General features: G+C 42.1%; 4 protein-coding genes across 7 annotated transcripts; all 4 read left to right on the forward strand.

The window, feature by feature from the left end:
* The first annotated feature begins 5,623 nt into the window (after positions 1 to 5,623).
* Positions 5,624 to 10,656, forward strand: LOC139418989 (uncharacterized). The gene is made up of 4 exons (XM_071168787.1): positions 5,624 to 6,128; positions 6,669 to 6,799; positions 8,525 to 8,677; positions 8,760 to 10,656. The coding sequence occupies exons 1-4, from the start codon at positions 5,846 to 5,848 to the stop codon at positions 8,895 to 8,897; spliced, it is 705 nt and encodes a 234-aa protein (XP_071024888.1). The 5' UTR covers positions 5,624 to 5,845; the 3' UTR covers positions 8,898 to 10,656.
* Positions 8,939 to 52,650, forward strand: LOC139419312 (zinc finger protein 236-like). Its single transcript, XM_071169257.1, has 19 exons — positions 8,939 to 9,696; positions 20,594 to 20,942; positions 21,358 to 21,469; positions 21,699 to 22,617; positions 22,903 to 22,918; positions 25,511 to 25,781; positions 26,174 to 26,304; positions 29,482 to 30,649; positions 35,898 to 35,995; positions 37,766 to 37,927; positions 38,305 to 38,416; positions 38,558 to 38,727; positions 42,912 to 43,176; positions 43,549 to 43,679; positions 46,005 to 47,091; positions 47,732 to 47,820; positions 48,412 to 48,576; positions 48,696 to 48,807; positions 51,464 to 52,650. The coding sequence occupies exons 1-19, from the start codon at positions 8,939 to 8,941 to the stop codon at positions 52,402 to 52,404; spliced, it is 7,056 nt and encodes a 2,351-aa protein (XP_071025358.1). The 3' UTR covers positions 52,405 to 52,650.
* Positions 52,651 to 63,705: 11,055 nt separating this feature from the next.
* LOC139418978 (uncharacterized) lies at positions 63,706 to 87,702 on the forward strand. The gene is made up of 6 exons (XM_071168777.1): positions 63,706 to 64,170; positions 65,797 to 65,927; positions 66,125 to 66,265; positions 83,644 to 83,805; positions 86,028 to 86,139; positions 86,340 to 87,702. Exons 1-6 carry the CDS (start codon positions 63,915 to 63,917, stop codon positions 87,287 to 87,289), a joined length of 1,752 nt encoding a protein of 583 aa, XP_071024878.1. The 5' UTR covers positions 63,706 to 63,914; the 3' UTR covers positions 87,290 to 87,702.
* A 1,745-nt stretch (positions 87,703 to 89,447) lies between these two features.
* On the forward strand, positions 89,448 to 112,389 carry LOC139418970 (uncharacterized). 4 transcript variants are annotated; one of them, XM_071168764.1, is made up of 7 exons: positions 89,448 to 89,943; positions 90,329 to 90,459; positions 90,666 to 90,839; positions 95,203 to 95,367; positions 95,738 to 95,849; positions 96,022 to 96,149; positions 102,030 to 103,216. In XM_071168764.1, the coding sequence occupies exons 1-7, from the start codon at positions 89,661 to 89,663 to the stop codon at positions 102,963 to 102,965; spliced, it is 1,929 nt and encodes a 642-aa protein (XP_071024865.1). In that variant the 5' UTR covers positions 89,448 to 89,660; the 3' UTR covers positions 102,966 to 103,216. The 4 variants fall into 4 exon arrangements, with proteins under 4 accessions (XP_071024865.1, XP_071024869.1, XP_071024867.1 ...); XM_071168768.1 differs by lacking the exon at positions 102,030 to 103,216 and adding an exon at positions 111,718 to 112,128 and having other exon boundaries at positions 89,450 to 89,943; positions 96,022 to 96,776; XM_071168766.1 differs by lacking the exons at positions 89,448 to 89,943; positions 90,329 to 90,459; positions 90,666 to 90,839; ... (2 more) ...; positions 96,022 to 96,149; positions 102,030 to 103,216 and adding exons at positions 103,361 to 103,830; positions 110,582 to 110,712; positions 110,791 to 112,389.
* Positions 112,390 to 115,410: the final 3,021 nt, after the last annotated feature.

Here is a 115,410-nt window from a genome sequence, read left to right on the forward strand (position 1 = left end):
AAGTCCATGGAGAACAAGAGCACCTCCTCCCAGCTGCCCACTGCGCTGAGGCTAGGTAACACGGTCACCACCGATAAATCCATGATTATCGAAAACTTCAACAAGCATTTCTCAACGGCTGGCCATGCCTACCTCCTGGCTACTCCAACCTCGGCCAACAGCTCCGCCCCCCCCCCCCAAGCCTCTCCAGGTTCTCCTTTACCCAAATCCAGATAGCAGATGTTCTGAAAGAGCTGCAAAACCTGGACCCGTACAAATCAGCTGGGCTTGACAATCTGGACCCTCTATTTCTGAAACTATCCGCCGCCATTGTCGCAACCCATTATTACCAGCCTGTTCAACCTCTTTCATATCGTCTGAGATCCCCAAGGATTGGAAAGCTGCCGCAGTCATCCCCCTCTTCAAAGGGGGAGACACCCTGGACCCAAACTGTTACAGACCTATATCCATCCTGCCCTGCCTATCTAAGGTCTTCGAAAGCCAAGTCAACAAACAGGTCACTGACCATCTCGAATCCCACCGTACCTTCTCCGCTGTGCAATCTGGTTTCCGAGCCGGTCACGGGTGCACCTCAGCCACGCTCAAGGTACTAAACGATATCATAACCGCTATCGATAAAAGACAGTACTGTGCAGCCGTCTTCATCGACCTTGCCAAGGCTTTCGACTCTGTCAATCACCATATTCTTATCGGCAGACTCAGTAGCCTCGGTTTTTCTGATGACTGCCTTGCCTGGTTCACCAACTACTTTGCAGACAGAGTTCAGTGTGTCAAATCGGAGGGCATGCTGTCCAGTCCTCTGGCAGTCTCTATGGGGGTGCCACAGGGTTCAATTCTCGGGCCGACTCTTTTCTCTGTATATATCAATGATGTTGCTCTTCCTGCGGGCGATTCCCTGATCCACCTCTACGCAGACGACACCATTCTGTATACTTCCGGCCTGTCCTTGGACACTGTGCTATCTAACCTCCAAACGAGCTTCAATGCCATACAACACTCCTTCCGTGGCCTCCAACTGCTCTTAAACGCTAGTAAAACCAAATGCATGATTTACAACCGTTCGCTGCCTGCACCCGCACGCCCGACTAGCATCACCACCCTGGATGGTTCCGACCTAGAATATGTGGACATCTATAAGTACCTAGGTGTCTGGCTAGACTGTAAACTCTCCTTCCAGACTCATATCAAACATCTCCAATCTAAAGTCGGCTTTCTATTCCGCAACAAAGCCTCCTTTACTCACGCCGCCAAACTTACCCTAGTAAAACTGACTATCCTACTATCCTAATATTGACGTATATGCTGATTCGGTGAGTGAGTTTATAAGGAAGTGTATATGAGATGTTGTACCCACTGTGACTATTAAAACCTACCCTAACCAGAAACCGTGGATAGATGGCAACATTCGCGCAAAACTGAAAGAGCATGCCACCATATTTAACCATGTCAAGGCAACTGGGAATATGGCAGAATACAAACAAAGTAGTCATTCCCTCCTTAAGGCAATCAAACAAGCAAAATGTCAGTATAGAGACAAAGTAGAGTTGCAATTCAACGGCTCAGGCATGAGACATATGTGGCAGGGTCTACAGACAATCACGGACTACAAAAGGAAAACCAGCCAAGTCGCGGACACCAACGTCTTGCTTCCAGACAAACTAAACACCTTCTTTGCCCACCTTGAGGATAATACGGTACCACTGATGTGGCCCACTACCAAGGACTGTGAGCGCTCCTACTCCGTGGCCGAAGTGAGTAAGACATTTAAATGTGTTAACCCTCGCAAGGCTGCCGGCCCAGATGGCATCCCTAGCTGCATCATCAGAGCATGCGCAGACCAGTTGCTGGTGTGTTTACAGACATATTCAATCTCTCCCTATCCCAGTCTGCTGTCCCCACATGCTTCAAGATGGCCACCATTGTTCCTGTACCCAAGAAGGCAAAGGTAGCTGAACTAAATGACTTTCGCTCCGTAGCACTCACTTCTGTCATCATGAAGTGCTTTGAGAGACTAGTCAAGGATCATATCACCTCTACCTTACCTGACATCCTAGACCCACTTCAATTTGCTTACCGCCCCAATAGGTCCAGAGACAATGCAATCGCCATCACACTACCCTATCCCATCTGGACAAGAGGAATACCTATGTAAGAATGCTGTTCATTGACTATAGCTCAGCATTCAACACCATAGTACCCTCCAAGCTCATCATTAAACTTGAGGCCCTGGGTCTCAACTAGAGGTGGACCGGTTATTCGGAATGACCGATTTAATTAGGGCCGATTTCATATTTTCATAACAATCGGTAATCAGCATTTTTGGACACCGATCATGGCCGATTACATTGCACTCCACAAGGAGACTGCGTGGAAGGCTGACTACCGGTTATGCGAGTGCAGCAAGGAGCCAAGGTAAGGTGCTAGCTAGCATTAAACCTATCTTATAAAAAACAATCAATCTTAACATAATCAGTAGTTAAATACACATGGTTGATGATATTACTAGTTTATCTAGCTTGTCCTGCGTTGCATATAATCGATGTGGTGCCTGTTAATTTATCATTGAATCACAGCCTACTTCGCCAAACGGGTGATTGAACAAGCGTATTCGCTAAAAAAGCACTGTCGTTGCACCAATGTGTACCTAACCATAAACATCAACGCCTTTCTTAAAATCAATACACAAGTATATATTTCTAAACCTGCATATTTAGTTAATATTGCCTGCTAACATGAATTTCTTTTAACTAGGGAAATTGTGTCACTTCTCATGCGTTCTGTGCAACAGAGTCAGGGTATATGCAGCATTTTGGGCAACCTGGCTCGTTGCGAACTGTGTGAAGACCATTTCTTCCTAACAAAGACAGCCAACTTCGCCAAATGGGGAATGATTTAACAAAAGCGTATTTGCAAAAAAAGCACAAGTGTTGCACGAATGTACCTAATCATAAACATCAATGCCTTTCTTAAAATCAATACACAGAAGTATATATTTTTTAAACCTGCATATTTAGTTAAAAGAAATTCATGTTATCAGGCAAAATTGTCACTTCTCTCGCGTTCATTGCACACAGAGTCAGTGCAACAGTTTGGGCCGCCTGGCTCGTTGCGAACAAATTTTCCAGAATTTACGTAATTATGACATAACATTGAAGGTTGTGCAATGTAACAGCAATATTTAGGGATGCCCCCAGTTAGATAAAATACGTAACGGTTCCATATTTTACTGAAAGAATAAACGTTTTGTTTTCTAAATTATAGTTTCCGGATTTTACCATATTAATGACCTAAGGCTCGTATTTCTGTGTGTTATTATAATTAAGACTATGATTTGATAGAGCAGTCTGACTGAGCGGTGGTAGGCAGCAGCAGGCTCGTAAGCATTCATTCAGACAGCACTTTCCTGCGTTTGCCAGCAGCTCTTTGCAATGCTTCAAGAATTGCACTGTTTATGACTTCAAGCCTATCAACTCCAAAGATTAGGCTGGCAATACTAAAGTACCTATTAGAATATCTAATAGTCAAAGGTATATGAAATACAAATGGTATAACTACAACCTAAAACTATAATAACTACAACCTAAAACTTCTTACCTGGGAATATTGAAGACTCATGTTAAAAGGAACCACCAGCTTTCATATGTTCTCATGTTCTGAGCAAGAAACTTAAACATTAGCTTTTTTACATAGCACATATTGCACTTTTAATTTCTTCAACACTTTGTTTTTGCATTATTTAAACCAAATTGAACATGTTTCATTATTTATTTGTTTGAGACAAAATGGATTTTATTGATGTATTAAGTTAAAAGTGTTCATTGTTCATTCAGTATTGTTGTAATTGTCATTATTACATATATATATATATATATATATATAAATCGTCTGATTAATCGGTATGGGCTTTTTTTTGGTCCTCCAATAATCGGTATCGGCGTTGAAAAATCATAATCGGTCGACCTCTAGTCTCAACCCCGCCCGGTGCATTTGGGTCCTGGATTTCCTGACGGGCCGCCTCCAGGTGGTGAAGGTAGGAAACAACATCTCCACTTCGCTAATCCTCAACACTGGGGACCCACAAGGTTCCATGCTCAGCCACCCTCCTGTACTCCCTGTTCTGCGTGGCCATGCACGCCTCCAACTCAATCATCAGGTTTGAAGACGACACAACAGTAGTAGGCTTGATTACCAACAACGACGAGACAGCCTTCAGGGAGGAGGCGAAGGCTCTCGGAGTGTGGTGTCAGGAAAATAACCTCTCACTCAACGTCAACAAAACAAAGGATATGATCGTGGACTTCAGGAAACAGTAGAGGGAGCATCCCTCTATCCACATAGATGGGTCAGCAGTGGAGAAGGTGGAAAGTTCCTCGGCGTACACATCACAGACAAACTGAAAGGGTCCACCCACACATACAGTGTGGTGAAGGAGGCGCAATAAATGAAGAAATATGGCTTGTCACCTAAAACCCTCACAAACTTTTAAAGATGCACAATTGAGAGCATCCTGTCAGGCTATATCACCGCCTGATACGGCAACTGCACCGCCCACAACCGCAGGGCTCTCCAGTGGGTGGCGCAGTCTGCACAACGCATCACCGGGGGCAAACTACCTGCCCTCCAGGACACCAACAGCACCCGATGTCACAGGAAGGCCAAAAAGATCATCGAAGACAACAACCACCCGGGCCACTGCCTGTTCACCCCACTACCATCCAGAAGGTGAGGTCAGTACAGGTGCATCAAAGCTGGAACCGAGAGACTGAAAAACAGCCATCGCTAGCAGAGAGGCTGCTGCCTACATACAGACTTTAAATCATTGGCCACTTTAATAAATGGAACACTAGTCACTTTAATAATGCCACTTTAATAATGTTTACATATCTTGCATTACTCATCTCATATGTATATACTGTATTCTATACTATCTATTGCATCCTAGCAGCCTACACCGCTGACATTGCTCATCTATACATTTATATATACTTATTCCAGTGGTTAGAGCGTTGGTCTAGTAACCGAAAGGTTGCAAGATCGAATCACCGAGCTGACAAGGTAAAAATCTGTAGTTCTGCCCCTGAACAAGGCAGTTAACCCATTGTCCCTAGGCCATCATTGAAAAAAAGAATTTGTTCTTAACTGACTTGCTTAGTTAAATAAAGATAAAATAAATAAAATATATTTATTTTACTTCGATTTGTGTATATTAGGTATTTGTTGTGGAATTGTTAGATATTGCTGCACTGTCGGAACTGGAAGCACCAGTATTTCGCGACTCCCGCAATAACATCTGCTAACCATGTGTATGTGACCAATAAAATGTGATTTGATATAAAGCGGTTTTTCCTCAGAGTTGTCGGGACATCTTATATCAGTACACTCGTAGCAACTGAAGCATTACGAAACTATTATTCGATCAAATAAACCCACATAGCCATAAAACAATTTGTTTACCAAATTCGACACTCATTGACCTAACAAAAACTCATTGCTTGGTTGGCGAAACGACGAAAAAAACGCCACCTGCTGGGAGGAGACAGATTTTCTGCAGAGTTGGGTATGTTTCTTCCTTTCTCTCTGGTATTAGAAAAAGTGACGAAAGTGGTTTCTCTGACGGAAAATCACACGAAGAAGAAGAAAACGGAAGTGAACAGTGACCAAGAACAATTTCCACAAAAGCGTTTTTATTGTTGTTATGTAGACGTTTATGAACACCTCGGTACTCAAAATATGACTCATTTAACTACCCAGCATCACATACTTACCCAAGGTAGTGTTTAATTCGCATTGCAGACAGGATTTGGTTGATAGATTGTATCTAGGTAACGCTAGCTAGCTGCTAACAATGGCTAACTGTATGGTTTTTCACTCTCAAATAGCCTCCATTATGGAGGTGCTAGCGAATACAGCCGTGGCAGATATCTGTAAACTCGTAGACGACGACTATGCAGTGTTTCGTTTGGAAATAACTCAAAGCCAGAAAGAAAACAGGACATTACGCAGGAAACTACAGCTATTGGAACAGAAGGTGACACGGGAGCGCACAGAGAGGACAATGCGAGACCGCGTCCTCGCCAGTCGTCCCAGTAGTGTCAAGATCCTCGACCGATACAGAGGAATGGCCAGAGGTACATTTTGCACAAGGCTGGGGCTGTCGCCCTGGTACCGTCTGCACATGTGTTCAGATGTATATTACCCAGAATTGTGTCTTGGTCAGTTTTTGGATAGAATGCAATAATTCCCCTGATTGCTTACTTAGATAGCTTGCACAAAGACACTATTTCCCGGAAGGCCGAGGCTGTGCAGCCTGTCACCGTTCATATATAGCTAGTGCCTTTCGCCCCTTTCTGCACATGTGTTACCCAGAATTCGGTCATGGCCAGTTTTTGAATAGTATGCAATAATTCCTCTGATTACTTATCTTGTGCAAAGACAACATATTCAAACCAGATTCTTGATTTACTGCATTTCCTATTATTTCCTCAATGAAAACAATATGGTGCATGAAACAATCAAATTATCTATAAATAGTCTATCAGTAAGTTATAAGGTGTTACCTTACATCCTTGCCAATTCTAGACATTGTCAATTGGGTACAATATACAATTGAGCATTGACAGTAGCTTATCTAACCACCTTTTTTCCGCCCAATTAAATCTCTGTTGAAGGAAATCTCACTGGAGGCTACAGGAGCTTTGTGAAGCCAGCGGGAGACAATACATGGAGAGATGACCAACCAATCACTGTTGATGAGGGGAGTGGAACCTCAACCCAGCACGTTATCGTGATAGAGGTTAGTGTAATATTTTTACATCAAAATTACAGTACATCAAATGTGGCCAATTTATTTCAGAAAGGCTCCCCTAAGCTATTTACTTGTTTACATGTACAGTACCAGTCAAAAGTTTGGACACACCTACTCATTCAAGGGTTTTTCTTAATTTTACTATTTTATACATTGTAGAATAATAGTGAACACATCAAACTATGAAATTACACATACGTAATCATGTGGTAACCAAAAAAGTGTTAAACAAATCAAAATATATTTATATTTGAGATTCTTCAAAGTAGCCACCCTTTGCCTTGATGGCAGCTTTGCACACGCTTTGCATTCTCTCAACCAGCTTCACCTGGAATGCTTTTCTTGAAGGAGTTCCCACATATGCTGAGCACTTGTTGGATGCGTTTCCTTCACTCTGTGGTCCAACTCATCCTAATCCATCTCAATTGGGTTGAGGTTGTGGAGGCCAGGTCATCTGATGCAGCACTCCATCACTCTCCTTCTTGTTCAAATAGCCATTCAACAGCCTGGAGGTGTGTTGGGTCATTGTCCTGTTGAAAAACAAATGATAGTCCCACTAAGCGAAAACCAGGTGGGATGGCGTATCGCTGCAGAATGCTGTGGTAGCCATGCTGGTGAAGTGTGCCTTGAATTCTAAATAAATCACAGACAGTGTCACCAGCAAAGTACCCCCAAACCGTCACACCTCCTCCATGTTTCACGGGAACCACACATGCGGAGATCATCCGTTCAACTACTCTTTGTCTCACATAGATACGGCGGTTGGAACCAAAAATCTCACATTTGAACTCAGACCAAAGGACAGATTTCCACCGGTCTAATGTCCATTGCTCATGTTTCTTGGCCCAATCAAGTTTCTTCTTCTTATTGGTGTCCTTTAGTAGTGGTTTCTTTGCAGCAATTTGACCATGAAGGCCTGATACACGCAGTCTCCTCTGAACAGTTGATGTTGAGATGTGTCTGTTACTTGAACTCTGTGAAGCATTTATTTGGGCTGCAATTTCTGAGGCTGGTAACTCTAATGAACTCATCCTCTGCAGCAGAAATACGCGTTCTTCCTATCCTGTGGCGGTCCTCATGAGAGCCAGTTTCATCATAGCACTTGATGGTTTTTGCGACTGCACTTGAAGAAACTTTGTTATTGAAATGTTCCGTATTGACTGACCTTCATGTCTTAAAGTAATGATGGACTGTCGTTTCTCTTTGCTTATTTGAGCTGTTCTTGCCATAATATGGACTTAGACCTTTTTGGTAAATGACCATCTTCTGTATACTACCTTACCAACACACAACTGATTGGCTCAAACACATTGAGAAGGAAAGAAATTCCACAAACTTTTAACAAGGCACATCTGTTAATTTAAATGCATTTCAGGTGACTACCTCATGAAGCTGGTTGAGAGAATGCCAAGAGTGTGCGAAGCCGTCAAGGCAAAGGGTGGCTACTGAAGAATCTCAAATATTAAATATATTTTGATTTGTTTAACACTTTTTTGGTTACATGATTCCATGTGTTATTTCAAAGTTTGGATGTCTTCACTATTATTCTACAATGTAAAAATAAAGAAAAACCTTTGAATGAGTAGGTGTGTCCAAAATTTTGACTGGTACTGTACATCATTATTTCTCTGCCATAGGGGAGCTTGTGAGACTTTCCTACGACATTGTTATCCAATTCAACTCATGTACCTGCAATAACCTCCTCTCTTCTTCTGTCAGTCTGCAGGTCCTGGGGTCAAGCAGGAGAGAACTGAAGGAGAGGACACAAGACACAGCAGAGACATCCAGATTGGATTGACTGGAGCGCCCCCTGTGTCCAGGGAGGACCCCGCCGCCTCGCCTCAGCCCAGGACCCAACACAGCATCACGGAGGTCAGTGGAACGCCGAACACCGTCCTCAAGTCAGAGACAGACACCGAGACTTTAACTGTAACACACAGGCTCTTACCCACAGGATCTGACCACAGATCAGACTCAGAGAGACTGGAGCTGCGGCCACTGGGCTGTCCTCCTGCTTCCAGCTCAGAGTACTTACCGGTATTTCACCAGAGCCAGAGGACGGATCATTCCTGTGGAGATGGTGACGCATTAGACACTGGTGTTGATGATCTGCCTTGTTCTTACGCTACAAAGATGGACCCTGGCAACATATCCTTGGGTTTAGAGACACAGACTCATCTGTTTAGAGAGGACTGGAACCAGTACAGTAGTAGTGTATACTCTGAAGGGTGCCTAGATAAGAAACAAGAGGTTATAGTGGTAGACGAGGTGAAAGTGGAGGGCGACGCTCCTCCCACATGGAATGCAGATGGTCACCTAGGAGACAGACACTCACAGGGTAGAGATTTCTTAGATTACAGAGAAAGCTTGGACACAAATATAAATGTTGTCACCCACTCCCCTTTACACGCATTCAGGGATCGTGTCCCAGTGTCCACGTCGATGGCACCTTCCGATTCACACGGCTGTGTCGTTTTCGATCAAGTGTTGAACTCAAATGACCAAAGAGCCATGGCTCGTGGAGGGGGAGCAACATCCGGCATTAGTAAAGAGAAACGGTTCCTCTGCATGTTCTGTAACAAAGGCTTCAGCTGCCCCCAGAAGGTGGAGATCCACCAGAGGGTCCACACAGGGGAGAAACCCTACAGCTGTACCCAGTGTCATATGTGCTTTTCCCAGGCTTGTCACCTAAAGAGGCACCAGAGGGTCCACACAGGGGAGAAACCCTACAGCTGCCCACATTGTGAGAAGAGGTTCTCCCGCCAGGACCAGCTGAAGATGCACCTGAAGGTCCACACGGGAGAGAGGCCATTTGCATGTACGCACTGTAGGAAGAGGTTCTCAGAGAGGAGCAACCTCAGGATACACCAGCAGAAAAACCATTCCACTATGTAACATAGGAAGTACCCATTCCACTCTATAGCGTCTGATGTTTAGATCAAACCCAGCATTAAAGACACGGATTAATTTTCAGTGTTATCAGCAGAAAGGATCCACAGATGCATTTAGAATAACGAGAGTAACAGATTTCAATGTTGAAAATTTGTGGGTAGAATATTGCATCCAGATATGATATTGTGTGATATATAAGGGAGAGCCTAAAAATTGAAAATAAGTGCTTGAGGTGGACCTCTGTAGGAGATGAAAAATTTAAAAGAAACCGGGAGTACATATGTTTTGAATTGAAATGCAAACAGATTCTAGGTTGGTTGATGTCATAAATATTAAGAACTAAAAGGCGATGGGAAAAGTGGAGAGGAACTGGCACGACTGTCTGAATGAGTTGCCAGCATCACAAAACGTTTTTGGAGAATGAATGTTACTTTTGTAAGTATTGGCCTAGACCAGGGCTATTCAACTCTTACCCAACGAGGTCCAGAACCTGCTGGTTTTCTGTTCTACCTGATAATTAATTGTACCAGGTCTAAAATCAGTCCATGAGTAGAGGGGAACAATGGAGAAAAAAATGCAGCAGAACTGGCTTCGACTTCCAGAGTTGAGTTTGAGGGGCCTAGACTATATTGCAACATAAGGATGCATTAAGGTGTATTACAGATTTAATATTATTTTACTTGGGCTGAGAGGTTGAATTCGTCTGATGACACCAATACTTCTCGCAATTTTATTTCAGACAAATGAAATGGGATTTTCCCAGTTAATTATTTTTGTCAATGAGAACACCTTGGAATTTGGTCATTTTAACACAGGGTAGTAAAGGAAATGTATTATTTTTTCGGGCAGTAAAATGCATGTGATAGCTTAACATTTTTTTTAGGTACAACTTATTTGATTTAAACCAGTTGTCAACATCATTTAATTACAAATAAAGTTTTGCGATACTAATCATTGAACGAAAATGCCATGGAAAATGTTATTGGGCTTTTGAGCAGCAGTTTCATTTACAACATCCGACCAGTAGATATCAAAACGTTTTTCTGTAAATATAGCAATGTGTTTGTGATAAAAATTACTGAAACAAATTCTATTGGCCTGATTGCTTTGAGAGCTGGTACAAACGAGTTAAAATAACGGGAAATTAAGAGACCAGAGACCAAATACAAGAGACCAGATACCCCCGATTTAAAATAAATGAGTAAATATGTTGTCAGATTGCTACTTGTAGCAGTGATTCTTAAGTATAATAATGGCAAGATATAAGATCAAGAAAGTTATTGATCTTAACTTGATCACTCTTCTGTCGCAGAGAATTTTCCTGCTGCATCGGGAAATTCAAATGAGCCTTGTGAATCCCCGAAAATGATCAGTTCTCTTTCTCTCCATGCAGGGGCAGTCAAGCCATTGGGATCAGCGCTTGCTATTAAAAAAAATATATATTCTCGCTCAATCAAACGCTAGGCCCTATTACTGCAAAATTCAAATGTACAAAAATGTATCTGAAATGCAGCAGCCATATACATCAACAATTGTCATTTTACATAGATTAATAACACAAGATGTATATTGGTCTTCACTAGGCCACTACATACAAGTGTATCTTAAGGTTATGAATGAACTGTCAAAATATAATTCAATCGTGGCCTGGGGTGGTCTTGCAGTTAGGGCTGCTGCCTTCAATACTGTTTTGGCGGGGGTTCGATTCCGGCCAACGCATTTCTGGCACAAATAACTCAATCCACTCAATTGACTTGATTAAGTTACACATTTCAAATATGGACGGGATATTTTACCCCTGATCTTGATAAGAAATTACCATACCAGACACTTTTGGATAACATAAAAAGGAAACAAAATAATAACAATAGCCTACGCTACACCAACATTAGTTTCCATTCATACAAAGTGTCGGGTAAATTGCCACAGTAGATTTGCCGTGGTAAACAAGGAAATCTTTTTTTCTGTTGTACGGAATGCTTATCAATCGCCCATAGTCTGTTCAAAAAGAGCTAGGTCTTTCCGATGACAACACCAACCAGAGGGCGAACATATCTAGAAAGTTGCAAGTGTAACCTGATCTCTCAAGGGAGCAACCAACGTCTTAGACCGTTTAGACTCTTTGACCGAGGGCAGGCACGGGTTACAATATGCCATTTGGTTATATTCCAATAAGCTACATTCTGTAGGCTACCCGTAAAAGGCGCTGCATGGTCAATCCGACATCTGCATTGGCCGTCTAGCATTTACGGTGATACTGCTTCGGCAGGAGTCAGGGAATTCATACATCTTGTGCTTCGCAGAGCTGTTGTGAAGGAACTTGTCAGGGAAGTGAGTTTGTGTTTATACAGGACCTCCTGCCCCCCCACCTACCATCAGCCAATCATGTCAATGCGGAGCTATACGGAGTCCTCTGCATTGTTACAAAATTTGAGAGGCGAGAGGCGATGTGGTACGGAGCTCAATTTGGCCTCTGCATGCTTCCGTAGGCGCCGCAATTGCTTTACACCTTCCATACGGAGCCTCCGACCACATTTTTGCATCAAGCATAAATGGGCTTTTAGCCTATCCATTGTCACATTATGAAAGGTGTGAAAACAGATTATAGGCTATTGTTTGTGTCCCTGGCTGAGTTGATGAGCTGATTTGGGCCATCAGTTGATTGACAGATGTAGGCCTACTGTAGAACGATACAGTTTCCTCCAGTGTTGATGCTCGCCTAGTTTTATAATTAGGCTGTGTATAATTTGTCAATTTAGTTATTGTCTTTGGTGTGGATTGAAAGCCTGTATTGTGTAGCCTTAATATTTCATTTTGTAAAGCTGTCAAGATGTTTGAGCCTATCCCAGATGATTTTGTTGAGCTGAGACACTTTTCTCAGAATCGTAAATTATCAGACAATTTGTTTTACTTCTGTTTTTCTTCTGGAAAACATTGAAATAAATGCAATTCACTTGTGGCCCTAATCTAGGCTCAGGCTTGCCACTAGATCACCCTGCACTGGGCGCAAATTCATGAGGCTCGGGGCCGGAGCACGCTGCTTAGACCTCTGCGCTACTGCAGGTTACAATGCTCGAGCAATTACTTAAATCACTTGTGCTACCCACACTATAGAATAATAATTGGAACTTCTCAAAAACATGTCATTTCAATTATTCATGCCTCTGTTCCAAATTTCCCCACTGTGTCCCTTACAGCCTGTTTTTGTCCTCAGTGAGTACGGGCGGCTAGCTGTTGTTCCACAGGAAGCTTATCTCTAACCCAAACACCAGATGGCTGCCTCGAATTTAATATCAGTCCTAATGCTCAATCCCTCTGTTCGTAATGTGACCTTGTATTGAAACATTTACTTCTTCAAATTACTAAGATATTGCATTATTAGAGTGCTATCTGAAAGCCACTTACCATTCACTTTGTTCCTTCACACTTATTAAATGTCTATTTTAAGATTCATATGTCATTCTTTGGAGGGATCAATATGTATTAATTGGGCTGGCACTCTATATCGGTCCCCTGTATATCGCATGCTCTGTCCATAATAAGTCTCTACCTAGCATTTTAAACGGTTGTTTAGGTGAATACAGAACATCTTTGGTTCTATTTAATAAGGTATGGGGTTTATTTCTAAATGTATTACCAGGGTGGAAGAAAGTGGTTATACTTTTATTGGTTAGGGGTAAGTCAAATCCTATACAATGCTTTAACCCTATCTTTCTCAAATGATCCATCAAGGGACCACTCTGAACATTTCTCAGAATACTTTTTACACCACTTACGTACGTCTAATTGTGGATTAGCAGGTTCTATATATATTTGTTCTATTGTTTACTTCATCAGATCTCTAGTAACCCATTATACATTTGTTACATCACAAATGCATCCTATACACCAGTGTTCTATTCATACAGGGGTTTAAATAGTCACTCTAGTCTTCTATTTAACAGCATATTCAGGAATAATACTATTTTCTTTCATATCTACATACAGAATCCCTATATAATGTTATAGACCTGAAAACTCAGCTCACACAGAACTGGTTGGGGTATTCATTATTTTCCTTATATAACTATACTTAGGTATTCACATCCACAACACTCCATGTGCATCTTCAACAATTCTAAATGCCTACAATAACACCTTGTGCTATTATCTGTGGTTCTCAGACCACGTTGACTTTTCTATCATTACATCCTATGTATCTTCAACGGTTCTCTTGCCGCTATTTCCTATACACTAGTAGTCCCAGACTACGATGGGCGGTGGTGGATGGAATCTCTAGATTGAGTCCCTTACATTATTACCCCATGTGCATCTTAAATGATTCTCTAGTCGTTACTTCCTAGGCACAATATGTATCTCCTACTCTGCCTTCTGAAAGTATTCAGACCCCTTGACTTTTTCCACATTTTGTTAGGTTACAGCCTTATTCTAAAATTGATTAAACACTTTTCCCCTCAATCTACACACAATAGCCCATAATGACCAAGCAAAAACAGGTTTTTAGAAATACAAAACTGAAATATCACATTTACATAACTATTCAGACCCTTGTCCTGAAGCCACTCCTGCATTGTATTGACTTTGAGCTTAGGGTCGTTGTCCTATTGGAAGGTGAACCTTTGCCCCAGAGGTCCTGAGTGCTCTGGAGCAGGTTTTCATCAAGGATCTCTCTGTACTGCTCTGTTCATCTTTGCCCTGATCCTGAAGTCTCTCAGTCCCTGACACTGAAAACATCCCCACCGCATGATGCTGCCACCACCATGCGTCACTGTAGGGATGGTGCCAGGTTTCCTCCAGACAGAACGCTTGGCATTCAAGAGTTCAATCTTGGTTTCATCAGACCAGAGAATCTTGTTTCTCGTGGTCAGAGTCCTTAGGTGCCTTTCGGCAAACTCAGAGCGGGATGTCATGTGCCTTTTACTGAAGAGTGGCTTCCGTCTGGCCACTCTACCATAAAGGCCTGATTGGTGGAGTGCTGCAGAGATGGTTGTCCTTCTGGAAGGTTCTCCCATCTCCACAGAGGAATTCTAGAGCTCTGTCAGAGTGACCATCGGGTTCTTGGTCACCCCCCTGACCAAGGTCCTTCTCCCGTTATTGATCAGTTTGGTCGGGCGGCCAGCTCTAGGAAGTGTCTTGGTGGTTCCAAACTTCTTCCATTTAAGAATCTTGGGGACCTTCAATGCTGCAGAAATTGTTTGGTACCCTTCCCCAGATCTGTGCCGACACAATCCTGTCTCGGAGCTCAACGGAAAATTCCTTCAACCTCATGGCTTGTTCTTTTGCTCTGACATGCACTGTCAATTGTGGGACCTTTATATAGACAGGTGTGTGCCTTTCCAAATCATGTCCAATCAATTTAACTTACCACAGGTGGACTCCAATCAAGTTGTAGAAACATCTCAAGGATGATCAATGGAAACAAGATGCACCTGTGCTCAATTTCGAGTCTCATAGCAAAGGGTCTGAATACTTATGTAAATTAGGTATGTTGTTGTATTACAAATAATTTGCAAAAACAAATCTTAAAGCCTGTTTACATTTTGTCAATATGGGGTCTTGTGTGTAGATTGCTGAGGATTTTTTAAATTTAATCCATTTTAGAAAGGCTGTAACGTAACAAAATGTGGAAAAAGTCAAGGGATTTGAATACTTTCCGAAGGCACTGTATATTTAATAACACCACGTGTCATTGTTAGTGGCTGCAGACCACGTATACACTTCAATAAATGTCTAGAGACAGCTGTCAGCGGGGCTTCCATGGTACTGTTACGCCCTCGCTCTAGTCTTCTATAAGACTATGGGTACCTTTTTATGCATTATTCACCTTAATTGTATTGGTTTTATAATAAATAAATAATAATTTAAAATTGACTTACTGAAATAATTTGCCGTCCTTCAATTGTTCGCAGATGATGTGTCTGGGCAGATAACAATAAGGGGCTCCGCAGGTAGAATCAATCATCCAGTTCGTGATGCCAAATTGTCGTGGAAATTCTTACACGGGGAGTCTCAAAGTCAATCTTAAATTAATCATTGTTTATTATCAGCGTGCTGGAGAGGTTCCAACCAACTCAATGCATCAAGTACACATGTCAATCTACTGGGGCAGTCCCGTTAGTTCTTATATACAGACAAGTTATATTTGCATGATTTAGCTTATTCATCATTCATATTTAATTAATCAGTAACGTTTGCATGTGACAGACCAATACCTCAAAAGGCTTCTCTCTAAGCTGTGTCCTTGAAATGGAGATATCCCTTTCTCTAAACAAGGTTCTGGGCTGCCAAATTGCAGATCGTGATCATGAGGGATTCGTTCAATCAGTCACTTGCATGAATACAGAAATAGGTTTTTACAAAAACACAAACGTAAACATTTCCATCACACACATTCAATACCGCCTTGCACACATCTAGCTGACCTAAGGTGTAATCATTAGTCCAACAGTTCCAAATGAGAGTTTCTATTGGACAAAGCCAGGTATGTTAATCCCCATTTCGTTCCGTTTGCTTCTGTTTAAGAAACGTTTTTCAACAGAATTGACGGAATGAATGCACCCCTGATCACACACAAACAATTCACTTTCATAGCTACATACAAACAGTTTGTTGTATTCCTTCTAGCATGTATGCGCTCTTCCTCTCACCTTTTCCCTTTGCTTGTGGACACAGCACATTGTCTGTTACCAGGCGAAAAAGCATTTCCAAGCAAAACATTCATATCATAACGGCTACACATAGCCTACATCGTTGTCACCATATTAGCTAAAGTAACATCATAGTCAACATAGCTAATAGAACTAATGCATTAGTAAATCCACTACAATCATGCAGTACAGTCACTGGGGCCCCCCGGTGGCAATAAATTAATAAAATCAAAAGCTTACCTTGACTTGGAAGAGTTCCAGTGTTGATAGTCATAGCTAGCTAACATAGCATCCGGGTGTTTGAGTAGGCTAAACTAGCTAGCTGCATTTGCTAGATATGAAAACAGTGAAAGTTTTGCTCTCTCGCTCCTCCATTTGGGAAGAAATTAATTTGTAACTTTAGCTATTGTCTTTGAGTCAACTACTCACCACATTTTATGCACTGCAGCGCTAGCTAGCTGTAGCTTTTGCTTTCAGTACATTCTCTAATCCTTTGATTGGGTATAAAACGTCAGTTCATGCTGCAAGAGCTCTGATAGGTTGGGGGATGTCCTCTGGAAGTTGTCATAATTTTGCTGTGTAAGTCTATGGAAGGGGGTGAGAACCATGAGCCTCCTAGGTTTGTATTGAAATCAATGTACCCAGAGGAAGACGGAAACTAGCTGTCCTCCGGCTACACCATGGTGCTTACCTTAGAGTGCTGTTGAGGCTACTGTCAACCTTCATTGCAAAACAGTGTGTTTTAATAAATTATTTGGTATTGTGAATATATTTTATAGTTTTATCTAAAGGACAACTTTTTAATTGTTTAACTATTTTTATTAAATTCACTGAGGAGGATGGTCCTCCCCTTCCTCCTCTGAGGAGCCTCCACTTATGAATAACAGATGATACATAGGCGCATCATTTTAAATTATTTTGATTAAAGGATTAGGTCAGTGGGCTACAGCCATGCCGCCTGCAGTAGGCCTACTGGGCGGAGGGGGTGAAACTCCAGCTGGTCGTACTTCAGGTTGTTGCCTCTCTTTTGCTGTTCAAAGAAAGCGGGTCGTTTCTTTTGAGGCGTACTTTTCAGAGAAGTCTTCATTGATTAAGAACTGAGCTCTTTGGCCTTGCACACCAGTGGTGGGTTTGGTGTTGAAATAAGAATGCATACGCAGATAAGAACCCCATGCCCACTGTAATATATGGTGGTGGATCTTTGTTATGGGGCTGTTTTGCTTCCACTGGTCCTGGGGCCCTGGTCAAGGTCAAAGGCATCATGAACTTTACTCAGTACCAGGACATTTTAGCCAAAAACCTGATTGCCTCTGCAATGAAGCTGATACTTGGCCTCCAAGTGGATCTTCCAGCAAGACGATAACCACAAGCACACATCAAAATTCACAAAGAAATGGTCAATTGAAACTAATCCCATTGAAAACCTGTGGTTTGAATTGAAGAGGGCTACCCATAAGCGCAGACAAAGGATACCAGTGATCTGGAAAGATTCTGTATGGAGCAATGGTCTAAGATCCATCCTCCTAATGTATTCTACAATTTTATAAAACATTTTATAAAAAGGCTCAGTGCTATAATCTTCGCACGGTGAGGTATTGAAAACAGGAGTGTCAATCATTTTGACCCCTATCTTTTTGTGAAAATCTTTCTCTGAGCAATTGTATTAGTTAAAAATATCATACATTTAAAAAATACAATTGCATACAATATAGCTCAGTATTTGAATTATGTATTTTATTCAGTCATTTTTGCACTACTACTGTTTACTTGGTGCATCTACCTCACATCTCGCTGAGTCTACCTTTAAAGCAGGGGTGAGGAGAGTTCCTTACTAATTAGTGACCTTATTTCATCAATCAAGTACAAGGGAGAAGCGAAAACCCGCAGACACTCAGCCCTCCATGGAATGAGTTTGACACATGCTTTAAAGGGACAGTTCACAAAATGACATTGGTTTCCTTACCCTGTAAGCAGTCTATGGACAAGGTTTGACATCAGTCCATGCTTTGGTTTAGTTTTCCTGGCACGGTTTCCAAATGCTAACATTTTAGCATTTGTAGCAAAAAATCCCATTCAAGTCATGGTACCGACATTTTTTTGCATGGATTGGCGTCGTACCTTGACCATAGACTGCTTACAGGTTAAGGAAACCAATGTTTAATTTGGGTAAACTATCCCTTTAAACCTAACCTATGACCTGACCAATCACCTTATGTATTACTGCCACATAGTGGCAAGAAGTGACAAAAATGGCTGTTAGCCTCCCACACGCAGGTTACTTTCTGTCCCTAAAACGAACACTAAATAATATAAACAAAATATATTTTTTATAAAACTTAAAGTAAATAAAGTAAATAACCTAAACTACATTTCAAACATAAATCTTAAATCGTATAGAAATGAATATAAAAACACAACTATGGGCCTCTCGAGTGGTGCAGTGCTACCTATGCCACTAGAGATCCTGGTTCGGGTCCAGACTCTGTCGCAACCGGCCACAACTGGGAGACCCATGGAGCCAATTGTGGGGAGACCCACAATTGGCTCAGCGTCATCCAGGTTAGGGGAGGGTTTGGCCGACGGGGATGTTCTTGTCCGATCGCACACTTGCGACTCCTGTGGAGGGCTGGGCGCAATGTACGCTGACACGGTCACCAGGTGTAATTTGTTTCCTCTGACACATTGGTGCAACTGACTTCCGGGTTGAGTGGGCATTGTGTCAAGAAGCAGTGTGGCTTGGTTGGGTTGTGTTTCGGAGGACGTACGGCTCTCGACATTCGCCTCTCCCGAGTCTGTATGAGAGTTGCGGCGATGGGACAAGACTGTAACTACCAATTGGATACCACAAAGTTAGGGAGAAAAGGGGGTATTTAAAAAATAAAAATAAAATAAATAAATAACTAATAACATTGAACATAGAACATTTTTAAATTGCTTATTTATTTTTAGCTGGGGGGTGGGATTAATTTAAGAGGTAGGGTTTAACGTTTTTGGAAGATGGGCAGGGACTCTGCTGTTCCACCATTGTGGTGCCAGGACAAATAAGAGCTTTGACTTGGCTGAGCTTGAGCTGACCTACCTGTAGGAGTGGGATGGCCAAGAGACCAGAGTTCACAGAACAGAGTGTAAGGGGTGGGGTGTAGGTTTTGAGCATGGAAGAAGTTTGGAACCAACAAGACTCATCCTAGAGCTGGCCGCCCGGCCAAACTGAGCAATCGGGGGAGAAGAACCCGAGGTGCCCAAGAACCCGATGGTCACTCTGACAGAGCTCCAGAGTTCCTCTGTGGAGATGGGAGAACCTTCCAGAAGGACAAACATCACTGCAACACCACCAATCAGGCCTTTATGGTAGAGTGGCCAGACGGAAGCCACTCCTCAGTAAAAGTTACATGACAGCTCGCTTGGAGTTTGCCAAAAGGCACCTAAAGGACTCTCAAACCATGAGAAACAAGATTCTCTGGTCTGATGAAACCAAGAATGAACTCTTTGGCCTGAGTCGCATCTGGCGGAAACCTGGCAGCATCCCTACTGTGAAGCATGTTGGTGGCAGCATCATGCTGTGGGGATGTTTTACAGCAGCCGGGACTGGGAGACTATTTAGGATCGAGGCAAAGATGAACTGAGCATAGAGATCCTTGATGAAAACCTGCTCAGAACCTCAGACTGGGGTGATGGTTCACCTTCCAACCAGACAACGACCCTAAGCACACAGCAAAGACAACGCAGGAGTGGTTTCGGGACAAGTCTCTGAATGTCCTTGAGTGGCCCGGCCAGAGCCCAGACTTGAACCCGATCAAACATCTCTGGAGAGACCTGAAAATAACTGTGCAGCGACCTGGTCTGCAGAGAAGAATGGGAGAAACTCCCCAAGTACAGGTGTGCCAAGCTTGAAGCGTCATACCCAAGAAGACGCGAGGCTGTAATTGCTGCCAAAGGTACTTCAGCAAAGTACTGAGTAAAGGGTCTGAAAAGTTATGCAAAACATTTTTTTCAATACATTTGCAAAAATGTCTAAACCTGTTTTTGCTTTGTCATTATGGGATATTGTGTGTAGATTGAGGAAAACAACGATTTATTCCATTTTTTTTTATAAATCTGTAACGGAACAAAATGTGGAAAAAGTCAAGGGGTGTGGATACTTTCCAAATGCACTGTATAGTGTACATACAGTGACAAACACGTCAAATTAGTTTCGTCGGGTTCGTATGAGGTTGACTTGATTTTCTAGCTGACTTCACAGCTGACTCATATTTACCCACAACATCATATTTATGTCCACAATGATGAGTTTAACAATGAAGTCACTAACTACAGTATTGGACTCAAACGTAGTGGGGATGGATAAACACTCCATGTTGAAAGTGTGTTTATTATCTGTGTGTATGTACCTGAGGGAGTGTATGTCTGTAATCTGTATTACCTGTTTCTTCCAGGAGGAGGAGGGTCCAGAGGTGCTGCTGGTGAAGGAGGAGGGGTGTGGGGAGGGTCTGGGGAACACTGAGAGGACCATGATTATGGAGGACAACCAGAGTAGACGTCCTCCTGAACCCACAGAGGAACCAGCTGAACAGCACAGGACCACACACAGTATCACTGAGGTGAGCCCACTGTAAACTACAGTCTGAATGGTATTACGTTGGGCCATATTCCACTAAGCCTCTCAGTTGGAGTGCTGATCTAGGGTCAGTTTAGCCTTTTAGATCATAATGAATGACTATGTAATCAGGTGGAGGACCTGATCCTCGATCAGAACTTCTACTCTGAGACTCTTTGTGTATAAGGGCACAGGTCTTGATATATTGTCAGGTAGTGTGGGACCATGCCTTTAAATGATCAAACCAAAGAAGGTAAAGTAATCAAATCAACTAACACATTTGCATAGGATCAAATCAACTAACATGTTTGCAAAGGACTCATAACAATCCCGCATTGCCGAATCAGATGATGCTCCATAGCAGGGTGCTCATATCAGATTTCTTGATCCAACATCCTCTCACTCTGTATCTCTTACAGTCAGTAGACATGGAGGATGGGAAGCCTGATCTGCTGCTGGTCAAAGAGGAGACAATAGAGGATGAACCAGAGAGCATTGATCTGCTGAGTGGACTAAAGCTGGGGGAGCAAGGTAAGAGATAAATAATATGGTCTACATACAGTAATAGATCTTCAATGGGAATAGTGATGCACCTGGCTATTATGTCTCCTTAATTTTCTTCATTAATAAAATTAAACTTATGTTTACATACAAAAACACACATTATGTATGAAAATTATTAGGTAATTGACAAAAAAACTCCATATGTAGAGTTTTCTCTACATGTTTTTAAAGTATATTTTGTAACCTCTTCCTGCAGGTGGTTGGCTGGATGCTAACAGAGGAGACTGGGCGGCCATCTTGGATTCCCAGAACGGTGCAGCTAAAGGCTTAAGGGACAACATCACTGAGCAGGCCAGGACCAGAGACGATATAATAGAGGTCAGTGGATGGGACAGCGTACTCAACTCCCGGCTGGGGAACACTGTTAACCACAACCAGAAACTGACAGTCGAACACAAAACAACCGAATTTAGTCTCCATGAAAACATACTGGCTGAGACCAGGGCGAGACGTAGATTTGGTCTGCAGGGTCGGGGAGGTGTCCGTATGCGGCTGGAGAGAACAGACACAGACTCCGCTACTGATGCTCCGTCCTGCTCCTATAGTTGTGATTCAGAGAGACTGATGGCACCTCAGGTTAACCCCATAACAGGTGCTGCCTTCAGTCTGCCTTCTATAGGATCTATCAACTGGAACATGGACCATGCGACAACACAGACACTCCCTGGAGCTTGTCCTCCTCACACTCTCCTAATGTTAAACCAGACCTCAGACAATGCCAGTGCCTCAACACTAAATGGCTACACAAGCCCATTGACAAATGACAGTATTGGAGATGGAATCTGTAAAGCTGGCAGCGCTAAAGAGAAGCGCTTCCCATGTTCATTCTGTGGGAAAGCCTTCAGTTTTCCCAAACAGGTGGAGATCCACCAGAGGATGCACACTGGCGAGAAACCATTCAACTGTACCCAGTGTCAAATGCGCTTTGCCCGGGCTGGCCACCTGAAGAGCCATCAGAGAGTCCACACAGGGGAGAAACCCTTCAGCTGCCCCCAGTGTGAGAAGAGGTTCTCCCACCAGCACCAGCTGAAGAGGCACCTGAAGGTCCACACGGGAGAGAGGCCGTTTGCCTGTACGCACTGCGAGAAGAGGTACTCAGAGAGGAGCTACCTCAGGTTACACCTGCAAAAAATGCACACGGCCTGTGTGTAGTTCTATTTGTTTTTTATTTATTTATTATTTACCTTTATTTAACTAGGCAAGTCAGTTAAGAAGAAATTCTTATTTACAATGACAGCTTACTGGGGAACTGCCTTGTTCAGGGGCAGAACGACAGTTTTTTACCTTGTCAGCTCGGGGATTCGATCCTTTCGGTTACTGCCCCAACGCTCTAACCACTAGGCTACCTGCCGCACCAAATTTAGTTTGTTTGTAATTCATTCTGTTGGTTTGGGATGTAGTAGGGAACTGGATGAGGTGAACTAAGGAAAGAATGAGTATGATGAGGCAGAGTAGATGATATGGGGATAGTTGGTGTGATGGTGTCTGTAAAAATGCTTCCCTGATGAAATGACAACCTTGTACTGTTTGATGCTGGTGTTTTATAGTGAGATAATGATAGTGCCTTAATTCATGTTTAAGTTAAGTAGTGAAGCTGTGTGTAATGTAATGTTGAACCTTTTCCAAAGTATTCTAAAATTCATTTTATCAAAGCGATGGTACCAGATTTATAGAAAAGGTCAAGTGTTACCATAGTGAGAAGTTATTCTACTTGTGATTGCTATTTTGTTTAAATGAAATACTAAATTGACTCTGCTGACTGACTTGGCTATTTTGTATCATTTTTTTATAATAAACTCCAATGGCTCCATATTGTAAGGCACTTGAATCAGTGTTAGAGTTGGCTTGACTGTGGTTAACGTTTTATAATATCAATATAATATCAATATAATATGTCATGTTTCTGTGTGTACAGCAAAGTGTCTTATATAAAGCTTTATGCTTTTCCGTGCAATATTTGTTTGCAGTTTGTAGTCAATGAAGACCTGCTGATCTGGTGTTACTGGCGGAAGAGACTGGACCTATGAAGCAACTGGTCAGGACCATGGATCAGAAGATGTCGTTCTTCCTTCCCGAGTCAGAACAACGGTCCCAACCGCAAAGGACAGAGACTCCACCACAACCACTAGATAGAACACAACCAGTGGACAGAACAACCTCACTCCTGGTGGTCATCAGAGAGACTGGGGGGTGTCCAGTCAGGGATCCAGTCTGCAGCCCAGACCCTTCTCTTCACAGTCTCAGTGCAGGGATGGAGCAGGGAATGGTGCTGATAGATATTCCCTCCTGTTCCTATGATACAAACACCACAGTATCCATGATGAGCAGAGCAGATCACCCTGGGATTCAGAGGGAGCACCCCCCATCAACAGGACAGCAGTGGATAAGGTGGAAAGTTCCTCGGCGTACACATCACAGACAAACTGAAATGGTACACCCATACAGACAGCGTGGTGAAGAAGGCGCAATAGCGCCTCTTCAACCTCAGTTTGGCTTGTCACCTAAAACCCTCACAAGCTTTTACAGATGCACAATTGAAAGCATTCTGTCGGGCTGTATCACCACCTGGTACGGCAACCGCACCGCCCACAACCGCAAGGCTCTCCAGAGGATGATGTGGTCTGCACAACGCATCACCGGGGGCAAACTACCTGCCCTCCAGGACACCCACAGCACCCGATGTTGCAGGAAGGCCAAAAAGATGAAGGACAACAACCACCCGAGCCACTGTCTGTTCACCCCGCTACCATCCAGAAGGCGAGGTCAGTACAAGTGCATCAAAGCTGGGACCGAGAGACTGAAAATCTCAAGGCCGTCAGACTGTTAAACAGCCATCACTGACACAGAGAGGGTACTGCCTACATACAGACTAAATCATTGGCCACTTTCATAAATGAATCACTAGACACTTTAATAATGTTTACATATCTTGCATTACTCATCTCATATGTATATACTGTATTTTATACCATCTATTGCATCTTGCCTATGCCGCTTGTGATGGTTAATTTCTATATTATCAAATGAGCAGAGACAAACTTATCACACAAGTCAGAGTTATACTTAAACTGAATCTTTATTAGTGAGAGCTCTGCAACAGCGATGGCTGGTTGACAAACCACCCTCAGATGATTTGTTGAGAGCCACGACACAAAGGCTACTAAATTCTTTTATAGCAAAGATCCACACCCTAGTCGACATGACAATCAACAGATGTGTGGAATGGGTCACACAGTGAGACTTGATAAATGAGAAAGGAGTATCCCGCAGCCAGATAGCATTTGCTATGAAGACTGTTCTTATTGTTCAGTTTGGGCCCCTAAGACGAGGCTCCGATCTCGTTCCTGGTACTTCATAGCACAAAAACACCAACTCATTCTATTGGCATAAATCAATTGTTAACTCCAGATACTCCTATCTCAAGTAAAACCCCTTCTTGACCACACTCCTGGACAAGCTCACTGAGGGGAGTGAGCCTCTAGGTCATACCCCTCATTAATTAATACTTTGTTAACTTGTCATTTGAAACAGGCTTGTGTAAAATACCTGTTTTAACAGCGACCGTAAGCCTAGGCTAGAACAAGGACTTGAATATTTACCTTACTGAGTAGATGGAATAAAGTAATTATTATTTTATATTCTTGCTAACACACTGTTCGTTCTAAACAAGTAAGAAAGATAGTGATCACGAACAGGAGATTTGATATGTAACGTAATAATCAGTACCGTATTTCAAAGAACAAGGCGCATACCTTTTTCAGTTAACCACAGCCTTTGAGCTATGATGCCAACCAATAAGATTCTTTCTCTTCAGTGTAGGCGGAAGTGAACAGTTACCCAAAACAATTATCACGATAGCGTTTTTAGTATTGTTATTTAGACGTTTATTAACACCTTGGAATTCAAAATATGCCTAACTGCACAGAATTACATACTTACCTCAGGTAGTGTTTATTTCGCGTTGGAGACAGGACTCGGTTGCTAGATGTTCTAGGCAAGGCTAGCTAGCTGCTAACAATGGCTAACTGTATGGTTTTTCACACTCAAATAGCCTCCGTCATGGAGGTGCTAGCGAATGCCGCTGTGGCAGAGATCTGTAAACTCGTAGATGACGACTATGCAGTATTTCGTTTGGAAATTACTCAAAGCCAGAAAGAAAACAGGGCATTGCGGAGGAAACTACAGCTGCTGGAACTGAAGGTGTCACGGGAGCGCGCAGAGAGGACCATTCGTCCTAGAAGTGTCAAGATCCTCGACCGATACAGAGGAATGGCAAGAGGTACATTTTGCAGAAGGCCAAAGTTGCGCTGCACGTCGCCCCAATCCCCTCTGCGCATGTGTGACCTTAGATGTGTACACGTACTGTAGTGTAGATGGTTAACCAGAATTGGATCTTGGTAATTTTTTTGACAGTATGCAATAACTTGGCTGTCTTGCGCAAAGACACTATCATATTATAACCAGATTTTTGTTTACTACACTAATATTTACCCAATGAAAACAATGTAATGCATGGAACATATTACATCAATCAATAAATAGTATATCAAGGAGTTAGAAGTGTTACCTTACATCCTTGCCAATTCTAGACATTATCAATGGTGTACAATATACCGTTGAGCATTGACAATACCCAACCTAACCACGTCTTTCCCCCAATCACTCTCTTAGGTGAAGGACATCTCACTGTAGGCCACAGGAGCGTTGTGAAGCCAGCCGGACACAATACATGGCGAGATGACCAACCAATCACTGTTGATGAGGGGAGTGGAACCTCAACCCAGCACGTTATCATGATTGAGGTTAGTGTAATAGTGTAAAAAAAAAAAATTTACTTTGTTAATCAAATGTGGCCCATTTATTTCAGGAAGACTCATCTCAGCTATTCACTTGATTACATGTATCTGCCATAGGGGAGCTTGTGAGACTTCTCTGACACAGTGTTTTTGCTGCAGTCATTTATCTGTGGCACTGCGCAACAGCAAAGAAATATGGAACATGAAAAGAATATGTCTGCCTAGGCGCACTTTAAAGATTCTAGAACAGTACACATTTACTTTGCCTCTGCAAACAAAACGAGCAATGCATGACAACCCCATAGTAGAATAGTTTCTCTTTACCTAGTCGGCTTGTTGTTGTGTGTTCTATGCGAGAGAGATATTCCTCTCGAGGCGCATTCAAGTTATGAGTGCCATAGGGCGAAAAACATGAATTCTGATAACAATTCTTGCAATTACTGGGAAAACAGCAGTTGTAATGGACTTTGTTAAAAACAGAGAGATCCCAATTTTCCATTCCAACTTTATTTATTTCTCAACTCCTTAGCGAACTGCACAATTTTAAACCCATAGTTTTTAGCAGTGGCATGGTTAAGCACATTCCTGCTCCAATTCCCTGTGAGTGTATAGGGGAGAGTGGGGCTAAATGTAACACGGGTCAATTGTAGGGTAACTTGGGGTAAAACACAACCCTTCCTCAAAATATTTTTGGGGAATTACTTACATATTTTTTTGATGAGACAGACAACATTTTTAGTTGAGCAAGAGTAGTGGCAACCAGGGAAAGTGTTGGGGTGGATAGTGACATGAAATGGTTTCTGGGGGGGGGGGGGGTTACTCCAAGTTATCATAAGAGGTAGGCCTATATTATATTTGCTGTGTAATTCATGTTTTATGGGACATAACATTCAGCAATAGGATGCTAACTAGCTAAAAGATTCCATATTTGGAAAATCTAGCTAATGATTAGCCCAATAGGGTAAATGCAGATGGCAACCCCATGCTTCAGCCTATTTATTTATAGCCACTATGCTGCATCAGTTGGGCTACAGGTGTTAATGCTTATTGCTAAAAGCACATTTGATAATATGGACCATGCATAGGTTATATTTATGGTCCAATATGTTAAAATAAAATCTTGGTCAACCGAGAGTCATCCTGTTATTTCAACCAATCGATTGGTTGAAATGTTTAAACTCATTTTTCCATATATTTTTGAATAAAGCTTATCTAATGCTTTAAGCACATTGTTTGATTCAATAATTAAGACACACAAATTACTCAAGATCCTGATGATCACACTGTGCAACAACAAAAAAGAAGACATGGAGTGGCTCTCTACTGCAGTGAAAAGGCACCAGAGGCACAGCATGTGTTTATTGCGCTGTCGGTGCTGATGCTGCAACCTCATTTCAGCCATTTAGTTTCTTACTTGTTTCTGACTGAAAAGTTATTTTAATGAAATCCCTAATTTGTTTAAGAAAAACATTCCCTATTCCCTCAACCCTTGCTCTCTTTACGTGAAACATGTAAGCATCACATGCAACCAATAGGGCCTGACCTATAGCCTATCATAATGATGTCAATAAATTGGTTATAACAAACTACGAAAACAGTAACAAGTGACAGCAAAATGGATGCGGAGGATGTGAAAAATATGGGTGAATGTTTACTGGTTGCTCAGGAGGTAAAGGGGAAGTCAGATCTGTGGAAGACATTTGACTTAGTTGTGGAAGCTACTGGAGATCAATAAAAATTAGGGTCTAGGAGCAAGCGCTGCATGAGTTATGTGTGCCAAACAGTTGCTGTTAGATTACAATATTATTATTTTTTCTGACCATTTGAACAGTGTAAACAACACTAAATAACAACACTAATGATTTATAAATCCTTTATTACAGCAGACTAAAAACAGTTGCATGCATTTGTGAATTGCAGTTTATTTCTTGTTTAGGCTAATTATTCAAAGCTGCCTTTGTTATTTAATTTAAAACTAAAATGCTTGATTGCATTCCAAAGCATGAATGTCTCGTATGCTGTGTGATGGCATGAACAAGGGACTCATTGATTGATTATATGGTAGCCTATATATTGAAATATAGGGCTAAGTAAGTTACGTATTAAGACTAAACAGGATGTGCTCTTAGGTCTGTAGCTGGTGGTTATACAAGGCTACTATACAAAGACGACTAATGATAATGACATTACGTATTATAATGATGATCATAATAATAATTGTAATAATAACAATTAAAAAATTCAAGAAAGTGTAGGGTATAGGAGCGAGAGCTGCTTGCATATTATGTGTGACAAACAGGTGTTGTTAGATTACAATATTCTTTTTCTGGCTGTTTGGAACAGTGTAAACAACACTAAATAAATAAGAAATGCCAGTCTGTTGTAAAGCCTTTATTAAAGCATAGCAAAGATTAAAATCAGCCAAATCTGTGAAATTGCTTTATCCAACATGTTGGGGTTTCCTCTCTCTTCAACTTTCTTAGACAATTAGGCTAAGGCAAGGGCTGTTTCCTCATCTCTGCTGCTGCTGCCTCCGCCGCATGGGTTCTCAATCCCAATATGCTGGTCAACTTTGCTATTATGCACATAACAACATAGGGAAAGGCAGCCAATGGGGAAAGGCGCTAATTCTACGGCGCACTGAAGATTATGTGGACAGCGACCGTATCCAACACGGGAAAAAGTGCATTTGTTGTCAAATATTATTTGATTTATTAGTGTTAAACCATTTAATTTGTACATAATATAGCCACATACAACTTCAATATCACATGTCTTAGAGTGATGGACTGTGCTATCCCCGTGGCCTCTGCAATGGATGAAACAGGCGCGAATCAGACGGGTGTCTTGTGCACCATGAAAAAAACGAAACATTTAGACTGCTCGACTAAAGAAATCTCGGTCGACCGACAGCCTATAGACCAGACAATTGATCAGTCGACTAAATGGGGTCAGCCCTAAAATAATTTAAACAAATAATTGTACAAATATGTTATTGGGGCCCATTTATGAAGGTATACATTATATTTTAGATGGTGTCAGCATCATTTTATTTTCATTCATTTTGGATTATAATTCAACCTTTCCCCCCACTGCTACTAATTTTGCCAGAGGAAACACTGCTACGACATTGTTATCCAATTCTACTCATGTACCTGTAATAACCTCCTCTCTTCTTGTCAGTCTGCAGATGCAGAGGCTGCAGGTCCTGGAGGATTGTCTCTGGTCAAGCAGGAGAAGACTGAAGGAGACGACCCACAACACAGCAGAGACATCCAGACTGGAGCAGCGGCTGGAGTGGTGCACCCTGTAGTCACTGAGGACCTATCCACCGCCGCCACGCCCCAGCCCAGGACCGGACGCAGCATCGCGGAGGTCAGTGGAAAGCCGAACGGCGTCCTCAAGACAGAGACGGACACAGGGACTTTAACTGTCACAAAAAGGCTCTTACACACAGGATCTGACCACAGATCAGACACAGAGAGACTGGGGCTGGGGAGACTGGGCTGTCCTCCTGCTCCCGCCTCAGAGTATTTACTTTACGGTGACTTGAGGACAGTTCATTCCCATCTGGACTCAGGTGACGCGTTAGAAGCTGGCAATGATCCGTCTTGTTCTTACACTACAGAGATGGAACCTGTCAACATGGCCTTGGGTTTAGAGACACAGACTGATCAGTCTAGAGAGGACTGGAACCGGTACAGTAGTAGTATATACTCTGAAGGGTGCCTAGATAAGAAAGGGGAGGTTATAGTGGTAGATGAGGTGACTGTGAAAGTAGAGGGTAATACTCCTCCCACATGGAATGCAGATAGTCACCTAGGAGATGGATACTCACAGGGCAGAGATTTCTTAGATTATAGGGAAAGTTTAGAGACAAATCCAAATGTCGCGACCCACTCCCCTTTACACACGCTCAGGGATCGCGACCCAGTGTTCACATCAATGGGGCCTTCCGATTCACATAGCCGCGTCCTTTTCGATCAGGTATTGAACTCAAACGAAAGGGCTAGAGCCCAGGTTCAGGAAAGGGGAGCAACATCAGGCAGTAGTAAAAAGAAACAGTTCCTCTGCATGTTCTGTAACAAAGGCTTCAGCTGCCCCCAGAAGGTGGAGATCCACCAGAGGGTCCACACAGGGGTGAAACCCTTCAGCTGTGCCCAGTGTCACATGCGCTTCGCAGAGGCTGGCACACTGAAGAGGCACCAGAGGGTCCACACAGGGGAGAAACCCTTCGTCTGCCACGTGTGCCGGGCCAGTTTCTCACACTCATTCAACCTGAAGAGACACCAGAGGGTCCACACAGGGGAGAATCATACAGCTGCCCCCAGTGTGAGAAGTTCTCCCACCAGCACCAGCTGAAGATGCACCTATAGGTCCACATGGGAGAGAGGCCGTTTGCCTATACGCACTGCGGGAAGAGGTTCTCAGAGAGGAGCGACCTCAGAATACAACAGCAGAAAAAACATTCCACTCTATAACATAGAAAGTCACCATTCGACTTCATTGCTTCTGACGTTTAGATCAAACCCTGCATTAAAGACAAAGATTAATTTTCATTGTTGTCAGCAGAAAAGATCCACAGATGCATTTGGATTAACGACAGTAACAGGTTTCAGTGTTGAATATATCTGAGTAGAATATTTCATCCAGACATTGTGTGATATATATATATATATATATATATATATATATATATATAAGCCTAAAGAGTCTGTTACATATTGTGTTTGTACTGTGTAGACTATACGATGTTCAGAAATGCCTATTTCATTACTTCCATTTAACTACTTAATTTTTTTCCCCCCAAGACACTTTTAATGAGTATATTAATGCAGTTTATCAAATTCATGCAGATTTTTAGTTGAGACATGACATGTACAGTTGAAGTCGAAGTTTACATACACCTTACACATTAAACTCAGTTGTCCACAGTTCCGGACATTTAAACCTACTAAAAATTCCCTGTCTTAGGTCAGTTAGGATCATCACTGAGTTATAAGAATGTAAAATGTCAGAATTAGAGGTCAACCGATTAATCGGAATGGTCGATTAATTAGGGACGATTTCAAGTTTTCATAACAATCAGAAATCGGAATTTTTGGACACCGATTTTGCCATTTTTTTAAAAAAAAATACAAAAAAACATTTTTACACCTTTATTTAACTAGGCAAGTCAGTTAAGAACACATTCTTATTTTCAATGATGGCCTAGGAACTGTGGGTTAACTGCCTTGATCAGGGGCAGAACGACAGATTTTTACCTTGTCAGCTCGGAGATACAATCTTGCAACCTTACAATTAACTAGTCCAACGCTCTAACCACTTGCCTCTCATTGCACTCCACGAGGAGCCTGCCTGTTACGCGAATGAAGTAAGAAGCCAAGGTAAGTTGCTAACTAGCGTTAAACTTATCTTATAAAAAACAATCAATCAATCAATCATAATCACTAGTTAACTACACATGGTTGATGATATTACTAGTTTATCTAGCGTGTCCTGCGTTGCATATAATCGATGCGGTGCGCATTCGCGAAAAAGTACTGTCATTGCTGACCATTTCTTCCTAACAAAGACAGCCAACTTCGCCAAATGGGGGATGATTTAACAAAAGCGCATTTTTGAAAAAAGCACAATCGTTGCACGACTGTACCTAACCATAAACATCAATGCCTTTCTTAAAATCAATACACAGAAGTATATATTTTTAAACCTGCATATTTAGCTAAAAGAAATCCAGGTTAGCAGGCAATTTTAACCAGGTGAAATTGTGTCACTTCTCTTGCGTTCATTGCACGCAGAGTCAGTGTATATGCAACAATTTGGGCCGCCTGGCTCGTTGCGAACTAATTTGCCAGAATTGTACGTTATTATGACATAACATTGAAGGTTGTACAATGTAACAGCAATATTTAGACTTGGAGATGCCATCCGTTAGATAAAATACGTAACGGTTCAGTATTTCGCTGAAATAATAAATGTTTTGTTTTCGAAATTATAGTTTCGGGATTCGACCATATTAATGACAAAAGGCTCGTATTTCTGTGTGTCATGTTATAATTAAGTCTATGATTTGATATTTGATAGAGCAGTCTGACTGAGCGATGATAGGCAGCAGCAGGCTCGTAAGCAATTCATTCAAACAGCACTTTTGTGCGTTTTGCCAGCACAAAAAAGAAAAACATATCTGGCTTTAGTGTGTAAGCCTAAGCTTTAATTGTATGTACACCAAACAACCTATACACCAAGGGGCAGAAAAGGTTAAACCTGCAATGCGACCCAACCAAATTCACATAGAAATGTGTGTTATCGATCTGTCATTCTCATTTAAAGCAAGTTTAAGAAGCGGTATGTTCTATTTGTGCTATTTCTATACTTCCCGATTTTAAGTTTCATTTTTGCGTCTTTAACTTTCATTTTTTTACACCAGCTTCAAAAAGCTGGAAATACAACATTTTTGGTTATGGAAAATGTATTTCTCAGCGGTTTAGATGGTGCAATGATTCTCTACACTACACTTGCTTGTTTTGTCACATAAACTGAAATTAGGCAAACTATTACAATTTTAGCAACCAGGAAATGGCGGAGCGATTTATGCGTAGTTCATCTTTTAGGCTAAAAGCTGCGAAATGGATTGTTGAAAATTAAGAGGAGGGAGAGCTTGAAAAGTAATGTTTGGGAAAGATTTGGTTTAGCGGTAAAAGAGGATGATAGCGGATGTTATGTTATTCGTGATGATTGTGGGACTTCAAATAGGCCTATGGCAGGTCAAGGGAACTATAGCTTACTGTTCAGATGGGTTCAATGGAAACTGAAATCTGGACACTGACTGTAAACTCTCACATAGCCTTAATATTAACTCCTGCAGAATTACAGTGACTTCGGGAAGTATTCAGACCCCTTGACTTTTTCCACGTTTTGGTACATTACAGCCTTATTCTAAAATTGATTACATCGTTTTTCCCCTCAATCTACACACAATACCCCATAATGACAAAAGAAAACAGGTTTTTAGAATGTTTGCAAATTATTACAAATAAAAAACATATCACATTTACATAAGTATTCCGACTCTTTACTCAGTACTTTGTAGCTTTGGCAGCGATTACAGCATTGAGTCAACGCTTCAAGTTTGGCACACCTGTATTTGGGGAGTTTCTCCCATTCTTTTCTGCAGATCCTCTCGCTCTGTCAGGTTGGATGGGGAGCATCGCTGCACAGCTATCTTCAGGTCTCTCCAGAGATATTCGATCAGGTTCAAGTCAGGGCTCTGGCTGGGTCACTCAGAGACTTGTCCCGAAGCCACTCCTGCGTTGTCTTGGCTGTGTCCTTAGGGTCATTGTCCTGTTGGAAGGTGAACTTTCGCCCCAGTCTGAGATCCTGAGTGCTCTGGAGCAGGTTTTCATCAAAGATCTCTCTGTACTTTGCGCCGTTCATCTTTGTTTCAATACTGACTAGTCTCCCAGTCCCTGCCGCTGAAAAACATCCCCACCGCATGATGCTGCCACCACCATGCTTAACCGTAGGGATGGTGCCAGGTTTCCTCCAGACTTGGCAATCAGGCCAAAGAGTTCAATCTTGGTTTCATCAGACCAGAGAATCTTGTTTCTCATGGTCAGAGTCCTTTAGGTGCCTTTTGGCAAACTCCATGCGAGCTGTCGGGCCTTTTACTGAGGAGTGGCTTCCGTCTGACCACTCTACCATAAAGGCCTGATTGGTGGAGTGCTGCAGAGATGGTTGTCCTTCTGGAAGTTTCTACCATCGGCCATTTGGAAAAGGAAAATGCAATAAATATTTACTCTGAGCTGCTCTTTGATCGGTTGGTCGTAGATGGGAGGCCGGATTGTCCAGCATGGATCTCTGGTCCTCTGAAGACTGTCTAGTGGCGAACTGGGGCGTGGTAGAATGGATACATCATCCGTCCTTTCCTAGCCCACGTTTACAGCGATTGCTGCTAACTCAATGGATAGGGGGTATCACTTCTGGAGTGAATAAGAGTTCAAAGTTCATACCAAGTTGCCATACTTTAAGATCATGCTATATTCTGGCTGGTATAGTCGAAATTCATCCTTTCGGCGTGTTGACCGTCATCTTCACGTTGAAATTCAATGCTGATTTTGTTAGGTTATCAGAGCCCTTTTAACGTAGGACCGTCGCCCTAACGTCCTCTGAACAGGAAGTTACATTTTCGTCAAGGGGCTTATATAGGATTGGGAAAGAGGGCTGTGTTTCATATTTTTCAACCCATGTATGTTCACTTGGGCGGGGCCTCTGAGTGAGCAGAGTGGTGTTCTTCTGACAAACCGTTCTCTCATTAATTAAGAAGCTAAAAATTACATTTAATCTTTTCACAAATAGTTTCATATTTAAACATTTAAATTGCACAACAATTCTATGTGAATCTAATAACTAGAAGGTGTAGATGTTCCAAGATACAGTTTGTCATCCTATCATCAGTAATCATGTCTCAGACGCCAACTGAACTGACATCATATTCATGAAGTCCCAATGCATATTTTCAACTGGTTGGATTACCGAAATATGGTTCCGTTTCCCATCTTTTGATGTCACCAGAATCTCTTTGTTAACAAAGGGAATTTCAATAGTCACATCGGTAGAGTAGAGAGAGGAAAAAGGGGAAAGGTATTTATGGGGGTCATAAACCTCCCCCATCAAGCCAGCGTCATGACATAGTCTTAACTCTACCTACATGTACATACTACTTCAACTAACCGGTGCCCCCGCCCATTGACTCTGTACCGGCACCCCCCTGTACAGTGGGGCAAGAAAGTATTTAGTCAGCCACCAATTGTGCAAGTTCTCCCACTTAAAAATATGAGAGGCCTGTAATTTTCATCATAGGTACACTTCAACTATGACAGACAAAATGAGAAACAAATCCAGAAAATCACATTGTAGGATTTTTTATAAAATTATTTGCAAATTATGGTGGAAAACTTTTGGTATTGACCAAATACTTATAACTTTGTTATATATACCCTTTGTTGGCAATGACAGAGGTCAAACGTTTTCTGTAAGTCTTCACAAGGTTTTCACACACTGTTGCTGGTATTTTGGCCCATTCCTCCATGCAGATCTCCTCTAGAGCAGTGATGTTTTGGGGCTGTTGCTGGGCAACACGGACTTTCAACTCCCTCCAAAGATTTTCTATGGGGTTGAGATCTGGAGACTGGCTAGGCCACTCCAGGACCTTGAAATGCTTCTTACGAAGCCACTCCTTTGTTGCCCGGGTGGTGTGTTTGGGATCATTGTCATGCTGAAAGACCCAGCCACATTTCATCTTCAATGCCCTTGCTGATGGAAGGAGGTTTTCACTCAAAATCTCACGATACATGGCCCCGTTCATTCTTTCCTTTACACAGATCAGTCGTCCTGGTCCCTTTGCAGAAAAACAGCCCCGAAGCATGATGTTTCCACCCCCATGATTCACAGTAGGTATGGTGTTCTTTGGATGCAACTCAGCATTCTTTGTCCTCCAAACACGATGAGTTGAGTTTTACCAAAAAGTTATATTTTGGTTTCATCTGACCATATGACATTCTCCCAATCTTCTTCTGGATCATCCAAATGCTCTCTAGCAAACTTCAGACGGGCCTGGACATGTACGGGCTTAAGCAGGGGCACACGTCTGGCACTGCAGGATTTGAGTCCCTGGCGGCGTAGTGTGTTACTGATGGTAGGCTTTGTTACTTTGGTCCAAGCTCTCTGCAGGTCATTCACTAGGTCCCCCCGTGTGGTTCTGGGATTTTTGCTCACCGTTCTTGTGATCATTTTGACCCCACGGGGTGAGATCTTGCGTGGAGCCCCAGATCGAGGGAGATTATCAGTAGTCTTGTATGTCTTCCATTTCCTAATAATTGCTCCCACAGTTGATTTCTTCAAACCAAGCTGCTTACCTATTGCAGATTCAGTCTTCCCAGCCTGGTGCAGGTCTACAATTTTGTTTCTGGTCTCCTTTGACAGCTCTTTGGTCTTGGCTATAGTGGAGTTTGGAGTGTGACTGTTTGAGGTTGTGGACAGGTGTCTTTTATACTGATAACAAGTTCAAACAGGTGCCATTAATACAGGTAACGAGTGGAGGACAGAGGAGCCTCTTGAAGAAGAAGTTACAGGTCTGTGAGAGCCAGAAATCTTGCTTGTTTGTAGGTGACCAAATACTTATTTCCCACCATCATTTGCAAATAAATTCATTAAAAATCCTACAATGTGATTTTCTGGATTTTTTTCCCTCATTTTGTCTGTCATAGTTGAAGTGTACCTATGATGAAAATTACAGGCCTCTCTCATCTTTAAGTGGGCGAACTTGCACAATTGGGGGCTGACTAAATATTTTTTTGCCCCACTGTATATATTGTTATTTTTTTTACTGCTCTTTAATTACTTGTTACTTTTATCTCTTATTCTTATCCGTATTTTTTGAAACTGCACTGTTGGTTAGGGGCTCGTAAGTAAGCATTTCACCTGTTGTATTCGCCGCATGTGGCTAATAAAATTAGATTTTATAGCAACGGGTCTGAATACTTACAGTACCAGTCAAAAGTTTGGACACACCTACTTATTCAAGGTTTTTATCTATTTGTAATATTTTCTACATTATAGAATAATAGTGAAGAAATCAATACTATGAAATAACCCAAAAAAAGTAAACAAATCAAAGTATATTCTATATTTTAGATTCTTCAAAGTAGCCACCTTGCCTTGATGACGGCTTTGCACACTCTTGGCATTCTCTCAACCAGCTTCATGAAGAATGCTTTTCCAACAGTCTTGAAGGAGTTCCCACGTATGCTGAGCACTTGTTGGCTGCTTTTCCTTCACTCTGCGGTCCAACTCTTCTCAAACCATCTCAATTGCGTTGATTGAGGTAAGGTGATTATGGAGGCCAGGTCATCTGATGCAGCATACCATCACTCTCCTTCTTGGTCAAATAGCCCTTACACAGCCTGGAGGTGTGTTTTGGGTCATCATTCTGATTGGCTGGGCCTGGCTCCCAAGTGGGTGGGCCTATGCCTTCCAAGGCCCATCCATGGCTGTGCCCCTGCTGTCATGTGAAATCCATAGATTAGGGCCTAATTTATTTATTTCAATTGACTGATTTCCTTATATGAACTGTAACTCAGTAAAATCTTTGAACAAAAATTTAAATGCAAAATGCAGCAATTTCAGTATATTTATTGACAAGTTGACTAACAAATAGCATACCAAAATGTTGGAAATTAGAAGCAGAATCAGGCAAAAAAAAACAAGACTGAGACTGTGTCAAAAACATTTTTGCCGTCTGACTAGCCTATAGTGCATTTTCTATATTTACGGTTATGGTCAGGTACGGGGCCTCTGATTTTCACTTTATCACATATGGTCAGGGTTATCAGCAATTGCTTGCTGGTGCGGGTGAACAAACCCGCATACCACTGTCTGTGTAATTTGTACCACCTCTCTCTTCCAGGAGGAGGGTCCAGAGGTGCTGCTGAGGGAGGAGGAGGGATGTGAGGAGGGTCTGGGGAACCCTGAGGAGACCATGGTCATGGAGGACAACCAGACTATACCTCCTCCTGCACCCAAAAAGGCACCAGCTGAGCAGCACAGGACCACACACAGTCTCACTGAGGTGAGCCCACTGTGAACTACTGTCTGAATGGTATTAGGTCGGGCCGTATCCACAAAGCCTCTGAGTAGGAGTGCTGATCTAAGGTCAGTTTAGCCTTTTAGCTTATACTGAATAAGATTTAATGGAAAGATCCTAGATCAGCACTTCTACTCTGAGACTCTTTGTAGATATCGGTCCAGGTCTTGATTGATTTTGTCTTAAGTGTGGGACTGTGCCTTTGAATTATCAAACCATTAAAGATTGTCAAGTAATCAAATCAACTAATTGTTTGCATATTATAACATTTGCTTGCATTGCCCAATCAAAAGATGCTCCATAGCAGGGTGCTCATATCAGATATCTTGATCCAACATCCTCTCACTCTGTATCTCTTACAGTCAGTAGACATGGAGGATGGGAAACCTGATCTGCTGCTGGTCAAAGAGGAGACAATAGAAGATGGACCAGAGAGCATTGACCTGCTGAGTGGACTAAAGATGGGGGAGCAAGGTAAGAGAGAAATGAACTTGTGTTTACATACAAAAACACACATAATGTATGAACTTGACCAGATAATTGACTCAAAAAAATATCCATATGTAGAGTTCTCTGTCATGTTTGTAAAGTCTATTTTCTAATCTCTTCCTGCAGGTGGTTGGTTGGAGGCTAACAGGGGAGACTGGGCGACCATATTAGATTCCCAGACTGGTGCGGCTAGGTCAGTGGATGGGACAGCATCCTGCACTCTGGGCTGGGGAACAACACTGTTAATCACAACCAGAAACACAAAACAACATAACAACAGACTGGCTGAGACCAGGGCGAGGCGTAGATTTGGTACGTGGGGACGGGGAGCTCCTCTCTTTGTTGCAACAACACAGAGAGGAGCTACCTCAGGATACACCAGCAGAAAATGATTACTGTATGGTGATAAGTAGTAATACTAATAATAATACATGTATTTCTTTATTTTATATAGTGCTTTTCATACATAATCTGTCTCTTTTAAAAACTAAAACAAATTCAGAGAGCTGGCAGTTCATGGGAGACGGTCTTCCACAGCTACATGATGATGCAGTTCAGTAAAGGTGTAGCTTGATTGGAGGCAGCGTCGATGGTACAGCCAGGGAGGGAGACACATCAGTCAGACAGGCCCGGAGCTTTATCAGGCACATCTGTCTCTGCAGTACACACCTCCTCCTCCTCCTCTGTAGGTAGGCTGGAACATCCACCACCTGGGTGATGAATCGGCAGCAATAAGTGCCTGAGAGACCACCACACACATCAGCAACAGTCTCCTACGAGGAGAGCCTCTGTCATTCCCTCATACCACAGTGCACATCTTTCCATGTAGTACTAGTTAGTGTGCAGTTAATTCTGTTGGTTTTGGATGTAGTAGGGAACTGGATGAGGTGAACTGAGGAAAGAATGAGTATGATGAGGCAGAGTAGATGATGTGTGATGGTGTCTGTAAAACTGCTTCACTGATGAAGAGTGACATAAGTCGACTATTAAGGTTGATGCTGGAGTTTTATAGTGAGATAAGGATAGTGCCTTAATTTGTGTTTAATTGTCATGTAGTAGTGAAGGTGTGTGTAACGTAATGTTAAACCTTTTCCAAAGTATTCTAAAATGTATTATCACAGCAAGGGTGCTAGATTTACAGAAAAGGTCATATTACCATAGAGAGAAAAGTTATTCTACTTGTCACATGTATGGTTTTGTGCAATAAAAGTACTTTACTTCACATTATGAGTGTATAACCATTTAGTTGAAATGAAATACTAACTTGACTCTGTGCTGACAATTTTTGAAATAATTGCAGTGACTGAGTTTCCCTTCTCATTCGAACCAAAACATTATACTTCATTCTTGAATCAAGACATGGAAATATTTTACAATAAACTCAGATGGCTCAATATTGTTAGGTACTTGAATCACAGTGTTAGAGATGGGCTTAGGCCTCCTAAGTGGCGCAGCGGTCTAAGGCTGTGCCATTAGAGATTCTGGGTTCGAGTCCAGGTTCGCATAGCCTGAAGGTAGCCTGAAGGTAGGAAGGTGCAGTTCACCTTGCTGCTCTGCAAGCACCATGGTCTTGTTGGGGAGGTGACAAAACCTTTTTTGAGAGGAAACTATCTTGTTTGCCTCACATCTTAATTCAACAAAAAATTAATTGTAGACTTTGAAAAACATTACTATGGTTGAAAATGAGCAGAAACAAATGTTTACAGAGCAAAAGGGGAAGATTTTAACAGTGCTAAAACATGAGTATAACACCTTACTACGATCTAATTCATAATGCATCACACAAGAGTAACATACTATTCTGAAGGGGAGAATGATAGTAGACTTTTGGCTGCAAGGCTTAGGAAACATTTCATCCAAGCCGATGTTTACAACGTTCCTCAAAACAAGGATGTCCATTATCACCAATGCTCTTTGCCCTGTCTTTAGAGCCCCTTTCTCAAGTGATCAGATTGGACCCACTTATTTCACTCATCAATATTAAAAAATTTGCAGCATAAAGTGTCACTATGACGCTGTGTTTCTCAGAAGGCCCAAATTCCCTTTGACAGATTCTGAAATGTACTATTTTCAGTTTTTTTTTCTGGATACAAAATGGGCTTACCCCAATTAGTCCACTGGTCAATTGTTTGGTCGATAGGCTGTTGGTCATCAAATATTATTTTTGTAGAGCAGTTGCAAATATATATATTTTTTATAGGCACACAAGACACCGGTCTTATTCGCACCCATCTCAGTTCTCTCTCCTGCTCTCTCCTGCAAATTTGTGCACAATCATTGTTTCATAACTAAATTGTATACATTGTTTGCGTATTTCAATTCCCCATTGCAGTAGTACATTTACCGTTAATTGATAGAATTTCTAATCTACAATGTTTGTTTGGTTATGGTAATTTATGTTAATACATTCAATAGCCTATTTTTATTCCAGTCTTTTACGGTCTCATTATCGGAGTGGACACGTTGTTTGCAGAGCGCACAACCTATGCTATGCTTGTGAGAAACAAATTTAGTTTATTTTATTCCATTCACAGGTTTTGTCAATTTAGTCATTGTCTTCTGTTTGGAGCGCTCCTGTCAATGTCGAGAAAGGACGTGCACCTGATTAAGCATAGAACTAGGCCTATGGGCTGCGGCAAATGTAGACATATGAATGTGCCTATTTATGGATCGGATAGTATTTCTGATTGGCTTAAAGCACCACCACTAATGACCTGTGGAGCTTCTCAAAGCAATGTTTCCTTCACCTCAAACAGGAAGCAAACAAAGTCTGTTTTTACATCGACTGAGAAAGACAATAGTTCTTCAATGTATTTGAAATAAAATCCAGTTCTCTCCCTTTGATAACAACTCAGCGTGAAAGGTTAAAATGTCATTCTCTGATCCAGTGGAAACGTGATAAAATAGGCCTACCTGATTACTTCTTATCCCTTGCTCAAATAGCCTACAGCTGTGTCTGTCTCAAGCTCATTGGCTCAAGAAACTCTAAGGGTCCCAAATATTTTATACAATGTTGCAATATTGCTAGCACGGGCTTCGGGCTGGACCCAAGTTAATATACTGGACAAAAATATAACTGCAACATGCCACAATTTCAGTAAAAAAGATTTTACTGAGTTACAGTTCATATAAGGAAATCAGTCAATTTAAATAAATTCATTAGACCCTAATCTATGGTTTTCACAATACTGGCCAGGGAGGCAGCCATGGGTGGAGCCAGGCCCAGGCCCAGCCAATCAACGTAAGTTTTCCCCGCAAAAGGGCTTGTTACAGACATAAATACTCCTCAGCACCCACCCTCAGACTATTCCATAGGTGAAGAAGCTGGATGTTGAGGTCCTGGGCTGCCATGGTTACACATGGTCTGCGTTCGTAAGGCCTGTTGGACTTGATGCAAAATTCTCTAAAACAACGTTGTAGGCAGTTTATGGTAGAGAAATTATTATTCAATTCTCTGGCAACAACTCTGGTGGACATTCCTGCAGTCAGCACGGTGGATGGATTATCTTGGCAATGTCAATCGTTAAGACTTGTCTAATGTATTTTTCCCTGTGTCGGACCCCATTAAGACTAGCTGTCGCCATTGGCGTTGGCTAATGTGGATCCAAGTAAATCACATAAAAAATATGCATCCAAGCCGAACGGAAGTCTTATCAGAAACATGTTGGTCGTTTTCACGTTTCCATTTCCTTATAACCGCGTGTCATTTGGAAATTTTGCACAGAATTTTTTTTTGATTTTTGATTTTCTTACTGGGCTTTGCTCAGCGAAAGAAGTAGAGATATCAGTGAAAAATTAACCCATTCTAACATTGATTCCATCATTTATGACATTCTGTTGAGCAAGGGTTTATTTCGTCTTCTAGGGCAACATATCAAAATCAAGTTTAGGTCAAATACACATTTTTAGCAGTTATTGTGGGTGTGGCGAAATGATTGTAATATGACAGGAGACAAGCTACATGTACATCATTATACGTTGACTAACAAATACCCTACCAAAATGTCGGAAATTATAAGTAGAAACGGATCTAAATTAGGCAACAAAAATGCAGCCCCTGTCAAAATCGTTTCGCAACAAAAAAAATGCAGCCCCTGTCAAAATCGTTTCGCCACCTTTTCATATTTGCGGGTTAGGGTCGGGTGCTATCACATATAGTCGGGCGGTTGCAGATAAGTTATTAGCAATTGGGGGTGCGGCTGAACCACACACAACCAGCGAGCGTACCCTTTTCATTTAACCACACCCTTTGAGCTATGACGCAGTTTCTCTTCGGTGTAAACGGAAGTGAACAACGAACATTTCCACGTTAACGTTTTTTTAATTGTTGTTGTTTAACACCATGGAACTCAAAATAGTATACATTTAACCGCACTGCATCACATACTTAGCCCATGTAGTCTTTAATTCGCGTTGGATAGAGGACTTGGTTTTATGTATGTTATCTAGCTAGGTAACGCTAGCTAGCGGATAACGTTAGCTAACAATGGCTAACTGTATGGTTTTTCACACTCAAATAGCATCTATCATGGAGGTGCTAGCAAATGCAGCCGTGGCAGAGATTTGTAAACTCGTAGACGACGACTATGCAGAGTTTCGTTTGGAAATGTCTCAAAGCCAGAAAGAAAACAGGACATTACGGAGGAAACTACAGCTACTTGAACTGAAGGTGTCACGGGAACGCATACTACCCAGTCGTCCCAGCAGTGTCAAAATCCTTGACCGATACAGAAGCATAGCAAGAGGTACGTTTCCCGTCGCAGTTCATAGATAGCTTAGTGCCAGTCTCCCCTTGCATTTCTGTATACGTGTTTTATATGTGTTACCCAGAATTGGGTCTTCGTCAGTTTTTGAATAGTGTGCAGTAATTCCTCTGATTACTTATCTTGTGCGAATACATATTCTAGCCAGATACTTGATTTACTGCATTTTCTATTATTTACTCAATGAAAACAGTATGATGCATGGAACATCATACATCAATCGATAAATAGTATATTAAGAAGTTATGAGAAGTTGCCTTACATCCTTGCCAAATCTTGTCAATAGTGTACAATATACCAATTAGCATTGACAGTAGCTAACCAGCACCTCTTTTCCCTCAATCATTCTCTCAGGTGAAGGACATCTCACTGGAGGCCACAGGAGTGTTGTGAAGCCAACAGGACAAAATAGATGGAGAGATGACCAACCAATCACTGTTGACGAGGGGAGTGGAACCTCAACCCAGCATGTTATCGTGATAGAAGTTAGTGTAATAGTGTTGCAGAAAAAATTACTTACTATGTAAATCAAATGTGGCCAGTTTATTTCAGAAAGGCTCCCCTCAGCTATTCACTTGTTTACATGGACATCCTTATTTATCTGCCATAGGGGAGCTTGTGAGACTTCCCTATGACATTATCAAATTCTTAAGGGTCAGTAGCCTACATTGGGTGTACAATTTTCAATTACAGCATTATTTATTCTGTTGCCAATAATATTTACACTGAACAAAAATATAAATGCAACACAAACTGTTAGTCCCATGTTTCATGAGCTGAAATAAATTATCCCTGACATTTCTAATCTATGGATTTCACGACTAGAAATACAGATCTGGTCACAGATACCTCTAAAAAAAAAATGGGCCTCAGGATCTCATGACAATCTTTGTGCATTCAAATTCCACTGACCTCCGTGATGCTGCGTCGGCTCCTGGGCTGCACTGGGGTGGTGGTGAGGTCCTCCGTGGCTACAGGGGGTGCCACTCCAGTCTGGTTGTCTCTGCTGTGTTGTGGGTCCTCCTCTCCTTCAGACCATTCCAGCTTGACCCCAGGATGTTCGTTGTCTGTAGATTATGCCTGCCCATACCATAACCCCACCATGGGGCACTTTGTTCACAACATTGACAGAAAACCGCTCACCTCACAACGCCATACACATTGTCTGTGGTTGTGAGGCTGGTTGGACGTACTGCCATATTCTCTAAAACAACGTTGGAGGTGGTTTATGGCAGATAAATTAACATTTAATTCTCTGGCAACAGCTCTGTTGGACATTCCTGCAGTCAGCATGCCAATTGCATACTCCCTCAAACCTTGAGTCATCTGTGGCATTGTGTGACAACTGCACATTTTAGTGGCCTTTTATTGTCCCCAGCACAGGGTGAACCTGTGCAATGACACCAGTCAAGAGGATGGATTATTTTGGCTAAGGAGAAATGCTCACTAACAGGGATGTAAACACATTTGTGCACCACATTTGAGAGAAAGAAGCTTTGTGTGTGTATGGAACATTTCTGGGATATTTTATTTCAGCTCATGGAACATGGGACCAACACTTTCCATGTTGTGTTTGTTCAGTGTATATCAGTACACTCAAAACCTATTACAACAATTATATTCAATCAAATAAGCCACATGTAGCAAAGAAGGCATAGCAATTTTTGCTAACCAAAATCGACACGCATTGAGCTCCATATAAAAACTCTACACTTAGTGAGCAAAAAAAAGAAACACCACCTCCTGGAGAAGAGATTGTATGCCCACTTATCCCTTTAGCGTTGCCTCTTCCTCTCTACTTCAAGTCGCCATGAAGCCATCACATACATTGTGGGAGGCGCTATTTGTCAAGCAATAATTAGGGTGTTTTTGTTTGACCCACGCAAATGTGGCTGAAAAAGGAACTAAGTTTGCGATATTTCAAAGGTACAAAATGTAAGGTGATGTGAGACGTCTCGAATTGTACACGTGTTATGTTTCCAGTTTGAGTGTGTGATATGGGCTTATATTCAGACAAACTTTTACAAACAATAGCAGCTATTTGGAAACTGCCATGTTGATCTGGGCCTTGTTGGAAAACCACTACAGTGCCTGACATTTTGGCTGTGGCAGATGCACCTCCCGATTTCACTCCTCGACTTATGTCTAGTGGGTTTCTTACCACTCACACAAGCCCATTGTTGCCTAATGCACCATGAAAGTTGTACTTTCTTGTTCCTTGTTTTGTAGGTTAATAATTTGCATCGTGAAATTCATAAAATGCAGTCATATAAGACGATGTGTTTCCGAGTGAATTTAGTTACCATATGCCGGTTTTCAACTTATTTGACGGTCAAGAAGCACAAAGCCGAAAAGTTAGAACTGTTTAATTAGAACTACAACTCCCACCAGCTGTACAAGTCTTTGTCTTTCAACAGTTTGCCTGTCTAAAAACCTTTTTTCTTTGTTGCCTTTTTAAAAAGTACTGGCTGGCAACGTTCAGTTAAAAGGTTCCAGTGTAATTTAATATAACAGACATAAAACTGACTGTAACAGGGTTTTATTGTCCTGTGAGTCCTCAACTTGCGCAAGAATGCTAACAAGGCTGCTGAGTTGTAGTTCAAATGAGACTAACTTTTGCCAATGTGTCTTACTTCCTGAGCATCAAATGTTTTCGGATTTGATCAAATGAATACAAATATCATTTTATATCTTAGGACCGCGTTTTCATGAATTTGATGATATAAGCTTGAAGCCCGTTCAAAAACCATATGGGACTGGAAACAGGAAGTAGGCAGGACTATCATAATAACCTCCTCTCCTTGTGTCAGTCTGCAGATGCTGCAGGTCCTGGGGTCAAGCTGGAAAGGTCTGAAGGAGAGGAGGACCCACAACACAGCAGAGACAACCAGACTGGAGTGGCACCCCCTGTAGCCACGGAGGACCTCACCACCACCCCAGTGCAGCCCAGGAGCCGACGCAGCGTCACGGAGGTCAGTGGAACGCCGAACACCGTCCTCAAGTCAGAGACAGATACAAAGACTTTAGCGGTGCTGGAGCAACTGGGCTGTCCTCCTCCCCCCTGCTCAGAGTATCTACTTCACGGTAACCTGAGCCCGAGGACGGTTCTGTCCCACCGGGACTCAGGTGACGCGTTACAGACTGGAAATGATCCATCCTGTTCATATGTTACAGAGATGATACCTGGTGACATGCCTGTGGGTCTAGATAAACAGACTAATGCAATGAGAGGGGACTGGAATCAGTACAGTAGTAGTGTATACTCTGAAGGGTGCCTAGATAAGAAAGGGGAGGGTCTGGTCTTAGATGAGATGACTGTGAAAGTGGAGGGTGACGCTCCTCTGACATGGAATCCAGACGAAACTCACTTAGGAGAACGACACTCACAGGGCAACACCGGTAAATTCTTAGACTACAGGGAAAGCTTAGAGACAAATGTAAATGTCGCAACCCACTCGCCTTTACACATGTTAAGGGAATGCGACCCAGTGTCCAAGTTGATGGGGCCTTGTGATTCGCATGGCCGCGTCCTTTTTGATCAGGTATTGAACTCAAACGACAGGGCTAGGGCCCAGGGAGGGGCCGCAAAGTCAGGCAATAGTAAAGCGAAACGGTTCCTCTGCATGTTCTGTAACAAAGGCTTCAGCTGCATCCAGAAGGTGGAGATGCACCAGAGGGTCCACACAGGGGAGAAACCCTTCAGCTGTACCCAGTGTCATATGCGCTTCGCTGAGGCTGGAAACCTGAAGAGGCACCAGAGGGTCCACACAGGGGAGAAACCGTTCAGCTGCCACCTTTGCCGGGTCAGTTTCTCCCACTCATTCAACCTGAAAAGGCACCAGAGAGTCCACACAGGGGAGAACCCGGCCCCCAGTGTGAGAAGAGGTTCTCCCACCAGCACCAGCTGAAGATGCACCTGAAGGTCCACACGGGAGAGAGGCCCTTTGCCTGTACGCACTGCTGGAAGAGGTTCTCAGAGAAGATACCTCAGGATACGCCAGCAGAAAAACCATCCCACTCGATAGCTTCTGACGTTTAGATCAAACCCTGCATTAAAGACAAAGTCTAATTTTCATTGTTGTTGGCAGAAAATATCCACAGATACATTTTAAATAACGAGAGTAGCACATTTCAATGTTAAATATTGCATCCAGACATTGTGATATAAGGTATATACACTGAGTGTACAAAACATTAAACACCTGCTCTTTCCATAAGACTGACCAGGTGAATCCAGGTGAAAGCTACGATCCTTTATTAATATCACTTGTTAAATTCATTTCAAATCAGTGTAGATGAAGAGGAGGAGACTGGTTAAAGAAGGATTTTTAAGCCTTGAGACAATTGAGACATGGATTGTGCATGTGTGCCATTCAGAGGGTGAACGGGCACGACAAAAGATTTAAGTGACTTTGAACGGGGTATGGTCGTATGTGCCAGGTGCACCGGATTGAGTGCGTCAAGAACTGCAACGCTGCTGGGTACGACAAAAGAAGCTCAACAGTTTTATGCTCAACAGTTTCCTGTATATGGGAAGCATTGGAGTCAACATGGGCCAGCGTCCCTGTGGAACGCTTTCGTCACCTTTTAGACTCCATTCCCCGACGAATTGAGGCTGTTCTGAGGGCAAAATGGGGGTGATGCAACTCTATATTAGGAAGGTGTTCCTAATGTTTTGTAAACTTAATGTATATGCCTAAAAAGTCTGTTACATAGTGTTTTTACAGTGTAGCCTATATGATGTTCAGTTTCATTATTCCATTCAACAACTTAATTTGAATAAGTTCATGCTGACTCAACCTGTGGTTTTCATGGTGTATTTAAAACTTCTTTGTTTAATAAACATAATAAAAAGTCCCATTTTGTAAGACTTTCATTGAAACTCTTTAGTATACATCTTTTTCCATACACCGACAGCAGTTATAACCAATATACACTTACTGCATCTACCTACACATACCCACACACTAACAAACACCTACTGTACACGTCAACATAAGTCAGACAAACCTAACTAACCTATCATAGCTGACTCATTTATCCACAACATATTTATGTCCACCATGATGGGTTTAACAGCAATGAAGTCATTCTGTAACTACAGTACAGGACTCCAAACGTAGTGGGGATGGGTCAACACTCCATGTTGAAAGTGCGTTTATTATCTGTGTGTACGTACCTGAGGGAGTGTATGTCTGTGTCACCTTTCTCTTCCAGGAGGAGGAGGGTCCAGAGGTGCTGCTGGTGAAGGAGGAGGGCAGTGAGGAGGGTCTGGGGAACCCTGAGGAGACCATGGTCATTGAGGACAACCAGACTATACCTCCTCCTGAACCCACAGAGGAACCAGCTGAGCAGCACAGGACCACACACAGTCTCCCTGAGGTGAGCCCACTGTAAACTGTCTGAATGGTATTAGGTCAGGTCTCGTATCCACAAAGCCTCTCCATAGCAGGGTGCTCATATCATATTTCTTGACCCAACATCCTCACTGTATCTCTTAGTCAGTAGACATGGAGGATGGGATGCCTGATCTGCTGCTAGTCAAAGAGGAGGCAGTAGAAGACCGACCAGAGAGCATTGACCTGCTGAGTGGACTAAAGATGGGTGGGCAAGGTAAGGGAGAAATACATATAGCACATTGTCTTTCGCCAGGTGGTGTCACTCCTACGAGACGCTAGTTCCTCATAGTACCGGTTTCAATCCAAGTACCAATCCCATTTAGCAAACTCCAGAAAGTGCTGTGGTCAGATGACATGAAAATAGAGCTCTTTGGCCACGCACACCAGCGGTGGGTTTGGTGTCGAAAAACAGAAGCATATGCTGGTGGATCTTTGATGTTATGGGGGTATTTAGTAGAGGTCGACCGATTAATCGGAATGGCCAATTAATTAGGACCGATTTCAAGTTTTCATAACAATCGGAAATCTGTATTTTTGGGCGCAGATTTAAAAATAATAATAATAATAATAATAATAATTAAATGTTATTTTTTTATACCTTCATTTAACTAGGCAAGTCAGTTAAGAACACATTCTTATTTTCAATGACGACCTAGCAACGGTGGGTTAACTGCCTTGTTCAGGGGCAGAATGACAGATTTTCACCTTGTCAGCTCGGGGGATCCAATCTTGCAACCTTACAGTTAACTAGTCCAACGCAATAACGACCTGCCTCTCTCGTTGCACTCCACAAGGAGACTGCCTGTTACGCGAATGCAGTAAGCCAAGGTAAGTTGCTAGCTAGCATTAAACTTATCTTATAAAAAAACAATCAATCATAATCACTAGTTAACTACACATGGTTGATGATATTACTAGATATTATCTAGCGTGTCCTGCGTTGCATATAATCTGACTGAGCATACAAGTATCTAAGTATCTGACTGAGGGGTGGTAGGCAGAAGCAGGCGCGTAAACATTAATTCAAACAGCACTTTAGTGCGTTTTGCCAGCAGTTCTTCGTTGTGCATCAAGCATTGCGCTTTTTATGACTTCAAGCCTATCAACTCCCGAGATGAGGCTGGTGTAATTGAAGTGAAATGGCTAGCTAGTTAGTGCGCGGTAATAGCGTTTCCAATGTCACTCGCTCTGAGCCTTCTAGTAGTTGTTCCCCTTGCTCTGCATGGGTAACGCTGCTTCGATGGTGGCTGTTGCCGTTGTGTTCCTGGTTCGAGCCCAGTTAGGGGCGAGGAGAGGGACGGAAGCTATACTGTTACACTGGCAATACTAAAGTGCCTATAAGAACATCCAACAGTCAAAGGTTAATGAAATACAAATGGTATAGGGGGAAATAGTCCTATAATTCCTATAATAACTACAACCTAAAACTTCTTACCTATATTGAAGACTCATGTTAAAAGGAACCACCAGCTTTCATATGTTCTCATGTTCTGAGCAAGGAACTTAAAACGTTAGCTTTCTTACATAGCACATATTGCACTTTTACGTTCTTCTCCAACACTTTGTTTTTGTTTCATTATTTACTTGAGGCTAAATTTATTTTATTGATATATTATATTAAGTTAAAATAAGTGTTCATTCAGTATTGTTGTAATTGTCATTATTATAAATTTTAAAAAATGTTTAAAATAAATTGGCCGATTAATCGGTATCGGCTTTTTTGGTCCTCCAATAATCGGTATTGGCGATGAAAAATCATAATCAGTCGACCTCTAGTATTTCGCTTCCGTTGGCATTGGGCCCCTGTTAAGGTCAACCTTTTTTTGCCAAAAACCTTGTTGCCTCTGCCAGGATCTGTAAGTGGATCTTCCAGCAAGACAATAACCTCAAGCACACATGAAAATCCACAAAAAAATGGTTAATGGACCACAAAATCAACATTTTGCAATGGCCATTTCAGTCTCCGGACTTCAACCCCATTTAAAACCTGTGGTTTGAATTGAAGAGGGCAGTCCATAAGCACAAAGGATATGGAAAGATTCTGTATGGAATAATGGTCTATGATCATTCCCAATGTGTTCTCCAATCTAATAAATCATTTTAGAAAAAATCTGTGTCGTTATCCTCGCAAGGGGAGGGTGCTGGAGTATTGAAAACGGGTGCCAATAACTTTGACGCCTATAAGAATTTTTTTTATTACTTCTAAACAAAATCTTTGACCGATTGTGTTATTATAAAATTATATAATTTTCTTGAGCATATAATATAGCTCAGTATTTTTTATTATAGTCTTTTTTGCTTATATTTATAATGAGGTGACTGTACATATTAGAACATAATATTGGATGTTCACCATTTTTTTCATTCAAGGTTTATAACAAGATGTCCATTCAATAGTACATGACATCAGAAAAACAATAGCATGCTATTGTATGCCGGTCAAAATTTTGCAAGTTCGAGTAACAGCCCTAGCAGTGGAAGCTAGAACTCATGGAATCCCATTGTGATGCTGCGGAACACTATTTGGCATGACATGTTCATTGAATGTCAATTCAATAATGATTTACAGCAGAAAAACTTCTCTACCATACGGCTCAAATGTTAGACGATTTAGCATTATTAGAGTGAATAGAATGCCATCACGGCTATGGTCAAAAAGTAGTCACTGCTAATAAATATACCTTAATGTGAATATTGATGCGCCAGGCTATTATTTTTTTATTCATTCATAAAATTAAATCAATACAACTTATGTTTACATACAAAAACACACATTATAATGTATGAACTTGACCAGGTAATTGACTTAATCTCCATATGTAGAGTTCTCTGCCATGTTTGTAGAGTAATTTTTTAACCTCTTCCTGCAGGTGGTTGGCTGGAGGCTAAGAGAGGAGACTGGGTGGCCATCTTGGATTCCCAAACTCAGATGGGTGCAGCCAAGGGCCCAGGGGACAACATCACTGAGCAGGCCAGGACCAGAGGCAACATAGTGGAAGACAGTGGATGGGACAGCGTCCTCAACTCTGGGCTGGTGAACAACACTGTTAACCACAACCAGAAACAGACAGTGGAACACAAAACAACATACGAACTGGCTGAGACCAGGGGGAGGTGTAGATTTGGTCCACGGGGACAGAGAGGTGTCCGTATGCAGCTGGAGAGAACAGACACAGACTCAGCTAGCGATGCGCCGTCCTGCTCCTATAGTTGTGATTCAGAGAGACTGATGGCGCCTCAGGTTACCCCCCTAACAGGTGCTGCCTTCAGCCTGCCTTCTATAGGATCTATCAACTGGAACATGGACCCTGCGACAACACAGACACTTCCTGGCCTTCATCCTCCTCACACTCTCCTAATGTTAAACCAGACCTCAGGCAATAGTGCCTCAACACTAAATGGGTACACAAGCCCATTGACAAATGACAGTAGTAGTATTAATGCTGTCAGTCGATCTGGTGGCAAAGAGAAGCGCTTCCCGTGTCCTTTCTGTGGGAAAGCCTTCAGTTTCCCTAAACAGGTGCAGATCCACCAGAGGATCCACACAGGGGTAAAACCCTTCAGCTGTACCCAGTGTCACATGTGCTTCGCTCAGACTGGTGACCTGAAGAGGCACCAGAGGGTCCACACCGGGGAGAAACCATACAGCTGCCCCCAGTGTGAGAAGAGGTTTTCCCGCAAGCACCAGCTGAATAGGCACCTGAAGGTTCATACGGGAGAGAGGCCATTCGCCTGTACGCAATGCAGGAAGAGGTTCTCAGAGAGGAGCAACCTCAGGATACACCAGCAGAAAGACCATTCCACTCTATGACATAGAAAGGAACCGTATCACTTATTACCTTCTGAGGTTTAGATTAAACCCAGCATTAAAGAGAAATAATCATTTATTGTTGTCAGCAGAAAAGATCCACAGATGCATTTGGAATGACAGATTTCAGTGTTGAATATTCCTCGGTAGAATATTGCATCCAGACATTGTGAGTGTACAAAACATTAAGAATACCTTCCAAATATTTATTTGCACCCCCCATTTTGCCCTCAGAACAGCCTCAATACGTAGGGGCATGGACTCTACAAAGTGTCGAAAGCATTCCACCGGGATGCTGGTCCATATTGACTCCAATGCTTCCCACAGTCGTATCAAATTGTCTATGTTCTTTGGCTGGTGGACCATTCTTGATACATATGGGAAACTGTTGAGCGTGAAAAACCCAGTAGCATTGCGGTTCTTGATACAAACTGTTGCGCCCAGCACCTAATACGATACCCCGTCCAAAAGCACTTAAATATTTTGACTTGCCCATTCACACATACACGATCCATGACTCAACTGTCTCAAGGTTAAAAATCCTCCTTTAACCAGTCTCCTCCCCTTCATCTACACTGATTGATGTGACAACAATAAGAGATCATATTTCCTTCACCTAGTTAGTCTGTCATGGAAAGAGCAAGTGTTCATAATGTTTTGTACACAGTCATTTATACACTGAACAAAAATATAAAACGCAACATGCAACAATTTAAAAGATTTTACTGAGTTATAGAAATCAGTCAATTGAAATAAATGAATTAGGCCCTAATCTATGGATTCACATGACTGGGCAGGGGTGCAGCCATGGGTGGACCTTGGAGGGCATAGGCCCAGCCAGTCAGAATGAGTTTATCCACACAAAAGGGCTTTATTACATACAGAAAATACTCCTCAGCACCCCCTCAGACTATCCTGCAGGCAAAGAAGCCGGGTGCCCAGGTCCTGGGCTGGCATGGCTACACGTGGTCTGCGGTTGTGAGGCCGGTTGGACGTACTGCCAAATCCTCTAAAACGAAATGAACATTCAATTGCCTGGCAACAGCTCTGGTGGATATTTCTGCAGTCTGCATGCCAATTGCATTCTCCCTCATCTTGAGACATCTGTGCAAGTGTTGTGTGACAAAACTGCACATTTTAAAGTGTCCTTTTATTGGCCCCCAGCACAAGGTGCACCTGTGTAATGACCATACTGTTTAATCAGTTTCTTGATATGCCACACTTGTCAGGTGGATTGATTATCTTGGCTAAGGAGAAATGCACACTAACAGGGATGTAAACTAATGTATGCACAGAATGAGAGAAATAAGCTTTGGAAAATCTTTGGAATCTTTTATTTCAACTCATGAAAGATGGGACCAACACTTCACATGTTGCATTTATTTTTGTTCAGTGTACATAAACTCAGCAACAACAAAAAAAGTTTATTTTTCAGGACCCTGTCTTCCAAAGATATTTTGATTTTTACGAATTAACTTCACAGATCTTCATTGTGAAGGGTTTAAACACTGTTTCCCATGCTTGTTCAATGAACCATTAATGAATGAACATGCTTATGTTGAACGGTCGTTAAGACAGTAACAGCTTGCAGACGGTAGGCAATTAAGATCAGTTATGAAAACTGAGGACACTAAAGAGGCCTTTCTACTGACACTGAAAAACAAAAGAATTATGCTCAGGGTCCCTGCTCATCTGCATGAACGTGCCTTAGGCATACTGCAAGGAGGCATGAGGACTGCAGATGTGGCCAGGGCAATAAAGTGCATTGTCCGTACTGCGAGACAACCAAGACAGCGCTACAGGGAGACAGGACGGACAGTTGATCGTCCTCGCAATGGCAGACCACGTGTAACAACACCTGCACAGGATCGGTACATCCGAACATCACACCTGCGGGACAGGTACATTATGGCAACAACAGCTGCCCGAGTTACACCAGGAATGCACAATCCCTCCATCAGTGCTCAGACTGTCCGCAATAGGCTGAGAGAACCTCGGCAGAGAGCTTGTAGGCCTGTTGAAAGACAGGTCCTCACCAGACATCACCGGTAACAACGTTGTCTATGGGCACAAACCCACCGTCGCTGGACCAGACAGGACTGGCAAAAAGTGCTCTTCACTGACAAGTCACGGTTTTGTCTCACCAGGGGTGATGGTCGGATTCGCGTTTATCGTCGAAGGAATGAGCGTTACTTCGGCCTGTACTCTGGAGTGGGATCGATTTGGAGGTGGAGGGTCCGTCATGGTCTGGGGCGGTATGTCACAGCATCATCGGACTAAGCTTGTTGTCATTGCAGGCAATCTCAACGCTGTGCGTGACAAGGAAGACGACATCCTCCCTCTCCATCTGAGATCTTTTGGATCAGAGGGTTTGAGGGTTTGTCACATGCGCTTTGCCCAGGCTGGTGACCTGATGAGGCACCAGAGGGTCCACACAGGGGAGAAACCCTTCGTCTGCCACCTGTGCCGGGCCAGTTTCTCACACTCGTCCAACCTGAAGAGGCACCTGAAGGTCCACACAGGAGAGAGGCTGTATACACTGCGGAAAGAGGTTCTCAGAGAAGTGCTACCTCAGGATACACCAGCATAAAAAGCATTCACTCAATAACATAGATAGTATCCATTCTACTCGATAGCTTCTGACATTTACATCAAACCCTGCATTAAAGACAATTTTGAATAACAAGAGTAACAGATCTCAGTTTAGAATATTCCTGGGTAGAATATTACATCCAGACATTGTGTGATATATAAGCCTAAAAAGTCTGTTACATATTGTGTTTGTACTGTGTAGACTATATGATGTTCACAAATGCCTATTTCATTACTTCCATTTGACTACTCTTTTTTTCCAATACACTTTTCAATGAGAATATAATTTCAGTTTGAGTTCATGCAGATTTTTTGTTGATGCGTGTATGTGTGGTTTACATAGTGTATTTAATACTACTTTATGTTTAATAAACACATGGGAATTTTCATTGACTCTCTTTAGTATACATCATTTCTGATCTCACCCTATTCTAAATATACCTACACATACCCACATGCTAACAAACCTCTACTGTACATGTCATAATAGTTTAGTCATGTTTGTCTTTTGATGACTTTTGTCTTATCATAGCTGACTTATATTTATCCACAACATCATATTTATGTCCACCATGATGGGTTTAACAACAGTGAAGTCATTCTGTAACTACAGTATAGGACTCAAACGAAGTGGGATGGGTAAATGTTGAAAGTGTTTTATCTGTGTGTGCGTGTGTAACACAGGAGGCTGGTGAGAGGACGGCTCATAATGGCTGGAATGGAGTCAATGGAATGGTATCAACCCCACCCATGTGTTTGATTCCATTCCATTTACTCCATTGCAGCCATTACTATAGGCCTCCTCAATTCAGGTGCCACCAGCCGCCTCTGATGTGTACGTACCTGAGGGAGTGTATGTCTGTGTAATCTGTATCACCTCTTTCCTCTAGGAGGAGGAGGGTCCAGAGGTGCTTTTGGTGAAGGAGGTGGGGTGTGGGGAGGATTTGGGGGGCCCTGAGGTGACCATGGTCATGGAGGACAACCAGACTACACCTCCTCCTGAACCCACAGAGGAACCAACTGAGCAGCACAGGACCACATACAGTCTCACTGAGGTGAGCCCAATGTAAACTACTGTCTGAATGGTATTTGTTCAGGGCCCTTATCCACAGTGCCTAGAGTTGTACCTTTTAGATCATAATGAATAACTCTATATAGACAGGTCTGATCCTAGATCAGCACTCCTACTCTGAGACTCTTTGTGGATATGGGCCCAGGTCTTGATTAATTTAGTCTTACGTGTTAGACCATGTCTTTGAATTATCAAACCATTAAAGAGTGGCAAGTAATCAAATCAACTAACATGTTTGCATAGTATCAAATTACATTTTTACATTTAGATTTTAGTAAATTAGCAGATACTCTTATCCAGAGGACGTACGTGCATACATTTTCATACATTTTTTCCCCCATACTGGTCCCCCAACCCTGGAGTTGCAAGCACCTTGCTCTACGAATTGAGCCACACGGGAAATATACACGTTTGTATAGTATCATATCAACTAACATTGCCCAGAAGATGCTGATATCAGACTTCTAAGTCCAACATCCTCTCCCTCTGTATCTCTTACAGTCAGACATGGAGACATGGAGGATGGGAAGCCTGATCTTCTGCTAGTCAAAGAGGAGTCAATGAGGAGTCAATAGAAGATGGACGAGAGAGCATTGATCTGCTACACTAGGGTCCTGCAATACATGGTGTTATGATTTTCAGTTTGCTTCCATATTGCTGGTTTCACATTCGTCTCCAGGGATCATAAGAAAAAATCAACTAATACAATTGCTGTGTGTCAATCAATCAAATTGTATTTATAAAGCCCTTATGATGCGGCTGCTGGTTAGTAGCCTACCAAACTTGCTACCTGCCTGGTACTCAGCACTCTATTGTCCCTCTAATCATTCTGACATCAGTGCAAATGTAATCAATCAATCAAATGTATTTATAAAGCCCTTTTTACATCAGCCGATGTCACAAAGTGCTTATACAGAAACCCAGCTTAAAACCCCAAACAGTGAACAATGCAGATGTAGAAGCATGATGGCAAGGAAAAACTCCTTAGAAAGGTGGGAACCTAGGAAGAAACCTAGAGAGGAACCAGGCTCTGAAAGGTGGCCAGTCCTCTTCTGGCTGTGCCGGGTGGAGATTATAACAGTACATGGTGAAGATGTTCAAACGTTGACAGATGACCAGCTGGGTCAAATAATAATAATCACAGTGGTTGTGGAGGGTGCAACAGGTCAGCACCTCAGGAGTAAATGTCAGTTGGCTTTTCATAGCCGATCATTCAAAGCTAGACAGCAGGTCCGTTGAGAGAGAGTTGAAAACAGCAGGTACGGGACAAGGTAGCACATCTGGTGAACAGATCAGGGTTCCATAGCCGCAGGCAGAACAGTTGAAACTGGAGCAGCAGCACGACCAGGTGGACTGGGGTAAACAAGGAGTCATCATGCCAGGTAGTGTTGAGGCATGGTCTTAGGGCTCAGGTCCTCTGAGAGAAGAGAGAAAGAGAGAGAGAATTAGCGGGAGCATTCTTAAATTCACACAGGACACTAGATAAGACAGGAGAAATACTCCAGATATAACAGACTGACCCAAGCCCCCCAACACATAAACTCCAGCATAAATACTGTAGGCTGAGACAGGAGGGGTCGGGAGACACTGTGGCCCCGTTCAACGATACCCCCCGGACCGGGCCAACCAGGTAGAATATATCCCCACCCACTTTACCAAAGCACAGCCTCCACACCACTAGAGGGATATCTTCAAACCACCAACTAACTATCCTGAGACAAGGCCGAGTATAGCCCACAAAGATCTCCCCTATGGCATGAACCCGTGGGGGGCGTCAACCCGGACAGGAAGATCACATCAGTGAAGCAGCACACTCAAGTGACTACACTCAATCATAGGACCTAATGAAGAGATGAGTCTTAAATAAAGACTTAAAGGTCGAGGCAGAGTCTGCGTCTCTCACATGGACAGGCAGACCATTCCATAAAAATGGAGCTCTATAGGAGAATGCCGTGCCTCCAGCTGTTTGCTTAGAAATTCTAGGGACAATAATTAGGCCTGCGTCTTGTGACCGTAGCGTATGTGTAGGTATGTACGGCAGGACCAAATTGGAAAGATAGGTAGGAGCTAGCCCATGTAATGCTTTGTAGATTAGCAGTAAAACCTTGAAATCAGCTCTTGCCTTATCAGGAAGCCAGTGTAGAGAGGCTAGCACTGGAGTAATATGATCAAATTTTGGGTTTTTAGCAGCCATGTTTAGCACTAACTGAAGTTTATTTAATGCTTTATCTGGGTAGCTGGAAAGTAGAGCATTGCAGTAGTCTAATCTAGAAGTGACAAAAGCATGGATACATTTTTCTGCATCATTTTTGGACAGAAAGATTCAGATTTTTGCAATGTTACGTAGATGGAAAAAAGACATCCTTGAAACAGTCTTGATATGTTCGTCAAAAGAGAGATCAGGGTCCAAAGTAACGCCGAGGTCCTTCACAGTTTTATTTGAGATGACTGTACAACCATCAAGATTCATTGTCAGATCCAACAGAAGATCTCTTTGTTTCTTGGGACCTAGAACTATCATCTCTGTTTTGTCCAAGTTTAAAAGTAAAAAATTTGCCGCCATCAACTTCTGAAACACAGGCTTCCAGGGAGGGCAATTTTGGGGCTTCACCATTTTTCATCGAAATGTACAGCTGTATGTTTCCGAATGACATCACCAAGAGGTAAAATATATAGTGAAAACAATAGGGATCCCAAAACAGAACCTTGAGGAACACCAAAATGTGCATTTGATTTCTCAGAGGACAAACCATTCACAGAGACAAACTAATATCTTTCCGACAGATAAGATCTAAACCAGGCCAGAACTTGTCCGTCTAGACCAATTTGAGTTTCCAATCTCTTCAAAAGAACGTGCTGATCGATGGTATCAAAAGCAGCACTAAGGTCTAGGAGCACGAGGACAGATGCAGAGCCTTGGTCTGACGCCATTAAAAGGTAATTTACCAACTTCACAAGTGCAGTCTCAGTGTTATGATGGGGTCTCAAACCAGACTGAAATGTTTCGTATTGTTTGTCTTCAGAAAGGCAATGAGTTGCTGCGCAACAGCTTTTTTGAATTTCTTTGAGAGGAATTCGAGATTCAATATAGGCCGATAGTTTATATTTTCTGGGTCAAAGTTTGGCTTTTTCAAGAGAGGCCAGAATACTGCCACTTTAAGTGAGTTTGGTACACATTCGGTGGGTTGGGAGCCGTTTATTATGTTCAACATAGGAGGGCCAAGCACAGGAAGCAGCTCTTTCAGTAGTTTAGTTGGAATATGGTCCAGTATGCATCTTGAAGGTTTAGAGGCCATGACTATTTTAATCAATGTGTCAAGAGATATAGCATTAAACAACTTGAGTGTCTCCCTTGATCCTAGGTCCTGGCAGTGTTGTGCAGACTTATGACAACTGAGCTTTGGAGAAATACGCAGATTTAAAGATGAGTCCGTAATTTGATTTCTAATGATCATGATCTTTTCGTCAAAGAAGTTAATGAATTTATCACTACTGAAGTGAAAGCCATCCAATTATAACCCTGTTACACTAGTCAGAAGACTTTCAGTTTGGTGTAGAGCCATATCTGTTCCAATTTTCTGGGAGCTTGCTTCAGGGCTCGGGTATTTTCTGTATACCATTGAGCTAGTTTCTTTCGACAAATGTTTTTTGTTTTTAGCGGTGTGACTGCATCTATAGTATTATGCAAGGTTAAATTTAGTTCCTCGGTTAGGTGGTTAAACGATTTTTGTACTCTGACGTCCTTGGGTAGGCGGAGGGGGTCTGGAAGGGCATATAGGAATCTTTGGGTTGTCCGAGAAGTTAAAGTACGACTTTTGATGGTCCTTGGTTGGGGTCTGAGCAGATTATTTGTTGTGATTGCAAATGTAATAAAATGGTGGTCTAATAGTCCAGGATTATGATGAAAAACATTAAGATCCACAATATTTATTCCACGGGACAAAACTAGGTCCAGAGTGACTGTGGCAGTGAGTAAGTTCAGAGACATGTTGGACAAACCCAACTGAGTCGATGATGGCTCCGAAAGCCTTTTGGAGTGAGTCTGTGGACTATTCCATGTGAATGTTAAAGTCACCAAAAATGTGAATATTATCTGCCATCACTACAAGGCCCAATAGGAATTCAGGGAACTCAGTGAGGAATGATGTATACAAGCCTAAATAAGTTCAGGAATAAAACTGTGTTTAACAGATCACATAAGTTGCATGGATTCATTCCGTGTTCAATAATAATGGTTAACATGATTTTTCAATGACTACCCCATCTCTGTACTCCAAACCTACAATTATCTGTAAGATTTCTCAATCGAGTAGTGAATTTAAGCACAGATTGAACCACAAAGACCAGGGAGGTTTTTCAATACCTCGCAAAGAACGGCAACGATTGGTAGATGTGTACAAATAAATTAAAAATGACTCAACATCCGTTTGAGCATGGTGAAGTTATGAATTAGGCTTTGGATGGTGTACAAATCCCAGTCACTACAAAGATACAGGCGTCAGATAGGAAGGAAACTGCTCAGGGATTTCACCATGAGGCCAATGGTGATTTTAAAACAGTTACAGAGTTTAATGGTTGTGATATGAGAGAACTGAGGATGGATCAACAACATTGTAAATTACTCCACAATACTAACCTAAATGACAAATTGAAAAGAAGGAAACCTGAACAGAATAAAAATATTCCAAAACATGAATCCTGTTTGCAACAAGGCAAACAATGTGGCAAAGAAATTAACTTCATGTCCTGAATACAAAGTGTTATGTTTGGGGAAAATCCAACATTACACATCACTGAGTACCACTGTTCAAGCATGGTGGTGGCTGCATCATGTTATGAGTATGCTTGTCATCAGCAAGGACTAGGGATTTTATTTTTAGGTTAAACAGAAACAGAATTCAGCTAAGCACAGGCAAAATCCTAGAGGAACACCCAGTTCAGTCTGCTTTCCAACATACACTGGGAGACAAATTCACCTTTCAGCAGGACAATTACTTCAAACACAAGGCCAAATCTACACTGGAGTTGCTTACCAAGACAACATTGAATGTTCCTGAGTGGCTTAGTTACAGTTTTGACTTAAATCGTCTTGAGAATCTATAGGAAGACTTAAATGGCTGTCTAACAATGATCAACAACAAACTTGACAGAGATTGAAGAATTTTAAAAAGAATAATGTGCCAATTTTGTACAGTTCAGGTGTGACTCACAGCTTTAATCACTGACAAAGGTGTTTTTAACTCAGGGGGGTGAAAACTTATCTAATAAAGATATAGATTATTGTTACATTTTTCATTAATTTCTCATTTTTTTGTGATTTAGACCCCAAAAAATAAAATTAAATCCATGTTAATCTCACTCTAACACAACAAAATGTGGAAAAAGTATAGCGGTATGAATACTTCCTGAAGACACTGTAGATGTAGTAGTTGCAGCAGCAGATAAATATTTGGATGTGAGAGATTTTAGTGCAAAATATCTACAGGGACGGCCTGGTGTAGGATCGAGGGATGGGGTGGTGGGTTTTTGGGAATAGCGTATAAGTGCAGGATTAGATGGTGGTTTAATGTTCCCCTTCTCCCTTTTTTTGCAATAGGGTCTGACTCCAGCAGATAGATTCTCATGCCACAGATGATGCAAGATATACGAGATGAGACAGGATGTCGAATGGTGCCAGAGAGGATGGTGCGTTACCTCCACCAACAGCTTGGGTGGTGAAATCTTTGTGAAACGCAGAGTAGGTGAACGGATCTCCTCATGTGGTTCCCACCGTGAAGCATGGAGGAGGAGGTGTGATGGTGCTTTGCTGTTGACACTGTCTGTGATCTATTTAGAATTCAAGGCACACTTAACCAGCGTGGCTACCACAGCATTCTGCAGCGATACGCCATCCCATCTGGTTTAAGCTTAGTGGGACTATCTTTTGTTTTTCAACAGGACAATGACCCAACACACCTCCAGGCTGTGTAAGGGCTATTTGACCAAGAATGAGAGTGATGGAGTGCTGCATCAGATGACCTGGCCTCCACAATCACCCAACCTCAACCCAATTGAGATGGTTTGGGATGAGTTGGACCTCAGAGTGAAGGAAAAGCAGTGCTCAGCATATATGGGAACTCCTTCAAGACTGTTGGAAAAGCATTCCTCATGAAGCTGGTTGAGAGAATGCCAAGAGTGTGCAAAGCTGTCATCGAGGCAAATGGTGGCTACTTTGAAGAATCTCAAATATAAAATATATTTAGATTTGTTCAACACTTTTTTTGGTTACTACATGATTCTGTGTGTTATTTCATAGTTTTGATGTCTTAACTATTATTCTACAACGTAGAAAATAGTAAAAATAAAGAAAACCCTTAAATGAGTAGGTGTGTCCAAACTTTTGACTGGTTCTGTATATATACCACTATCCCCAACACACCTTCCCACTACTTTGGCCCCAATAAATCCTACACCAGGCCGTCGGTCTGGGAGGCTGGAAATTCATCTCTCAAAACCCATTGTAGTTTTTATGCACTAAAATCTCTGATACCCAAAAATATATCTGCTGCTGCTACTACCAATTAAATCTTCTGGGATTTCATTTCCATCTGTGCGGTACAATTAATGACCATAGCAATAAACACCAAGAAGCCAACCTTACTAAAGCACAAACTGTTTGGGTCACTCTACTGGCCTACTACTCACAGGGATCCTCTCAGGCTCCCTCACCCCTCCATCCTCTACTTTCCTCACTGCCTCAGCCTGACACTATCTGCACTGCTGTCACCCTGGCAAACTCAACTTGTCTCACTCGCACAGGACATTTATGATCCCCAGCAACATGGCCACCCCCACAATTGACACACTCTACTTTTTCCAATTAAACTACACACTCTTTTGTCCCATCCCCTCCTGCACACTTCTCACACCTCGGAATCTCCATGCTGCAACATGACCATAAACTTGACATGTGAAACACGGTACTGGGTTCGTAACAAATTCTCTCATGGGATTACTTATATACCCTAGCATGACTATCTGGAAAACACACATAATCAAAACTCTGAACAACAGACAGGGTCTCCTCAGTCTCGCGCTCACCACCGGGTCTGTGCACCACCAAACTGCATGCATCACAGACAACAGGCATCCCCGACTTCAGTTGATCCACCTTAACACTCAACCCCACCCCAGTTATCACTCCTTTCAATGGCGCTGTGTTCCGGAGACTAAAGCAACACTCCATCACTCTCCTTCCTGGCTCCCCCTCCCCTCCCTTCCCTCCACAGAAAACTCAAACATATGGCATCAGACCCACAAGGTCTGCCATGAGAGGTGACTGTATAGTTCCCTTAATAAGGAAAAGCACATTTAGTCAATCTGCTTTCTCTGTGAGAGCTTCCCATGTTTGGAATACACTGCCATCAGACACACACAACTGCACCACCTGTCACACTTTCACAAAAAAACATGAAGACATGGCTCAAGGCCAATCAGACTTGTGAACATAATCCCTAGTTGTTTATTGCCGTTTTCCATGTTGTCTGTAGCTTGTGAGGAGTGGAAACACTTTGTTCTTGTGACCAATGTGTAATCCGCTCTCCGACCTGCGAAGGGCAGCAATACGCGACGCTGTCTAATCTTCCGGAAATTCACACAAAGAAGAAGTAAACGGAAGTGAGCAGTGACTGAGAACAAGTTCCACGTTAGCGTTTTTTTATTGTTATTTAGACGCGTATTAATAACACCCTGGAACTCAACATGACTCCTTTAGCTGCACAGCATCACATACATGGTACTGTTTAATTCGCGTTGGAGACAGGACTTGGTTGATATATGTTATCTAGGTAACGCTAGCTAGCTGCTAACAATGGCTAACTGTATGGTTTTTCACACTCAAATAGCCTCCGTCATGGAGGTGCTAGCAAATGCAGCCGTGGCAGAAATCTGTAAACTCGTAGACGACGACTATGCAGTGTTTCGTTTGGAAATAACTCAAAGCCAGAAAGAAAACAGGGGATTACGGAGGAAACTACAGCTGCTGGAATTGAAGGTGGCACGGGAACGCGCAGAGAGAACCAATAGGGTCAAGATCCTCGACCGATACAGAGCAGGAATGCCAAGAGGTACAATTGGGGGGGCTTTCGCCAGTTCCTGTCTGCACATGTTACCTAGAATTTGGTCTCAGGGACAGATTTAGAATGATTTTAAAAAATATTTTTATAGTTATAGTCACTCCACCCTTCGGCACACCATAATCCGTGCACCAAGATGCAATACGACACGTGTTACATTTTCTTTTGAAGTTATAGCCCCATTATAATAAAGCCATAATATCATTTGCGGCGTGGGATAGGCTACAGTTGAGCAAAGGCGTTTTTGGCATTTCCACACATGGGGAACTTTTTTTTGCCTTTTAAAAACTCATATCATACAATTCTACCTCATTTACATTAAATAATACATTTGCTAAAGCTGAGATAAATCTGGTCTTGAATTCAAAGTCTCACCTAATGATGAAGATGAAGCCATAGGTTACTACTCACAGTAATGGTCGATGCGCTCCTCTTGGCAATAGCCTATCTCAAGATGATCTACTTTGAAAAACAGTGCTGCTGTTCACGAAAAAGTGAGTTGAGGGGAATTTTTTAAAAATATTGGTTCTACAGTAGTAGGTGTTTGCTTTCCTTGTTTTTTATCCCACGATTGTTTTTTGAAATTAGCAAAAGGACAAAAGACAACCTCAACCAACCATAGAAATATAATCCATACATGGCAGTTCCCATTCAAGTCATGAATGGTTTAAATCTACTTGTTGAATCTATGCCGAGGTGCATTGAAGCTGTTCTGGTGGATCGTGGTGGCCAAACACCCTTTTTAAGACACTTTAGGTTGGTGTTTCCTTTGTTTTGGCAGTTTACCTGTATGTGCTTGTGATCAAATTTTATCCACCATAATTTTTTAGAAACTATTGAGCCTCTATAGCTAAATTATGCTCTCTGTTGTATTCTGAAAATTGAGATTGGGCTTCCGTGGTTGGATGAAAAATAAATACATTTGCCACTTGGGCCCAGTCACTGACTCACACAATTGGCCAGTAATATTTATTTCTTTATTTATTATGCAGTTTATTTTATTTTATCAATCAGTTACCCAATCAAGGCAGAGCCCCCCCAGTTACCCACGTGGGCCCCCTACCTCCTCTCCTCCCTCTATCTGATAATTAGCAGAGCAGCAGGCTCTCTACACTCATTGCGAGTGGGCTCCTGAATCCTCCTGTAGTTGGCGGTTGCAGTAAAACATTATTTAAAAAAAAGATAATATATACTACATATCTAATACTGTATAATATATACTGTATATATATTTTTTGTTAATTTTTTTTGCGGTCTGTTGGTCCTCCCTGGCCTAGGCCCAGGGGCTTCATCCTCGGTAAGCCCCTGCATTAATCCGTCCATGATTGGGCTTGGTCAGTTTTTGGATAGTATGCAATAATTCCCCTGATTACTTAGCTTTCTTGCACAAAGACACTATCCTATTCTAACTAGATTCTTGATTTACTGAATTTCCTATTATTTGTTAATTTAAAAAAATTATGCAAGGAACATAATCAATCAATCTATAAATCGTATATCAAGAAGTCATCCTGGACAATTCTAGACGGTGTCAAAACTGTCAATGTTGTACAATATAGCGTTCAGCATTGACAGTACCTAACCTAACCACCTCTTTTCCCTCAATCACTCTCTTAGGTGAAGGACATTTTACTGGAGGCTACAGGAGCTTTGTGAATCCAGTGGGACACCATACATGGAGCGATGACCAACCAATCACTGTTGATGAGGGGAGTGGAACCTCAACCCAGCACATTATCATGATAGAGGTTAGTGTAATAGTATTACATCAAAATTACAGTACATCAAATGTGGCCAGTTCATTTCAGAAAGGCTCCCCTTAGGTATTCACTTACTTACATATACATCCTTATTTATCTGCCGTAAGGGAGCTTGTGAGACTTCCCTATGACATTATCCAATTCCAGTCATGTATCGGTAATAACCTCCGCTCTTCATGTGGCAGTCTGCAGAGGCTGCAGGTCCTGGTGTCAAGCAGGGTAGGACTGAAGAAGAGGACCCTCAACACAGCAGAGACATCCAGACTGGAGCACCCCCTGTAGCCACGGAGGACCCCACCCCCGTCGCTCGACGAAGCATCACGGAGGTCAGTGGAACACTGAACGTCGTCCTCAAGTCAGAGACAGAGACTTTAACTGTAACACACAGGCTCTTACACACAGCAACTGACCACAAATCAGACCCAGACAGACTGGGGCTTGGGACACCGGGCTCTCCTCCTGCTCCTGACTCAGAGTCCTTACCGGTATTTCACCAGAGCCAGATGATGGTTAAGTCCTGTGGAGATGATGATGGTGACACGTTAGACACTAGTGGTGATGATCCGTCTTGTTCTTACACAACAGAGATGGACCCTGGCAACATATCCTTGGGTTTAGAGGCACAGACTGATTTGTCTAGAGGGGACTGGAACCGGTACAGTAGTAGTGTATACTGTGAAGGGTGCATAGATAAGAAAGGGGAGGTTATAGTGGTAGATGAGGTGACTGTGAAAGTGGAGGGTGATGCTCCTCCCACATGGAATGCAGATGGTCACCTAGGAGACAGTCACTCACAGGGCAGAGATGTCTTACATTACAGAGAAAGCTTAGAGACAAATACAAATATTGTCACCCACTCCCCTTTACACGAGTTCAGGGATCGCGGCCCAGTGTCCACGACGATGGCACCTTCCAAATCCCTCGGCTACGTCCTTTTCGATCAGGTATTGAACTCAAACGACCAAAGAGCCAAGGCTTGGGGAGGGGGAGCAACATCAGGCAATAGTAAAGAGAAACGGTTCCTCTGCATGTTCTGTAACAAAGGCTTCAGCAGCCCCCAGAAGGTGGAGGTCCATCAGAGGGTCCACACAGGGGAGAAACCCTACAGCTGTACCCAGTGTCATATGCGCTTTGCCCAGTCTGGCAGCCTGAAGAGGCACCAGATGGTCCACACAGGGGAGAAACCCTACAGCTGCCCCCAGTGTGAGAAGAGGTTCTCCCGCCAGGAACAGCTGAAGATGCACCTGAAGGTCCACATGGTATAGAGGCTGTTTGCCTGTACTCACTGATGGAAGAGATTCTCAGAGAGGAGCTACCTCAGGACACCAGCAGAAAAACCATTCCACTCTATAAAGTTGAAAGTAATCATTTCACTCAATAGCTTCTGATGTATAGATCAGTCCTTGCATTAAAGACAAAGATTAATTTTCATTGTTGTCAGCAGAAAACATCCACAGATTCATTTGGAATAATGAGATTAAGACTAACAGTGTTGAACATTCCTGGGTAGAATATTGCATCCAGACATTGTGTGATATATATAAGCCTAAAAATCTGTTACATATTGTGTTTGTACTGTGTAGGCTATATGATGTTCACAAATGGCTGTTTCATTACTTCCGTTCAACTACTAAATTTTTTCCCCAAGGCACTTTTAATGAGGAAATTAATGCAGTTTATAGAGTTAATACAGATTTTTAGTTGAGATTAGTGATGGGTGCATTTTCATGTTTCAGCATGACAATGCCCCTGTGCTCAAAGCGAGGTCCATACAGAAATGGTTTGTCAAGATCAATGTGGAAGAACTTGACTGGCCTGCACAGAGCCCTGACCTCAACCCCATCGAACACCTTTGGGATGAATTTGAATGCCGACTGCGAGCCAGGCCTAATCGCCCGATCTCACTAATTCTCTTGTGGCTATATGGAAGCAAGTCCCTGCTGAAATGTTCCAACATCTAGTGGAAAGCCTTCCCAGAAGACTGGAGGCTGTTATAGCAGCAAAGGGGGGACCAACTCCATGTTGATGCCCGTGATTTTGGAATGAGATGTTCGACAAGCAGGTGCCACATACTTTTGGTCATGTGGTGTATTTAAGGAGAGCAAATCGAAATACAATCCCGAAGTCAGCTTACTGTCAACAGTAGAACAAAGTTTAAAACAATGTTTGAGTGAAAATTTATGGTGAATTTGCTTCCGGATACGGTAGACTCCTCCTCCTCACCACTATATTGAGATCAGCAGTGCGGGTGAATTTAGCACGTATTGATGCTTTAATGAGACATCAGCTGGCGATGGTTGCAATAGGCCATTTGATTATATTCCAATAGGCTACATTCTGTAGCCTACACGTTAGCCTATCCATTGTCACATTATGAAAGGTGTGAAAACCGATGATGATTGTGGACTACAGGAAAAGGAGGACCGAGCACGCCCCCATTCTCATCGACGGTGCTGTAGTGGAGCAGGTTGAGAGCTTCAAGTTCCTTGGCGTCCACATCACCAACAAACTAACATGGTCCAAGTGAGCCGAGACAGTCGTGAAGAGGGCACAACAAAATCTATTCCCCCTCAGGAGACTGAAAATATTTGACATGGGTCCTCAGATTCTCAAAAGGTTATACAGCTGCACCATCGAGAGCATCCTAACAGGTTGCATCACTTCCTGGTATGGCAACTGCTCGGCTTCCAACCGCAAGGCACTACAGAGGGTAGTGCGTATGGCCCAGTACATCACCAGGGCCAAGCTTCCTGCCATCCAGGACCTCTATACCAGGCGGTGTCAGAGGTTAAGCCCTAAAAGTCATGGACTGTTCTCTCTGCTACCGCACGGCAAGCGGTACCGGTAAGTCTAGGTCCAAGAGGCTTCTAAACAACTTCTAGCCCCAATCCATAAGACTTCTGAACAGCTAATCAAATGGCTACCCAGACTATTTGTGTTGCACCCCACCATCTTCTACGCTGCTGCTACTCTGTTATTATCTATGCATAGTCACTTTAATAACTCTACCTACACGTACATAATTACCTTGACACCGGTGCCCCCCGCACATTGACACATTGACTCTGTACCGGTACCCCCTGTATATAGCCCCGCTATTGTTATTTACTGCCGCGCTTTATTTATTTGTTATTCTTATCTCTTACTTTTTTAGGGATTTTCTTAAAACTGCATTGTTGGTTAAGGGCTTAAGGGCTTGTAAGTAAGCATTTCATTATAAGGTCTACTCCTGTTGTATTTGGCGCATGTGACAACTAAGATTTGATTTTGTTTGTGTCCCTGGCTGAGATGAGCTGATTTGGGCCATCAGTTGATTGACAGAAACTTGAACAATAAACTTTCCCCCAGTGTGGATGCTGACCCACGTTTTATAGTTGGGCTATGTATAATTTGTCAACTTAGCTATGGTCTTTGGTGTGGGTAATATTTAATTTTGTAAATCTGTCGATGTTTATGCATTTGAGCCTATCCAAAGACGATTTAGTTGAGCTGAGACACTTCTCTGATGTGTAAATTATCAGGCTATTCGTTTTACTTCTTGAAAACCATTGAAATAAATGCAACTCGTGAGGCTTGGAGCGGGAGCGCGCTGCTTAGACCACTGCGCTACGGCAGGCCACAATGCTCTAGTAAGCATTAAGAATGCTATGGATACTCACTCCCCAGTAGGAGCAGTCCTCCATAGGATTGAATGGAATTCTACTGTATTTCAATAAAGGACAAAATTACATGTATTGATTTTTTGTTGTTGTTGTAGTAGGGACAGTAACATTAGTGATCTCAAAGTATACTTTAAGGAAAATGTTTTTACATATTTTATTTAGCTCACATAATTTATTATATTATGCATTAATGTATTTGTAATAGAATAAATGTGGAGAAAAAAAACAAATGAATGCGTTTACATAGCTTCCAAAATATTTTTTACAATGGTGAGGGAGTTCCAAGATGGAGGCACAGTGGCTCCTAACAGTCATGTAGTGTATGTATAAATCATTGGATCGCACTGAGGTAATCAATTATGTATTCTGCCTATTGCTTGCCTTCAACATAAAAAAAAAAAATCCTTGACGAACAAACCATCTACACTGTACTTGTCCTTTTATTATAATCCACATAAGAATTCACAAGACGAGCTATAGCCTGCACGTAGCTTAAGGTACGATACGGCATTGTATATACAAACGGATTCCAGCTGCCCCCGGCTATCTAAATATTTATTCAGATATTCAAATCCTCCTGGTGCAGGATGGATTTCCTCCTGCAACAAAATATTGTTATTTTTTTGGTACTTTTTAGCCCTTTTTCTTCCCATTTTCGTGATATCTAATTGGTAATTAGTCTTGTCCCATCGCTGCAACTCCTGTACGGACTCAGGAGAGGCCAAGGTCGAGAACCATACCTCCTCCAAAACACGTCCCTGCCAAGCCGCACTGCTTCTTGACACACTGCTCGCTTAACACTGAAGCCAGCCTCACCAATGTGTCAGAGGAAACACTGTGCACGCGCCCGGCCCACCACAGGAGTCTCTAGAGGGCGATGGGACAAGGACACACCTGTCGGCCAAACCCTCCCCTAACCCGGACGATGCTGGGCCAATTGTGCGTCAGGATCTGTAGTGACGACTCAAGCACTGCAGTGCCTTAGCCCGCTGCGCCACTCGGGAGGCCCCAAGATCTGACATCTGTAGTATCACAGTCCGTTTCAACGAAGGGCAAGTGGTGCTCCCAGTTCAGGAGACCACCATGTTCAACGGGTAAAATTGTATTGGAGCTGTCCATGGTAGGTTGGGGAGAAATATTTTTTAAATCAAGGGAGGGGAAAAAAAGTCAAATTAATTCAAGGAATCGATCAGTGTCTACAACCGGAGCACGCTACTTAGACCGCTGTGCTACAGCAGGTCACAATGCTCTAACAAGCACTAAGAATGCTATGAATACTGATAAGACATAGGCACATCGTTTTCAATTAATTTGTTTTAAACCTTCCGTAAAATTGTGTTGGAGCTGTCCATGGTGGGTTGGGAAGAAATATACAGTACCAGTCCAAAGTTTGGACACACCTACTCATTCAAGAGTTATTCTTTATTTGTACTATTTTTCTACATTGTAGAATAATAGTTTTGACATCTTCACTATGAAATAACACATGGAATCATGTAGTAACCAAAAAAATGTTAAACAAATCAATATATTTTAAATTCTTCAAAGTAACCACCCTTTGCCTTGATGACAGCTTTGTTGCACACCCTTGGCATTCTCTCAGTGGGCTACAGTCTTCCTACTAGGGCAGAAGGGGTGAAAGACCAGCTGGTCGTACTTCAGGTATGCGATGTTGCCTCTCTTTTGCTGTTCAATGAGTCATAGCAGCGGGTCCTTTCTTTTGAGGCGTATCTTTCGGAGAAGTCTTCATTGATGAAGAACTGAGATAAGAACTGAGCTCTTTGGCTATTCACACCAGTGGTGGGTTTGGTGTTGAAATGAGAATGCATAAGCAGATAAGAACCCCATGCCCACTGTAATATATGGTGGACGTTATGGGGCTGTTTTGCTTCCACTGGTCCTGGGGCCCTGGTTAAGGTCAACGGCATTATGAACATGACCCAGTACCAGGACATTTTAGCCAAAAACCTGGTTGCATTTGCAAGGAAGCTGATACTTCAAATGGATCTTCCAGAAAGACAATAACCCCAAGCACACCAAAATCCACAAAGATTGACCACAGAATCTGTCTCCGAACTCAAGTCTCACTGAATACCTGTGGTTTGAATTGAAGAGGGCAGTCCATAAGTGCAAACGAAGGATAATAGTTAGCCCTCCGTGCCCTCCATTGATCGACACTTGCAACGTCTGAGCAGGGGAACGCGATGTGGTTAGCTGATACATCAAATGCCTATCCAGGTGTTGTAAGGTGTCAGCAACCTATGAGCAGAGAACGCAGCCATTGAGATACATAGATTGCTGTCATACCTTTTCCATAGACTGGTTTCCTTGCCCTGTAAGCAATGTTTTTAATTTTGTAATTTGGGTGAACTATCCCTTTAAACCTAATCTATGACCTGACCCATCACCTTATGAATTACTGCCCCATAGTGGCAAGAAGTGACAAACACAACTATACAACACATAAATAGCTGTTAGCCTCCCATGCACAGGTTACTTTCTGTCGCTAGAACTAAAACTGAAACTTAATTATGTAAAAAACAGTAAATCAGACCTTAAAAACAATTTCAAATAAAAATCTTAATGAATAGAAATAAAAAAAAGTAATATAAAAGCACAACTATAACATTGGTAGGAAGACAATGTATTTATTTAATGGGATTAATTTAAGATGCTCTTTTGAGTGGTAGGGTTTCAGACGTTTTTGTAAGCTGAGCAGGGACTCAGGGGGAAGCTGGTACCACCATTGGGGTGTCAGGACAGAGAAGAGCGTTGACTGGGCTGAGCGGGATCTGATCCCCCATTGTGGTGGGACGGCCAAGAGACCAGTGGCAGAACTTGAGTGCTCAGGTGGGGTGTTGGGTTTGAGCATGGCCTGAAGGTAGGGAGGGGCAGTTCCCCTTGCTGCTCTGTCGGCAAGCACCATGGTCATGTAGTGGATGGGAGCTTTGACTGGAAGTCAGTGGAGTGTGCGGAGGAGCGGGGTGACATGGGGGTCGTTCCACTTCAAAAAGCACAAGAAAGAGGATTGACACCGACCATCTCAATTGTTCCAAAATCGTTTCTGTTAGAAACAGATATTAGCATTCCTGCAAAATTATTTTGTTGAAATACAATTAGATCTCTGAGAAATTCAACTAATTGATTGCACCCAAATTGGCCATTTTAATTTATAGGATTCATATATTTAATAAATATAGTACCTAACATCTGATTCAGAACAAACTTTTTTCTAACAATGAGTTAGACATGAGAAATCCAAAGAAATTGTCTAAAACCACCCACGGGACCCCCCCCCCACACCAATCCCACCCCAACAACGAGTATATAGTATCAGTTCTCTGTCTGACAAATTGTATGGTGCTGCGGCTTGGAGTATTGTTTCATCGTCCTATGTAATTTCAGTGAATTTGGTTGGTTTTGTTTCCCCTTGTTCAGAGAAATTAGTCATCGAAGTTGTTAGGTTTTTGTCCCATCCTACATCCTGATAGTACCAGGTTCTGACCTCCTAAATGGTGCTGTTCCTGCTTTTATGTGAAAAGGTGTTAAAGGGATTGTTCACCTAAATGACAAAATCAATCATTTTAAATTAATAATAGTTTTCCTTACCCTGTAAGCAGCATATGGACAAGGTATGAAAGCAACCCATGCTTTGGTTTTGTTGGCCACTGCTTCAAATGCTAACTTTTTAGCATTTGTGGCACAAATCCAATGCAAGTCAGTGGTACCTATATTAGCATTTTCCCGCTTAATTTCCAAATAATCATGAAGTTTACAAAAATGGATTGTATAACTCAGAGGTTAACGTTACTTATAGAGGATTTGGATATGAAGCACAAAATGCTAATCTAGTAAGCATTGACTTGCATTGAATTTGTGCCACAAATGCTAAAAAGTTATCATTTAAAACAGTGACCAGACATGCTCATCCCCAGAATCTTTTTACGTGTCTATTTTCAACGGATAAAGCTAACAACATGAACAACTTCATAGTTAAGAACACTATAACTATATGGAAGAAAATTAAACGTAATCTACAAGAACCAATATCACTCACTAACACAACCCTATGGAACAATCCTTGGATAGCTTTTCATAATTCATAGATAAATTGGACCACATGGAAAACAAAAGGTATAGAAACCGTACATGGGGGGATGGTAGGGGACGCCATGTGTGACTGACGTGTTCTCCGTTTGCTCCCGTGGTATTCTTAAAGTTTATGTGAATTCTGCAGCAGAACCGTATTTATTTTCAAATATTAATTTGGTGATCCCTTTCCGTAAAAACCAAGACTACTTTGCTTCCGAATGTCAGCATGTCGACCAAACATAAGGCCAAGAGCATGACTTTGAGAAAACCCGGCCTACAAGACCCGCTCTCATCACCGCCCTCCCCTGAGTCTGAGGGCCCGGGGACGCACACTTTACCCGGGGGCGCGGCTTGGCCTGGCGGCGCTGAAATGAACATTCTCGAGGCCATCAGGCCTATCAGGACTACGCTCTGAGATAGTTGAAATGAAAACACAGGTGGTTGCTACGATTGAGGCCAGAATACAGGAGGTTTCTGATACTTTAAAAGCAGATTTAACCATCCTGCGGAACGAGACTGTGCCGGCAATTACATTACTCAAAACAACAACTGCGTCACACACTACAACGATTGCAGCACTGGAGGCCTCCGCTACTAATGTCTCCGATTTAACTACATCCCTGGAGACTGAAGTTAAACGCCTAGCTGCGGATTTGAAAAAGGTGAGGGGGTGCTGTGTGAGTTTAGAGGGACTCTCTCGACGCAATAATCTGAGACTTGTATCAGTCCCAGAGTCCGCTGAAATGCATCGCGCCACGGATTTTGTTTCAGGGCTGCTGAAGGATGTTCTTGCCTTAGATGAAAAGCCCCTGATTGATCGAGCCCACCGGTCGCTGCGCCCAAAGCCCCGGGATGGGGAGAGGCCCCGTGACATAATTCTTCGAGTGCACTTTTTTCATGAGAAGATGGAGATCCTCCGACGAGCCCGCAATACCACTCTGAGCTTTCAAGGACAGAGCTTCTCCATCTACCAGGACTACTCCCCCACTGTTTCCAGGCAGCGCGCAGCTTTCGGACAGGCCAAACGAGTACTTCGGGACCATCCAAGTGTGAAGTATGGACTGCGATTCCCGGCCCGTTTATGGATATCTCATGAGGGTAAAGACCACACATTTGAATCTCCGGATGAGGCTATGGCTCACATTCAACGTCACATCAAGAAGTCTTGAATATGCTCACAGTGTGGATTGTAAGTACCCCACTTGTGGTACAATTATGTTTAGATATAACAGGCTAGTCTTGTATAGTTGGTGAAACTATTCAGGCTTATTTGATGTGATCTAATGTTTTGATTATCTAGTGTGCGTGCCTTATCTCGCTCACCTATTTAGTTTGTTTACACATTGTCTCAGTGACTCAAAATAGTTTTGGTTATTTGTTTACTGCATCCGTTTGCATTGACCCAGTAAACAGTAAATGTCTCCTGAGGCTACACGGTTTCTGGGGCCTCACTTTCATTTTAAAAGTTTTGAGCGTCATTTATGCCCAGCAAACGTTCAACGTTGCGCACACGTAGTTTTTTGGTATTGGTTGTAAGCTGTCTCAGCTTCAACTAGACTACTATTATAATTACTATTATTTTTGATTGTCTAACTACGATTTCCTTACTTCAAATTAGATTTTTGGCTGAGAGCCTTTATACATTTTATTTATTTTCTCTCTCAATGCCTGTTATAAGACGGGTGCATACATTTATATACATCTACAAGTGGTGCTTTTGTCATTCCGTTTGCACAAGGGATTCGCCTTTTTTTTATTTGGAAAAATACATACAAATCTTTCTTTTTGCTGCTTGATCCACTAACAAAACACGACTTTAAAGAGCGGGACTGTGGGTTTAGGTTTAAGACCGCACTCTCACAGACATACTGTGCGAAGAGAACATGTTCTATTTAGGCTTGTACCTCGTTTGGGGAGGTATTGTCTGGGATGGGGGTAGGGGGAGGGGGTGGGGGGGCAGGTTGAATTGTTCAGTTCTAATGTTGTCATTCTGTCTTTTTAGTTTTTTTTTCTGTTTTTTTTCTGTACTTTTTCCAAACATTTACCACCGTACATTATTACTCTGGGACAAGTTATTCTGGGGGTTTTGGGCGCTCATTGCTTTTCCATTCTATGCTCTGATGACAGGGTTGAATAACGGGAATGCCCAGAGGGGCCGAAATAATACGATCAAGTACATTTCTTGGAATACGAAAGGGGTTAACAACCCGGTGAAGCGTAAGAGGGTGTTGACGCACTTAAAGGGTTTGAATGCAAATATTGCATTTCTACAAGAGACTCACTTGAGGACTGGTGAGCATTTTAGGATGCGTAAGGACTGGGTTGGTCAAGTGTTCCACTCAAACTTTCATAGTAAATCAAGAGGTGCTGCTATTCTGGTTGATAAAGCTACTCCCTTTGTAGCTTCTGAGGTTATTGCTGATCCTAAGGGACGATACGTCATAGTAACTGGTGAACTGTTTTCTACCCCTCTTGTTTTGGCTAGTGTTTATGCTCCCAATTGGGATGACACAAGTTTCATTTCTTCCTTTCTGTCTGCTATTCCCAATTTAGATTCTCATTTGTTGATTTTAGGGGGGATTTCAACTGTAAAATGTCCCCAGTTCTGGACAAATCCTCACAAATAAATACAGGCCCATCTAAATGTGCCCTACTTATTCAATCCTTTCTTCAGAAATATGCTATGTTTGAGGCCTGGCGTTTCCTACATCCTACAGATAGACAGTATTCCTTTTATTCTCATGTTCATAAAACATACTCCCGGATTGATTACTTATTTTTGGACAAAAAACTTCTGCCTAACCTTCGGCAGTGTACTTACGAGAGTATTGTTATCTCTGACCATTCACCATTAGTGCTTGAACTAGAGTTTCCCCAGCGACCCCCTAGGTGTTATCAATGGCGTCTCAACCCCATTTTACTCTCAGATAAGGAGTTTGTCAATTTCATTTCTTCTGAAATTGCCTTATTCCTAGAAACTAATTCAACACCAGGTATGTCCTGCTCTACCATATGGGAGTCTCTCAAAGCATACCTACGTGGCCAAATTATTTCTTATACAGCCAACCAAAACAGAGTTCGCTCCCAGCGACTTCGGGACCTGAGCCCATAGCCACATTGGATGAGAAGTATGCTACGGATCCTTCCTCTGATCTGCATAAAGAGCGCCAACTACTCCAATCTGAATTTGATGAGCTTTCTACCAGGCAAGCTGAACAGTTACTCTTGCGAGCTCGATACAAAGTCTATGAACAAGGCGACAAGGCCAGTAAACTCCTTGCACATCAGATCCGTAAATCTGAGGCCTCACGGCTAATCCCACAAATAAGGACCCCGTCTGGTGCCACCACAGTTATACATAAAGAGATCAATGATCAATTTAAACAATTTTACTCTGCGCTATACACCTCTGAATCCCCTCAAGACCCTTTGCTGATTGACTCCTTCTTTAATGGCTTGAATATGCCTTCAATTGATACAGACTCCCATGACTGTCTAGAAGAAGAATTTACGCTTGAGGAGATTGTAACAGCAGTGTCCGCAATGAAAAGTGGTAAATCACCGGGTCCGGACGGTTTTCCAACCGAATTTTACAGTTTTCTGGTCTGCTTTGCCCATTCTTGTCCCGACTATTTGCAGAGTGCCTCAATACTTCAAAGCTGCCGCCTAGTCTTTATCAGGCTTCAATTTCATTACTACTAAAGAAAAACAAAGACCCCCTGGAATGTGGATCCTATCGCCCAATCTCGCTTTTAAACTGTGATTACAAAATCCTAGCTAAGCTTTTAGCCATCCGTATGGAAGGCTTGCTGCACCAAGTAATACACTCTGACCAGACTGGCTTTGTGAGAAATAGGCATTTATTTTTCAATATTAGGCGCCTTATGAATATACTGTACTCCCCAGCGTCGGAGGACCCGGAGGTGGTGGTCTCACTTGATGCCGAAAAAGCGTTTGACCGCGTTGAGTGGGATTACCTAACAGCTGCCCTTTATAGATTTGGCTTTGGCCCCAAATTCATTGCGTGGATAAAGATTCTTTATTTTTCCCCCATGGCTTCGGTACGGACTAATAACTTGTCCTCTGACTATTTTCCCTTGCACCGCGGATCCAGACAGGGTTGCCCACTCTCCCCCTTGTTGTTTGCTTTGGCAATCGAGCCTCTCGCCATTGCACTACGCTCTAATGATGCCATTCAAGGCATAATCAGGGCGGGCTGGGAGCAGAAAGTCTCGCTATATGCTGACGACCTCCTTTTGTTTATCTCCAATCCCGATACCTCATTGCCACGTGCCCTATCTGTTCTTAAAAAGTTTGGATCAATCTCAGGGTACAAGCTGAATCTAGGCAAGAGTGAGCTTTTTCCGGTAAACAAGGCTGCTTTAAAGTGCTCTTTCACAAGTTCTCAGTTTAGGATTGTCCGGGATCAATTCACTTACTTGGGAGTAAAAGTGACAAGGAAATATTCAAATTTGTTTCAGGAAAACTTTGTTGCTCTAGCAGACAGATGGTTTCAATCTTTTACTTTTTGGAATTCGCTACCCCTTTCTCTTATCGGAAGGGTTAATGTCATTAAAATGAATGTGTTGCCCAAATTTCTATATTTATTTCAATGTTTACCCATTTTTATTCCAAAATCTTTTTTTATTTCACTGGATCAAACATTCATGCATTTTATTTGGCATGGCAAGGTACCACGGATTGGTAGAAAACATTTACAGAAGCCTAGGTCATTGGGGGGTTTAGCTCTACCAAATTTTCAGACATACTACTGGGCTGCAAATTTTAGAGACGTTCTGTACTGGCTGCAGACTGATCCTACTGGCCCTAGACCACTCTGGGTCCAGATGGAGTCTGAATCGTGTAAACCTGCAGCACTTTCCTCTGTGCTGTGCTCGTCTCTCCCAGTGTCCCTAGGCAAAAGGTGTGCCAACCCAATTGTAAAGCAGTCTCTTAAAATTTGGAATCAGTTCCGTTTAGCCTTTAACCTCTGAGGCTTTTCTCTATCAGGCCCAATCAATCAAATCAAATCAAATCAAATTTTATTTGTCACATACACATGGTTAGCAGATGTTAATGCGAGTGTAGCGAAATGCTTGTGCTTCTAGTTCCGACAATGCAGTAATAACAAGTAATCTAACTAACAATTCCAAACTACTGTCTTGTACACAGTGTAAGGGGATAAAGAATATGTACATAAGGATATATGAATGAGTGATGGTACAGAGCAGCATAGGCAAGATACAGTAGATGGTATCGGGTACAGTATGTACAAATGAGATGAGTATGTAAACAAAGTGGCATAGTATAGTATAAAGTGGCTAGTGATACATGTATTACATAAGGATACCGTCGATGATATAGAGTACAGTATATACGTATGCGTATGAGATGAATAATGTAGGGTAAGTAACATTTATATAAGGTAGCATTGTTTAAAGTGGCTAGTGATATATTTACATCATTTCCCATCAATTCCCATTATTAAAGTGGCTGGAGTTGAGTCAGTGTCAGTGTGTTGGCAGCAGCCACTCAGTGTTAGTGGTGGCTGTTTAACAGTCTGATGGCCTTGAGATAGAAGCTGTTTTTCAGTCTCTCGGTCCCAGCTTTGATGCACCTGTACTGACCTCGCCTTCTGGATGATAGCGGGGTGAACAGGCAGTGGCTCGGGTGGTTGATGTCCTTGATGATCTTTATGGCCTTCCTGTGACATCGGGTGGTGTAGGTGTCCTGGAGGGCAGGTAGTTTGCCCCCGGTGATGCGTTGTGCAGACCTCACTACCCTCTGGAGAGCCTTACGGTTGAGGGCGGTGCAGTTGCCATACCAGGCGGTGATACAGCCCGCCAGGATGCTCTCGATTGTGCATCTGTAGAAGTTTGTGAGTGCTTTTGGTGACAAGCCGAATTTCTTCAGCCTCCTGAGGTTGAAGAGGCGCTGCTGCGCCTTCTTCACGATGCTGTCTGTGTGAATCAGAACATTTTATTTCCTCCATCTTTGAATGATGGGGCTTTTGGCATTTGGCACTCACTAGGCCTTTCCTCGCTAGCCCAATTATTCTTTGATGGTACATTTGCCTCTTTTTCTCAGCTGCAGGAAAAGTTCAATCTCCCCCAATCCCACTTTTTCCGCTATCTCCAGACTAGAAACTTTGTCAGGGCTAATACACCTGGATTTCCCAATAGGCCTGCGAATACAGCTATAGAGAGCATCTTGGAGCTGAACAAGCTTCCTAGGGGCGCAATTTCAGATGTATATGCAATCATTCATGACTTACAGAACCCTTCTTTGGTGCCTTTAAAGACTCGATGGGAAAAGGATTTGGGGGAGGAACTTGGGGAAGACGCCTGGGAATCTGTGCTGCACAGGGTGCACTCGTCCTCTTTTAGCACTAGACACAGCCTCATTCAATTCAAGGTGGTTCACCGTATCCACTGGTCGGGGGCCAAACTTGGAAGAATATTCTCTGATTTTGATCCTACCTGTGTCAGATGTAAGGTGGAACCAGCCACACTGTTGCATATGTTTTGGGGCTGTCATAAACTGTCAGGTTTCTGGGAATTGATATTTAAATGTTTCTCTGATATATATGACACTGTTATAGATCCGTCTCCCCTTACAGCCCTTTTTGGAGTACTGCCCATGGGTACCCCCCTATCAAGAATCCAGTCGGACACTGTTGCTTATACAACTCTTTTAGCTAGACGGCTAATACTACAGAACTGGAAGATGGCAGCTCCCCCATCTTATAAATATTGGGTGAGGGATGTGTTGTGCTCTCTGAAACTAGAAAAAATTAAATTAAATTCACGTGGGAACCCCAAACTGTTTGATGAGGCTTGGTCTCCATTCCGGTCTTACTTTAAACAGTCCATCCTCTGATGGCATTCCAATTAATACTAAAATAAGTCTGTGACTTAAGGGTTGGGGGAGTCTCTCTCTGTGTTTTTGCTGGGGGGGGGATTAAGATCCATGTGCTTATTGATTGTGGTCCGCAGATGCCTTGTTCATCTTGCCCAGGCAGAGACTGAAGTGTGAGCTTGTTTTTCCCAGTTATTTTTACATTTTGTTCACGCCTACATGAATAATCATTTTATTTTTTTTATTTTAAAGCATTGTAAACTTTTTTTTTGTCCAGTGGATGGTTGGTCTGTGGCCATGACTCTCTGTGAGTGGTTGCATTTCTCCACCCTTATCCCTTGACTGTTTACAGGAACAATGGTGAGATGTTTGCCCTGTCCCTGTACTATAGATTGCCCTTTAACCTCTGTAGCCTTCTGCCCGGTGTGTTTAACTTGTCTAAAGTATGGTATCTTTAAAGCTATTTTTTTATTTGTATTTTTATTTGTATTTATTTATTTTTTCTAGTTGAGTATATTATTTATATTGCTTTGTCTTGTCTGTATGTGTGTATGTTCAAAACTTAATAAACAGAGTTTTTAAAAAAATAAAAAAAATAAAAAGAATTTTTAAAAAAAAATTTAAAAAAAGAAGAAAAAAAAAGAAACCGTACATGACTTGGTAACAGGAAATAAATGTATGTCCATGACAGAATTAAAAGATATTCTGGACTGAAAAAAAGTTAATGTCGCAATATTGATTTTGAAATCTTTTGGAAATCAGAGCAACCTTGAGGGAATTATTTGAGTCAGAAAAGGATGTTCACATGATAGGGAAGATATACAAAACCTTGCAGAAACTATATCCATCTGAAAATCTCTTATATAAACTATTGGAACAAAGACTAAAAATAACTGTTGGAATAAGATGGAGAGAAAGTTGCAGCATAACTAATGAAATTACAGTTAATGAAAATATATGCTTAATATAGTATAAACTAATGTATAGAATTGATTATACAAGAGTCAAAATACACAAATTCTAAAGAACAACAGCAGAGTCATGTCTTAAGTATAAAACAAATAATCACTCAATCCAAGCTTTCTGGGAATGCTATAATGTCCAAAAGTTGTGGGGGCTGAGCTAGAATGTTGGCTGTCAGAAGTATTACAATGTAAACTTAATTTTAATCTGTCTGTCTGCATATTTCAATACATGGCATATGGGGGTGTAGTGAGATGCCCAACGGGCTAGGTGAGTTTCAACTCATCTTGAAAAAATGTATAATAAAAACATTGATTTCTATCCGCCATCATTAACACAATGGGAAAATGTAATGATTTATTATTGAAATAGCATGGGCGAATGAGAAAAACAAATTGATACAATTCAAGGCCAAGTGACAAACAATAATGCAGGCACTTGGGATGGGGGTGTGAGCATGCGGGTCTGGGCACATGAAAATGTAGTTATTGTTTGTAAGTTGTTCTTATGTATATGGAGTGATTTATTTGTATTTATAAAAAAATATATATATATATATACTGCTCAAAAAAATAAAGGGAACACTAAAATAACACATCCTAGATCTGAATGATTGAAATATTCTTATTAAATACTTTTTTCTTTACATAGTTGAATGTGCTGACAACAAAATCACACAAAAATTATAATTGGAAATCAAATTTATCAACCCATGGAAGTCTGGATTTGGAGTCACACTACAACCACACTACAGGCTGATCCAACTTTGATGTAATGTCCTTAAAACAAGTCAAAATGAGGCTCAGTAGTGTGTGTGGCCTCCACGTGCCTGTATGACCTCCCTAAAACGCCTGGGCATGCTCCTGATGAGGTGGCGGATGGTCTCCTGAGGGATCTCCTCCCAGACCTGGACTAAAGCATCCGCCAACTCCTGGACAGTCTGTGGTGCAACGTGGCGTTGGTGGATGGAGCGAGACATGATGTCCCAGATGTGCTCAATTGGATTCATCAATGCCTTCCTCTTGCAGGAACTGCTGACACACTCCAGCCACATGAGGTCTAGCATTGTCTTGCATTAGGAGGAACCCAGGGCCAATCGCACCAGCATATGGTCTCACAAGGGGTCTGAGGATCTCATCTCGGTACGTAATGGCAGTCAGGCTACCTCTGGCGAGCACATGGAGGGCTGTGCGGCTTTGGAGCAGTGGCTTCTTCCTTGCTGAGCGGCCTTTCAGGTTATGTCGATATAGGACTCGTTTTACTGTGGATATTGATACTTTTGTACCTGTTTCCTCCAGCATCTTCACAAGGTCCTTTGCTGCTGTTCTGGGATTGATTTGCACTTTTCGCACCACAGTACGTTCATCTCTAGTAGACAGAACACGTCTCCTTCCTGAGCGGTATGACAGATGCGTGGTCCCATGGTGTTTATACCTGCGTACTATTGTTTGTACAGATGAACGTGGTACCTTCAGGTGTTTGGATATTGCCCCCAAGGATGAAACCAGACTTGTAGAGGTCTACAATTTTTTTTTCTGAGGTCTTGGCTGATTTATTGGAATTGATTTTCTGGAATTTTCCAAGTTGTTTAAAGGCACAGTCAACTTAGTGTATGTACATTATTTCTGACCCACTGGAATTGTGTTACAGTGAGTTATAAGTGAAATAATCTGTCTGTAAACAATTGTTGGAAAAATTACTAGTCATGCACAGAGTAGATGTCCTAACCGACTTGCCAAAACTATAGTTTAACAAGAAATTTGTTGAGTGATTGAAAAACAAGTTTTAATGACTCCAACCTAAGTGAATATTAACTTCCGACTTCAACTGTACATGTGTGGTTTTGATATGGTGTATTACACACAAACACCTAATGTACACGTCAAAATAGTTTAGTCAGGTTTATCTTAATGACTTATCATAGCTGACTTGTATTTACCAACAACATCATATTTATGTCCACCATGATGGGTTTAACAACAATGAAGTCATTCTGTAACTACAGTATAGGACTCAAACGTAGTGGGGATGGGTAAACACTCCATTTTGAATGTGTGTTTATTATCTGTGTGTACATACCTGAGGGAGTGTATGTCTGTGTAATCTGTATTTTTACTTGTCTCTTCCAGGAGGAGGGTCTGGAGGTGCTGCTGGTGAAGGAGGAGGGGTGTGAGGAGGGTCTGGTGAACCCTGAGGCGACCATGGTCATGGAGGACAACCAGACAAAAACTCATCCAGAACCCACACAGGAACCAGCTGAAGAGCACAGGACCACATACAGTCTCACTGAGGTGAGCCCACTGTAAACTACTGTCTGAATGGTATTAGGTTGGGCCGTATTCCACTAAGCTTCTCAACGTAGAAAATTGGTCGTAATGTATGCGTGTAAGTGTGTGTGTGTGTATGTATATATGTATATATATATATATATTTTATACATATTTAACCCCATATTTTTGTTGGCACAACACTACCTCCATACTTCCATTCATTTATATATATATTACCTTAAAACCAGTCCTGCGACAAGCGCATGCAGTGCATTGAGACACTGATATCTCTAGTTTAAATTGATGGAATTTGATGGGGATTTTTATATTTTATTAATTAGAATAACTCTCAACAGTATTTTAAGACCCAGACTGAGTCCCTACATTTTTTCAAATATTTTTCGCGGGCATATTAAAGGGGGGTTGGTCGGCGGTTGCCCATCCCTTCTCTAGAGGGTGATAAAACGCCAAAAATAACATCTGAGGTTAATCATAAAACCCAATCTTTCCCCATTAATTTCACCTATAACAATGGCTAAACGAACCAAAGGTAACTAATTTCTGTTTTTTAGGATTACAAACTGGTGAGCTCTATAGAGTTCAAAGCTGGCGATACCTCGCGATTGGTTATTCCACATAATTTGCAACGTTTTCAATGAGCGTCATCACTATCTTTCCTTTGCGCAATCTCTATTGGACAGACTGAGTAAACATAAATGGTACCATAGACCAGCTTTAATATTGCAGATTGTGGGTTCTATCAACGTAAGTGTCTGCGTCATTCCCAATCCCCCATATATTTAAAAAAAATATTTTGCTTTTTATTTGACCCTAACCCCCCTCCCCTAATTGGAGTAAACTAATGGACAACAATACTTAGGCCCAATATGTTTGCATGCATAGCCTAACTTAGTATTTTTTTTACAAATTTTGATGGTTGTTGAAAGTGGAATTTCTACAATATTACCGTTATATCAACACACTCGTCACTCCCGTTTAACAACTCTAAATCGCTATGGCACAGTAGCCTATGCATCAAGTCACCTGCCGCTGATAATGTTGCATACAATGTTTGAAAGGTTTATAATTTTCGTTGAACACAATTAAAGTTAACATAAGCTCTAAATGCCTTCAATTGCCAAATTTATAGGCACGCTCAATTTAGTATTTTTTTTAATATGTTGCGCTCCAAAGGAATTACTTAAAATAATATGTACAGTAGGTAATTAAATAATCAAATGAAAAATGTGTATCAGGGTTGGGGTCAATTCAGGAAGTACACTGAAATTCCAATTTTCTTCACTGCTTTTCAATGAGAAAAATTTGGATTTGGAATTTGGTTTACTTTCTGAATTGACTGAAATTGAATTGACCCCCAACCCTGTTATTCATTAGCCTAGTGGTTAAGTATTTGGGAATTTTATGTGAAATAGGCCTCGTGAAACCTTTTAAAGTGTTCCATGTAGGTCGAGATTATTTATGGATTGATTGTATATTGAAACGGAAAAGGGGCAATACTCGCTCACCATTTTAAACATTCAATTGTTTTATTTAAGCAAAGTTAGAAAATGAAGGTTTCGGCATTCAATGACCTTCATCAGAATAATCACACAAAGGGAAAGGACAAGTTCATATAAGGCAGGGATGTGCATCTCCAGTCCTCGGGCCTGATTGGTGTCATACTTTTGCCTCAGCTAACACACCTGACTCCAATAATCAACTAATCATGATCTTCAGTTTAGAATGCAATTAGTTGAATAGGCTGTTTGCTAGGGATGAGGAAACAGTGTGACACCACTCTGGCCCGTTCCTGATAGGTATGTGGAAAACAATCAGAAATATACTATAGTCTCTAGGTTCAGATGATATAGCAATATCAACACATTCTTCTACCAACTCGAAAGCAATTGCATGTGGCACAGGAACCACTGACTCGCTTCGTTTTTCTATTATCAAGACACCCGCTGGTAACTCTGAACTGGTTAGGACAACACATGAGGTCTCTTAAATATATTTGTTGACAAGGTGGGACTCTTATGACTAAAGACGCGTCTTGCATAGCTTTTATTTTTACCCTTAAGAGTAGGGGTAAACTGTCTCTATTCTCAGCACATCAAGTAATCAAATCAACTTTGCATAGTACTCATAGCAATCCCTCATTACCCAATCAAAAGATATTCCATAGCAGGGTGCTCATATCAGATATCTTGATCCAACATCTTCTCACTCTGTATCTCTTACAGTCAGTAGACATGGAGGATGGGAAGCCTGATCTACTGCTAGTCAAAGAGGAGGCAATAGAAGACGGACCAGAGAGCATTGATCTGCTGAGTGGACTAAAGATGGGGGATCAAGGTAAGGGAGAAATACATATAACCTACATACAGTAATAGATCTTCAATGGGAATAGTGATGCGCCTGGCTATTTTTTTTCCTTCCTTCATAAAATGAAATCAACACAATGCATGTTTACATACAAAACCACACATTATAATGTATGAACTTGACAACAACAAAAAAAACAGGAAAATCTATTTTCTAACCTCTTTCTGCAGGTGGTTGGCAGGAGGCTAACAGAGGAGACTGGGTGGCCGTCTTGGATTCCCAGACCCAGACAGGTGCAGCCAAGGCTCTAGGGAACAACATCACTGAGCAGGCCATGACCAGAGGTGGCATAGTGGAGGTCAGTGGATGGGACAGCATCCTCAACTCTGGGCTGGGGAACAACACTGTTAACCACAACCAGAAACAGACAGTGGAACACAAAACAACTGAACATAGTCTCCATGACAACAGAATGGCTGAGACTAGGGCGAGGCGTAGATTTGGTCTGCAGGTACGAGGTGGTGTCCGTATGGGAACAGACACTGACTCGGCTAGCGATGCTCCGTCCTGCTCCTATAGTTGTGATTCAGAGAGACTGATGACGCCTCAGGTTAACCCCCTAACAGGTGCTGCCTTCAGCCTGCCTTCTATAGGATCTATCAACTGGAACATGGACCCTGCAACAACACAGACTCTCACTGGCCTTCGTCCTCCTCACACTCTCCTGTTAAACCAGACCTCAGACAATGCCAGTGCCTCAACACTAAATGGGTACACAAGCCCATTGACAAATGACAGTAGTAGCAATGCTATCAGTAGATCTGGTGGCAAAGAGAAGCGCTTCCCGTGTTCGTTCTGTGGGAAAGCCTTCAGTTTCCGCAAACAGGTGGAGATCCACCAGAGGATGCACACAGGGGAGAAACCGTTCGGCTGCCACCTTTGTCGGGCCAGTTTTTCACAATCATTCAGCCTGAAGAGGCACCAGAGAGTCCACACAGGGGAGAAACCCTACAGCTGTCCCCAGTGTGAGAAGAGGTTCTCCCACCAGCACCATTTGAAGGTGCACCTGAAGATCCACACGGGAGAGAGGCCATTCGCCTGTACGCACTGCGGGAAGAGGTTCTCAGAGAGGAGATATCTCAGGATACACCAGCAGCAAATGCACATAGCCCATGTATAGAGTACAGTGACATGTATGTAGTACTAGTTAGTTTGTTTGTTTAGTTAATTCTGTTGGTTTTGGATGTAGTAGGGAACTGGATGAGGTGAACTGAGGAAAGAATGAGTATAATGTGTGATGGTGTCTGTAAAAATGTTTCGCTGATTAAGACTAACAATTTTGTCCTGTTTTGAAATGAGGAAATGATTTGGCCTGACATGAAGAAGTGAAGCTGTGTAATGTTGAACTTTTTCCAAAGCATTCTAAAATGTATTTCATCAAAGCGAGGTTTCCAGATTTACAGAAAAGGTACTGTTTACTTTTCTCACTATGGTTTCTACTTGTCACGTATCGTTTTTTACAATAATAGTACTGATCTTCACGTGTGCGAGTGTATGACCATTTTGTTGAAATTAAATACAAAATTGACTCTGTGCTGACTGACTTGGTTATTTTTTGGTCATTGCAGGGACTGGGTTTTCCTTAGCTCAGTCGGACCAAAACATGCAGCTGGTTGCCACACCAGATACTGACTTACATTGGATTTTGACCCCGCCCCCTTTGTTCAGGGACAGATTATTCCATTTCTGTTAGTCACATGTCTGTGGAACTTGTTCAGTTTGTCTCAGTTGTTGAATCTTGTTATGTTCATACAAATATTTACACGTTAAGTTTGCTGAAAATAAACGCAGTTGACAGTGAGAGGACATTTCTTTTTTTACTGAGTTTATTAGCGGACTAAACACCACTCCACGGTGAAGGAAGTTTTGTAATGAACTCAACCACTAGTTGCCATATTAGAGCAACAGCAATGAGCAGTATTTGATTAACATTTATTGAAAAAGTATTGATTTCACCAAATCAAAGTAAGTCACGCAACTACAGAGGACAAACATACTTAGGTGGGCGTTGAATATTTTATTGAAAGTATTGACCTTGGGCAAATCGATGTAGTCGGTGCTGGTCTCGGCTCGAAGGCGTTGGTGAAGTTCATCAGCAGTGGTAGAGAAAGTATGCGATTCTCATACTTCAGTAAAAGTAAAGATGCCTTGATAGAAAATTCCTCAAAAAGTGAAAGTCACCCAGTAAAATACTACTTGAGTAAAATAAAGTATTTGGTTTTAAATATATTTAAGTATCAAAAGTAATGGCACCATTTTGTTGGGGGGGGGGGGGGGGGATAACCAGGGGCACACTCCAACACTGACTTAATTTACAAACGAAGTATGTGTTTTGTGAGTCCAGATCAGAGGCAATAGGGATGACCAGGGATGTTCTCTTGGTAAGTGCATGAATTTGACAATTTTCCTGTCATGCTAGCCATTCAAAATGTAACGAGTACTTTCGACTGTCACGGAAAATCAATGGAGTAGAAAGTACATTATTTTCTTTAGGAATGTAATGAAGTAAAAGTTGTCAAATCTAAATAGTTAAGTACAGATACCCTCCCCCAAAAAAACACTTAAGTAGTACTTTAAAGTATTTTCACTTAAGTACTTTACAGCACTGTTCATCAGAAACAAACTTCACCGTGGAGTTTAGTCCCCTAGGATAAATAAAAGATATGTCATGAGAACGTTTGTGTTAAACCGGGAAGTGTATGTTATTGAGTCTGAATGTAAAATGTTGCAACTGTGGTGGGCATCATATTCCCGACTTCCCTGAGTGCCCTGTTAGGGTGAAACAGGTTGATGTGTCAAGGATCAGGATTGTCCAGCAGATCTCCTGTGGAGCTGGGGAGAGAGTCAAAGGTGTACATGGCCACAGCGCTGAAGAAATGGTGGTGGATGCACAACAGCCCGTTGTAAATGTTCCTCATCAGTCAAGAGATCTGGATACAGTCATTGTGAAGGTGGATTTTGTAACGCTTATTGCCACAGTTATTAATTGTACTGTTCAAGTGTCCAAGAAATCATTGTGTCTCTGGCTGATAAGTATTAGGGGCATCAATATTTCAAGGCAGAAGCACGGCAAGGATACTGTCGTTGGAAGATGGCACGACCTTCGAGGATCTTTTCTGATTCTAATGTTTGATATGAACAGAAAAGCAAGTTGATTTTGAACAGTTGAATATTATTTTTGATCGTTTGACTTATCCACCCATACAGTAGGTGGCGACATGCACATAAAATTGTTGCGGAAGCCATTAAACCAAAGAAGAGGAAGAGCCCCCTTTTCGTCAGTGTAAACGGAAGTTAACGTTGACCAAGAACAATTTCTTACGGTAGCGTTTTTATTGTTATTTAGACGTTTATTAACACCCTGGAATTCAATATGAATAATTTGATTGCACAGCATCACATACTTAACCCCATGTAGTCTTTAATTCGCGTTGTAGACAGGACGATTAATGTTATCTAGCTAGCTAGCTAGCTACTAACGTTAGCTAACAATGGCTAACTGTATGATTTTTCACACTCAAATAGCCTCCATTATGGAGGTGCTAGCGAATGCAGCCGTGGCAGAGATTTGTAAACTCGTAGACGACGACTATGCAGTGTTTCGTTTGGAAATAACTCAAAGCCAGAAAGAAAACAGGACATTGCGGAGGAAACTACAGCTACATGAACTGAAGGTGTCACGGGAGCGCGCAGAGAAGACAGCGCGAGAGCGCGTCCTCGCTAGTCGTCCCAGTAGTGTCAAGATCCTCGACCGATACAGAGGAATGGCAAGAGGTACACTTTGATTTTGCAGAAGGCCGAGGCTGCCGCCCGGTTCCTCTCTGCTCATATGTTCAGATGTGAGACCCAGTATTGGATCTTGGTCAGTGTTTGGATAGTATGCAATACTTACACTGATTACCAATACTTAGCCATCTTGAAAATGTTTTTTTTATTTATTTAACCAGGCTTCTTGCACAAAGACAAAATATCATATTCTTACCAGATACTTGATTTAATGAATGTCCTGTTGTCAAACTCAATTCAAATAATATGATGCATGGAACAATAAATAGTATATCAAAAAGTTATGACAAGACAGTTTCAATAGTGTACAATATAGCATTGACCATTGTCAGTACCTCATTTAACAACCGATTTCCCCCAATCACTCTCTCAGGTGAAGGACATCTCACTCGAGGTCACAGGGGCTTTGTGAAGCCAGCGGGACATAACATGGGTAGAGATGACCAACCAATCACTGTTGATGAGGGGAGAGGAACATCAACCCAGCATGTTATCGTGATAGAGGTTTGTGTCACAGTGTAACATTCGAAATCAAATGTACAGTACATCAAATGTGGCCTGTTTCTTTCAGAAAGGCTCGCTCGGCTATTCATTTGCTTACATGTACATCCTTATATATCTAACATATCAGAGCTTATGAAACTTCCCTGAGATATTGTTATCCAATTAAACTAATTTACCTGTAATCACCTCCTCTCTTCTTGTATTAGTCTGCAGATGCAGAGGCTGCAGGTCCTGGGGTCAAACTGGAGGCGTCTGAAGGAGAGGAGGACCCACAGCACAGCAGAGACATCCAGTCTGGAGAAGCGGCTGGAGTGGCATCCCCTGTAGCCACAGAGGACCTCACTGCACCCCAGCCCAGGAGCCAACGCAGCATCACGGAGGTCAGTGGAACGCCGAACGCCGTCCTCAAGTCAGAGACTGACACAGAGACTTTAACTGTAACACAAAGGCTTTTACACACAGGATCTGACCACAGGTCAGAACCAGAGGGGCTGAGGAGACTGGGCTGTCCTCCTGCTTCTGGCTCAGAGTATTTACTTTACGGTAACCTGAGCTCAAAAGTTTATTCCCATCGAGATTCAGGTGACGTGTTAGAGGCTTGCAGTGAGCTGTCTTGTTCTTATGCTACAGAAATGGACCCTGGATCCTTGAGTTTAGAGACACAGGCTGATCTGTCCAGAGGGGACTGGAACCATTACAGTAGTAATGTGTACTCTGAAGGGTGCCTAGATAAGACAGGGGAGGTTATAGTCATTGATGAAGTGACTGTGAAAGTGGAGGGTGACACTCCTCACACATGGAATGTGGATGAGACTCACTTAGGAGAAGGACACTCAGAAGGCAGAGATTTCTTAGACTACAGGGAAAGCTTAGAAACAAATTTAAATGTCGTGACCCACTCCCCTTTATCCACGTTGATGGGACCTTCCAATTCACACGGCTGTGTCCTTTTCGATCAGGTTTTGAACTCAAACGACAGTGCTAGAGCCCAGACTCAGGGAGGGGGCGCAACATCAGGTAATATTAAAGAGAAACGGTTCCTCTGCATGTTCTGTAACAAAGGCTTCAGCTGCATCCAGAAGGTGGAGATCCACCAGAGGGTCCACACAGGGGAGAAACCTTTCAGCTGTACCCAGTGTCACATGCGCTTCACCCAGGCTGGTGACTTGAAGAGGCACCAGAGGGTCCACACAGGAGAGAAACCCTTCAGTTGTACCCAGTGTCAGATGCGCTTCTCCCACTCGTCCAGCCTGAAGAGGCACCAGAGGGTCCACACGGGAAAACCCTAAAGCTCAGTGTCAGAAAAGGTTCACCCACTAGAACCAGCTAAAGGTGTATCTGATGGTCCACACGGGAAAAAGGCTGTTCGCCTGTACTCGCTGCGGGAAGAGGTTCTCAGAGAGGAGCTACCTCAGGATACACCAGCAGAAAAACCATCCCACTCTATAACATGGAAAGTAACCATTCCACTCTATAGCTTCTGAAGTTTAGATCAAATCCTGAATTAAGGACAGATACATTTTCATTGTCAGCAGAAAATATCCACAGATGCATTTAGAATAGTAAGACAAACATTTTTCAGTGTTGGAATATTCCTGGGTAGAACACTGCATCCAGCGGTGTGAGAGATATATATATATATATATGCCTAAAAAAGTCTGTTTCATATTGTGTTTGTGCGGTGTAGGCTATGTTCATACAGATTGAGACATTACATTTTAAATTTACATTTTAGTAATTTAGCAGGCACTCTTGTCCAGAGTGAATTACAGTTAATACGTTCATTTTAAGAAAGCTGGGTTAAACAACCACAACACAGTCGTAGCAAGTACATTTTCCCTAAATGAAATCAGTGCTAGTAGGAAGAAGCCTTATTTTTTTTGTCAGGATCTCTGCTGTCCTAGCTTCAGGGGCAAGCTGGTTCCATCATTGGGGTGCCAGGACAGAAAGAGTTTTGACTGGACTGAGCGGGAGCTGATCCCTCGTAGGGGTGGGACGGCGAGGAGAACAGAGGTTGCAGAATGGAGTGCTCGGGTTTGGCTGTAGGATTTGAGCATAGCCTGAAGGTAGGGAGGGGTAGTTCCCCTTGCTGCTCTGTAGGCAACCGTTATGGTCTTGTAGTGGATGCGAACTTTGACTTAAAGCCAGTGGAGTGGGCTGAGGAGTGGGGTGACCTGGGAGAATTTAGGAAGGTTGAACACCAGGCGGGGTGTGGCATTCTGGATAAGTTGCAGGGGTTTGATGGCACAAGCAGGGAGCCCAGCCAACAGAGAGTTGCAGTAGTCTAGACTGGAGATGACAAGAGCCTGGATTAGGACCGGCACCACTTCCTGTGTGAGGAAGGGTCGTACTCTACGGATGTTGTAGAGGATGAACCTTGGAGTGGAACAGGGCTTCCCTGGAAGGAAGAGCTGTTCCGGCTTGTGGAGCTTGAAGTGGTGGGCAGACATCCAAGCTGAGATGTCTGCCAGGTATGCAGAGAGACGTACGTGTATGTGTGGTTTTCATATGGTATATTTAACACTTGTTTATGTTTAATAAACACAATGGGACTTTTCATTCTAAGACTTTCATTGAGACTCTCTTTAGTATATATCACATCTGATCTCACCCTGTTCTGCATATACCCAACAGCACTTTATAACCATTATAGACGTACTAAATATACCTACACATACCCACACACTAACAAACACCTACTGTACACGTCAAAATAGTTTAGTCAGGTTTGATGATTACTTGACTTATCATAGCTGACTTATATTTACCCACAACATCATATTTATGTCCACCATGATGGGTTTAACAATGAAGTCATTCTGTAACTACAGTATAGGACTCAAACATAGTGGGGATGGGTAAACACCCCGGGGCCATACTTGCGAACATTTTATCTGTTTCTGCGCATTAGCCAATTAAAATAATTGATTTACTTGTATGTGATAGTGGGTTATTTATTTGACAGTTATTTAACTAGGCAAGTCAGTTAAGAACAAATTCTTATTTTACAACAATGGCCTACCCCGGCCCCTAACCAGGACGACACTGGGCCAATTGTGCGCCGCCCTATGGTACTCCCGATCACGGCTGGTTGTGATACAGCCCAGGATTGAACCAGGGTCTGTAGTGACTCCTCTAGCACTGAGATGCAGTGCCTTAGACCACTGCTCCACTCCGGAGCCCAAAATTGTAACTGGTCCCATCAGATAACCTGCCTGCACGTTAGTCCTATGTCAACCTCACCAGATGACAGTCATTATTTCCTGGAACAAGTTCTGCATCAGCCAATTCTAAATGTTGACGTAGGTTGAGGTGAACAAACATAAGATGATAATAATAATAAACCATAAGAGTGACTTTAAAGTCAGGCACTCTCATTATCCTCCAACAGATGGCAGTATTGCAGTAACAGTATTTAGTTCATTTTAAAAAATGTGATCACGAGTCCGGACTCAAACACACGTTGGCGAGTATCCACACGAGAGGAAAGTTTATAGTGTGTCTTCTAAAGCAGGGCCGGTCCTAGCTTTTGGGGGCCCTAAGCGAGATTTGGTTGGGGGTGCCCACCATCTCACGGCAAAACATTTTAGTGGTCTTTGGCGGCAGGGAGAGAATTTCAGTTTTAAAGTTCCTGCAATTCTACACATTTTGCCGTGGGGTGTATGCCGCTTGTGCCTTGGACCGGCGCGGTTCTACAATACACCTGTCAATCAACTGATCAGCGCATCCTACTGCACGCCGTAGGCCTATTAATAAGGTGGTAACACAAGACCATTCAGTGGTTTCAGGGTGTCCATAGTCATAGAGACAACTGAAAGTAAGAAGCTAGATTTTAGGCCTACACTAATTGTGAGAAGAGAAGTGCAGGCAAAACATTTTATGAGTAGCTTCTTGTTGGAGTCCCTCTTGCTGACCGACACACTACTACACGCTACTGGCACTACATGCTACTGGCACTGCTACATTAGATTAGATTAGCATTTTTATAATCAGCTACTTTTTCACATTGCGTTATTTGAGTCGAGGGCACACAGTGGATCGCTTTTTCCTCAAAATGAAATCCTTGCCTCGAGGGGAATTCAAACTCGCTGCCATCGTACCTTGCCGTCTCTGAGCTTACTGCCTTAGTGGATCACACCACCAATTGGTGATGTCAATAAGGGTAAATTATAACTTTGACAAGACCACAAGACTTTGAATTTAAACTTTACATGTATAATCCTCCTACATCTTTATTGCTGAACATTGTCTAACGTTAATACTATTAGCTAGTAGCCTTGTCAAGGATGCATCAATGCAATATTGGCACACAACATTTTGTTAGACCAACAGAACAAAAGGCAGCCTTGAATATGTAGGTTTAAAATATCCCACTGGTGGCCAGGGTTGACCTATTTTAAGAAATACCATTTGCTGGTGGAAATAAAGTCTAAGATCTTTTGATAGGCTGATGTGGAATTTTGTTCCAGAAAATAATCAGTCATCTGGTGAGGTTAGCATAGGGCTAACGTCTACCAGGTTATCTGATGGGACCAGCTACAATGCAGCGTTCTATCACGTGCAAGTAAATTGACGATTTTAAATGTCTGATGCACATTTTGTGACGGAGCAACTGTTTGAATTTAAACTGTTTCTAATGTTCACGAGTATCGCCCATCCATCATTAAAGTGTGTTTTATTATCTGTGTGTACGTACCTGAGGGAGTGTATGTCTGTGTGATCTGTATCACCTGTCTCTTCCAGGAGGAGGAGGGTCCAGAGGTGCTGCTGGTGAAGGAGGAGGGGTGTGAGGAGGATCTGGCAAACCCTGAGGGGACCATGGTCATGGAGGACAACCCGACTACACCACCTGCTGAACCCACAGAAGAACCAGCTGAGCAGCACAGGACCACACACAATCTCACTGAGGTGAGCCCACTGAACTACTGTCTGAATGGAATTAGGTCGGGACGTATCCACAAAGCCTCTCAGAGTAGGAGTGCTGATCTAGGATCAGTTTGGCCTTTTTAGATCATAACGAATAAGACTATATGGAAATATCCTAGATCAGCAATCCTACTCAGACTCTTTTGTGGATACGGGCCCATTTCGATACATTTTTGTCTTAAGTGTGGGACCATGTCTTCAAATGATGAAGCCATTAAAGAATGTCAAGTAACTAACACGTTTGCATAGTATTCACAGCAATCCCTTATTGCCCAATTAGAAGATGCTCCATAGCAGGGTGCTCATATCAGATTTCTTGATCCAACATCCTCTCACTCTGTATCTCTTACAGTCAGTAGACATGGAGGATGGGAAGCCTGATCTGCTGCTGGTCAAAGAGGAAACAGTAGAAGATGGACCAGAGAGTATTGACCTGCTGAGTGGACTAAAGATGGGGGAGCAAGGTAAGGGAGAAATACATATAGCCTACATTCAGTAAAATATCTTCAATGGGATTAGAAATTTGCCTAGATAGTTTTTTCTTAAATCAATAGAACTTATGTTTACATACAAAACCACACATTATAATGTACGAACTTGACAAAAAAAAGTATATTTTCTAACCTCATTCTGCAGGTGGTTGGCTGGAGGCTAACAGAGGAGACTGGGTGGCCATCTTGGATTCCCAGACCCAGACAGGTGCAACCAAGGGCCCAGGGGACAACATCACTGAGCAGGCCAGGACTAGAGGCGACATAGTGGAGGTCAGTGGATGGGACAGCGTCCTCAACTATGGGCTGGGGAACAACACTGTTAACCAGAAACAAACAGTCGAACACAAAACAACAACTGAACTTAGTCTCCATGACAACAGACTGGCTGAGACCAGGGCGAGGTGTAGATTTGGTCTGCGGGGACGGGGAGGTGTCCGTATGAGAACAGACACTGACTCAGCTATCAATGCTCCGTCCTGCTCCTATAGTTGTGATTCAGAGAGACTGATGGTGCCTCAGGTTAACCCCCTAACAGGTGCTGCCTTCAGCCTGCCTTCTATAGGATCTATCAACTGGAACATGGACCCTGCGACAACACAGACACTCCCTGGCCGTCATCCTCCTCACACTCTAATGTTAAACCAGACCTCAGACAATGTCAGTGCCTCAACACTAAATGGCTACACAAGCCCATTGACAAATGACAGTAGTAGAGACGCTATCAGTAGATCCGGTGGCAGAGAGAAGCGCTTCCCATGTTCATTCTGTGGGAAAGCCTTCAGTTTCCCCAAACAGATGGAGATCCACCAGAGGATGCACACAGGGGAGAAACCATTCGGCTGCCACCTGTGCCGGGCAAGTTTCTCCCAATCGTCCAACCTGAAGAGGCACCAGAGAGTCCACACAGGGGAGAAACCCTACAGCTGTCCCCAGTGTGAGAAGAGGTTCTCACGCCAGCACGATCTGAAGATGCACCTGAAGGTCCACACTTGAGAGAGGCCGTTCACCTGTACACACTGTGGGGAAAGGTTCTCAGAGGAGCTACCTCAGGATACACCAGCAGAAAATGCACATGGCCCACAAATACTGTATACCCACTGGGTACACCACGTCATTTCAACATGGATAATTGGGTAATATTTGGTAGATACGTTGATCAATGAGATTCCAACCTATTTTCACCCACTCAAAATGACTGCTAAAAGTTTGTTGAATTCCCAATGTTATCACTATGCTTTCAACCATCTAAAAGTAAAACCAAATTCTATGTTGAGTTTTCACCTGTGTTAACACTGCACTTTCAACCTTTGAAAATCACACTACAGTTAAAATGGGAATACATTGTCAGATATTTTGTTTATTTATACAATAACTTAATGTGTTATGACTGTGATTGATCTAATAGCGCAACCAAATGACCCTGCTGATAACTTAAGATGTTGCCCACCGCGTTTAGCCAAGTGTGTGCAACATCCTACGGTGTCGGAAAATAGTGGTGGAAAATGTTGTTTTATTATGACAGTACACATATTCCCCCCCCCCCCCCCCCCCCCCCCCCCCCCCCCCCCCCCCCCCCGCTGCTGACCATTTAAATCTAGTTAAGGGGGAAAATGATGACTTTGCAGCCTGAATAGAGGATGTTTTATGTACAAGCTGGTCCACGGGGAAACTAGTGTATTATTGGGAATGCACATCAATCCTAGATGATAGTGCAGATCTAGCGGCCACTATAGGCTGACTGTCCTGTAGTGGTGCACTATAGTGGTGCAATTGCCTTCATACTTGAGACACTGGCGATCTCATAAAACAATTATCTTAACTTGAAATTGGTGTTGACTATTTGGATATCGCTCTTAGCAACCTAGATGTTGTTTCAGCAATAAGGCATGAGAACCCCGGGATTATCGTGTGATAACTCCCGACTATTGGGCGATTCTTATGCCCAAGACGAAGCCAATGGCCGGGGAAGCAGCCCTTAGGAGGGAGTTATCACACAATAATTCCCGGGTTCTCATGCCTTATTTCTTTAATAAAACATTTGCCAACATATGTATATCTTTTGTAAATAGATCTAAATCAAATAATGCATTTTAAAATTGTTTGATTTAATCTGATTCTTAAACTTGAATTTATAGATTCCATTTGAAACCAACCGAAGCTGGAAAACTCTAGGCCTATATGCATTGTCTATTTTTAGTTTAAAACTGGGCTGAATTGAAACAATAGCCGTTGATGACTTTCCAAATTCTATATTAGAGGCCTACAGTAAATAGCATCATTGATGATATGATTGATGAAGTATGGTTACATTTCATTTGCTCTGTTAAACCTACCCTTTAGAATGACTTCAATAGCAACAGTGAATCTATTAAGTGGACATTTCTCAATCATTCTAGCACATTGGTAATAGTCAATGACGAATATCAAAGCTAAGCAGGGCTTGTAGATAGATCAGCTCTCTAGCCTATTGTTTTTTTTTATTTTCTTAAAGTGGATATTACTTTTAAGGTGACGTTGTTTCAAAGGTAAAAAAATGGAAAAGATTCTACCTTTTTTCCAAATGCAAAGTATTTTCCACATAGATTCCACTTCACAATACGTTGACAATTGACGTTGAAACAACGTTGATTTAACCCGTTTGTGCCCAGTGAGGTGTAATATAGTACTAGTTAGTTTGTTTGTAGTTCATTCTGTTGGCATTGGATGTAGCTGGGAACTGGATGAGGTGAACTGAGGAAATAATGAGTATGATGAGGCAGAGTGGATGATATGGTGATGGTGTCTGTAAAAATGCTCCACTGATGAAGAGTGAAACTGGGCCTTTAGGTTTATACTGGTGTTTTATAGTGAGGAAATGATAGTGCCTTAATTCATGTTTACTTGACATGAAGCTGTGTAAGGTAATGGTTAACCTTTAACTAAGTATTCTAAAATGAATTTGATCAAAGCGAGGGTACCAGATTTACAGAAATGGTCAAGTGTTACCACAGTGAGAAGTTATTCTACTTGTCACGTATCGTTTTGAACAATAAAAATGATTCTAATGGCATTTTGTTTAAATTATAAACTACATTGATTCTGACTAACTTGGTTATTTTGTACCATTGCAGAGACTGTTTGGACTTTTTTTTTTTATACACTATCGGTCAAAAGTTTTAGAACATCTACTCAGTCAAGGATTTTTCTTTATTTTTACTATTTAACTACATTGTATAACACCATATGGATGAAATAACACATATGGAATCATGTAGGAACCAAAAAAGTGTTAAACAAATGAAAATATATTATAGATTTGAAATTCTTCAAATAGCCACAGCTTTGCACACTTTGAAAGTTTCTTTAAGTGCAGTCGCAAAAACCATCAAGCGCTATGATTGAAACTGGCTCCCATGAGGACCGCCACAGGAATGGAAAACCCAGAGTTACCTCTGCTGCATAGGATAAGTTCATTAGAGTTACCAGCCTCAGAAATTGCAGCCCAAATAAATGCTTCACAGAGTTCAAGTAACAGACACATCTCAACATCAACTGTTCAGAGGAGACTGTGTGAATCAGGCCTTCATGGTCGAATTGCTGCAAAGAAACCACTACTAAAGGACATCAATAATAAGAAGAGACTTGCTTGGCCCAAGAAACACGAGCAATGGACATTCGACCGGGGGAAATTTGTCCTTTGGTCTGGAGTCCAAATTGGTTCAAACCGCCGTGTCTTTGTGGGACGCAGAGTAGGTGAGCGGATGATCTCTGCATGTGTATTTCCCACTGTGAAGCATGGAGGAGAAGGTGTGATGGTGCGGGGGTGCTTTGCTGGTGACACGGTCTGTGATTTATTTAGAATTCAAGGCACACGTAACCAGCATGGCTACCACAGCATTCTGCAGCAATATGCCATCCCATCTGGTTTGCGCTTAGTGGGACTACCATTTGTTTTTCAACAGGACAATGACCCAACACACCTCCAGGCTGTGTAAGGGCTATCTCCCCAAGAAGGAGAGAGATGGAGTGCTGCATCAGATGACCTGGCCTCCACAATCCCATGACCTCAACCAAATTGAGATGGTTTGGGATGAGTCGGACCACAGAGGGAAGGAAAAGCAGCCAACAAGTGCTCCGCATATGTGGGAACTCCTTCAAGACTGTTGGAAAAGCATTCCAGGTGAAGCTGGTTTGAAGAATCTCAAATATAAAATATATTTAGATTTGTTCAACACTTTTTTTTGGTTACTTCATGATTCCATATGTGTTATTCCATAGTTTTGATGATGTCTTCACTATTATTCTACAATGTAGAAAATAGTAAAAATAAAAACACTTGAATGATTAGGTGTTCTAAAGCTTTTGACCGGTAGTGTGTATACAGTGCCTTGCGAAAGTATTCGGCCCCCTTGAACTTTGCGACCTTTTGCCACATTTCAGGCTTCAAACATAAAGATATAAAACTGTATTTTGTTGTGAAGAATCAACAACAAGTGGGACACAATCATGAAGTGGAACGACATTTATTGGATATTTCAAACTTTTTTAACAAATCAAAAACTGAAAAATTGGGCGTGCAAAATTATTCAGCCCCTTTACTTTCAGTGCAGCAAACTCTCTCCAGAAGTTCAGTGAGGATCTCTGAATGATCCAATGTTGACCTAAATGACTAATGATGATAAATACAATCCACCTGTGTGTAATCAAGTCTCCGTATAAATGCACCTGCACTGTGATAGCCTCAGAGGTCCGTTAAAAGTGCAGAGAGCATCATGAAGAACAAGGAACACACCAGGCAGGTCCGAGATACTGTTGTGAAGAAGTTTAAAGCCGGATTTGGATACAAAAAGATTTCCCAAGCTTTAAACATCCCAAGGAGCACTGTGCAAGCGATAATATTGAAATGGAAGGAGTATCAGACCACTGCAAATCTACCAAGACCTGGCCGTCCCTCTAAACTTTCAGCTCATACAAGGAGAAGACTGATCAGAGATGCAGCCAAGAAGCCCATGATCACTCTGGATGAACTGCAGAGATCTACAGCTGAGGTGGGAGACTCTGTCCATAGGACAACAATCAGTCGTATATTGCACAAATCTGGCCTTTATGGAAGAGTGGCAAGAAGAAAGCCATTTCTTAAAGATATCCATAAAAAGTGTTGTTTAAAGTTTGCCACAAGCCACATGGGAGACACACCAAACATGTGGAAGAAGGTGCTCTGGTCAGATGAAACCAAAATTGAACTTTTTGGCAACAATGCAAAACGTTATGTTTGGCGTAAAAGCAACACAGCTGAACACACCATCCCCACTGTCAAACATGGTGGTGGCAGCATCATGGTTTGGGCCTGCTTTTCTTCAGCAGGGACAGGGAAGTTGGTTAAAATGGATGGGAAGATGGATGGAGCCAAATACAGGACCATTCTGGAAGAAAACCTGATGGAGTCTGCAAAAGACCTGAGACTGGGACGGAGATTTGTCTTCCAACAAGACAATGATCCAAAACATAAAGCAAAATCTACAATGGAATGGTTCAAAAATAAACATATCCAGGTGTTAGAATGGCCAAATCAAAGTCCAGACCTGAATCCAATCGAGAATCTGTGGAAAGAACTGAAAACTGCTGTTCACAAATGCTCTCCATCCAACCTCACTGAGCTCGAGCTGTTTTGCAAGGAGGAATGGGAAAAAATGTCAGTCTCTCAATGTGCAAAACTGATAGAGACATACCCCAAGCGACTTACAGCTGTAATCGCAGCAAAAGGTGGCGCTACAAAGTATTAACTTAAGGGGGCTGAATAATTTTGCACGCCCAATTTTTCAGTTTTTGATTTGTTAAAAAAGTTTGAAATATCCAATAAATGTCGTTCCACTTCATGATTGTGTCCCACTCGTTGTTGATTCTTCACAAAAAAATACAGTTTTATATCTTTATGTTTGAAGCCTGAAATGTGGCAAAAGGTTGCAAAGTTCAAGGGGGCCGAATACTTTCGCAAGGCACTGTATATTATTCATTAACTCCAATACCTCTATATTGTTAGGTACTTTTATCACAGTGTTAGTTACGCTTCACTGTGGTTAACAATTCATAATATGTCATGTTTCTGCGTGAACAACAAAGAGTTTATTTTATAAACCTTTATATGCTCTTCTGAACAATCTTTGTTTGCAGTCTGCAGTCCATGAAAACCTGCTGATATCCGGTGTTACTGGCGGGAGAGACTGGACAAATGAAGCGGCTGGTCACAAACCCTGGCGCAGGATCACGACCATGGATCAGGAGCCGTCACTCTTCCTTTCCGAGTCAGAACCAGGACTGAACCGCGAGGGACAGAGACTCCACCACCACACAGAACACAACCAGTGGACAGGTGGACTGAACAACCTCAGTCCTGGTGGTCATCAGAGAGACAGAGGCTCCAGTCAGGGATCCAGTCTGCAGCCCAGACCCTTCTCTTCACAGTCTCAGTGCAGAGATGGAGCAGGGCCTGCGGCTGATAGAGATAGACCCTCTTGTTCTTATGGTACAAACACCACAGTATCCATGATGAACAGAGCAGGTCACCCTGGGCTTCAGCCTTCACAGAGCGTGGTGGGAGACCCCCCTGGTGGTAGTCTATCAACAAATCTGTCTTTTCCTTCAGGGTCTCATCTAATGTCTAGTGACTGGGTTCATAGAAAACTGAGAAACGCTAGACCCGGGTCATCTCATGGTTACCCCACAAATACAGACAGGGTCACGATGGGTGTTCACCACGAGAGGTACTTAACGTATAACACAGCACACAATCTCAACAACACCCAAACAATGGCTAGAGGTCAAGGAGGGAGCTCAAAGTCTAACCACCTGAGTGTGGTGGCTCCTGCTTCTACCACCCCCGGTGTCGTTGTGTCACAATGTGGGAAGTTGAGCATTAGAACTGACTCAGACAAGCCGTACGCGTGCCCCACATGTGGGAAGTGCTTTGCCCATGCAAACTATGTGAAGACGCATCAAACTGTTCACACCAAGGACAAGCCCTTCAAGTGCAAACTATGTTACAAGAGCTTCGCCTTCCTGACTAGCCTGATCAGACATAGGAGTGTCCACAATGGGGAGAAATTGTAGCAGTGTGGCTTGAGATGTACTTAGTGGATTTCTGTGAACCATTCTTTAGCTAAAACATTATAGTTATCATGTCTAGTGTCTTGGGGTAAGATGGTAATTAATCATATACCCCTCAATAACCTTTTGTTAACTTGTCATTTGAAACAGGCTTGTGTAAATACCTGTTTTTAGAGAGCTGTTCAAACAACTGAATAGTAAGCTTACTTAGATGTAATAAAGTCATTATTTTCTACTATATTCTTTCTAAACAAGTCTGGTCTGACTTTGAAAGATAGTGGTCATGAATAGGAGATTAGATTTGTAATAAGCAGTACCGTATTTCAAAGAACAGGGCGCATACCTTTTTCAATTAACCACACCCTTTGCACTATGACCCCAACCCATAAGATCCTTTCACTTCAGTGTAAACGGAAGTGAACAGTGACCAAGAACATTTTCCACGAAAGCGTTTTTGTTATTTACACGTTTATTAACACCATGGACCTTAAAATATGACTAATTGAACTGCACAGCATTACATTAGTTACCTCAGGGAGTGTTTAATTCGCGTTGGAGGCAGGAGTTGGTTGATAGCTAGTAAGCGGTACTTACTAAATTGAATAGCTAACAATGGCTAACTGTATGGTTTTTCACACTCAAATAGCGTCCATCATGGAGGTGCTAGCAAATGCAGCTGTGGCAGAGATCTGTAAACTCGTAGATGACGACTATGCAGTGTTTCGTTTGGAAATAACTCAAAGCCAGAAAGAAAACAGGGGATTGCAAAGGAAACTACAGCTACTGGAAATGAAGGTGGCACGGGAGCGCGTCCTCGCCAGTCCCAGTGGTGTCAAGATCCTTGACCGATGCAGAGGAATGGCAAGAGGTACATTTTGCAGGCTGAGCAGTGTTAATGTTAGATTTGGTCTAGTCATTTTGACAAACATAATTTGGTCTTGTAAAATATAACTAAGTCACATTTTTGTCGTTTGAATGATTTAGTCTAGTTATTGTCAACTAAATGCCCTTTCATTAGTCACATCACATTTGTATTACCTCATTAACCTATAGTTACTATAGTAAACAAATCACTGACTTCCATGTACACATACATAGCCTTGTCCTACCAACATATTTTTCTGCACAACATCCTATTTTCTTCCCAACAGCAGAAATGACAAGCATGCAGTGTACAAAACATTAGGAACACCTTCCAAATGTTTGCCCTTAGAACAGCCTCAATTTGTTGGTGCATGGACTCAAGGTGCCAAGCTTTCCCCTGGGATGTTGGCCCATGTTGACTCCAATGCCTCCCATAGTTGTCAAGTTGGCTGGATGTCCTTTGGGTGGTGGACCATTCTTGATACACACAGGAAACTGTTGCGCATTGCCTTATTTATTTTACAGCATATTGGGTGACAGTCATTCATATTCCTTTCATCCAGCTCAATGTAACTTTGATAGGTTTCGGTTACTACATGACTCTCAAATTTGCCCTATACCCATCATGAGGTTGCTACAACCTAGCCTAAGAATGAAAGTTTTCAATGTAGGTCCACAGGTCGAGAGAAACATTTGAGTAATCAAGGTGACAGACCGTGACACATTCAATACCGCCTTGTACACTCTTGCCTGCATCTAGCTGATCTAGGGTGTAATCCAACAGTCGCAAACAAGAGTTTCTATTGTACAAATTGTGGTATTTTTATCCTTGTTCTGTTTTCTTCCATTTCAGAAAAGTTAACAGAATCGGTGGAATGAATACACCCCTGATCACACTCAAACACAGTTCACTTTCATAGCAGCCACATATAAATAGCATAATCACTTTGCTCGTTAATTTCTTCTCGCATCTACGCGCTTCGGTTGTGGGCTTTAGTGCACAACACATCAGCTGTTTGACCCAGGCTGTGTGACCAGGCGACAAAACATTTCCAAGCCAAACGTTCATATCATAATCGCTACACACAGCCTACATCATTGTCAACTTAGCTACTAGAACTATCACGTTAGTAAACCCACTACAATCATGTAGTACAGTTAGCAAGCAGTTTAGCAGTTACACAGGTGGTCCCCGGAGGCAATTAAATTAAAACCAAAAGCTTACCTTGACTTGGGAAAGTTAGTGTTGGCTAGCCATAGCCAGCTAGTTAACATGGCATCCCACTCTGTTTGAGATGGGTGTTTTGAGTAGGCTAAACTAGCTAGCTGCATTCGCTAGCTAAGTGAAATTGAGAAAAAAAAGAAATCTCTTAATTGCTTCTCCATTTTTGAAGAAATGAATTTGTTCAAAACTGTCCAACTATTGTCTTTCTCTCTGAGTCAACTAATTTGATGCACTGCAGTGCTAGCAAGCTGTAGCTTATGCTTTCAGTACTAGATTCATTCTCTGATCCTTTGATTGGGTGGACATGTCAGTTAATGCTGCAAGAGCTCTGATAGGTTGGAGGACTGCCTCCAGAAATTGTCATAATTATTGTGAAAGTCTATGGAAAGAGTCAATGTACCAAGAGGAGGACAGAAACTAGCTGTTCACCGGCTACTTAGTGGTGCTACCCTGTAGAGTTCTGTTGAGGCTACTGTAGACCTTCATTGCAAAACAGTGTTTTATAATCAATTATTTGGTAAGATGTGAATATATTTAGAATAGTTTTATCTTAAAAGGATAACTTTTTTCAGGTTTAACAAAACAAACAAAAAATTAAAATGAAATTCACTGAGGAGGAAGGTCCTCCCCTTCCTCATGACGAGCCTCCACCGATCAGATGAAAATTTGACTGGTTGAGTTTATACCACAATAAAATGTAATACATTTTAAAATTGAAATAGCAAATCTTTACAACTAGGTCCACAGAGATCATGTTGAATTAATAGGGTTTCTATATTGAATTATATGATCAAGCTCGTGAATAAATTAAATCTACTTTCACCCCTGATTGTGTAAGAATTATCTGGCCATGTAAATTCCTAATTCAGGCTATGTAGATAATACACATTACATACAAAACAAAAAGACAAGTGCAGCGCGAGAGAGTAGTGTTTCACCCAGTGATGTAGTAGAGTCACTAAACTTTGAGTCCCCTGTGCTTAAGTCATGTGTCCCTATGGCTGAAGTTGGACCAGGACTTGGGCACTGGCACTTTAAGTGCTCAAGTCTGAGTCACTGGGTCCACATTAACTCAAAAGTTATTTACCCAGTTAGATATGGTGTAGTGGCAAGAGGAATTTAGCAACTAGTCTCTTGTAATCAGCCAACCGCACCCCATTCCAGCCATCACTTACCTACTTCTCTCTGTCTGCTCTTCATGCTTATCTATTCCTCCATCATTTAAAAAAGTATAATTTAGCTGTGATGCAGTCCCTGATCAGTTATCTGTTACATTTGTACATTTGATACATTGGAGCAGCTCGTAGAGTGAGCAAAGTTGATACAATGTATATCATTTCATCTTTGGTATAACCAGTGCATTCTGGGTAGGCTTTGCAAGTTCGTTGTCACGCAGCAGTGCCAGAGAAGAAAAACAGCTTTGCAACAGGCATGTGTGCAGATTTACAGCAAATAAAACTGCTCATCTCTAAGCTCAAATGATTAAAAAAATATGACCCGCGATTTCGTTCACATGTGATGTAATTTCACAAACCATGTCGTGGGCTGTGTTAAACTAATCCTGGGCCGATAATTACTGGTTTGTTCAGTCATGTTACCTAGCTAGCTAACAACCTGGTAACTTGACAGCAGGTCTAGGCAAATTTGATTGGCACTGGAAGAAGGGAAAAGGGTCTGCTACTCATGAGATCTGCTTCAAAGGTAGGATTCATATGGGCCTAATGCAAGCCTAAAATATATATTTTTTAAATCGATTATCTTTCTGGTGCTCGGTACGTTGTTTTGTGCCTAACATTTTTAAAGTTGGGAGCAGTATGTGTTTGTGGGGGAGCGACAGAGTGTGAGTGTGTTACAACTGAAGAGTAAAGGTTTTATGCAGTGTTTTCCCCTTACTGCCACAACGACATGCAGATCATTATGCATGTGTATTCCTGAAGTGGGAATATCAGTGACAGGTTTTTTGTGTAGCACGTGCATAGCGTTTAGAAAAACGGGAACACGCGTTGGAGGGGACGGAGCGAACTGGACGCTAGGCCACTGAATTTTTCTGCCGTGGTATTGCGATACTTGGCCTGGAATCTTTTGTAAAATGTTGGTATCGCGACAACACTACAGCTTATAGGGATGAGGTCAGTGACCTGGAAACCTCTCCCTCAACGTCAGCAAGACAAAGGACCTGATCGTGGACTACAGGAAACCGAGGCCCAGATGCCCCAGTCCTTATTGACGGGGCTGTAGTTGGAGTATCAAGTAACTCTGTGTCCACATCACTAAGGAATTATCATAGTCCACAAACACCAACCCAGTTGTGAAGAAGGTACGAAAACGCCTCTTCTCCCTCAGGAGACTGAAAAGATTTGACATGGGCCCTCAGATCGTACAGCTGCACAATTGAGAGCATCTTGACTGGCTGCATCACCATTTTGATATGGCAACTGCTCGGCATCAGACCCAGAGAGGAAGAAGCCCAACTCTGAGGAACATCTGTCTCCCTCCAGCAGGTGGCGTTTGATCATTTTCGCCCACCAAGCAATGAGTTTTGGTAGGGAGGTCAATGATATTGTTGAATTTTGTGTTAAGGCTTATTTGTGTTATGGCTTAAATGTTATGGCTTATTTGCTACGTGAGCATTATTTGATCGAATAAGAGCTTCGTAATGCTTAAGTTGTTACGAGTGTAAGTACGACATGACATACAGGCAACTTTGAGAAAAAACATTTTACATCGGAATTGTCTCGAGTTGGCTATTATTGTCATGAGGCTAGTAGAGTAGCTTTTTTTTGGTAGTTTTTATTAACAACAAATCAATACATAAAGCACATGAGGGAACACAAACATACATAGATTATAAACAATGGACAATCGAGCTAGGGGGTACAATATCACATTACAATTACACAAGGACCTTAAGGGACATACATATACTTACAATTCTAACAGCTTTTTTGTTAGTAGAGCATTTAATCATCTTAAAATAAAGTTACATTTATTTTTGTAGGGTAAAGAAAATGTGGCTTTCTGTTTGTAAATTTACACTTGTGTATATGAAATTTGGCCAAAAGAATAATGAAATTAATTACATAAAAAATGTTTCAGCTCATTTCTATTGTATGTTAAGAATCCTAACAGTACATCTCTCCACAATAGTGTAAAATCTTCATAAATGTGTTCAATTATAAACCTACTGATGTCTTGCCAAAGTTTTCTTACATGCATACAATGCCAAAAAAAGATGCAACACTGTTTCTGGGTGGTCATTACAAAAGGAGACATTTGAGTTGACGTTTTCCTTCAATTTCTTCATATAGTGGTTGGCAGGATAATATTTATGAATAATTTTAAAGGAAACTTCCTTAATTTTGTTAACAAGTAGGTATGTGTGTGGCAACACACAAACTTTTTTTCCAACAGGTATTATCAATAAATCCATTCCAATAAGACATGACATAAGATACAACATCCTGCTGAAACAAGGTTTGTATCGCTCTGTTGTTGAATGGACCAAACGAGAAACAAATCTTTCCTACTGATGAGTCAACAGGGTCAATAGAAGGTAGGCTCTGAGGGTCAGGTCTTGACACATTCCTGAATAACAGAGCCACACCTGAGGGAATGGCATCTAAACGATTGCAAAATCTTTAGGTGTTACAGGGACCTTGTAAAGTGATAAGAATTCCTTATAACTGAGTAAAAGACCCTCTGCATTTACCAATTGGCTCACCAACAGGATATTATTTCGGAAACAATATTCTAAAAACAAAGAAGTATTTTTATACAATCTATCCCGATTATTCCATATAATATCTGTGTGGAGAAAACTTGTGCTTATAAATTAAGGACCATGATAAGAGAACCTGCCTATGAAAAGCAGAAAGTTTCACTGGAACTTTGTCAATATTATAATTGCAAAACAACAAAGTTAAGGCCACCAAACGTAGAGAAAACATGATGAGGAATAAAATTCCAGATAGAAGTGGGTCTTCTGAGGAATTGTTTTATCCAATTGATCTTAAAAGTATTATTTAAAGTAGTAAAGTCCAGAAATTCAGTCCACCATTCTCATAAGTGTTCATTACAACAGTTTTCCTAATGTAATGGGTACGGTTTCTCCAACGAAAGTTGAAAAGCATCTGGTCTATCTCCTTGCTTATTTTACTGTCAAGATAGAGCGCCATATGTTAGTCTTGTTAGCTTCTCCCTCCATTGAATACTGGCGGTTGACGTCCACAACCCTAATCGAATATTCAAAAAATGATTACAATAATGAGACGTATCCACCAATCCAAAGAAAGGATAGTCGGGAGCTAGACAGCCCTCCATGCCGCTTTGTGGACAACAACTCCCATTGTTCGGGCGGAGAGACGTGTAATCTTGTCAGTATATCCATAATCTTTGTCTTTTTTCCGTGATCCGGAAACCGATAAGTGGTCGAGGAGCGTGTCAATCACTGACGTATAATAAGAACTGGACATTTAAAATGTCTGACCGTAGTTTAAGGTAATCAACTCATGTTCGCATACGCCGATTCATGGACCATCTATATCCGGGTTGCATCCTGGTTTATGCAGACTAACGTCAGATGCGCCCAAGAACTCAGTGGGCACAGGTAGCAGCGCGAGCAGCGACGATGTCATCCCAAAACATGGCAGACATTGGGTGGATATAAAATGTTTATCTTTGGCTGTGAGTGATTTTATTATATTTTTATATAATTCAATGGATGTTTTGTGCCCAAAGGTGATGACTAAAGTGTCTTAGAGAAGTGCAATTAGACAATTCCTATGTGGCTGCCTATGGACTTTGCCTTAATCTGCCACACCCCCTTTGAATCAGCTGTTGTACTTTCAGAGGAGAAAAGCATGCACACATTAAGATTGATATGCTACGTATCCTTTTATCTATTAAATGTCTTGCGCAGCTAACGCAATTTGTTTTTATCACATTACACATTTACTTTGGGATTTGCCTGATGGCAATTGTGGAGAAGCAGCTTCTCATTTCATACAAGCACACTTTCGTCCACGTTCAATCTCTTCGTCGGCTCTCCTCGATTACCTTTGGCCTGTTTCAAAAGGAGGCGAGAGGACTCGGGAACAAATCGAATTTAGAAAGGCCGTTGTCTCCGTCCAGTAGCCAAACGAGATTGTGTGAAGATGACGTAAGGTGTAATAAAATACGTCACGATGTCGCGAGGACATTTCATCCTCTCGGCACGTGTTCAAATGTGTTAACCAGAATTGGGTCTTGGTCAGTTTTGGGATAGTAAGAAATAATTCCCCTGATTACTTATCTTGTGCAAAGACACTATCATATTCTAACCAGATTCTTGATTTACTGCATTTCCTATTATTTACTCAACTAAAACAGTGTGACACATGGAAAATAATACATCAATCAATAAATAGTATATCAATAAGTTATGAAGTGTTACCTTACATCCTTGCCAATTCTAGACAGTGTCAATAAATATATTGTTGAGCATTGACAGTAGCTAACCTGACCACCTGTTTTTCCCCAATCACTCTCTCAGGTGAAGGACATCTCACTGGAGGCCACAGGAGCTTTGTGAAGCAAGCGGGACACAATACATGGAGAGATGACCAACCAATCACTGTTGATGAGGGGAGTGAAACCTCAACCCAGCACGTAATTGTGATAGAGGTTAGAGCGCATTCCCTTTGACATTGTTATCCAATTCAACTCATGTACCAGTAATAACCTCCTCTCTTCATGTGTCAGTCTGAAGATGCAGAGGCTGCAGGTCCTGGAGAATCGTCTCTGGTCAAGCAGGAGGGGTCTGAAGGAGAAGAGGACCCATGTCACAGCAGAGACATCCAGACTGGAGCAGCATCTGGAGTGCCCCCTGTAGCCACGGAGGACCCCAACTCCCCTACCCAGTCCAGGATCCGACACAGCATCACGGAGGTCAGTGGAATGCCGAACTCCGCCCTCAAGTCAGAGACTGACACCAAGACATTAACTGAATCACACAGGCTACTACACACAGGAACTGACCACAGATCAGACCCAGAGAGACTGGGGCTGGGGCCACTTGGTTGTCCTCCTGCTCCCGGTTCCGAAAACTTACCGGTATTTCACCAGAGCCAGAAGACGGTTCATTCCAGTGAAGATGGTGATGCGTTAGAAACTGGCGTTGATGATCCGTCTTGTTCTTACTCTACAGAGATGGACCCTGGCAACATATCCTTGGTATTAGAGACACAGACTAATCTGTCTAGAGGGGACTGGAACCGGTACAGTAGTAGTGTGTACTCTGAAGGGTGCCTAGATAAGAAAGGGGAGGTTATAGTCATTGATGAAGTGACTGTGAAAATGGAGGGTGACATTCCTCTCACATGGAATGCAGATATTCACCTAGTTGACAGACACTCACAAGGCAGAGACTTCTTAGATTACAGGGAAAGCTTAGAGACAATTCCAAATAAAGTGACCCACTCCCCTTTACACACGCTCAGGGATCGGGACCCAGTGTCCACATCGATGGGGCCTTCCGATTCACACAGTCTTTTCGATCCGGTATTGAACTCAAACGACAGTGCTAGAGCCCAGGCTCAGGGAGGGGGAGCAACATTAGACAGTAGTAAAGAGAAACGGTTCCTCTGCATGTTCTGTAACAAAGGCTTCAGCTGTCCTCAAAAGGTAGAGATTCACCAGAGATTCCACACAGGGGTGAAACCCTTCAGCTGTAACCAGTGTCACATGTGCTTTGCCCAGGCTGGTGACCTGAAGAGGCACCAGAGGGTCCACACAGGGGAGAAACCCTACAGCTGCCCCCAGTGTGAGAAGAGGTTCTCCCGCCTGGACAAGCTGAAGATGCACCTGAAAGTCCACACAGGAGAGAAGCCGTTTGCCTGTACGCACTGCAGGAAGAGGTTCTCAGAGAGGAGCTACCTCCGGATACACCAGCAGAAAAACCATTCCATTCTATAGCTTCTGAGGTTTAGATCAAACCCTGCATTAAAGAGAAATAATAATTTGTATTGTCAGCAGAAAAGATCCACAGATGAATTTGGAATAACGAGAGTAACAGGTTTCGGTGTTGAATATTCCTGGGTAAAGTACTGCATCCAGACATTTTGTGATATATAAGCCTGTTTACATATCGTGTTTGTACTGTATAGGCGATATGATGTTCACAAATGCCTACTTCATTACTTCAATTAAACTACTTAATTTTTTCCCCCCAAGACACTTTTAATGAGAAAATGAATTACGTTTTTCAAGTCTATGCAGATTTTTAGTTGAGACGTGTATGTGTGGTTTTCATATGGTGTATTTAACACTTGTTTATTTTTAATAAACACAAAATGGGACTTTTAATTCTAAGACTTTCATTGAAACTGTCTTTAATATACATCACGTCTGATCTCACCCTATTCTGCATACACCTAACAGCACTTTATAACCAATATACACTTACTAAATATACCTACACATAGTACATATACCTACACATACCCACACACTAACAAACACCTATTGTACATGTCAAAATAGTTTAGTCAGGTGTGTCTGACTGTTGACAATTTTTACCCACATATTTATCTCCTTTCAGTAGGATAGGAGCGAGAGGAAAAATGACTACCTCTGTCTTTTACACAAGAATCACTCTGAGCCCTCAGCTGGCCACTTACGCAATGTAGTCGTTTACGCTCATTCTTCAACATAAAGGTGTGAAACTACGTCACAATGCTGTAGACACCTTAGGGAATACGTAGAAAAGGGAATCTGGTTGATATCCCTTTCAGTGGCTAATAGGGGTGCATAGGAACACAACGGTTTCAAAACATGAGTCACTTCCTGATTGGATTTTTCTTAGCCTTTCGCCTGCAATATCAGTTCTGTTATACTCAGACAATATTTTGACAGTTTTGGAAATGTTAGAGTGATTTCTATCCAAAGCTGTCAATTATATGCATATTCTAGCATCTGGTCCTGAGAAATAGGCGGTTTACTTTGGGAACGTTGTTTTTCCAAAAATTAAAATTCTGCCCCCTAGTTTCAAGAGGTTAACAACAATGAAGTCCTTCTATAACTACAATATAGGACTTAAATGTATTGTGGATGGGTAAACACTACGTTTAAAGTGTGTTTATTGGTGTACATACCTGAGGGAGTGTATATCTGTGTAATTTGTACCACCTCTCTCTTCCAGTCAGGAGGAGGGTCCAGAGGTGCTGCTGGTGAAGGAGGAGGGGTGTAAGGAGGGTCTGGGGAACCCTGAGGAGACCATGGTCATGTAGGACAACCAGACTACATCTCCTGAACCCACAGAGGAACCAGCTGAGCAGCACAGGACCATACACAGTCTCACTGAGGATTTTCCATTTCAAGCCCAAATATGTCATACTTTGACAAAAATGAGGACCTATTGACGAAAATCGTTGTACAACATCATGGTAAGCTCTGGTCGTCGTATTTCAGCAAAAAAAATTGCATTTCTGCTTTTGTGGATCTGTAAGTGTGGGACCATGCCTTTGAATTATCAAACCATTAAAGAATTTCAAATAATGAAATCAATGTATAGTATGAAATCAACTAACATAGCAATCCCTATATCAGATTTCTTGATCCAACATCCTCTCACTCTGTGTCTCTTACAGTGGAGGATGGGAAGCCTGATCGGCTGTTAGTCAAAAAATACATTATCTAAGATTGATATTTGGTATTCATCAGTCATAAAAGTGTAAGTAATCGCTCAGCACTATCCACCAGCACCACCTGAAGGGGCACCAGAGAGTCCACTCATGGGAAGAACCCTACAGCTGCCCCCAGTGTGAAGAGAGGATCTCTCGCCAGGACCAGCTGAAGATGCACCTGAATTTCCACATGGGAGAGAGGAGCTACCTCAGGATACACCAGCAGAAAATGCACAAAAACCATGTATAGAGAGTCATTTGACATGTAATGTAGTACTAGTTAGTTCTGTTGGTTTTGGATGTAGTAGGGAACTGGATGAGGTGAACTGAGGAAAGAATGAGTATGATGAGGCAGAGTAGATTATATGGGGATAGTTGGTGTGATGGTGTCTGTAAAAATGCTTCCCTGATGAAGTGGCAACTTTGTCCTGTTTGATGCTGGTGATTTATAATGAGGAAATGATAGTGCCTTAATTCATGTTTACTTGACAGGAAGTTAAGATAAAGAACATAAAGATGTGTGTAATGTTGTATTTTTTACAATAAAATCTAATGGCTGCATATTGTTAGGTACTTGAATCACAGTCATAGAGATGGCCTTGACTGTGGTTAACATTTTACCAGGTAAGTTGACTGAGAACACATTCTCATTTACAGCAATGACCTGGGGGATGAATGAGCCAATTGTAAGCTGGGGATGATTAGGTGACAATGATGGTATGAGGGACAGCTTGGGAATTTAGCCAGGACACCAGGTTTAACACCCCTACTCTTTTCATTTACTTAGCTTCAACAATGCCTTATTGACTTCTCTTCTCTATTGTTACAGTTGGCATGTACTGTGGTATTCTAGTAGGAGACTGTATACAAGTCTAGTAGTCAGAGTAAATATTTCTGATGAAATGTGTGATCTAATTGTATATCAAAGTAATCAGGCCAATTATTTTACTACATTTAACTTTGACTATAGTTAACTGCTTAAAACTGCAAAGATACCTTTAAAACAGGTAAAGCAAGTCCCACATTTTTACTTAATGTAAAATTACCATCTAGCTATTATTATTCTTTAGCACTCTTACTCCTCTTACACCATTTAAGACAGAAACGCCATTCAAACTTTAAAACAAGTGTTTGATATATTTTCTACTTTTTAAACTATTAAGCTTGTTGTCCATCTACTTTCATGGGATTTACACGTCATTCTGAAGGGCCCATTGTGACATCCAACATTCAACTTTTGACACAAATCAGCAACTTTGAACACTTTCCCAACAAGTTAGACAATAACTTAGAGCGAATGAAAGAGATCCAGAGAGGATGCGTTTTAGAAAGGTTGGAATTCTTGTGTTTATTGCCATGGTGATCAACTGCACTGACAGAGCGGAAATCCCTGAAATCAAAGATAGATGTGGTAGTTGCAGCAGCAGAGAAATATTAGGGTGTGAGAGATTTTAGAGCAGAACATCTACAGGGAGTTTTGAGAGAAGGGGTTCCATACTCCCAGGACTGATGTAGGATCTCTTGGGGCCAAAGTAGTGGGATGGGATGGTAGGTTTTGGGGGATAGTGTATAGGTGCAGGGTTAGATGGTGGTGCAATTTAAATGTTTCCCTTTTTTTGGGAACAAAATGTACAATTCACACTCCGACCTGTGAGTAGCAGCAATACACATTCCTGAATTAGATGTGCAAATGCTGTAT

Source organism: Oncorhynchus clarkii, chromosome 10, assembly GCF_045791955.1.
Source record: "Oncorhynchus clarkii lewisi isolate Uvic-CL-2024 chromosome 10, UVic_Ocla_1.0, whole genome shotgun sequence".
NCBI lineage: Eukaryota > Metazoa > Chordata > Actinopteri > Salmoniformes > Salmonidae > Oncorhynchus > Oncorhynchus clarkii.

Excerpts from the sequence above, each read along its gene's own strand:
- LOC139418989 (XM_071168787.1), top strand. The coding sequence starts at position 5,846 with ATGGCTAACTGTATGGTTTTTCACTCTCAAATAGCCTCCATTATGGAG. Across the intron at positions 6,800-8,524 it reads TTATCGTGATAGAGGTTAGT|TCTGCAGGTCCTGGGGTCAA; the intron begins GTAATATTTTTA and ends TTCTTCTGTCAG. Across the intron at positions 8,678-8,759 it reads CCCAACACAGCATCACGGAG|GATCTGACCACAGATCAGAC; the intron begins GTCAGTGGAACG and ends TCTTACCCACAG.
- LOC139419312 (XM_071169257.1), top strand. The coding sequence starts at position 8,939 with ATGGACCCTGGCAACATATCCTTGGGTTTAGAGACACAGACTCATCTG. Across the intron at positions 30,650-35,897 it reads TGTGAGAAGTTCTCCCACCA|CAAACTTCAGACGGGCCTGG; the intron begins GCACCAGCTGAA and ends AATGCTCTCTAG. Across the intron at positions 37,928-38,304 it reads CCACACACAGTCTCACTGAG|TCAGTAGACATGGAGGATGG; the intron begins GTGAGCCCACTG and ends TATCTCTTACAG.
- LOC139418978 (XM_071168777.1), top strand. The coding sequence starts at position 63,915 with ATGGCTAACTGTATGGTTTTTCACACTCAAATAGCCTCCGTCATGGAG. Across the intron at positions 65,928-66,124 it reads AGCACATTATCATGATAGAG|TCTGCAGAGGCTGCAGGTCC; the intron begins GTTAGTGTAATA and ends TTCATGTGGCAG. Across the intron at positions 86,140-86,339 it reads ACTAAAGATGGGGGATCAAG|GTGGTTGGCAGGAGGCTAAC; the intron begins GTAAGGGAGAAA and ends CTCTTTCTGCAG.
- LOC139418970 (XM_071168764.1), top strand. The coding sequence starts at position 89,661 with ATGGCTAACTGTATGATTTTTCACACTCAAATAGCCTCCATTATGGAG. Across the intron at positions 90,460-90,665 it reads AGCATGTTATCGTGATAGAG|TCTGCAGATGCAGAGGCTGC; the intron begins GTTTGTGTCACA and ends TTCTTGTATTAG. Across the intron at positions 96,150-102,029 it reads CTAGAGGCGACATAGTGGAG|TCTGCAGTCCATGAAAACCT; the intron begins GTCAGTGGATGG and ends CTTTGTTTGCAG.